The sequence below is a fragment of the Sciurus carolinensis genome, chromosome 1 (assembly GCF_902686445.1).
Source record: "Sciurus carolinensis chromosome 1, mSciCar1.2, whole genome shotgun sequence".
In the NCBI taxonomy this organism is placed as follows: Eukaryota; Metazoa; Chordata; class Mammalia; order Rodentia; family Sciuridae; genus Sciurus; species Sciurus carolinensis.
In genome coordinates, this window is record NC_062213.1 from 156,004,777 (window position 1) to 156,148,955 (window position 144,179).

The 144,179-nt window shown below is 39.0% G+C and overlaps 1 protein-coding gene across 1 annotated transcript; it reads right to left on the bottom strand.

Annotated features, from left to right (window-relative positions):
- Positions 1-1,489: 1,489 nt before the first annotated feature.
- Positions 1,490-98,409, bottom strand: Dnajc6 (DnaJ heat shock protein family (Hsp40) member C6). The gene is given in 19 exon segments (XM_047519719.1): positions 1,490-3,888; positions 5,034-5,210; positions 9,925-10,067; positions 13,118-13,381; positions 20,908-21,027; positions 23,067-23,135; positions 27,081-27,215; positions 29,518-29,952; positions 32,438-32,518; positions 32,611-32,804; positions 34,078-34,157; positions 35,518-35,635; positions 36,526-36,723; positions 37,703-37,836; positions 41,218-41,340; positions 49,718-49,866; positions 49,969-50,018; positions 51,119-51,269; positions 98,174-98,409. Coding segments are annotated over 19 exon segments (2,919 nt in total). The 5' UTR covers positions 98,370-98,409; the 3' UTR covers positions 1,490-3,786.
- Positions 98,410-144,179: the final 45,770 nt, after the last annotated feature.

Sequence of the window (144,179 nt, forward strand, 5' to 3'; positions counted from 1 at the left end):
GCAGGAAAAGATCAACAGAGGAAGTTTGCTTTTGCAGCTGCTTCTGAGGTCTTGACTTTGTGGTACCGGTTTCTCAGTTCCAACACAACAAATATTAGTAAGTGTAACCATAACTCTCCCAGTCCTACAGAAGACATCTATCTCAAACCCCAACTCAGAGAAACTTCTCTGTTTCCGTTTCCTAATAGGATGTACACACCCTGCCTCTTGGGGAAAAAAAATTTTTTTAAAGAATTAAGTGAGAAACACACACACACACACACACACACACACACACACACAAACAGCAGTACATACAAGATAAATACTAGGGTGTCACATTTGCACTGGGGTAGGCTCTCAAGTCAATGCATAACTTAAAAACAAATATGACAGAGCACTAATTGAGATCAGTAATTCTCTCCTTAATTCTCAGCTACCATTTCTTTTGACACAGCCATTCCCTTTATGGAACCTACAGTGCAAGACTCTGCAATTATGCACGCAGGGCTCTTTCAGTCGAAGGAGACCAGAATAAGTGTCAAGGTGTAAACTACCTTCATTTGTCTTTTTCTACTGATATTATGCTCCCTGCCACCTCAGGTTTCATTTTAATTCCAGCCCTAATGCTGGCTGCAGTGATGCACTGTTTTATTTATTATCAGTAACAGTAACTGCAGTTATTACAGTACCCGCTTGATAAGAATTTACACAAAGTCCCTAATTCCTTCACCACAGTGTCCTTAGGAGTTTACTTTACAAGTGATAAAATTAAGACTTAGAGAACTTAAGAAACTTGGCCAATATAACAGTCTGTAAGTGGAAAAGAGAATCCTTTGGTCCCAAAGCAATATAAACCGCTATGTCCAAACATTATGGTTTATCTTTAGAAAAATCAAAACCCATTTTTTGACCTAAATTCTCTGATTGGTATTTCCGCAGGGACTGGCCTGTTGCTGTGATAACTGTTTTGGGAGTTCACCTTTTGTGCCCATTCCTTACACCATGGTGTTTCTTCAGCGGCACTGGGATTCAACTCGAGCATTCTCCCAGATGTAGACAGTACAATGATGGGTTATATGCTTTGGATTTGCAGCCTAAGTCTGCAAGTGAACAGGTTACTTCTGTCCCTAAAGAATTAAAATATCTGAAACTTTCTATGATAAAGTCTCAGACTCCTAGGATTGATCACTGGTTGTCAGCACAGATATGCACTTTTGAAAACCCACTAATATTCTAGAAAGGAGACCAGGATTTCCACACTGATTCTTTTTGAAACACAATATTCATGTAGCATGGTGTGTGGGTGTGTGTGTGGTGTGTGTGTGTGTTTGGATGATGGAAGGGGAGATTAAAGTACAAATCAAGAAATCCTAACAAATTATACTTTGGTGCAAATGTATTATCTGCTTTTCCTAATCTTTTCTCAGAACTTCAGAAGTGAATCACATCAGAAAGTATATAATTTGAGTTTGTTATTGAGTGCAAAAATAACTTAGGTTTCTAAAAATATTTTTGAGCCATTTAATATACATTACAAATATTTTAGACCAATCACATTTTGTTGTGTATAACATATTTACAAAACAAAAAATATATTACAATAAATATGAATGAAACAGTGAATCTGATCAACAACAAGCTCTGTCACAACCAGATATTTAAAAGGAATGCAAAAAACCTGTAGAGTCTGCATCTGTTAAGAGTTTTGAGATAAATGCGGGTCCAGAATTATAATATATCTGGAAAACAGAGGGGGTAGCCCTCCCAATTTAAATAAGATTCTTTCTCATTGCTAATTACATAGTGTTTAATGATGTTTTAAACTGTGAACATTAATGAATTATCCAAACATGATACAAAGCTAATATATAGTTCTATCATTTCAAAATGTACGTGACATCCACATAATAGCCTTTTAATTATTATCATTATATACTGTAGTTCACACAATATCTACAAATGTGAATGAGAAAAGAAAAAACAGGTCACAGCAACATGTCTCACATTCCAATTTTAAATAAGACAAGCACATACTGAATCAAACATTATTTTATAATACGTTAATAAATAACACCTAGTTTGTTATGGTTACCTTGAACAGTTTACAGCTGTATATTTTAAAAAGAGAACATTTTCTGCAAGTTTCACATTGTCAGTGAAGTAAAATAAATAACGAACCTTTATAACCAAAAAGAAAAAAAAAAAAAAAAAAAGGAGATTTGAGTAGAACCTATTTTTGACATGCTGCTTTTCCAGTACAATTTGCCACAACAAAATTAAAACAGGAACAAAAACATGATTGTCTTTTAAAAACAACTTTTGAAAGCTTTCACAATAATTGAGCATGAACTTTTTAAGACCAGCATGAAAAGCTTCTTGCCTGTCTGCCTTGTGTATGTACTCATCAAGAGATCTCCTGAAATCACACAACAGGGTACTGATCACCCCTCCAAATGAGAACCCACCAAAGCACTGAGCTGAAATCCAGCCAGTCTGAGACTGGAAAAGTTTCATTCTTGCTTCGTTTTCACAAAGGTCCCTATGTGAATGTTGTTTCTGTGTACCTACAGCTACTTTTAAAACAATAAACCCCACTGCAATAATCCAAGGGATCCAGATTCACCAGGGTAGAAGAGGGGACCTGGTTCCTCAAAGCAAATCCCAAGTTCTGTGACTGTCCAGGTGCATGCAGCTCACTCCCCGAGACAGTTCTCTTCTACTAAACAGTATCAGTGCAGCTCTTACCACAACCACTCACAAACCCAAACAACACCAAGTCCGTACGTACTAGCTGACTTGTGAATTGTGAGTGGGCCAAACTGCTTTACAACCTGTTTTCAGCTAAAAATGTTTCTTGTCTAAGTAAAAGAAGAGCATACGTCTTATGGAAAAATTAGGAATGTCTTTCAAACCAGACTTGGAGTTGTTATAGTATTAAAACTTTCTCTTTAATTATACAGTTTTCTAAAGGGAAAGGAAGAGAGCAGCCAACATCCTGACCAGAAGTAAGGATTTCTACAGCTTCAGAGTTCCTATTTTCTTTAGCCAATATCTGCACTAATTTTTAGCTCATCCAAGAAGAGTTGGTGATAATCACTGGATTACAGCATAATCCCTTCCCACAATCTAACTTCATTTATATTTGTTAGTGCCCTTTAACCAGTAGACACATACACTATTATGCCAAAGACCATAATAAACTTCCATTTAAAAAAATACTTGGTGAGGCTGGGGAGATAGCTCAGTCGGTAGAGTGCTTGCCTTGTAAGCACAAGGCCCTGGGTTTGATCCCCAGCACCCAAAAAAAAAAAAAAAAAATACTTGGTGATTCTGTTCCTGGAAGTTATGTAAAGCCACCACTCAAATTATATATTTCCAAAAGAAATTAAGAACCATTCTTTAAAACCATCGAGAGATCCGAGCAATCCTATTATCACTTTTGTTCATCAATTTTACTCTCAGACAATGAGATGGAGTGATGCCTTTACCTTTGGTGGCCTCAATTTTCCATTCCCCAGGCAAAATGCTGAGTAGGCTCCCCAAAGGGCAGGCTGGAATGTTGTATCCCCGCAAGAACATCTCATTTTAAAGTTCCTTTCATACTTTGGATCTTTTATGGCAGGGACATTGAAAAACCAAACATTCACCTTCTTTATATCATGAGAAATTAATTCATGAATAATTTGACAGTTTAGTACTGGAAATATGTTACTGGAATTTTTGGTTCATCTGTGAAAACCTCAGAATTGTGATACACACTAAGCATTAGCACAGGTCTGCAGCCGAGATAGAAAAGCTCACAAATTAATACAAGGGCTTTTGGCCTTGGTTTTCAAATTCAGACCAGGCATCATTTAGCTCCATGAAAATCATCTTTGCATACTGTTCATAGGGTTGCCCAGTAGCCTATAAAAAAGAACAAAAACACATTTAGACACCACAGATCAAAATTATATTCAATTAACTGCTCATATGTGCTCTACCTAATTGAAATGCTTTTCTATTAAGTCACTTTTCTTTTTATATCTTAATTTACGTGATCATATTACTATGGTCTCCCCTGAAAATTCACATAAGGTAGTAGTAGTCCATCAATAAGATCACAGAGAGCTTAACCAGCTGCAAAAGATGCAGCTCCATTTTCCAGAGGTATCTACCAAATCACAAAGCTTAATGAGAGCCTATCCCCAACTGACTGCATTTCTAAACACTCGTTTTCCAATTTCTTAAAAAGTTAAATTCTATGAGACTCATAAGAAGGGCAAACAGGATGGGAAATGTTTTAGGGAACCCCTGTTGCTCTTTCAAATGATTGAAATTCAGTATTAATGTTGTTTCTCATTAAATCCTTCGATTCAAAGTAGTCAGAAAAAGTATGGTGAGGCAGAAATTAAATACAGGAAATTTAAGCACATGTTCCCAAGAGAGGTTTTCCATGATAACTTCACATCAGGTGACTGGTACAGTTCATATGACAGCCAGATGACTCCCATCTGTTTCTATAGATTACACTGACTTCAACTGGGCTGCGAAGTAGTTGAAGTTTCTAATAGTTTGCAGCTCTTGTGTGCATATGTACCCAAGAGCATAAATGGACAGTATCAAAATAACAATGAGGTTTAGTTCCATTTTAAAAATTTCATTGATTCTCCACCAATTCTGCCAACAACAGTCTAAAGAGTTTTCATTAGAATCCTGGCTAACCATACTGATAACATCTTCCAAGGAGAAAAATTTTTGTTTGTCTAGCTCTCAGCCCAGTGATACGACTATAGGTCAGCATTACGTCCAAGCCGTAAAACTAAGTTACTGGTGAATACACATCTCTCTAAATCCCTCTTGCATTATTTGTATTATATAGTTTGACTTATTTTTGCCCACTTCATGAAGTTTAACTATTTAAGTACCTCATTTTAACCCATGGATGTCTCAGTTTTAATAAGTAAATGGACTAATGAACCAGCAGAGTCAAAGTATTTTGTGTTGACATATGCTCATAAAATAATGAAACGAGGCCCAGAGAAGTGACACCAAAGGCAGGCTGCACTCACTTTATCTGGATGCACCACCAGCACAGCCTTCCTGTACACTTTCTTCACCTGCTCCGGTGTCACCAGGTCTGCCATGCCCACTGGCTTCCACTTGGTCTCCCCAGCCCATAGCACAGTGTGCATTGTAGAAAGAAGGGCTCTGATATTTCTCTCTTTGCCTTCTATCCATTCCAGAATCTGTAAATGCAGGATATAAGAAAAAACATTCAAGATCTTTAGCAATTAGAGAAATGCAAATAAAAACTACCCTAAGATTTCATCTCACCCCAGTCAGACTGGCAATTATCAAGAATACAAGCAATAAATTGGGTGAGGATGTGGGGGAAATATGTACACTCACACACCGTTGGTGGGAATGCGAATTGGTGCAACCATTATGGAAAGCAGTACGGAGATTCCTCAGAAAACTTGGAATGGACCCACCATTTGATCCAGCTATCCCAACTCTGTTTATACCCAAAGGACTTAAAATCATCATACTACAGTGTTGCAGCCACATCAATATTTATAGTAGTTCAATTCACAATAGCTAAACTATGGAACCAAGCTGGGTGTTCTTCAACAGATGAATGGATAAAAAATATGGTATATATATACAATGGAATATTACTCAGTCTTAAAGAAGAATGAAACTATGGCATTTGCCAGCAAATGGATAGAGCTGGAGAATATCAGGCTAAGAGAAATAAGCCAATCCCAAAAAACCAAAAGTCGAATGTTTTCTCAGATATGCTGATGCTAATTCACAATGGGGAGGGGTGCTAGGGCAGAACAGAATTACTTTAGTTTAAGTAGAGGGGACTGAAGGGAGGAGAGGGGTTATGAGGATAGGAAGGATAGTAGAGTGAAATGGACATTATTACCCTGTGTACATATATAACTATATGACTGGTGGGATTCTACATCAAGTATAACCAGAAGAATGAGAAATTATATTCCATTAGATATGATGTATCAAAGTGCATTCTACTGTCATATGTAACTAATTAAAACAAACAAAGAAATAAAGAAATTCAGATGTTTTCTAGTGCAGAAGGTTTCTACCAGTACTCTCATCATCTGTCCTGCTCCAATGACATCAAATACTTTGAGATATCTTGCTTGTTCCAAGCTATTTCTTCCACCTGGAATGCATTTCCATCTCCACTTCCTGCCTCGTCTCTCTGCACCCCACACTGCTCCCCACAGTACTGGGGATTGAATCCAGGGCCTCACGCATGCTAGGTAAGTTCTGTACCACTGAGCTACATCCTTAGCCCTTTTATTTTATTATTTTAAGACAGGGTCTTACTAAGTTGCCTAGGATGGCCTTGAATTTGTGATCCTCCAGCCTCAGCCTCCCAAGTGGCTGGAATGACAGGTGTGTGCTATCAATCGTCAACGTTCTTCAAAAGCCTGCCAGGAATTTCACACAGTTCACTTCTGAGACTTTAAAGTCTTTCTTCCTTACCCCTTCACTTAATTATACACTTCCTAAAGTATCCATGAGGTGACAACCTGCATCAGTTTTGTCTCCTAAACTCGATAAATATTCCTTTTATAAAAGTCAAATTTGTCTGGGTTACTGTACCTTAAACATGCACTTCTTATGATATGTGCTTCCCTTCGCTGTAACTGTGTTCATCTTTCCCTGCCATTAGGCAGAACTGTTGGAGAAAATGTACCATTTCTTTCTTACTGCTGTATTCAGGAACCAAAAATATACCTGGCACAGAGTAGAGCTCATAAAGGTTTATTAATGGATTGATCCATTTAGTCATTTATTCAGACTATGAACATTCATAGTTTGAGCCTTCGTGGTTGGAACAAATGAGGTGATTAAAGAATCACAAAAATGCAACTGCAGTTAGCAGCTAATAGGAGTTCAGCGAGTATCTGCTATTGATGAGTGGCTCAGTCATGGTTAATGATGACTACTTTCCTAAACAATTGAACAATGAAACGTGGGTTTTAAAAAAAATTATTTTATAAAAATCTGTCAGAGTTTACCTAATGAACAATAGATCTAATGATTATAGAGATGGAGCATAAAGTTTTGGAAGGAACAGCAAGCCTCTGTGATGTTATCTGATCTGAGAATCAAATGCAGATGAAGGATCCTACATTGTTCTCAAAAAATATTCAAAGATCGAAACAAATGGTGCTGGGAAAACTGGAAATCCATATGCAGTAAAAGAAATTAAAACCCTACCTCTCACCCTGCACAAAGCTCAACCAAAATGGATCAAGGATCTAGGAATTAGACCACAGAACCTGCACCAAATAGAAAGCTCGAATCTTCACCATGTTGGCTTAGGACCAGACTTCCTTAACAAGACTCCCAAAGCACAAGAAATAAAAGCAGGAATCAATAAATGGGATGGATTCAAACTAAAATGCTTTTACTCAGCAAAGGAAACAATAAATAATGTGAAAAGATAGCCAACAGAGTGGGAGAAAATCTTTACCATATGTACTTCAGACAGAGCACTAATCTCCAAAATTTATAAAGAACTTAAAAAACTTTACACCAAAAAGACAAAGAACCCAATCAATAAATGGGCTAAGGACCTGGGCAGACACTTCTCAGAAGATCTACAAGCAATCAACAAATTTATGAAAAAGTGTTCAACATCTCTAGTGATTAGAGAAATGCAAATCAAAACCACCCTAAGATTTTGTCTCACCCCAATTAGAATGGCGATTATCAAGAACACAAGCAATAATAGGTGTTGGCATGGATGTGGGGAAAAAGCACACTCATATATTGCTGGTGGAATTGCAAATCGATGCAGCCATTCTGGAAAGCAGTATGGAGATTCCTCAGAAAACTTGGAATGGATTCACCATCTGACCCAGCTATCCCACTCCTCGGTTTATACCCAAAGGACTTAAAATCAGCATACTTACAGTGACACAGACACATCAATGTTTGTAGCAGCTCAATTCAAATAGCTAGATTGTGAATAGCCAACCTAGATGCCCTTCAATAGATGAATGAATAAAGAAACTGTGGTATATATACACAATGGGTATTACTCAGTCATAAAGAATAAAATTATGGCATTTGCAGGTAAGTGGACGGAGTTGGAGAATATCATGCTAAGTGAAATAAAGCAATCCCCCAAAACCAAAGGCCTAATATATTCTCTGATAAGTGGATGGCGATACATAAAGGTGTTGGGGGAGTTAAAGAAGAATAAAGGAACTTTGGCTTGTGTAGAGGGAAATGAGGTTGGGGAGGGGCAGGGGAAGGAAAGATAGTGGAACGAGACAGACATCATTACCCTATGTACATGTATGATTACACAAGGGTGTGAATCTACATCGTGTACAAATGAAAAGTTGTATCCCATTTGTGTACAATGAATCAAAATGCAGTCAGTAAAAGTAAAAACAAATAAAATTTAAAAAATATTAAGAGATCTATACATACACATCCAGTATCCAAACCTGTCAGGAAACAATGGAGAACAACACTATACATTTTCAAAACATGTAAGATTAATTTGCTATGAAAGCCATGGTTTTGGAGAAAGATTAGACCCTGATCTTTCAATTTATTATACCGTCAGCATATACAGCATTTCATCACATAGCATCTGTGATGAACATTCCAATTCTCTTGATCTTTACGACCTCTTCCACCACCTCACACCATCCACCAGCATAACCAGCCCTCTGTCTCCAGGCTAATCCTCATCCATATGTCAACGTACACATAAGATTCTCATTTATGAGGATTATTTCCTCGCCTATGAAATAAAGCCATCGGCATCACTGATTTGCAAACTTGAAAAAAAAAAATTCAGAAACATTCTCTCCGACCCAAACTGAATCTCACCTAGACCTTCAGAATCAAAAATAGAATAAAAGTAGAATTTCTCCGACTTAAAAGTGGAGGAGGTTCCTGGGGAGGCCAGGATGCATGGTTCCCTCAGTCTCTCTCTCCTCCACCTTCAAAATCCCCAGATCTGATGTTAGGTATGGTAACTCCTAGTATATAAACATTTCTATCAACAGAGAACAGATCCTGAGGGCTTTGGTCAATACAGTTAAAAAAAAAAAAAAAGCTCTCAGTGCAAAAAGAGAAAATAAAATACAAATAATACGTTCTTCTTCCCACCAAAATTCTGTTGATTCATCTTTAGAATCTGAATGCCATCTGACCAACAAAACTATATCCTAAGGCAGTCACTGCTAGCTCTGATCATACCACTGGTCTTCAAGATGACGCCAGAACAGTTTCTGAGGGAGTGCACTAGTCAAAGAGGGTATGGCTCATTTGAACAGGTACATACAGCAAAGTTGGATTTACCAAATCATGAAGTAACTTTTATTTTATTAAAGAAACTAAGCAGCATGTGCAACCCTCCCCAAAGCCACTTAGCTATTAAAGGCATGGCTGGTGAAAGGAAGGATAGGATAACATAAAGAACCAATCAAATATAAATAAATAGAGGAGTGAAAGGAAGTCTCATAGAGGAAGGAGAATGGGAGAGGAAAGGGAGGATCAGAGCAAAAAGGGGGAGGGAAACAAGGAGGATCGTGAACTGAAATCGATTTCTCTGCATGTATGAGTTCATCAGGATGAACCCAACTACTATGTATAACTATAAACTCTAATAAGAAAAGGGCGGGGGAGGTGCAAGGCTGTACTCCACTCACAGCTTCAGGGACCAACTGAAATAGGGCGGTTGCCAGAACATGGTGTCTTCCAGTGGTGCTGTGGAAGAAGGTCTGTGCCCTGTCCCGAATTCATATCTTAAAATCCTAACCCTTAAGGTGATGGTATTAGGAGGTGGGGCCTCTGGGAGATAATCAGTCAGGCTGACGGCTCCACACCCATGACTTTGTCACAAGACCTTGTGGTGCAGGATAATCACACTGATGGGGGGGTGGGATCACTCACCTTTAATTTTTCAGGATCCATTTCCTTAGCCATCTCCTCCTTTCTCATCTCAGCTATTGTTCGAGGTCCCTTTTTGTCTTTGTGAGCATTGAAACCTTGACTAGACAGTAGGTCTTCAAAATCAGCTGCTTTTTGTTTCCCTTCTGCAATATAATTATTGAAAATCATTAAAAAGTTTCATTCTTAAAGAGAATATCAGCATGATCTCATAGGACTTGGAGCCTTCGAAGTGCTTTTGCATGCATGAATCCCCCTTAGCCCCCACACTTTTCCTTAATGTAGAGGGTAGGCTCTGAGTTACTCCATGATGAACAGAACTCAGTTTTCAGGCTGTGCCATGAGTCACTCCACTTTGAATACAAGTGCTGAGGCACAATGACTCTACACCTCGTTTGTAAAAGTAAATAACCACCATTTTCCTAGCACAATCATAAGGCACAAACTGATAATTAAATTGTGCTAATAAAAGTGATCACCTATGAATTTATTGAATTAAATCAGAAGCACATAAATGCATAGGTATATCAAACCCATATCAGAAAAAAAACAGGTCCATGAGTTTATTAAATACCCGAACACTGAATGAAGCAACCCCCTCACCTGAGACCCATAAAAGGAGGAGCACCCCAAAGCTGGACACAATAGTACACTGACCCCATCACCTGGTCACTTGCATGAGCCTTGCCCAGGAAAAGTGCCATAGCAACAAACCTCCAATTCACTGCTCCTGGGCTTCAGTGCAGTTTCTCCCACATGATGACGACTCATGGGTCCACTCCAAGTTGATACCTCAAGCTGACACTTCAAGCTGACACTCTTGAAACCCATTCATCCAAACCCTGGCCTACAGTAAGTTCCATGCTCTGACAGCTCTACACCCTGAACAAGTTCTTCAGCTGTTTGTACTCTTACCTGACCACCTGCAGTGACTTTTGCATTTGTATCTGCTTTTTGCCTTTGCTCTCAAGTTTGGTCTCCTGAACCCCCATGGCCACCTTGACCCTTTCTTAGTCTTTCTGTAACCTAAATATATATGTATATATCATTGTGTGAAGTATGATGTATGACATGAGTGTCACAAATACTAGAAATTAAGACTGGAATGGAATAAAATAACTTGTAATGGCACAGTCTGCAACTACCACGTGACCCACAAATGAAAATGGTGTGGATTGTGAATTTATTGCTATTGTGAATTTATTGCTATTGAATAAATTCTGACATTGTGGAAAGACACAAACATGTTTGGTCTATGTTAATGGTACTTGTGTACAACAGTAAGGTAAATCTCATGCCCATTTTATAAATGAAGAAAATGAAGTATAGAGAACTTAAGAGATCTGCTCAGAATCATATATATGTGGCAAGGCTAGGACTGCAGTGTGGATAATTAAATTAAATCCAATTCCACTTCCACTGGTCCTTCTTTTCAGATGAAGATATTCATGATTTTCCCCTGTTATAATCAGGGATGGGACAAGGTCTGGGTTTTGATACCTGAAATCTATGCACGCTACGACATCCCTGTCCATACCCAGCTGATAGATTTCATCAGTCATAATGCTTTTTCTCCACAACTGTGGTATGGCCTCGCCATAGTTGGTAACTTGCTTGGAAAAGTAGTCTAGCAGGATGGCAAAGAGCGAAGACTGGAGTCAAACCACTCAGGTTTGAATTCCAACTCTGCCACTTAGCAATTTGACCTCAGACAAGTTATTTACCATCACTAAGCCTAAATTTCCTCATCTGGGATATGGGGATGTGTTAAAAATATTACTCACCTCATAGGGTTGTGGTGAGAATGAATGCATTAATATCTGCAGAGCTTGGAATGGTACCTGACTATCTGTTTGTTAAATTAAAACAAAACAGAACTAAAACACAGCAATCCACTCAGTTAACATCAATAAACAAAAGTCAGTTTCTAAGCTGAAATCCATTTATCAACTCTAGACTTGAAAACATTTTGGACCCACACTTGCATGCTCACATGCTAAAATCTAAGTGCTCTAAGATGGGGGGGGTTTCATCCGTCTTGTTTACTGCCATGTCCTCAGTGTTTTCTACAATGAAGATGCTCCAAGACACTCACCCAACATATACGCAAAATAAAAATGAAGGGTAACCACATGACTCTGGGGAATTGCCCCAGGAATTACCCTGCTAACCAAAGAATGAACATGATGTCACATCTTCCTGACATAAGCCTTCCCATCATGTTACTTGTGAAAAGGCACCTGTTTCATAGTCATAGAGCATGGCAGGTAAGAGTAGGAGTTCTGGAGCCATATTGTTGGGATTCAAAACCTGGCTCTCTCACTTACAAATTGAATTAACTTGAGAAATCCCTTTACAGATCTGCATCATAGATCCCTCATCTACAACATGGAGTTGGTTTTGAAGATTATATGAAATAATACATTTTAAAAAATACCTAGAATAACACCTGGCATGTAGTAAGTACTTGATAAATGTTGGTTCTTGCTGCTGTGAAGACTAGAATTGCCTTTTCAAGTTCCATAGAGAGAAAGACCCTCAACCTCATCATAGGCTATGGTCAAATCAACTGAAAGGTCAGGTGTATCAAAATAAGTCTTTTGAGGACTCAAACCTAACCATTCCTGTTATGCAAAGTGTATTATTTTTTACTCATCATCAAGAATCCCATCCAGAGCATCCTCTGGCTTTAGTGTTGGCACCAGCACAGGTGCACCAGATCCCAGGAATCCACTAACCAGATGGTAAGAAAGACCAAATGTCCAAGACATGTGCAGCCCTCTCACTGGGATGCAAGGGAAAATCTGAACCCAGTTCTTATAAGGTTCCCAAATCTTCTACATCCTCTGCCAAAGGAAATAACAGCTTTAAGATTCATTCAATATTCATTTAGTGCCTACCCTACGCCATGCACTATGCTAGCTTCTAATGATAATGTGCCAAATAAGACGCAGTCCTGCCATCCATCCCATTCCAGTCCAGAGAGAGACAGACATATGCCAGTAATCACAAAGTGGTAGACATATTTGGGAGCATAGTAGATCCAGGATGCTCCAGGAACTGCCTTGGGAGTAAGGATCATTTGGTATCTCTAACAAGATTGTTTCTGAAATTACTGGAATTGTGTTTTGTTGCCTTCAGATGCACAAACCCAGACAGGTCACTCAAGAGCTAGGCCCCATGTCATCATCCTTACCCAAATTCGCTGATCCTTTCCCACGCTCACTCTGGCCCCCAGGTGCAGCTGAGAAGCTCACATTGTAGTTGGGTCGGTTCTGCGGGGAGGAGTGTGGCATGCTGGCCTGTGGCTTCGACTGTGGCTGCTGCCAGCTGTAGCCACTTCCCTGCTGCCATCCTCCCCCCATGGGCTGGGGAGATGCTTTCTGTGGTGAGCTGAGAGGTGGAAATCCTCCACCCAACCCAGTCGGTGTGGTGGGTTTGCTGGCAAATGAAGAACTACCTACAGAAAGAAGAGGAGAAAGGTCAGACTATTTTGAATTGCCTCTAACTCTTGCATCTCAAGATATGCAATAACCAAAGTGAAAATGCCTTGAATAATAGCATAATTAACCTTCCTAACAGGTAAAGAAATTATAAAAATGTCTATTATTTCCTTAATCTCCATAATGACATTTTAAAGTATATATTCATTCATTCTTTCTTCAGATGAACAAACTGCAGCTCAGAGTACTTAAGTGATTTTGTCAAAGTCATGCAGCCAGAACGTGGCAGAACTGGGACCTGAATCTAGACCTTTGATTCAAGACAGAAGAGCCCTGGCTCTTCCCACTGTGCCAGCACTCTGTCACCTCTCATGTTCTGAGCAGACTTTATTTCCTCTATAGTGAAAACTAACAAATGACAAGATCAGGGAACAGGGCAAAGTTCAAGCATTAAGATGAGACTTAACCATCAATGATCAGAATTAATTATTGTTTGCAGTGTGAGTACAAGCATGGTTAGTGCCCAAGAGTAAATAAAATTATTTTAAAATTTTGCAAGGAAATTTCATGTTCACATTGCTGGTACTTCATAACAGTATTTAAAGATGTAAAATGCAAAGCTGGAATATGGTGAGCTCCAAGGACCTTTCCATGCTAAATATACATATGATTAAATTTATATAGCTCTTTAGAGTTCATAAAATGTGGTTATATGCATTAGTACCTTTGATCTACACAAGTGCCCAGCACCTAGCATGGCGCCTAGCACACAGTAGATGTTCAACAATACTAGAAGAAGACTGAATGAATAAACAAAGCATGCAAGAATGAATGGCAAATGAGTGACAGAGCTGGACTCAAACACAGGTTGACCCTAAATCCAGTGGCAGTGATGTAACATTTTCAGTGGGGGAAAAAGGGGAGCCCCAGGATCAGAATAGAAGGAAAATATCTGTAGGAAAAAACTTACTTTCCATAATCCCCCCATACCATCGTTTAGCAGGTAAGTAGTATTACTGGCCCCACTTTAAAGAGGAGGAAATCAAGGCTCAGAAAGGTTTAGTGAACAATTCATGAGCACCTCGCTAGTTAATGGAGCTGGACTTGACCATATGCATCCCGCCTCATTTTCTGCACCGAGTCCCTGATTCCTCCCCAAAGTGCTGAGCCTTTTCTATAACTCCTCCCTTCCTATGTCTTCTTTCTACAGATATTTGCCCTCAGTTCTGACCCTGGGTCTCCTCTTTCCTTCCCCACTGTGAACTGTATTATGGTCACTGGACTTGGAGTCACCGTGTGGTTGAGTCCAGCTCTGTCACTCATTCACCATTCGTTTTTGCATGCATTCATTCATTCACTCATATTTGAACACCTACTATGTGCCAGGCATTATGCTGGGCACTGGGAATATACACAAAACAAAATACAGAAAATCCTTCTAAATCTTCTAAAGCTGGATGAAAAACTTCACCCCTCTGAACCTCAATTCCCTCATCTGTGAAATTAAAAATATCCTAGGTATAATATGAAGACACAAAAACTATATGAAAGTGCTTTATAACCCCCCTGCATTAAATGAACTAAGAGGCATTATGTATTATAAAATAAGGCAAGCTTTCATGCCAAGTACATGCCTGGTGTCCAATATGAGCTCAAAACTACATGGTCATAGAAGAGGTAATGGCAGGGTTTGTGCTGAAGTGTGGCATGTCCCTTGTCACTCTGTAACACAGCATGAGGCCTCCTCGTGTGCCCTGGTACTCCTGTCAATAGCACCTTAACATATGCCTAACCCTGGGTATTCGTTCTGCCCTGGAGTTTCAATTTGTATCTTATGGATGTTTCCTTTATTCTAAATATATCAGTTCATTATTTTAAATTTTGTAAATATGGAAAACCCTAAAGAACAACTACAAAAAAGCCACCTTTCATACTCCCACCACACTTATCTCTTACTGTTATTTTGTGAAACACTATGGAGCCAGGTTGCAGACGTAATGCCAACCACTGCAGGCACTGACCCTGTCTCTCATGGGGCCCAACACAAGGATTTTCTGATGTCAAACCTTCCAAGCTTCCAGAATATTTTCTACCTTCACTCAGCAATTCTAATTGTTAATGCTACTGAAGCAGCGAATTGACAGAAATACAAATCAGTGGTTAAGCCCAGAGGTTGCTGCTATGGTCATTAAAGCTAAAGTAGTGCTTCTCAACCTTGACTGTGCCTCAGAAGTGCCTGGGGGAAAAAGTTTTTTTTAATGCCCCATCCTGGGTAGCTCACCATGGTGGGTTTTTACATTCGATTAAGATTTTTCTCTTGCAATCCTCCAATGCAAAGCTCCAATGAGGAAGAATTTTATCTGCCTTGATCTTCTATTATAGCCTGAAAACTTAGCAGAGATGTTTCCCATGCCTACTCCTGCCCCATTCATATCAGTTTTCTACAGAATATCCAGAATCATCCTCCTAAAATGCAAAACTAACTACCTCCTCAATTTGTACTCAGATTGAAGTACAAAGCAATTCTGAAGTCTTTCCTGAGTTGGTCATACCTGTTCAACACCACCCTCCTTCCCTCCTCCCTTCTACCACAGATCCCAGCTTATCTTGCTCTCCAGCATCGGCTAGGGCCTTTAAACACCCGCTTCCCTCTGCCTGGGCTCCTTACCGGCTTGATGCTAACCATACCACCTCTTCTGGCCCTTCCCTATTGCCTCAGATTCTGGCTTAGGTTATCTCAGTATATCTGTGAACATTTAAATCCTCTAGCGCCTGTCAGTTAGACTGCAGTGGCTACGTGACAGAAGAGGTTGCCTTAGAACTTATAAAACTCCATACATAAGCCACATGCAGATCAATTATATCTGAATATCTGTGGGAGGAACCAAGGTATTGATGTTTGTATCAGAATTGTTTAGAGTGAAAATATCTTAAGGAGGACCCTGTCTTTTGTCTTTTTTGAATTGCAAGTATATAATTTAGAAGTTTAATTTTTACCATCAGAGAACCTCCCTAACAGTGAAAAATTCTGGTTTACCGCTCTCAGTTATACTTTAGGAAAGCCACTTAATTTTTCTAACTTGTGTGCCTTAAAAAGTGGGGAAGTTTAAGAAAATAGTTTCCTCAGAAGGAAGTTACTGCCTGTGCAAAATGCCAAAGAATTCTTAGATTGCCCAAATAGGTTTGTGTTTGTAGTGATATGGATGGAGCTACTGTGAAACTATTTGTCTCATTCAGGGAAATGGATTATACTCAAAAAAAGAAGAAGACACAAAAGTGTTTGGTTTGTAATTATTGTTATGGTTTAGATACGAGGTGTTCCCCAAAAACTCATGTGTGAGAGCATGCAAGAATTTTTAGAGATAAAACGATTAGATTATGAGAGGTGTAACCTATCAGAATTAATGCACTGATGGATTAACTGGGTGGTAACTGTAGGCAGATAGGGTGTAGTTAGAGGAAGTAAGTTGCTGGGGATGTGGGTGGGATTTATATTATATTATATTTTGTCCTTGGTGAGTGGAGCTCTGTCTCTGCTTCCTAGTTGCCACGTCCTGAGCTATTTTCCTCTGCCATGCCCTTTCATCATGATATTCTGCCTCACCTCAGGCCAGGAGTTGTGGAGTTGGCTGACCATGGGTTGAGCTTCTGAAACTGTGAGCCCAAATAAACTTTTCCTCCTCTAAAATTGCTCATGTCAGGTCTTTTGGTCACAGTGGTGAAAAGTTTAATAAAACATATAAACATATATGTATATATATATATACATATATGTATATATGTATATATATATATACATATATGTATATGTATATATATATATACATATATACATATATGTATATATATATTTATATATATACATATATAATATTTGTCTTCACTCATCTCCTGTAAAGGTAAAGCAGAAACACTCCAGTAGCAATGAATACCTATAGCACACAGATCTTGGTTTCTAAATGCTACTCCCCACAAAAAGGAACACAAGTCCTTTGAAGAATGACTGCTTCTGGAACTGGGCATAACGAGGTCAAGACACACCTGGAACATTGCGTTGTGCCATAAAGGTAGTTTTCAAAAATGATGTGATCAAGCAAAAAGGAAATTTTAAAAAAAGAGAGAACAAAGGGGCTTTTAGGAGCCAAATCAAGGAAAGAAGACCAATAAAGTAAATACTGGCAGTAATGGATGAATAAACCATTGTACCAAAAGAGAATGCATTAATCTCTTCTGAAGATAGAGATGGATGACAGGTATGAATGATAGCTAAGTAGGTAGGTAGATAGACATACAAATCTTCCTTATAGTAAAATACCAGCTAACTAATATATGTAGAAACAAGGAAAGAATTAGAAAATCATAATCTTCAATCATCATAGTAATAATTGCTTCAGGCAAGAAGCATTAATGAATGCTGCTACAGTTTGAATATGTGGTGTCCCCCAAAAGTTCATGTGTGAGACAATGCAAGAACATTCAGAGACAAAGTGAATAGATTATGAGAGGTGTAACCTAATCAATGGCTTAACCCACTGATGGTGATTAACCTGGTGATAACTGTAGACAAGTAGCAGTAGCAGGCAGGGTGAGGTCAGATGTCATGTCATTGGGGCAGGACTTTGGGGTTTATATTTGTCCCTAGTAACTGGAGTTCGTGAGCGCTCTCTCTCTCTCTCTCTCTCTCTCTCTCTCTTGCTCTCTCACTCTCTCCTTCCTGTTTACACTGTCCTGAGCTGCCTTCCTCATCTACACCCTTCCGCCAAGATGTTCTGCCTCACTTTGGGTTCAGAGTAAGGGAGTTGGCCATCTATGGACTGAGACCTCTGAAATTGTGAATGCCAAATAAACTTTTCTTTCCTTTAAAATTGTTCTTGTGGGGTCTTTTAGTCACAGAGGCAAAAAAGATGATTAAAACAAATGCTAAAACTATTGGGTAAAAGTCAAATAGAAAATGGTATATTCTCAAATAGAATTATCTCAAAATATTTCTCCCAGGCTACCTACCAGTTACAAAAGGAAACTGATAATTTCACAGTGAAGAAATGTGGCAGACATCATCTGATCCAAAAATTAAGATCAAACCCAAACTGAGACTTTCTCCATCAGTCTGAATGTGTCAAATATCAATATCATAAAAGATAGAGTAAAGCTAAGGAATGTTTTAAGACTAAAGGAATCTAAAAAGACATGACAACTAAATGCAAGTTGTAACACTGGATTTTTAAAAAAGAACTTCCTATAAAGATCACCTCTTCAGAGAGGCCTTTCTTAACTACCTACTATCTAAAATAACACTCCAGTCCATCCATCATTTACTGCCTCCTTCCTTTCCTTATGTGATCCTTTGTCATTTTCTTATTTCTTTTTCCATAGTACTTAGCATGGGAATATGAGTGTAAGTTCCAGAGATAGACATCTTGGTGTCAAAGCCTGTGACTTGGGCATGTTATGTGGACTTTTATGCCCCAGTTTCTATATCTATAAAATGAGGATTATAATATGTTATGGTTTGGATACGAAGCATCCCCCAAAAGCTCCAGTGTTAATTCAGGAATATTCAGAGGTGAGATGATTAGATTATGATAACCATAATATAATTAGTCCATCCTAATTTGAATGGACTGACCAGTAACTGTGTGGCTAGAGGAGGTAGGTCACTGGAGATGTGCCCTGGAAGGGTTTATCTTCCCTGTGGATTGCTCACAAAATATTTTTCCTATAAACACTATTAACTTATGGTGAAAACCACTGGAAATACGGCCCTTTTTTCTCTCTGTGCTTCCTGGTGGCCCTGAAGGGAGCAGCGCTCCTCCACCATACTCTTCCACCATGATGCTTTGCCTCACCTTGGGCCCACAGCGATGGAGTCCATCCACCATAGACTGAACCTCTGAAACCATGAGCCAAAATAAACTTTTCTTCCTCTAGGTTGTTCTTTTCAGGGATTTTGGTCACAGTGACGAAAAGTTGAGTAACACCTAATAGTTCCTACTTCAAATGAAATGATATATGTAAAACATTAAAATGGTACCTGTTTCATAGTAAAACCCTCAATAAATATTAACAGTCTTTTTTTCTTTTTTGGTACTAGGTATTGAACCTACAAGTGCTTTACCACTGAGTTATACACTAGTCCTTATTTTTTTTTTTCTATTTTGAGACAGGGTCTCATTAAGTTACCCAGGATGGCCTCAAACTTACAATCCTCCTACCTCAGACTCCTGAGTCACCAGGATTATAAGCATGTACCACCACACTCAGCTTATTATTATTATTTTTATGACTTGACATTGTATTGTATACTTATTCACTTATTGTTTGTTTTCCCTTTCAGAATATAAGCTTGAGGAAGGCAGGAGTTTTGTTCTGTTTTTGTTGTGTTGTTGTTGTTGTTGTTGTTGTTTGGCTGATTTTTATTAAAACAGTACTAGCTAGCATAGAGAAAGCACATAGTAAATATTTGATGATGAATAAAGCTATAAAAATTGAAGTCAGTGGTATTTTAAGTAGAAGTTCACCTAATGTTATTACATAAAAATTTGAAATTTACATTAAGATACAAAGAAGGGAGGATGACCATACAAAATAATTTCAAGATTTCTTAAAAAGAAACAAATAAGTCTAAAGAATACAAATGCAAAGTTGGGATTCTGACACAATTACTAGCAAAAATGGCAACCTTGCTCACACTGCCCATAGATGATTTGGCTCTGAATATCTCAGGAAGACTTTCTGAGAACATGGACTATTAACATAGCCAAAGCAAACCTTTGTGTCAGGGTCACTCAGTGCTGACTTAACCACCCTGGACTGCCCCAGAGGAGGAAGGAAAAAAGAAGAAGAATGGGTTTTAGATCATGTACTTCAATGAACCACTCCTTGAACACAGGATTCTTGGTAAAATAGAGTTTTGCTGTCATATCCCATGGAACAGTATCAACACGAACACTGACTCTCAAAAGTTTTGCAGTAATCAAAATCCATTGAACCCAGTGTTTCCCAAACTCACTTGCTCTAAGAACACCTGTCCTGTATCTTCTATTAAGTTATGGTGAAAAACATGAAATATGACCAAGAGAGTAAATTTTTTGTGTAGAATTTTACAAATTGACCAGAGAGTGTGTGGTTAAGGGGAGGAAGAAGACTAATAGTGTGAGGCCCTCACAGGTAACACCACAGTAAGGCTTCTGCAAGGCTGGCGTCATGTGATACAAATTCACCTGACCACCCTCATCTCTGACCATTTCCCTACACATTACCTTTGTTATAGCCAAACCCTAGTGTCATATGCTCCTGGAAGTTCTAACTACATTCATGCTACAAATCCAAGATCAGGCAGTAGAAAAATGAATTAATAGAAATTATTTCCAGCCCAATATTTAGTGCTTTTTTTTTTAAAAAGTCAATTACAACCTTCAGAATATAACTTAAGTATATACTGTTTTAGGTCCTAGGTAGCAATGACAGTTTGTGATGCCAAGATTTGTATTTGAGGCTTGTTAGCCTCAATTGTCATTTATGTTTTAATCTACTATGCTTGTACCTAATGTCCCAAGGTCAGCAAAAGGATCCAGAGTCTGGGGCTTGTTTTGATGGGTAGGCGTGCCATGCGAGGATCCTGTTGGGCTGGTGGCAGCTGATTTGCTTCCCATTCCAAAACCTCCTATAAAGGAAATAAGATCATTTGAAAATCAGTTAGTTCTCAAAGACTGAATTCTAAAATTCAGAATTTTAGAACAACTGGTTATTTGTCTCTAACCTAAATTAGGACAGGGTTTGGAAATGTGTCAGGAGTTTCTAGACCCTATTTCTCTGACTTGGGTAAATGGTGACTGGAGTAAGGACAAGGCACAAAATAGGTACATGCTCTTTCCTGACCACACACATTAACTATCATTTCCATTGTTTCCCTCTCATGTTGCCTGACTTCATTCTTTATTATGGGATTTGGAGTCAGGCCTGGATGTGAATTCTGGCTCTGCTTCTTCTTACCTAAGTTACCTTGGGCATCTTGCTTAGCATTTTTGATTTCAATATTTTACTGTTTTTTTTAAAAAAAGCAAATACTATAAAATCAAAATCACAGGCAATAAAAGCAAAAAGCAGACATATGGTCTTACATTGAACTTGAAAACTTCTGCACAGCAACAGAGTGAAAAGGCAAACCAAGGAATGGGAGAAAGTATTCACCAACTTATATATCTGATAAAAGAGGTTAATATCCAGAATATGTAAAGAGCTTCTATAACTTAACAACATATTAATAATTAACATGGTTGAAAAATAGTCAAAGAACTTGAACAGACATTTCTCCAAAGAAAATTTATAAATGGCTACAAGCATATAAAAAGATTTTCAACATCTCTAATTATTAGGGAAATGCAAATCAAAATGATGATGAGCTATGACCTCACACTTGTTAGGATGGCCATTACCAAAATAACAGAAAATAGCAAGTGCTGGGGAGGGTGTGAAAAAACTAGAACCCTTGTGCACTATCAGTAGGAATGTAAAATGGTGCAGCCTCTGTGGAAAATGGTATGAGGGTTCCTCAAAATTTGTGAAGTAGAACTACCACATGATCCAGTAATCCTGACTTTGGATATATGTCTAAGGAATTAAAAGCAGGACCTCCAAGAGACACATGCACACCCATGTTCATGGCAGCACTGTTCACAACAGCCAAGAGGTGGAAGCAACCGACGTGTCTATTGACAGTGAAAGACAGAAAATGTGGCATATGTGTCAAGTGGAATATTATTCAGTTTTAAAAAGAAATAAATGTTGTAATGTACAACATGGATGAATCTGAGATATTATGTGAAGTGAAATAACCCAGTCACAGAAAGAAAAATGCTATAAGATTCCACTTATGTAAGGTAGCTAAAGTAGTCAAACTCATAGGCACAGAAAGTAGGATTATAAGCGATTCTTACCTGGGGCGGAGGAGAGTAAGAGATAGGAAGTTGTTGTTTGGTGGGTGTGGAGTTTTAGTTATGCCTGATTAGCAGGGGTTTCTGGGTCTATTGTACAACAATATGCATGTGTTGACTGTATGCTTGGAAATTGTAGGACAGGTAGGTTTTTTATGTTTTTATGTGTTTTTTAAAACCACAATGAAAACAAAAGGAAATAGCAACTGCCTCATAAAGTTGTGGCAAGTACATTGTGTGTGTGTGTGTGTGTGTGTGTATGTGCACAGAGTGTTAGGAACTCAGTGACAGAGAACACGGACAGTTCTCAGCTCAGTTAGTGTCAGAGTAGCCATGAGAAAGAGATCTTATATATTACAAACAGATCCAACCCCAAAACAAGTACTTTGTGAGAAAGGAATATTCTTATTTATTCAGTAAAAACATTTATGTTATTTCACTTAAACTTACATAACTGTGTGAGATAAAAATTATTATCTGCATTTTGCAGATAAGAAAACTGAGTCCGGTTTATCAAAAAATTCAAGAGTTTGTAAGTGGTAAAGTTAGACATGCATCAGATCTGTCCGATTCTACTGTCAAGACAGATATTCAGCAGATGAGAGTCACGTCATCATGTCATCTTTAGGGATGATGAACACAAACTACATAGGTGGGCACAGGTGGGCTATAACCCCCGGTAGGTATTCACTTCATCTTGGGTGAAGAATTACGCATGCAATTAGCCATTGGTTCAATGTGTACAAAAAAAGAACCAGATGGCATTTACCTGGTTTAGCATGCCAGTCCCAACCTCCAGAGACATCTGGCTGAATGTTCACAGCAGGGGTGCTAGAAGCTGCAAATGGGGAGAAGAAAAAGAATGAGAACAAGATCCCTCTGAAGTCACTTTTCTGAGTTCACACAGGACGAAGCCATCTCTTTAGCAGAGACTGCCTAGCTCCTTAAGATCCCAACACTCACTTCTTCTCCTGAGCTGTCTCCACACTCTGCAGCACTTGGCCTTTTCTGCCTAAATCCATGGCTGCTCACATGAGCCATTTGTCTCTGCTCCTTCTTGGCACCACCTTTGTTTCACCTTTGTGTTGTCCCACTTGGGATTATACTTGTGTGTGTCTGTCTTCAGTCCCTCAAAAGCAGGAATTCTCTCTTTCATCTTTGTGTGTCCCACCTCTATACTTAACACAGTGGGCAATAAGAAAATTGGGGGGAAATTCTTACACTCAATTTACCTTAGCTTAGCATTAACAAGGGTACTGAAGCATGATCCACTTAGAACTGAAATTCCACTTTCTCCCTTGTTGTGATATGAACTGAGAATTATGAGTCATTCAGAGCGTGTATTAGACAATGACTGGATACCACCCACTATGCTGGTAATGGGGATGTGTCTCTTGTCACTCAACAGAAAACTATTACAGCTTCAAAATAGATAATTCTGACCCTTCTCAAAGATCCAAACATAGAATTGAAAAGAAAAAATGTTCTGCTGTAGGAAAAAATTTCTTTCTAAGGTACCATTAAGCTTTGCCCATAAAAATGAGTGAGTAAAATGCAAACACAAAGTATCTTCCCATCTGTACACTAAAAAGCACACAATAAGGGCTGGGATTGTGGCTCAGTGGTAAAGCCCTTGCCTAGCATGTGTGAGGCACTGGGTTTGATTCTCAGCACCACATATAAATAAATATATAAAAAATGTTCGTTGACAACTAAAAAAAAATATTAAAAAAAAAGCACACAATATTATCAGCAATAATGACTCTTTCCTTTCTGTTCCTTCCTTCTTTTCCCACAATGGTAACCCATGACATCTGAAATGGAAATTAGACAAATTTGCTGTCTCATTTCCCTTAAACTCTGATCTTAGTCTTACATCCTTATGATGAGGCAATAGAACATCAAACTTATTAATAATCAAACCCACAAATCCCTTATGATCACCTACCATATACAAGACCCAATACCAGGAACTGGAGACCTAAAAGACACCTTTCCTATCCCTGAGAAACTTAAAATCAGCCAGAGATAGGAATATGCAAGCAAAAAATAATAATAATTACCTAATAATTAAATCTCTATTTTGCCTTTCCTTATGGTTAGTTATTTACTTGTGCTTCCCACACCATGTCCCTAGTGATTATTCTCTAGGATAGCTGTTGGACTCAAAGATAGTATCTCTTGGTTTTTTCAGAAGAGACTGGTGATGGCTTACAGAAACTTGGGAGAAGCACCCCAAGGATTTGGAGGTGGGTGATCTGACCTCCCCACAGGACATCAGAGTCTTACCTATGTGCTATCCCACATGAAGATGATGTAACTGACTCACTAAGAGTGGAATGATAATTGCTTTCCCAAAAAGGACAATGAAAAATTCTCCTCCCCCAGTGGCATAACAGACCAAAATGAGAAACATGGCTGCAAAATAAAGGAATGTTAGCTGACCTAGGCTGGGTCTACCCAGCTCACAAAAAGCAGAACTAGATCCTATTTTCCATGCTGAAGTATGAGCACCCACATCCATGGGGCATGAAAAGAAGTACTCCCAGCAAAACAGTAACTTCAAACACACATCAGCACATGCATCTAGGAAACTTTGATAGGACAAACTTTGAGTTAGTTCATTTAATAATTACATATTAGAAAGATGGCACCTACTGTGTGCCAGTAATTCTTGCCAGGAAGTAGGGACACATTCAAGAACAAAAATAAAAATTCCTGCCATTGTGGAAATCACATTCTAGTAAGGAAAGAACAAAAAATACACATAACACTTAAGTAAATGATTCCATATATTGGAAGTTAATAAGTACAATGGAAAAGAAAATGTAGAGCAGGACAGACAATAGGCTGCAATTTGAAATAAGCAGAGTAGACCCCACCGAGCGGGTAACATTGAGCAAAGACTCAAAGAAGGTGACAAAGTCAGCCACGCAGATGTCTAGGGAGAAGACATCTCCCTAGAGATGAGGCAGAGGGGAGAACTGGTGCTACAGCAAAGAGGCTAATAGGGTTGGAAAGGAGAGCAAGGGGGAGAAAATTGGAAATGAGGAGTTAGGCCATACAGGGTCTACATAGGCCACTGCAACAACTTTGTCTCTCATGTTGAGTGAAATAGGGGATCATTGTGAGCACCACTATGATTCGACTTACGTTGAAAATGAGTAAACAAAAATAACAACTTTAACCTACATGTTTCCTTCCACAGGTATTCAACTATCAGGAGACTCTTTTTATTTGATTTTATTTCATTGGTTCTTTATAGTTATCCATGACAGCAGAATCCATTTTGATATAATTATACAAGCATGGAGAAGACTCTCTTAAGAGGGTTCAATTCATGGGTGAGAAGTAAATTTTTTGTGTATTGTCCCATGGACCCATTTCAAATAATTTGAGAGTAAAGACCAGTTGGAACGCAGGAGGCTGAGGCAGGAAGACTGTAAGTTCAAGGCCAGCATGGGTGACTTAATGAGACCTTGTCTCAAAATAAAAATTAAAAAGGGCTGGGGAACATAGTTCATAGGTACAATGTTCCGAGGTTTAATCCCCAGTGCAGGGGGGAAGAATAACTGTTGGAAATAACCTATATAAGTTGTTCCTACATGAATTTTTTTTTTGGTCAAGTTACAATTTGACCAATGCTGCATAACTCATCTTCCTTTTGCATTTGCATGGCTTCCACAAAATCAAACTCATAACTGGACTGCATTACCCAGGTAATATTTAAGGTACCTTCAATAATACACTGACCTTAGATTGAAGCCAATGATATTCAACATCAGGAGAAAGCACCATTTTGGCTTAAAGCCATATGCCCTTAACTGAAGAGTTCCAGTTTTGTTTGTTTGTTTTTGTAGTGCTGGGGATTGAACCCAGGGCCTTGTGCATGCAAGGCAAGCACTCTACCAACTGAGCTACATCCCCAGCCCAAGAGCTCCAGTTTTAATCTGTATAACCTCAGTAGTATATTTCTGCTGCACTTACACATGATTATGATTGCTATTTTTTCCATACAACCTAAATAGAAAAATATTGTGGATCAATTTGTACTTATAAATTTTCTGGTAGTTACATTTAAAAAAGTAAAAAGGTATCAGTCATATTAATTTTTAAAATATATTTTATTTAACAATATAACCCATATATTATTTTAATAAGTGATCAATATAAAAAATATTAACAAGATATTAATGTTATATGTGAAGTTTTGAAATCTAGTATATATCTTATATTTAAAGCATGTCTCAAATCAGACTAGTCATATTGCAAGAGCTCTGCAGCCACGTGTAGCTTGAATAAGTAAGGGAGGTATATCCCAAGCTTTATTTTGTACAATACTAATTACATGAAATGCTAACTCCATGTTTTATTAATTGAAATCTGCTCTTTTTCCACACTTCGAAGATTTCTCCAAGCAAGACACATCTTCCAATCAATTAATAATGGCAGTTTTTTTTTCCTCTTTTTCTATTGGTACATAAAATAATGATATACACTACAATCAATGGTGTCTTATGCTTTTGTGTACATACCTCTCACATGAAAAGGAATTTTTCAGTCAAGTAAGTTTTAGAAAAGTTAAGTAGAACAAAAGCAGGCTTCTCTTTTATAAGATAGCCCAGAGATTTTAATATGTTCATGTGAATTTTTAATTTCCAAAAGAGAGATACATTATGAAGCTCCCCCTCACACACAAAAAGGACAGTTTTATTTCTGAGCACTTGGTGATGTCTTGCAGAAAACTATGTTCCACTAAACACAATACAGGATACTTTCTTACCATGCACTGTAGGTGAAGGGCTTCTGGTGGGTTGAAGAAAGGGGTCACTGGAGGCATTGGATGTGCTCAGAAAAGAACCCAGCAAATCTGGACCTGATGGTTTGGAAGGTGCTCCAAATGGGTCAAAGGTGGCACCTAGAAAACAATGGGGGAAATATATTGCTTTGTCCTATAAGTTCAACTATTCTATAAATATTGAACAGTTGTTACTATTGCCTGGCCCTAGGCCAAATACTTGAGGAATCAGGATGATGGGTGCCTCCTGGCCTGCTCCCAGGCCCATTCTATCCTTGAAACTTCCTGCATGGCTAACAATGGACCCAAAGGATTTCTGACCACACAATAAGCCCACCTTTTGTAGATCAAGGAGGTGTCTGCACTTATCTGCTGGATAAACCATAAAAACTGTAACTGAAGCTCCCTTGACTTTTGAAAATCTTCATAAGGTGGATAAGTCAATCAAGGTTACAGAGAACCTGAGAAGACAAGACTGACAGATGAATCAATGGGCACCAAATCCATGCGCAGACCTCTGGGGGGTTCAATGAAGAAACTATGCTTGTGTTGAATGCCCATGTTAAGTGAATTATCAATAAGTACAGCCTTTGCTATTAAGATAAACAGTGGAAGGGCTGGGGTTGCCGCTCAGTGGTAGAGCGCTTGCCTGGCATGTGGGACGCCACACTGGGTTAGATTCTCAGCACCACACGTAAGTAAGTAAAATAAAGGTCCATGGACAACTAGAAAATATTTTTTTAAAAAAGATAAAAAGTAGGAAATCATGACAAATAGTTTCATTCAGTTTTCTTTTTAAATGGTCTTCGGCTCACTTAAAAGCTAAAATGAGAGTAGTGAAGAAAAATGAACTCTCGTCAAGTCTTGGGTCCTATGGAACACAAACATTTCCAAAAGATAGCTTTTCAACAAACCAGATGCAGATTCAGTGAAGCAAGGAAAAGTTTGTGAATGATGAAAAGACCAGAAAGAAAGTGGGAAGACAGAGTTAATGACAATAATGCTGCAAGAACCAAGACTCCATCCTTTCTGAGAGTTTACACTGTCTTTCATTGACCTCAGCTGATCCTCAATGTCACCCTGGCAGATAGAAGTGGCATCACATTCATTCTATAGACAATGAAACTGCAGCTCAGAAAACCCAGTTTCTTGCCCAAGGTCAAGAGAATAATACGACTGGAACTCATGTTCAATTCTTCTGACTCCAATTCTCAGGAATTTCCCAAAAGCATCTCACATTCTTCACTGTCATGAAATGAATGGGATGAAAATCGCTGAGATGCATGGAGTTAATTGGCCCTTAATTTGTCCTTACTGGACAATGCACAAAATCCCCTTCAGCTCCCCTGAGTGAGATGTCACTTCCTAATCTGTAAACACTGAGCTAATGGCTGCTTCCTAGAGAGGGATTAACCCATTCTAGGAACAGACAAGAATCAAACCACTTAACAAACCAACCCCACTTCCATAATGCAGGTAGGACACATAGCTTAATAAGATTACAGTTATGGTTTCTTTCACACAATGCTCTCCTGACATCTGCTGGACCTCAGATGAGCCTCAGGGGGCAGCAAAGTACTGACAGTTTCCAGGACTTTGTCACATGAAGTATATCCTTTACCTCTTTTTATCCACAAAACCTTATCCTTTCTATAAAATGAGAACACCAAAATTTTTAGTGTAACCATGAGAGTTCATTGGGCTAATCCCTCTATATCTGGGTTTGAAACCAACCATTGGAAGATGCTAAAATCTCACCATTACTCGGAACGTTTAATATCTATCACCTTAGGGTAGAGGCATTCTCTATAACGCAAAGTAAAATGCTGAACACCATAGATGAAAGCTCAAAATTTAGTCCCCTGAGCAAATTTTGAGATAACCAAACACTTCTCTGCATAGTCAAAGTATTTTCAGAAGACTACAATTCCAGGAAGGCATTGCAGGAAATCTGAAGGAAAGTTCTGGAGTGAAAGGCCAAGTTTTGAACCCTGACCTCATCAATTACCAGCTATATGAACTTACACTATTAATTCAACTATAAAATGGGGATAATGATATCATATCTCTATTGGGTTTTTATAAGAACTCAATCATGTTTAGTGCTATATTCTATATCTGGCAAATGGTAAGAATGCCACAAATATTAGCTGTTATTTTTATACCATTTATCCATCTACATCTCAAAAAGAAGTAACTAAAGCCTCTCAGGCCTGTAATCCTGACAAAAGAAAACCTACCAAACGAACAGTATTTCTATTTTCTCTCATATTCTCCATTTAATGAAGAACTAAATATAGACTTCTAAGGAACTTTCAGGGAATTGGAAAAGTCCAGCTTATTAAGACAGTTCGATTCTGCCTTCCTGGCCTGAAAGTTATAATTCAAATCTCAGCAGTGCAGAGCAATTAGAAAAACTTACCTTCCCCCACTCGTAGGGTTGGCGATGCAGAGGTGGAGGTGGCGGAACGGCGTGGTGTTGACTGGGTGGATGCAGGTCCGCTAGGGTGAAACACATCTTCCACCCCTGACTGTCCAGCCTGGGCGGGACCAGCTGCACCTCCACCCCCAAACAGGTCACTCAGTAGTTCAGAATTGGAGGGAGGCGCCGCCGGTGGAGAGAAGTTCTTACTCACGTCGGACCCTTCTAGGCCCAGAAGGTCCACCTCCTCAGGAGGTGGTGGGGCAGCTGGCTCCTGCTGCTTTTTGCTGGGCTTCTTGGCACCATGATGCTTGTCACCATTGGCATTGCCATGCGGACTGGAGAGCGTCAGAAGTTCATCATCGGATTGCTCACTCTCCTGATTCACTAGCGCAGCATGGTCCTCCTCACAAAACGATTTCTCTGATTTCTGATCTAAGGAAGACCAGTGAATCAAAAAGAAAAGAGAGTTAGTTACTGACCACGATGCTGTTGGGGTTTGTTCCATTATTTGTACATCATTCCAGGGAGAAGGATTCAGCTTTGAGCAAATAGTGCTTTGGGATCCATACCAATGGAAGACTCGAACATTTTATATTATATTCTCCTACCACAGCTGAGCATCAGAGAGGCAGGGCAGTATTAGGCTATAGAGCAGGAACTCAGGAGCCAGGCATCCTGGGATTGAACCCCAGCTCCACTACTCACTGGTTCCGTGAGTATGGCCTTCTCTTTGTTTCCTCCTCAACACAATAGGGCAATAAATAGTACCACACTCACAGGCTACTGTGAAAATTATGTGAGATGATATTATAAAGTGCTCAGATCAACAGCAAGTGGTATCTAAATGTTGATGATGATGATGATGATGATTTTTACTGTGAACCTAGGAACATTCTTCTATCACTGAGCAACACCACCACATGCACACTCTTTTATCTGAACCTCTCAGAAAAGCTCTATTTTATTTTGAGACAGGGTCTTATTCATTGCCTAGGCTGGTCTCAAACTTTCAATTCTCCTGCCTCCGCCTGCTGAGTAGCTGGGATTACAGGCATGCAGCACCACACCCAGGTCAAATTTTTATTATTGTCACTGTTATTAATTTCCAGGTACTATGCTTGGTGTTCTGCGGGGGAGGGGAGTAGAACAGTAATTCCTAGTCCTTTGTGGACACCATTCACTGACTTTTACTTCTCTCTGTGGCCTGCAGACAAAAGCAAGGACTATCTTCCACAGGTCAAAGCAGAAGGGACTCACACACCTACTGAGTAAACAGAATGACTCTGCTTCTGATGGTCCTTACACCAAGCTGAAAGGAGCTCAAAATGGCCTCAACAAAAAGCCTCTTCTGGGGAAGGAACAAAGAGATAATGAGTGACTTTCCAGGCCCTGCTTGAGATAAGCTTCCCACAGAAGGTTGTTATATAATGTTAGATAGGCTCACATTCTGAATCAGGTCCAAGTCCACACCCCTAATCCCCAATTCTGAAATGCAGAAAAAAACTATGAGAAGGGAAAGGCTTTCCTAAGTCTGGTACAAACTCAGTTGGCAGAAAAACCTGATTGGAATGGATATGAAATTATTTAGTCTTCCTTTGTCTCACTTAGGGTTATTTCTTACAGGTTTCACTGAAGAAATATTAACATGCTTAATTATAGTTGTGGTCTGAGATGCCACTGGGGATGTTAAGAAATATACAGTTTGTATACTGTATCACCTTTTCAAAATGCAAAAAATTTATGCATTCCTAAACACACCTGGCTCTGAGAAGTTCAGATAAGAGACTGTGCATTGGTGCTAAAACCTCTTTCAGAGCCTACAGAATTGATTTATAATTTAGTTGTAGTTTACTAAATTGGCAATGGAAAGGTAAGAGTGAAATTTTATTGAAGTTCTTACTGTGAGGAAGATACAAGGTAAGAAAACTAAGAAAGGGTTGCAAAATCCGTCTACGGTATGGATTTGACTGGGTTTATCCGAGTTTGAGAAAATTTTGGTTCCATTTCCTTTTTCAAAAGAAAATTCTGAAAGTAAGTCTTTCACTTCAAACGAATTCTATGGATAATTTCTTCAACAAACACTGAAAACATCTAAAGGGATACTGACTCACATTCACACATCAGAGCAAAGTCTACCAAGAGAGTTTTAACTAGGTCATCTGCAAAGCCATTTGTCACCCTTTCATACACAGAGTCCTGACTATTCAATTCTAAACCAAACCTTGCACTTGGTCTCAGCAAACGCTTAAGTGAGGATGGCCAATTTATGTTGATTGGGATGCCAATGTTACTGATGGCAGCAGTCTGAAGTGCTTTGTTGAGAAGGATCTGAAAACATCTCCAGGTTTGGGAAAAAAGAATACAGTGATGGAGCCCTGACTTCCGCTAATGAGTGTTTAAAAAAAAAAAAAAAAAAAAAAAAAAAAAGGTAACAGAGACATATAGGCAAGGTGTTTGCCTTCCCTGTGCCAGAGTAAGCTCAGTTCTGCCCAGCTAGTGCTTAGGGCACTCTGGAGGAAATGCTTGACTTTATATTTTTAGAATATTTAATTGAAGGCAGGAAACAGAGTCCTTTGCTAATTTCTTTATATTGTCAGTTAGCCTAAAGGGGGATCTTAGAAAATACCACAATTATCCAGTAATCCAAGAAAGACATGGCCAAGAACACAGCACAGAGGAGGTAGAAGTCAGCTGAAAAGGGCCTTTGGCATCAGTCTGAGAGTACCCATGAAGTTGAAAGTAGGGGAGTCGCCTGATTTGAGAAAGGCGTGAGGGGGAAGGGTATAAAATAAGGGGGAAGGAGCCTGAACACCTTCTAATTGCTATTTTAATTTAGACAGCTTGAAAGGCTAAGTGTCTCTACAGAAGAACCATAATCATCTAACCATGCGAAGTTAGAGAAATGCTTTAAAAGTACCTTGCCAACAGAGAGAGGCAAAGAAACCACTTTGCCCCAAATTCCTGGGGTTGTCTGGAGGGATATCTACTGGAGCCTGTCCTGCAAGACAAAAGGCCATGCAGCACCGATGAAACACAGGGAGTAGGGCAATGTGCTAAATAACACAAGGTTTTGGCATGAAAAATAAATACCTCCTAAGGCCAGAGTATCTTGATGCTCCTGGTGAGAAGAGAAGAGGATGCTGGGGTTGACGTCTTTTGTGCAGTAATGCTCCCATGGTGGGGTTAAGTCTATCACTTTGTCCTGGGGCTGTAGCTCTACGTCCAGCGTCACCTGAAATAGCTGAGGGTATTTTTCTGGTACATCACATGCATCTAACTCAGGCCTAAAAAGGGATTTAAAAGAATAAGGCTAGTGAAAAACAATGAAACCAGCATAAGGCTCAGCACAGCAACCACCATAGGTAGACTTTCAGGTTAACTAGAAACTCATTTCTGCAGAAGGCTCAATCATTAGCTAGATATAGTACTTTGCTTTTCTGTGCCTCAGTTTGCCCATCTCAAGAAAAGAGAATAATGTCTATTCAAAAACTATGGAGATTACAAACGTAAGAGCACTCTGGAACACAGAACTGATATATCCAGCCAGGATGCACTGGCATGGCCAAGTCAGGTACTAAAACAGGCCCGTGGTTGCCATTCTGACCCTGGAATATCTGTCCCTATCCTGGCCCCAGCAACTCCCACCTATCGCTTATTTGGTCAATCCCAAGGTCCCAAACCACCTTATGAAATCGCAACTAAGGGCCAATGTCTGGTACAGAGGGGTTCTCCAGAGCCCTGCTTTAGTGCTGGAGCCTGTTATCTATTCTGATAGATCATCAATCATACCATACACTGATTTAATTGCCAATCCCAAAGGAAACACAAGGAAATACACAGATACAAAGGATCAAACTAATAGTACTTTGTTCCTTCTTTGTTTACTCTTACTCCCTGTATGGTATGGGTTTGGAACTTCCCCCAAAAGCTTACATATTAAAAACTTGTTCCTCAGTGCAGTAATGTTCAGAGGTGGAGATTGAGAAATGATCAGATCACAAAAATTCTAACCTCATCAGTGGATTAATAATGTAAGTGGACTGTATGAGTTGAAAGGAGTGAGCCTTTGGTTGTTTACCTTAGGGACTATATCCTGTCCCTGACCCCTTTCTCCCCACCCCCCATCCCATTTCTTTCTCACTCTCTTCTGCTTCCTAGATGCCATCAACTGAGCAGTTTTCCTCTCTGACACCCTTACTCTTCTTTGGAGTCAACCAACCACAAACTAAAAACTTTGAAACTGTGAGCTAACATAACTCTTTCCTCCTTTAAATTGTTGCTCTCAGGTACTTGTCACATTGGTGGAAAACTGATTAGAACATTCCTTCACATGGAATTTTAAACCTTCCTATTTGAAGTCTTTGATCTATTTGTACTTCTCAGGATAAGTCATATTCAATGGAAAGTTTTCAAACGTACCCAGCCTCTCTATGTGGTGGGGCTACACTCAATGATCTAGCAGCACAGGACTCTGGGGGAATACACCATGGCACTGAAGAGGCTCAACACTGCACAGCTACCCTGTGCAAACAGGCTTTCTGTCCAAGCAGTACTCACTTGGTGAACTTTAATACCGTTGTGTCCAGAGGGATGAATCCAGAATGAAACTGAAGCTGGAATATCTGTGTGTTGGTCACCTGAAAATATCCAAGAGAAATAGATTACAATTGATCAGTGAAAGGGGAATGTGATCGAAACGTTATATTTTGGGGAACCATGTACCTTCAACTCTTTCTACATCTGCATCTTTGTTTGCTATGAATATTAAATGTCTCCCCATTCTCCCCTTCAAGAACTCTGCCTGGGCAAGCCATGTCCTCATCCACTGCTATCCTATGTTCTTGCATGTTGCCAGGCTTTTCACTCATCGTATTCCTTCTTCTCAAGATGCCCTGCTCCAACCTAATAAACTCATCCTTTGAGGCCCACCTTGAAAGGCATATCCCTTCTGGAAACTCTCTGGGCTACCACTGACTAAACAAACTGTTCCTATTACAGCACCTCATCTCCACTACCATATGGTATTATGGATATATGTACATGTGTGAATTTTCCTGTTGGGCTGTGCTTCTTAAAGGCAGGGACACGGTCTTATTCTTTTTGATCCTAGACACCTAGTCAATGGGTGGAACACAACATGAACTTAGCAAAATTTGTTTAATTCAAATATGATAACTTGCAACATCATTCTTAAAGCCAAAGTCAGACAGTAACCCAGATATCTACCAATTGATGGAAAGATTAATAAAATGTGGCACAGTCATACAATGGAATATTATTACTTGGCTATACAAAGGAGTGAAGTACTGATACATGCTGTTACATGGAGAAACCTCAAAAATATTATGCTAAGTGAAAAAAGCAGCTACAAGACATCATATATGGTATGATTCCATTTATACGAAATTTCCAAGGTAAGCAAACCGAAAGACACAGAAAATAGATTGATGGTAGTCAGGAGATAAGAAAGAGGAAATGGGAAGTGATGGCTAATGGGTACAGGGTTTCTTTTAGGGGTGATTAAAATACTTTGGAATTACATCATTCTGATGGTTGCACATCCTTTTGAACATACTAAAATCTACTGTATTACTGTATTATATACTTGTAAAGGGTGGCTTTTATGTAATGTGAACTTTATCTCAGTAAAAAATTTCAGAAAAAAACCACAATTATTTAATTACATATCCTTAGTTGAAATCTCCTTCATCATTAGTGGAAAGGCACAGTATCTAAAGAATATGGTTTACTAAAAGTTCTAGGACTACCACCTCCTGCCATGGTCATCATACCAAGGACTTGGGCAAGTCATATATCTCCAAGTCTCAATATCCTCCCTTGTAAAATGAGGAAGATGGACATAAGCAACCTTTAAAGGCTCTTTCAAATTCTAAAACCACAAGTCACTCAAACCCAAAGTGATTTGGGGAGAAGATTCAAAATACTTCTATTAAAAACTCAGATGGGCTAATGCCATGATTCTTCCAGAAAGTTTACCTTAGCCTGCAGCCGGCTCCCAATGGTTGACCTCAAGTGATACATGGAAACAACCACATCTCCTTGCACAGTGATGTTCAAGGGAATGAAGATTTTTCCATCTTGGACCCGGTATTCTCTTTAAACAGAATCAAAACAGACATTAAAAAAGTATCCAGTCTGGTACGATCACACAGACACAGGCATAGTGCTCTGTGGCCTGGCCAAGGGACCTGTCTGCCCAGACCTGGACCTAGAAACCGCTTCTTATCTTGAGCAAAAACAGAAATGCAGCCCATGACAACTAAGGGAAACCCGGTTCTGCAATGGAAGGGCACTGGTCTGATGTACTCTCAATCTCACCTGGACTTCCAGAAAGTACAACTGACCATCCCTACTTTGCTGACCTCTTATTTTCCTCAAATGCATCATCCCTTGTATATTTGCCTTTTCCTAACCTTAAACTAGTAATAAAAGCAGAGATTAAAGGAACAAAAATTCAACCATGATCAGTATAGAAACAGAAATGCCATAGTCTGGTCTGTGAGTCTTGACTACTAATCTCCCAATTCCATCTATTCCCTACTGATGTCATTTTATGTTACCACACATTCCCTTCTCTCCACCCCATCCTCAACAACCTCCCACTGGTATCTGCTTTTCATCATAGATTCTATAACTTCTCTAATTATGTCATCATTTATACAGTTGCTCAGCTAGAAACTTCATTCATCCCTGATTTGCCATCAAGGACATCTCCTTCTTAAATGTCCAGGTCCTCTGTCCTTCCACACCCCCCACACTGTCTTAATGTAGCTCATGCTAGTCCCTTAGTCTATAATGCTACCGGATGTGAAAAGGAGCCATGGGTTCCCTCCATTTAGATGTGCTTGTCTGTGATCACTATTGACACTGAATTTTTTTTTTTAAAACAGCAATTTCACAGTGATATAATCCTGCAGGAAGAACACAATACATTTTGCACAGGAATTGAGCAGTACACACAAAGTGAAGAAAAAAAAAAAAGACTCACTTCATTCGTTCAAATCTGTGCAGGTTGTATATATTTTGGTTTCTCCAATCAGTACATCACAGTAAGGACGACATCCATTTCTCTGTTTGTTGAAAAAGGGTATTGGACTGACAGTGATGGACTTGATCGTGAGAGGCTTAAAGTGAGGGCGATAGGGCTTGTCCGCTAGTAAGTCACACATATAGCCCAGGTATCTGAAACAGAAGATTGCCGTTAGGGGGCCCATCACACCAGAGAAGCACATGATTTCTGCTATGAAGTTTGTCCTTGCAAATTTTAAAATTGCAATAAAAATTTCCTGTTAATCTGTGCAACATTAAATAACAAAAGAGAATGCAGACAATATTTTATCCACTGACCTCACTGTACTTCCCCAAAGAACTGATAACAGGGTATTTATTAAATCCAAAAGCTTATGGGAGCTTTACACTAGCTTAATATTTATACATCTATTCTTATTTCATTTAGTAGATTAATTTTATCAGCTGAAGAGTAATTTTTGAATGTTAAAATTTTATCATCAGAAGTACTTTTATAATCCAAAAAAGTAAGAAGATACAATGTAAATAAGAAAAAGGTAAGAAATGATGATTAAACAAAAGAAAATAGTTATCTAAAAAGGGTTTCCCTTTCTGAGTCACTTTTCAGATTATCCTTTATAATCCACTTCCTTGTTCCTCTCATAATAAAAAGCGAAATTTAAGACTTCTCATTCTCTCTATATTTTTGCATTTCCTCTTATTAATTGTGAGGATCATTTGATAAGTATAACCAGTTACTGCTTATATTTCAATAAAGACCTAAATGATGAAACAGAAAGGGACTGGGAACAGAGAGAGCTTGGGATCAGAGATAATGTCCTGGCTGTGTCCATTAGATATTTTAGATCTGGGGCAAATTACAACCTATCAGAGTCAGTTCTCTCACCTATAAAATGAAGGAAGTAGATAAGTATTCTTTAAAGTTTCTAATTTTAAAATCACAAACTCATATGGGGCTTATGGAAGTGCATGAAAATCCAATATCCTAATTCAATTCAATAGTTTCCATAGTTCAGAATAATGCCAGATAAACTAGAAGGAAGTTAGGAAAGTGACTACAGGACAGATTCCAAACCGTGCACAGTAGCAATCTGACCACGCTTGCTAGGATCCTGCACCTCGCTTACTGTACCTCCTGTGGGATGGTGACAGTCCGATTCCCGGTCGCTTCGCATACAGCAATCGAATAGCAGGGCCAGGACTAGAGTAGAGATTACAGAAAATGAACATAGCACCAACCAGAATTGACGATGCCGCCCGTCCATCCTGTCAGAGAAGATGCATAAAGTCATCAGGAACATGATCAGATCCAAGAAAAGCTGCACTTGCAATTAAGAGACAAGGAGGGGAGAAATCCTCCTAACGGGGTGCCTTTCACTTCAAAACTGTTGGTTTGAAAAGGAAACTTCACTCCAGCTATCTCAATCACAAAGCAGTAGGAAAGACTTTTTCTTAGGATAAAACTCATTTTATACTAACACAAGAAGTCCAACAAAATAAATTTGACTCACTTATATTTAATGCAAAATAATGTAATCCCTTAAAGTAGCTTTGGACTTTAAAGTAGCATTCATTGTAGCATCAAAACTCACAAGTGAAGGCTCATGGTTTAGGACTGGAAGTAAAGAGCTCACAGGTTAGGCAAATGCTGCTTGATAGAATATGTTATATATGTATTTCATCCAAGTGTGCTACAATGTTAATATAAAATTTAAAATATCAACTGACACAACCTCATTCAACATAGGAACAAATCTGTTATGAACTGACTGTGTCTTCCCAAAACTCATGTTGAAATGCTAATTTCCAATGGGATGGTATAAAAAGCAGGGATTTGGGGATAGGTCATCAGGGGGGAAACCTCAAGAATGAGATTAGTGTCCTAAGAACAAAACACCCTCTCTCCATCACCCTTCCCTTCTCCCTCCTTCTGTCCTCCCTGCCTCCTTTTTATTTGCTCTTGGCATGTGAGGATACAAGGAAAAGACAGTCATCTGCCACCCAGGAAGCCAGCCCTGAGAAGACACTGGAACTGCAGATACGCTGATCTTTGACTTCCAGCCTCTAGGACCATGAAAAATGGATCTCTACTATTAAATCAATCAGTCTATGGTGGTTTTGCTTTAACAGCCTGAGCTGTTAACACTCTAGGCCCAGCATCTTCTAGAATACTCTTAAGTGACAGGGAGTCTACTGCTACCTGAAGGAGCTCACTCCAGCTTACAAAGTGCTTCCTTATACTGAATATGTTGAGTTAAAGTCTATTTCTCCTCAGCCTCTACTTGGTGATCTTCATTCTTCCTTCCATGATAAAAAAAAAACAAGCCTATTCCTTTCTCCCTGTGACTGTCCGTCATGTGTCTGCAGTGCTCTCCCTCTCCACGAACACTTCAATTTTCCACATTAAAACCAATCCCTTGGACTCTTCATCCTTTGGAATTTCATTCCAGAGACCCCTTCATTTAGTGCACTTTTCTGAACAGACTCAGGTTTTAAAACATCAGCCTAAAATGTGCTGCCCAGGGTAGAGTGCAAGAAATGAGTTCTGAACGAACTAGAGAGGAAACAGCACCTTCCTTAGTCTGGACACTGTGTTTTCATGCACATTAACTAGAATAAATGTAGGCTAAATCACAACATAAGCTCCGTTGATCTTCATATCCACCGAAACCCCTTGTTCTTTCTCAGATCATCTGGTAAGCTAATAGACAATATGTTTCATCTTTTAGAACCAGAATTCAGGGCTGTTCACTTATCCTATATTAATTTCATATTGTTAGTTTCTGATAAACAACTAAACTACAAGAACTTTTTAATCCAGGTCCATTATGTGACCCTCCCAACTCTGAGAAAATGGATAAGCTTGATTTCCACATCTTCATCATTTTGTTAATCTGGAAAGCAAACTATGCTAAGCATGGTGACATAAGCCTGTAATCTCAAAGACTCAGGAGGCTGAGGCAGGAGGAGTTCAAAGCCAGCCTCAGCAACTTAGGAACACCCTGTCTCAAAATTAAAATTTAAAAAATGGGCTAGGGATGTAACTCAGGTAAAGTGCCCCTGGGTTAAAGCCCAATACAACTAAATAAATAAATAACAACCTAATGAAATCTTCCCCATGAAAATGCTGATCTACTGTTCACCTACCTTGGAAGCAATATTCAGCACCCACCCAACTAAATATACATCAACTTAGCCTACATTTCTCCATCTTAAACTGTAAGAAACTAGGGAATCACATGCAGGAATTCAACAAACTAGTCTATTAGCCTGGTTGCAAAATGTCCAGTTGGTTTGATGTTTACATTCATAATGAACCCATGTGGACTCCTTTATTCTAAGAGTTTAAAAATCATCTGAGAAAAGATTCATTAGAATTTTTTCCTGAAGGGCCATCAAGGATCACCTGCCTATAATTTTCAGTATCAGCCTTCTCCATCTTTGAGGGAAATCCCTTCTCAAGGCTTTCCTGACACGTCTTCTTCCTGTTTCTTTATAGAACACACTGAGAATCCAGAACTGCTTCTCCAAGTACTTTCAGTAATCCATCATATAATTTAAACCCTGAGAATAGATTAATTTTAAGTACTGTGAGGTTTTCTTACTACTTCAATATCTATCAGCTTTGTCTTAATTATCATTGTCAGCCCTTTCTCAAGAAGGAGGGGGGACATCATCCAGTAATAGCACAGTGAAAAATATATACTCTGACTTTTTTAGAAGAAATGAATTACTTCCAGTACTATGCTCAAACTCCATTTGTGCGTTCATTTGTTCCTGTTCTCAATCACTTATTCAAATCTTGCATGTCTGGGGTACAAAGGTAACACAGACATAGTTCTTCCCTGTGAGATGCTAATAGTCTAGTGGGAAAACTGACAGGAGAACAGCTTAGTATGGTGCAGTGTAACAGATGCCATAGAAGATATTGACATACACAGTGGGAGGGTCCGTACTGTGAAAATGCTTAGGAGAGTCTGAAAGGTTTCATCCCAAGTTGAGTTTTACAGGACAGGTAAAAGGCCTGAGAGAAAGGGTCAGAGAAAGGCATTTTAAGAAGTCAATGCCCAGGGCTGGGGATATAGCTCAGTTGGTAGAGTGTTTGCCTCACAAGCATAAAGGCCCTGGGTTCAAATCCCCAGCACCGCTTAAAAAAAAAAAAAAGTCAATGCCCAGAAAATTATCAGTCCCAATGGAAACTGCTCTACAACACAGTCTATTTAACCATTTTGGTCTGAGCTGTGCAATAATCAGATAAGACAAAGGGGGCTTACCATTTTTATTCAAACAAAAATTGTGAGAAAAAATAAACATGACAATATGTTTATGTCAACTCTATTCATACAAAACTCAGTACATTACTACCTATGCCCACAGCTTTTTCTTTCTACCTCTTTTAGAATACTTAGCACATTTTAGAGTTCCCACATTATGTGGGTTGTGTATGTATCTGCCTCTTCCAGTAGTACGTAATCTTTAAGCCAAAAATAATACATTCTTTCTCACTTTTCCATCCCTCACAATGCCTAGCTTCTAAGTAGGGGCTCAATAAAGCTACTAAACTCAAATGTTACCTATCCATCATTCTGGACAGGACCATCCATATCTGACCAAACCAAACCACAACCACCAACCATGGGTACTCACCAAGCAGTGGACAACACAGACGTTTTTGGGATTCTGTAGCAGCCAGTTATACATATTCCGACACACAGCAAAGAGGTTGTGCAGACTGGGAGCCTGCCTAATGGGCCAACTGCATTCTGAGACCTAAAGAAACACAGCAAAAGGAAATGAAATCTCCCAGTGCCTCCTCTCCATAAGCAGGTGTCACATCAAACTTCTTCTGAAAGTAAAACCACATTTCCTTCTACTATAGCCAGGAAGGGTTGGAACAGGGTCTAAACGCAGAAAGAAAAGGTGTTTAATGCAGTAATTTTTAAATCAAAGAATGTTTCTGTAGAGACATAGAAACACAATGGGAAATGCATTTTAAATTAAATAAGACTATTTATGCTACATTTTGGATTTTTTCCCCTATTTCTCTAAGGTAACATAGAATTTTATTTCTATTAAGTATCAAGTTTTTACCTGCCTATCAGATGCTTCGCTGTAGGATTATGTTGTAACTCCCATACTGTCCCTAATTTTACCTCAGCTCTCATGAAAACATGGAAAACGCTATAAAGCAAGCTAGGGGAAGCCATGCACGGGTCTTATTTTTCTCTTTGAATGAGGAATCTCTTGTATCATTTTCTTAACACACATATTCATTTAACATGTTATGAAGCATCAGTTATGTTCCAGGAATGCTACTTGGTATGACCTGTACAATAATCAGATTAGACAGACACTCTGATCTCCATTTGGTAAGTAAGAAACTGGACTCTCAGAGGTTGTTTTATTCAAGGACACATGCTGATCCACACATGCACTATGGCTCAGGTCTTCTCAATGTTAATCCTTGTGCTGTGACAGGCTACCTGCAGAGATTACAATTTGCTTTAAAGTATTAAGGATAAGCCTCAATTGTTTAGATATCACTAACTTAACTAATAAACAATAATAAGAAGCTTTGACTTAGGCTAACTTCACAACCTCTTTAAATCTTTCTTTCTTCATGAAAGATGGTGCATGCTACTTACCTATGTCTAAGGGTTGTGGGTATTACACAGAATTGCATTTCCAGGACTTAGCTCATACAAAAAGTGATCAATAAATGCTAGTAATTATTATTATTATTTTAGCAAGCAACTGCCAATCAAAGCTCTGCGGTCAGGAAGAGTGGGCTACATTTAAAAGGATGAATGAAGCTCTGTATGGCAAGAGTGAAGACCAAAGGGCCAGACCATACAAGGCCTTGTTCAGAAGGTGGGAGAACACTTAAGAAGGAAAGTGACTCAGATCAGCATTTTCCAAAGACTTCTCCAGCATTAACACGGAAGACGAAGGTGGAAGACAAGAGACTAAAGTCAGGGATGCCAATCGGGAGGACGGTGAGGAGATGAAACAAGGGATGATGGTGGCTTAAGCCAGCCTAGCAGCAGTGGGGTGCAAACACAAAGGCTCAGGAAAAAGAAAGAAAGTGGAATACCTGTACCCAGACCTCAGGGACTGATTACATGGTAGTAAAATGGGCATGTAGAGGGTGTACTTAAAAGGACAGGTAGGAAAAGTGAAGGATAATGATTATGTTTCTGGCTTGAATGACCAGACAGAAGGAAAGAAGCAAGTGTCATTTCCTGAGATAGAATTCTGGAGAAAGAATAGGCTCTATATGAGTGGTTTCACTAGAAGGTACTCTGCAATACTGATACCACTGGCCTAAGAAAACCCAATGTCACCATTATCATGCTTGACAGTGGGAAAGGGGAAGGAGACTTTTGGTTTTTTGGGTTCTTTTTTTTTTTTTTTTTTTGGATAACCAGAGACTGACTGATCAAAATATAAATGGGAATTTTTTTTTTTTTTTTGGGTGCTGGGGATTGAACCCAGGGCCTTGTGCTTACAAGGCAAGCACTCTACCACCTGAGCTATCTCCCCAGTCCCCTTAAATGGGAAATTATTTTGACCTCCACAGTAATGCCTTGGAAAGCAACACATGGAGGTTCCCTTTCTGAAGCTGCCAAGAAAGCCCATTCTTTTTAGTTAATTTGTAAATTTTTTCTATAAAATAATTGTAGGTTGTATTGAGAAACATCCAGATTATCTATTTTATACTTTTTGGTGTTACAGGTATGGTTTATGAAACAAAGTACTGAAATGTTTGACATAGCTACAAGACAATCCAGGGCAATCCAGTATTGGGTTTATCCATTTAAAATCAGTCAATATGATTCAGGTCCATTCTTTAATCCCAAAAAATATTCCTCGTTTGAGGTATACTCCAGGGACGGAAATGACACTAAATTAAAAAATCAAGGTCATCTTTGTGCCTCCGTCCTTGTCTATTTTCATCTTTGACAGCTTTTATCCATAGAGTGTCACGGTTAAGACCACAGGTTAGGTTTTTGCCTGGATTCATCAGTTATTACCTGCATTAACTTCTTCAAGCTTCAATACTCCTGACTGTGAAGTGCAAGTGAACGTTAAAGGATTGTCGTGAGAATTCAGTAGCACAACCTGAACACAGAGAGTGCTAGCTTGTTGTCAAGTTGCATCGTATTGACTGTTCATTCCTATCTCACTCTCTAGCAACTGAGTTGCATAAGAAGAGAGACCGCAGCTTCTTCATCTTTGTAACCTCAGAGCTCAGCATCCATGTGCTGTTGCTCTCATGGCTGATGCTCAGCAATTACTGGCTGAGTGAATGAATGAGTAAAAGAATAAAGGGATGAACCCCATTCAACACTCATTCTTTTTTTGTAATAAGATCTACCTATTCAATACCTTGAGGAAGGAACGGGTAAATCAAATTTGTTGTATTTTTTACATCACAACAGAGTAAAAGTAGAGGAAATTTGTTGTCCTAGCAGATATTTTTAAAGGTTTTAAAAACTATATGTCTCACACCAAATTTCAATATCTGGAATGAGTCTCGGCTAAAAGTTGGCTAAATTGTTTTTAGCACAATGAGCTAATAGCTCCAGAATCATTAAATCAATCAAGTAAATAATATTAATTTAAAGAACTCCATAATTATACATTTACTTGATGCATGATTATTTACCATTAGGCAAACATATAATTAGAATTTTAAAAAAATCATGTGCTCTGTCTAAAGGAGGACAAACATGAAGACATAAGTGAAAATAAAAAGCAATTTTTTAAAGGAATTAAGTCACTGCAAGTTACTTTGGCAGCTCTCTTGGATTCATTATCCATGTGATAAGCAGAATAACCAGCTATGTGACCGCCTGGTGCTGTTTCCAGCCTCCCTGATCACCTCCTGGAGTTGCTGGGCATCAGGAACACCATGTTGATTACCAGGCTGCCACAATACCACCCGGTGGGAAGAGGCCAAACACCACTGGGGCTGAGTGCCATTCCATTTTCATCTCTCCATCGCCTCTCAGCATGAGACAGCCAGGCAGCAGGATTCTGCTCACTAAGCACATAAGCAAAAGGTGCAGCAGAGAATCAGACTAAAAAACCATGTGTAGCATTTTATGAACCTCAACCCTTTGTGAAAAATGGGTATTTTAGTCAATTGCTCATTAATGGCATTTTATTATTTATTAATAATATTAATCATAGTTACCACTTACTGAAGGCTAAGTCTAAGCCAGTTACTTCTAATCAAATTTATTTCTTACAATAAACCTACAGAAAAAAACTGAAGAGTACTCGTGAGATAGTTACTCACATTGTCATACTCATCCTACACAAGAGAAAATAGTCCAAGCACAGGTGAAGTGACTTGCCAGAATGAGGAACAGCTCAAATATGAACCTAGGGCAATTTTTAAAGTTTGAAAGTTGTGTCTATTATATGAGTTCATCTCAATAAAAAGTTATTAAAATTTGTGTTCTCTCCACTATCCTAGCCTATCTGATTATTAGTAAGAATTCCATCTTGCATTTGAAGGGCGGTGACAGCTTCAAGTGATGGCTGTGTTTTGTCAAGGCCAAGAGGCTCAATTCATATAAGACTGCCTAACTTGTGGGCTCCTTGGTCCTCCAGCTCCCAAGCTAGGTACTGTTTTCTACATCATTATTTTCTGTCCTGACACTAATGCATAGAGGCAGAGAGAGAGAGATGAGGTTTGGATTGTAAGATCACGATTCTATAACCACCCCCTCCCCAACCTCAAACTAAAGCGCAAACCATTAGGAGCTATAGGAACCTCTTCAGTGGGCTCTGAAAGGAAAAGGGGGAAGATACACAGACTTCCAATCATGAGTCCTTTATAAAACCTAAGTCAATAATACATTTTCCAAAAATCAAATGCAAGAGTTGGTGGTTTAGAAAAAAGTCAACAGGAAGGAAGAGTCTAAAAGATCCAGCTGGGCTACTGGATTCCAGCTACTAGCAGCACTCCTTCTCATACTGTCCTTCCTGGGTGGGCAAAGGGAGAAAGGGGGGTCCAGGTGGCAGTGGAATGTCATTATTCAGAACTTAAGAGCTTTAGGGCCCAGTTAGACTTCTCATTTATTACCAAGAATTTTTCATTAATTACCAATAGCAATGCCAAGAAATGTGTAGGTGGTAGTTCTTGATGTTCTGAGGTTTAATTATAAACTTGTGCAGAAACCAGAGCAAAATTGGGGGCGGGAGTGAGTACAATGTTTATGTTGGGGATGATTTTTAAAGTCTGATAAAGATAGTGATGATGATTATACAATAAAGTGAATGTAATTAATGCTACTGAATTGTATACTCAAAAGGGTTAAAATCATACCCTTTATGTTATATATCTTTTATAACAATAACGTTTGTAAAAGTGGAAGCAGAGGTTTAAGTTCTACAACCCAGTGATTCTAAATACACAGTGGATCTGTACATCCTTTTAACTCAGATTAAGAATGTTTAAATTAGATGATGTAGCTCATTGGTCTCCAGGACTTTACTGTCAGCAAAAGTATTTTTAACTCCTCAAGGTGGCTAGTGACCATGAAGAGTCAAAAAATGACATTCAATACCTCCTCTACAATCCTGAATAGATGTTCTAGAACCTCATGTTCAATGTGGGATCATCTGCCATGCATTGTTTTAAGTTGAATTCTCTGCTAAAGTGAGACTAAACACAGTTCTGTTTCAATTTGGCTGTATGCTGTTTCAAATACAAATATAAATAAACTGCTTTGTGATTATTTTATAAAATTCCCATCAATTCATGTGACTTCAAAGAATAAAATTAGTTAAAATACAGAAGGACAACCCTCAGCACTCAGCAAATTAAAATCTTCCTGGAAACAATCTTCTATGCCACCACCACCTGCATCCCCAAATATGCAAACAATCCCATAATCAGTGTAAATGGACTGAGGTATATAATGGCACGGAGATACATGATGCATACAGAGCTAGACTCCATGAGTCTGCAAATAAAACCAGCCCTACATTAGATCTTTTCCAGCACTGGTTATTTATGGAAACCTCTGCCATCTACATTTATTAAAATAAAGTTTAATTGCAGATCTAGCACTCCACTAAACTACGAAGAGGAAGAAATGGTTCTAATCCTTGCAGACTGGAGGAGAAGAACCAAGAAAACTTTTCTAAGTAATGCAAAAATGGGATGCAAATCAATTCACTATGTTAATGCTGGGGGGAGTAAGGGCTAGGGATTTGGAAAGATAAGGATCAAATCAAAAACAGAGCTAAGATAAAAATACTAAGGCTTTGGGACTCTTCCTGAGATGCAACTGAGCATTGAGGGAGAATGGTCAGAGGGTCCAGTTCTATTCTGTCAAGTTCTGGGACTATTGCGAAGGGCCCAAGATGTGTTTAGAAGAAAGAACTGGAAAAGCCTGTGATATGAAGAATACTCCCTTAGCAAAGTTAGGCTAACGAAGAAGAAAGTGGAGGTGTGACATGGATGGCATTTTAAGGAAAGACATAGCTCATGCACAGATAGTGTGTGTGGGCGCAGGGGTGTGTGAGTGGTGTGTGTGTGTGTGTGTGCGTGTGTGTGCGCGCGTGTGTACATTGGAGCATCCCTTGTTGGAGCATGGGGCTTGGGGGCAATGAAGAACATTAAAACCTGAAGTCACAGAGACAGGCAGAGGCCAGATCATGAAGAGCTTCCTAAGACACATTCTACCATTTGCTAGAAAAGAATTGGTCCTCTTCCTCTCACCTATATCAGCCTTAGTCATGCTTTCAGTCCAGCTGTCACTTCTGTCCCCCTGAACTTAACTCCCTCAGCAGGTTTTGCAAATATTTGCATCTGTCTTTAACAAGATCTGGGTTCTCTCTCCAAACAGGCCTTAAGACCCTTGAAGACAAGAGTCAATATTTCTTTTATATCTACAGTATTTAATGATTTTTGATATATTTGTTCCTTTAAGAAACATTTATTAGCCATGCCAGGCATTGTTCTAGATAGCAAATAAATAAACATACTCCCTGCTCTTCTAGGACAAGTGAGAGCAGCCCAGGGTAAATGCTCAATGCATTATTCCTGGTTCCTTTAGTAAACTGTTAAATGCAGTCACAAAATCTTGACTACACTAATAGATGCTTTTCTTTAAAGATATGTTTATGAAGACAGCTTTTTATAAATATTATTCAAACAGGTATCTTCATAATGTATGAGTCCTTCTATAGTGATACTATATCTTTATTTACATTTGGAGGGAAAAATTTCCAGACTATCACAAATCTTTTAAAAATCAAATAAAATTTCCATGAAATATTGTGCAAGACAATCCGCTTTCCTTCAATTATGAAAATGATGGCTCCAAATCAAAAAAAAAAATCAATTAAAAAGATTTACATCAAGTTAGAAACAGAATGTCTACCTACATTTTTGTTTGATATTAATTCCCTTGCTCTGGATTACATAAAAGATGGAATAAAGTTAGAAGATGAGTTTAGTACAGTGGATTTAAAAGAGCTGCACTTAAAAACTCCATTATAAAATGGTAACTTAGATCTAACCACTTCAGAATGATTTCATTGGTGTTTGTCAAAGAGTGGTCCCCATAGCAACAGGTAGAGCAGCAGCATCCAGGAAGTTGTCAGAAATGAGGATTTTCACCCCACCCTTGTCCTACCGAATCAGAAATTTGTGTTTTACAAGCCCTCCAAGTGATTCTGATGCACACTATATGTTGAGACTATTCTAAAGACACACTGAAAAAAATTATTTAACAAAACTCTCCTCTATCTTATTAAATATTAGTACAGAAAGAGGTCTTAGCATATAGGACAGTTTTCTTGTGTGCTCTACAGACGTGCAAACAGAGGCCCAAGGATTATCAACGGCAGTTGATATTTGGAACAAAGTGTGCTCCAGCATGTAGTCCGAAATCCTCAGTACGCAACACTGATGGCCACCTATCATTTTGCACATCTGAAATCAAGTTATGCTCCTTAAATGTCCATGTGTAGAAAACCCTTTCTAATTCATTAAAATACCTGGATGAAGTTGCAGTACCAATAATATCAAAAGGCTAACTAAAAGTGTTTGAATAAGTTCTTGAAAGAGAAGAAGTCTTATTTTAATGAGTAAATCTGGCATTCACTGGCCAGAAATATCAGGCTTGATGTCAGATTCAAACTTAAACCAGTCCTCAGAGTTCCTTAACCAGCCAGAAAGTAGGAATATTTCTCTAACTCCATTCAAAGAGCAACTTCAAAAGGACATCCCAGTTTTTTGCTGTCAACCCAGGGTAACTGTTAAGAATACAGGATTTACGTCACATATGGGATGTGTGAACTTGGGAAAGTTACCTTCTCTCTCTGTACCTCAGTGACTCAATTATCTCAAAGGACTGATGAATTATACATGACATTGCATGTAAAGTTCTTAATGCAGTGTAAATGCTCTGTAAGTATTGGCTACCACTCTCACTTTTATTAATATTAGTAGTCCAAACCTATAGTGTGGACTATTTATATGCTATCCTTTACTTATGAAAGTGGCATCTTTACTGAATGTCAGAAGTGTATTTTCATCATTACTGATCTAGCCACACTGCCTCATTGTGTGTGTGTGTGTGTGTGTGTGTGTGTGTGTGTGTGCATGCGCATACATGTGTGTGTGATGCTGGGATCCAACCCAGGGTTTTGAGCATGCTAGGCAAGCATTCTACCACTGCGCTACATCCCAGTCCTGACACTGCCTCATCTTGATGCCCAAGTAGGAAGGTCAAAGACCTAATTAGTGTTACAGTATCAGGGTAGCCAACTTGCCTGAGCAGCAGTTCAGTCCCTAAACTGAACCTTGTGACCGTTCTAAGAACCCATCAAACACCAAGTGATTGATACCCCAATTTAGATAGTATTTCATTGATAGAGACACTTTCCTAAAAATTTCCTTAAAGAAAATCTTCAGAACATCTTATAACAGCCTAATAAATATTTCATGGGCAGATCAGTATACACACACCAGTAATAATGAAAATACACATCTGACATTCAGTAGCCAGAGTTTATAGTTCTTCATATGGTTAATGTCAAAGGCTTTAAGGGCATCTCTTAAGAGAAAAAACAGCCTGGGATGTCTTCAGCAAGCAATCCTAGGGCTAAAATTCCTTACCCTGCTGTGAAACTTGGCAGTGCGGTAAGACTTGGGTGACAGATTGTAGACTGTGTAGTGATCAAGATGTCTGGAATCCAAAAAGCTCCGAATGTCATCAACCTGATTCCTGAATCCTATGTCAACATTGTCCAGAGGAAAGGACATCACTAGAAGTCACACAGAAAGAAAACAGGTTACACGGCCTGCTACTGGAATGAGTAGCATTTGGTGGCTGAACCAAAGAGCAGCTAAAAACATGAGAAACTTACCAATAATTCTGGAGGTAACATAAGTGAAGTCTAAATCTCCCTTTGTGTAGCTAAAAGTGAGACAGGAAAGGGTACATATTAAAATGATCTAAATATGCCAAGATTTCTCTCTATCACTTGAACATCATGAACTTGGACACTTCTGTCCAGCAGGCATATTTTGACTCCCCTCAAGCCCTTCACTAATAAGAAAGCATCATTGAGAGAAGACAGTCCATATCCTCAGGGGTACAAATAAACCACTCCAATTAGTGCATTCCAATGCCCCATGGATGTTGCTTCTTGAACAATTTCTGCTTATTTATACGGATTGTTCCAGCATCTCTGCCTACATGGAAATTTCTCCTCTAAATATGAGCAGCTAAGGGGTAGGGGAAGAAGTGATTGAGAAAGCACAAATGATACTTTTTTTTTTTTTTGACCTACCAAGGTCCTGGTTGGGAATTAGAAGGGTAAATTTACTATTGAATCAATATTAAAATGCTGATTAATATACTGGACTTGGCATTTGAATTTCTGATTCAAAACTCAATACTATAACTTAAAGTAAACCTACAATTTCCTAATACCTGAGAATAAAACATAATTCACATGATTTTTGTAAGAATTTTAATACAGTACAAGAGTAGAAAACTTCTGCCATTAAATAAATTCTAAAGAACTAGTGGGATATAAAAGTTCTATTTTGATTACAATCTGCACGTATTACTTATTTCAGAGTGTATATGCTTTTATTTTCTCCTTTAATCCTCAATCCACCCAACACCACAAATCCTATCAGAGTATAAAAGTAGAGCTTAGAGAATTAATTAACTTGTCTTAGGTCACATGGTTGACAAGCACAGATAGTGCATTAGAACCCAGGATTCTAAAACCAGGAATGGGTCTACAACCATACCACCCTGAAGGCTCCCGATCTCATCTAAAGTCAGGAATGGCAACCATTGTACCCTAATGCACCAGTGAGCTGAATCCTCCCAGTCTGTGCTTGTAGCTTCACGGCTTCAATGACAGTCCTCAGTTGATCAGCTCCCATGCAATTATATGACAAAACAGACATTCTTTGAACAAAATAAGCAGTTGGCAGGGCAGCTGGCAGGCAACCAGATGAGCATGGGGAGTGTAGCTTAACCAGGAGGAAGGCACGTACCTGGCAACAGATTGTATAACTCTAGAAGATGTGTCTTTGAGGGTGTCTTTCAAGTTGTCCTTTAGGTTACTAAAGAGCCTCCCCGCTCCTCCTTTCACCATGTCAAAAAGACCTCCCCCATAGCTGGGCTCCATGTCTGGAGACGAGGCACCTGCCAAGGAAAAAGAGAGAAGGAGGTGATGGCACAGACTACACTGAAAACCCATCCCTCTTCATTCCTCAACATTCACGCATCATCCTTGGGAGTCTGGTTCAGAGATTCCAAGAAGTTATATCCACTCTCAGAACTTATCAACTGAGTTCCGCCATGTTGCTGGTCCTCAGAGAGAACAAGGAAAGTCCCTCACTGGGTCCCAGGCACAGAAACCTGAAAAGCTGTACTGTCCAATACCGTAGCCACAAGTCACTGGGACCTGAAATACAACTGGCCCTAACTGGGAAGTGCTGTAAGTATAAAATAACATCAAATTTCATCAAATTTTACTTATGTTTTAAAATAAGTAAACAAAATATCTCATTACCATATTTACATTTGTTACATGTTATAGTATTTTAGCTATATTGAATTAAATTATATTATTTCAATGAATTTCACCTGTTTCTTTTTACTCTTTTAATGTGGATACTAAAAAATTTTAATTACCTATGTGGCCTGCCTTATATGACTTGGGCAGTGCTGCTCCAAAGAGACCACTGAGGAAGAGCAGAGGCAGCTTAAGAGAGCCCCAGCCTCTGCTGCCCTTTAGTGGGGTGACTGTTAGAAGGCCCAACGCGGTCCCTCACAGCAATAGCTCACACACATCATGAAAATATTTTCTGAAAGGTCTTGATAAGAACTTTAGGCCTGAGGACATAGTGGGCATGGTTGTTATCTGCTGAATATTTCAGCTTCTGTTTGCTTGCAGCTTCATAAAATTATACTTTCCGACCCCTGTGATTAGCTTTAGTTCAAGGCTTCTCAACCTCATTTCGTTGATAGTTGGGGCCAAATATGTCTTTGTCCGTTAGGGGAGGGGGTATTCCCTGCACACAGGGTGTTTAGCAGCATTCCTGGACATGATAGGATTCAGTACTATCTATGGTTTCAGGCAGCCACTGCAGGTCTTGGAACGTACCCAATAAGCAGATAAGGGAGAACTACTGTATTTTATGACTTCCCTGATTACTAATGAAGAAATTATTGTGTTTACTGGCCAGGCAGCTATTTTTAAAATCATACTTCAAGTATTTACTCAATTATCATATGCCATTTAGATGTTCATACATATACCTCTAAACCTATGTTGACTGTCATGTTCTTCAATCACAAGAGCCTTTAAAACCTAAGTTTTCATTAGGCCTCTTTTTGAAAATGAGCCTCTATCAGAAATTCTGAAGAATAATGAATGCTGATGAATAAACAAATGAATGGCTACAGGGACCAACATCAGCAGTATCCAACGCTTCCTGAGCTCTCCTATGCAACAGGAGCTCTGCATGGCCCTTTATGATGGTACAGTTCACAGAGTAAACTTTACAAAGAAACAGAGGCTCAAAGAAGGGATATGGCTCAGCTAAGACCTCAACTAACAAGTAAAAGCCAGCAATTCAAACCCAGGTCTGTGCAATTTTGAAACCCAGGTTAATCAACCGTTTCCCACTCTTCCACAGCTCCACATCAGCTCATGATCCTAACAGCTGCCATCAGAACGGTCCTTACCTGCCTTATACACAACTGCCCCTCTCCTATTCCTAGCTCTTTTCCTTTCATCTGGCTCCACTCGGCAGCAGATGTCCCCAAAACAAGCACCCTCATAAATCACTGCATCTGTCAGACTAACACAATCTCATTACCAAGAGGCCTGAGCCTCTGCCACCCCCTCTGCTTCACCATCCTGGATAAAATGCCAGGAACTGGTCTAAACCATAGCTCCACAGATTATTATGAGACCGCTCCCTATGAAATAGGGCACATTAGTTTTATTTAAACACACCCCCATGCAAAAATCTACCATTCTCATTTTAAATACAGTGAAGACTGGGCAGCAAAAAACATTTATAATTCCCCCATTTCCACCCCAAATTCCCACTTCAGTCGGAACATCCTCCTGACGCATCGTTGTTCTAAGAGATGACACGAAGTTGTCTACATATGTCTCTGACTCTTAGTTTTATGCTGGAACAGAATTCTAAGACCACAACCTATTAAGAGATATAAATGTCCTTGATTATCTAAAAATCAGACTCTCAGCATCACTAAGGCTATATGCTCTGCTCATTAGAACCTTGGGAAGACGAAGAAACCAGAATAACTTGCCAGAATCCATCTGTAATCCTCATGCCCAAATTCTGTCACACCAACCAAGACACAAAAAGAGAGAAGAGGGATGTCATTTTCTTTGCCCTACTGATTCCTTTAAGTGGGTATTCTGCTTTCCCCAAGGAGTTACTAAGTGCTGAAAGCACAGATTCTGCAAAGATAGTTTAGCTTCAGCTGGTCCGGAGAAGGAGCAGAGGGGTTTCAAAACCCGAGATGACCATGAGAGCAACGATGCAGTCAGAAAGCATCACGCAGAAGAACAACGACAGCAGATCGAGGTTAAAAACTACAGCCCAATAGCAAATCCAGTTCCTTGCCTGTTTCTGCATTATCTGTGAAATAACAATGTTTTTTACATTTTTAAATGATTGAAAAAGCCAAAGCAAGAACAATGTTTCATACTGTGATAATTTCATGAAGGTCCTCCATATGGTATAGTTGTCAAAGAAGGTTGATGTGCAAAGATTTGGGGGAAAAAGACCATATTCACTGAAGTATTGTTTGGAATGGCAAAAACATCTAAAGGGAAGACTTCATTAAAATGCAGCACATGTGGTCAGCGGTGGAGTGCTTACCTGGCCTGCATGAGGGCCTGGGTTCCACAAAACCAAATGAGCCATACAGCTCCACTTGGGTGTTTATATCTTGGTGATGGCAGCTTTAGTGCTGCCAGGGCAGAGCTGAGAAGTTGTGACACAAGCCTTGTGGTTCATAAAGTCTGAAGTATTTACTACATGGTCCTTTAAAAAAGTTTTGCAACCTCTGCTCAAATCATACAAAACCCTTGCATCCTTAGGAACGCTAAGCTTGACACCTTGGCTAAAATGGTTGCCAGCAAGAAGAACACTGGCTAGGGTTACTAAAGCTCCTGCAGGATCTACAGATCTAAGAGAGTTGGGGTGGGGAGGTCAGAGCTGAGCAAACATCAGAACGCCATCCAAAAAGAAAGGCCCAGGTCTCTGCTTCTCAGTTCCCAAGCAGACTCACGTTCCATGATGTCTTGTTATTTGAAAATCAAATCCCACCAAAAACTAACACAAGAGAAGTACACTCTGCCCCCCATGTTATTCCCAAGGATGTAATAAGCAAGTTTTCTTTGGGATTCCTAGTATTTAGGAGATGAGACACAGCACCCTCCCCCTTCCAAGTTATAGGACCTCACCACATGTATAGCCTTACCATTCTTACAAAACTGGGGTCTCCTGGGTGAGAATTTCTCCCTCCCAAAGAACCTTAGGTCACTTAATATCAAGCTTCGTTCCAAAATGGCTTGAAGTAGTTATTTGGAAAACTGATCTTTTGGAGGACCAGAACAAATGTTCGGGCTGCCCTTCCCTCCTTACTGTGACTAGAAAGACAAGAAAGTTGATGTGGCTGCCCCCCATACACACTTTATTGACTTGGTGGCCACCATAGGCAAGATATTGAGAAGTCCCTTGGCAGAGCCAGGGAAAGGCTGAGGAGACTACAAATGACTCGTGGTACGTCCTCTGCTCCTACAGTGTGCACCCGTGACACTGGGGCCGTGTGCAATCCCACCTGGTGACTTAGCAAGGGACACTCCTCCATATGGTATAGTTGTCAAAAGAAGGTTGATATGCAAAGATTTGGGGGAAAAAGACGATATTCACTGAAGTATTATTTGGAATGGCAAAAAATAGAAATCGAAAGAAAATACAAATCATGTATTTTTCAATAGTTAGGAAATTGGTCAAGCATTCCTAAATAATGCCATGTAATAACTTATTTATAATTAACTATTGAATATATGTATGTCATTAACTATTAAAGTCACTTTGTAGAAGAGGTCAGATACTTATGACAAAGGGTAAAGTGGAAAACGAGCAGAACACAAAACGTTACACACAGTAGGATCTCAGCTTAGTGAAAGAAAAACATTTGAGTTTAGATGATTCACAAGTCACAGTAAATATAAAACAATAATAATAACAACTCAAATTTACTAAATGCCTACTATAAACCAGGCACTGATCTAAACTCTTTATACACAATCGCCACTTAATCATCACAACCACTCTGGGAAGGTAATATCATGGCTATCCCCATTCACAGGAAGAAACAGAAACGAAGATACCCCAGGGACTCGCCTGAGGTTCCACAGTTGGTAAGCTGGGAATTGTAGCCAGGTTGCTCCAGAGTCTAGGCTTTTATCTGCTACCTTTTCAAATTAGTTACAGCAATTATATCTAATGATATCTGGGAAAATGAGTGATTTTTGTTTGCACGGTTGTACTTTTTAAGTTTCCTACAACTTACATCATTAGTTTTATAATTTAAAAATATGCTACATAAAACAAAGACAACAGTCGAATGCTCTGCTATTAAAGTTCATTCTGTCCTTCCTCGATAGCTGTGGAGACCTCTCTCCTTGTGTGTGACTCATCGTAGCTCACAGTTTCAGAACAGTTTCTCAGCCAGATGCTGTCCAGCAGCCCTCCAGCAGCCTTTGTGGCTCTGCAGTTCCAAGCAGGCTCTGGGCTAGCTGGAAATACCCTTCTGTACTTGACTCATCCTAAGATTTGGGAGCCGACTTCACCATGGTGGTAACTCACTCAATCCTGATAGAAATATTCAAGATAATCCAGTAGGTCAAGGACAGAGAAGCCATAATGAACTATTGGCAATTTTTACAGTGTGGGGAACATCAACCTTCCTCAGCGGGTCCCCTGGACCTCCACAAAGACACTTCCACAGAGCATCACCTTTCCTCTTTCCAAAAAGTCTTTGTCATCCAGTTATCTTGTTATTCTCAGGATCAGCCTGCTTGAGGAATGGCTGATAAACTGAATGTTGGCAGTAGGATCTAGTAGTGTTCATGTTCATTTTCACGTGAGCTTTCTCCTCTGTGGTTAAGGGTCACAAATGCTACAAGGATCCCCTCCTGGCATGAACAAGGTTGACAACTGTAGCATAGCTATCCCAAACACAAAAGTGACTGCAGAGGAGCACCATTAGCTCCTGCCCTAGGAAAATGCCATCACTTCTCCACAACACTGGGCCAAGGACAAGGAACCAGGGCCATCACCACAAAGGCCTCCTCATCCTTGTGTAACAGATTTCTCAGCTCCTGGCTTCCCAGCTAATAGAGAAATTGATCACATGGGTACTGAACCACGGAAAAACCCTCTGCTTTGACTTCCAGAATCAAAGACTACTTAACATCACTCTGCATTACCTATTCCAGGGAAGCTTCAAAGAAAGAGACCACAGACTTAATTGGCTTTTCTGCTTAAAAACTGTGCAACCTTGAGCCTATCATTATACTTCTGGGCTCTGGGCATCCTCCCACTCCACCCCCATAAACTGGAACTCATTAACAAAAACTTTCCTACATGCTTCATATCATCAACGGGATCTAATGAGACCATGCACAATATGATTTGTAAGTAATGAGATGTTTTTAAATGATTAGAACTTTAATTTTAATTTTTAGAAATTTCAGCTCTCATAGTGAATGGATCCATAGCTTGCCTACCTCAGGATGTCCAGGAACTCAATTAGAAATACAAATTTCACAAAAAAAATTAAGCCAAAATAATTTTGGGAACACTTCCTGTGCCAAACAAGAGGTTAAAATTAAACAAAGTCACCACTATTGACATATGGGTTTCATATCAGCCAGAACTCATTTGGATCCCACTACTGCTACTAGCTGGATGTACAATGTGGGGAAGTTAAGTAACTTGTCAAAATATAGATGTCCTGATCTGTAGGTTGAAAACACATTGATACAATATCACATAGGATTGTGGGGAGGATCTATAAGAGACAGTTCTGTAAAACACTCAGCATAGGGTCTGACATACTATGAGCAATTAACAAACAACAGCTACCAGGTGATGGGGATATGGAAAGGATAAAGCCAGGAAAATGCTGCCTACAGCAGAGCCAGATAGCCTCAGCACAAAGGTTAAGGCCTCTGATGGGTTAGGCCAGACCAGAGATAAATACAATGAGAGGAATCTCTTCCTGGCACTTCCAGCCACAGTACAATGAAATCCTGCATTTGGGGAGTTCAGAACCTTGAATGTTGAACAGAAGTGGACCTCTCTACAGCTCTAAGGTTTCCACTTTTCATCCCAAAGTGATCTGATGGATGGTGTGAGTACCTATCTTGAGCTATCAGCAGAACTTATCTTCAGATTCACACAGATTCAGGGGTGCTGGTTCTTGAAATACTGCAACACTTCTGGACTATCTGGCATATAATAGATTTATTAAAATGACAAGTCACACTGCATAGCAGCAGCCCTGGACAGGTCTGGAAACTGATCAACAGACCAAGGGGGCAGTAGCCAGGGCTTGTCCAGTATCTACCAGCAGCTGCAGAGAAGCCTGGCACTGGCAGGCATAGGCCTGGAGCAGCTGGGGCCAATGATTCAGCCTTTCTGGGCTCAGGCCATGTAGGAAGCGTAGGCATCCAAGTGTATCATATCTCTTACAAATCAACAGCAGGCCTAGCCCTCCATGGTCTAAAACTAGATGCCAAGATCTTTATGGTGACTGGGATGGTTCATCTGGACTGTCAAATTAATTGGAAACACCTAGGATTAAGAGATTTCTGACTGGGTCTATGTTTCCAGGGTATTTCCAGAGACGATTGGCATGTAGGACAGCAAAAGGAGCTTCTCCCTGAACACAGGGGGCACTGTCCAATAGGCTGGGGACTGGTTGGAGGTAAAGAGACAGGAGCAGAAGGAAGCCATGAGGGAAGCAAGCTCCATTCTTGGGCAGGTGCATCTATTGCTGCTGCCTCCGTCCATGGTCATGGAACTCCTTCAGCCTTCCAACACCGACCCTCACCAGTGACTCACCAGGGAGTTTCTAGGCCTTCAGTCTCAGATGGGAGCTGCATCACTGGTCCCTTTTGTTCTGAGGCTCCAGTTTCTTGAACTGAGCTGCTACTGGTTTCTCTGCTCTTCAGCCTGTAGATGGCCATTGTGGGGCTGCCCAGCTTCTAATCATGCAAGCCAATTTTATAAACCCCCTTTTAAAATCACACATATACATATCCTGTTTGTTCTGTTCCCCTAGAGAACCCTGAATAATATGATAATATTTTAATAGGGAAGTTGCTGCAAGGATCTGCTGCCATTTCCTACATCAAATAGTGGAGCTCATTTAACTAGTATTAAAAACATTCTTGAAACTCTTCAAAATCAACAAAAAACTTGAAAATTAGAGTGATATATAACTTGTGTTATAAGTCATTATCTGATAGGGGTTTTTTTGTTTTGTTTTGTTTTGTTTTGTTTTGTTTTGTTTTGGAGGTGCTGGGGATTGAACCCAGGGCCTTGTGCATGTGAGGCAAGCACATGCACAAGCCAACTGAGTTATATGCCCAGCACTCTGGTAATTTTAATATATGTATGTATATTTATTTTTGTGATAAAAATACAGGACTGTTTTATGTCATATATATTATCATAACAGTTACAAAATTTTTTACTATCACTATGAATTCCATAATAGTAGCATGTACACTATTTCTGCACTCATTTTTCAGGTCTTTGCTGGAACAGCACTGGATTATGGGTCTGCATCCCCAGCTGTTGCTCATGCTGTATGGCATTGGGAGAATGACATAATCAGGGATTCAAAGAATACAAAAATATGGGATTGGATTAGATGATTCCCTAAATTCCCTCAATTTCTAAATCTCTTTGACACTATCATCATTATATAAAAGTCTTCTATTAAACAAATATTCTAGACTAGGCACTCGGCTAAGCAGTTTCCATAAACAACTAAACTGAACCCTCGAGCTATGCACAGCAGCAGGTGAGAATCCCACTGAGGAAAGCTGAGCTTCGGCTGACTTTAGTAATGGTAATGGCAGAATGAGAATGAACCCAGGGTTTACTGGTTCCATGGCCTCTGCTCTTTTCCACCTCCCCATCCTGCCTTCTTTCACAAGGGACTTTGTCTCTCTTGCTCCCATTCTCCTACCTCACTTTGTACCTCCACCCCAAGACTCACAGCAGTCTGATCGGTATTAAAATTACTTGTGAATGTGTCAGTTCCCCCTCAATCCCACAGACCCTGGGTCTTCAATAACAGAGAACATGTTTCAAGCTGTGTCCTACCTACCAAAGACCACAACACTATTCCCAGAACACAGTAAGCACTCAATAAATGTATGTGAAATTGGACTGCTGTACAGTGAAGACTAGGAGAAAAGATGGCAGAGTTGGCATGGAGGACCGAGCATATGGACCTTGGCAGAGACCTGCCCTTTGCCTAACCATAGGCAGATGCTTTCATTGTTTCTCACACTCTGAATTTCTGATTTCAGCACTGATTCTTCCAGCACCTATTGACCATGCTTACCCAGGAGATAAAAAGACCCATACTTTTTTCATTTGATCAAACAAAATCAAGTACATAGGTCTTCACTGGACCATGAAAGGAAACCACTCAGACTCATCACAGCTTAGTATGTGGTGGGATATTAGCAATGTCCCCCTATGTCTCAAGAGACACATCAAGAAGAAGAAATGACTCCCCAGATCATTCCTATAACGAACTTAAAAAAATAATAATTTTATTGACATATTTAAAATTAAACATGCAATCAACTATATATCTAAAATGTAAACATTTAATAAATGTTGACATACTTGTATCACACATGCATATGCATTATTAATTCCTACGGTATATGTGATCAAGGCGTCTGCTGTGAGGACGCATTCCATCTGTATACAAGACAGTGAAAACACAGATTACAACACAGCATTGTAGCAATTAGACATGCATATATTAGGCTCAAAGGAATCTCACACCAAGAAATGAATCAGAAGAGAGTCCTCCATCTCTCACCTAGACCTCCTGGAGAGTAGGGATCCTCTCACCATCCCTCACAAAGCAAGGTCAACTTTGAACAGTGTATATCTACTCTAAACAGCTCATATCAGAATTTCATTTTATTTTATTTTTTAATATTTTTGTACTTTTTATACCTTTATTTTATTTAGTTAGTTTTACACGGTTCTGAGAATCAAACCCAGTGCCTCACACATGCTGGGCAAGTGCTCTACCACTGAGCCACAACCACAGGTCCCTATATCAGTATTTTAAATGTGACCCATCCTTTGGAATCCTTACTTAGATCATGAATTCCTGATTTCTACTTCTGCCTATGACAGAGTAAATGGAACTGGATTTAACCTCCTGTGATAAACTGGATAAGTTATATGAAATATCTGTTTTAGACCAAAAGGATTGGGGCTTTTGAAAGAAGGGAAACACAGAGGCGAGCTCACAGCCACCCAGCTTTCTGCCTGCTACATAAAGGGAGTTAAAGCCTAAGCAGAACCGTGGTCTTGCTGAGCTGCAGAGCCACGGATTAAAGATACAAAAGCTGCTGAGAAGTTGGGCCACGTGGGGCTATATAAAAGAAAGCAGGGAGTGGAATGGCATGGGAGACGGAGGTGGGGATGAAAGGGGGAAGGGAAGCAGAAGTCTGCAAGGAAAGGCACCTTGTCCTTGGCTGAGGTCTAGGCTGTATATAAAGCGAGACTTCACAAGGCCTGGGAAAGACTGCCTGCTGGAGAGCTGAGAACCAAACGGGCTCTGTACAGCAGACGTACACAGTCATTTTCCAGAGTTTCCACATCAGAAAGACCACATCCACACAGGAATAAGGATGTTAGCCTAAGGTAGAGGTCATACCCCAGCACTGAGTTTAAAACCACAACAGGCCCACTTTAACAAAGAATAAAGCAAGCCTGGCAGGACCAGAAGAATGTGCCTGTAATTTAACTGTCTTCCAGAATAAAATTCAATGTGTTTTAAAGGAAAATGACAATCCAGACTTCCCACAAAAGTATCATCACAATGTCTGTTATCCAATTAAAAAAACACACACACACACAAAAAAAAAAAACTAGAGAAGTAAAGACATGGGAAATTGACAAATACAAAAGATCAATAGATATAGACCAAAATGCTCCAGATATTGGAATTAGCAGACATGAACTTTACAGCTTATAAATATCTTCAAAGACTCAGAGAAAAAAAAAATAGTCTCAGTGAGTTAACAAGGAATGTAGTTTTAAAATCTAGAATTAAAAAGTATAATATCTGAAATGAAATTTTGCTACCTGAGTTTAAGAGATTAGAAATTACAAAAGAAAATGTTAGTGAACTTAGAAACAGGTGCATAGAAATTTTCTAATCAACAACAGAGAAAGAAGAAAATTGAAAAACAGAATTTCAATAACCTGTGAGACATCAAGTTGTATCAAGTGAGTACAAGCAGGAAAGGAGGAAGAAAATGAGACAGACAAAATATTTTGTTTCTAAAATTTCTCAGGGCTAGAGGTGTAGCCTAGTGGTACAGTGCTTATCTAGCATGTGTGATATGCTGGGCTCAATCCCTAGCATGGAAAATTAAATTAAACAAGATAAGGTTTTCTCAACCTCAGTACTTGGCACTATTGACATTGTGAGCTGATTAATTAGTTGTTGTAGGGGCTGTCATGGACATTGTTGAATTTTTAGCAGTATGCCTGGCCTCTACTAACTAGATTATAATAGGATCTTCCTCAACCCCAAGCACCACAGTAGACGGGCAAACATATCTCCGGATATTACCAAATATTTCTTAGAGAAGCAAAACTATCCCCAGTTAAGAACTGGTGTTAGAGATACAAGTAACTCAGCAAACCCAAGAAAGATAAATACACAAAGAACCACCTTAGGGAATCTTAGTAGCCGATAGAAAAAAAGACACATTACATGCCAAGGGACAACAATGTGAATCACGGCTAAACACTTATCAGAGGCAAATGGAGGTCAAAAAGCAAAACAAAGAGACATTTAGAGTGCTGGCGGGGTGCTGGGGGACCTATCCACCAAGAATTTTATGGACAACCAAAAATTCCTTAAATAAGCAAAAGTGAGAGAATTTGTTACTAGCTGGCCTGCACTACGAGAAATGCCTAAATTCTTCTGACTTGCAGAAAATGTTTCCAGATGGAGACTTCAATATATGGGAAAGAATGAACAGAATATAAATGGTAAATATATGAATAAATATAAAGAACATTTTTTTTTCTTTTCTCTTATTTCAAAGACAACTGTCTCAGGCAAAAATAAAAACACTGTATTGTAATGTTATGTTGATGTAAAATATATGTCAAAATAGCATCAAAGATGGAAAGAGCATAAATCAAATTTTACTGTTATAATTTTTTCATTTTAAGTTCACAGTGATTAATAAAGAATGCATATTGTAATCCATAACAAAATACATACCAAAAAAAAAAAAAAGACACAGCCAAAAAGTTAACACAAAAGTTAAAACTTCACATTAAAAATTTATGATTAATCCTAAAAAGGCTGAAAAGGAAGAAATGGGAAACAAAAATAGAAGAAACAATTAGAAACAAATAGCAAGACATTAGATATATCCCCAACCATATTAATAATTAAGTTAAATGTAAATGGACTAAACACTATTATTAAAAAGCAAAGATTGTCAGACTGGATAAAAAGCAAGACAAACTATATGTTGTCTAGAGGGATGCATTTTAATTATAAAGTTATAGATGGTGGACACTAAAAGGAAAAGATTTACCAGGCAAAACAGTAAGCAAAAGAAAGTAGATATGTCTATCTATACATTGGACACATTAATTTCAATACAAGGAATACTCCAGAGACATAGAGGAATGTTTCAGAATAATAATTTTTCCAAAGCTACAACAACCTAAATATGTATCCACCTAAAAACACAGCTTCAAAATACGTGAAGCAGAAATGCAAAGAACAATAGGAACAAAGAGAAGCCTCCATGTTCACACAGATGTAAACTTTTAAACCTCTCTCAATAATTGAGAGAACAAGTAGACAAAACATTAGGGAGTGCACATAGACTACCTGAACAATAATATTATCTTGGTCTGCTTGTGTCATCATAACAAAATGCCCAAGATTGGGTAATTTATAAATAATGGACACTTATTTCTCAGAGATCTGGAGGCTAGCAAGTCCAAGATGAAGGCACTGACAGGTTCAGTATCAGTGAGCCCACTCCCCATATATCGTGCACTCTAGGTGTCCTAACATGGCAGAAGGGACAGAAAGGCAGAGAGAGAAGGATGCTGTATCCTCCCATGGCAGAAGAGTACCAGTACCAAACTCACCCCTCAAGTCCTTTCATAAAACATTAATCCAATCACAGGGCAAAGCCCCCCAAAACCCCACATCTTAGCATTACCAACACAACTGGGATTAACTTTCAACAGGAATTTTGGAGGGGACACACATTCAAACCATAGTTAAGTATCAACTACATAGTCCTAATTCAAATTCATAAGATCCTGCAACCAATAATTTAAAAACATACATTCTTACCAAATGCTTACTTACATATGTCAAGGGTATAAAATAAATCTCAACAAATTCAAAAGGTTAAAAAATGCACATTTCTGGGTGTCAACCCAGACTCATTCAATGTCCAAAGGCACATGAGGAAACTGAGGCTCAAGTCGCCCACCCCACAAGCAAACGACTGGCAGAGCAAGGAAATGAATATGCTCTAACTCCAAAGGCTATGTCCCTTTTGCCATAACCTTGACTACAGTCTTGACAAGGAAGATAAAACAAGCATATGAATCACCAAAAAATATTGTTCTTGGTCTCCTAATACTGTCTACCTTGCCATGGCCCCAAGCAAACTTACTTGAGAAAAGTCAGGGTGAAAACTTCATGTATAACCATATGTCACTGAGCTGGAGGGAGGATCAACCAACATATACAATAAAGAATCCTGAGACTTTGGAGCTGGAAGTGCAACAGGTTGGTGAAATCTTCATTTGTGTGTAAGCACATGTGCACATGTGTGTATATTTGAGTATGTGAGTGAGAGAGAGAGAGAGAGACTGTGAGATTAAGGGGTGAGGAGGAGCAGGGAGAAAGGAGGTACAAGACAGAGATGTAAATTCTAGTTGTTTTACTTCAAAACCCACTGTTGGACATTGTGGCAACTGTATTTCCTGGCATTATCTGTCCTGTTTTTGTGTACAAATACACATACATTTTATGTTCTGTGCCCACGTATACAGAAATAAGATTGTACTGTACAGTTCAGGACATGCCATTTTTCCACTTAATATTGAAGATTAGTGTTAAAAGTCATTATATTTTTATGCTAACATCTTTCATAGGGCTTCATCTTAATTATTAGAGGATTTCAGTTCATTAGATTCAGCAAGTATTATAAAGCTATGTAATTGGATAGAAGTTCAGAGGGGCTTGTTTCCAACTTGGGTGTGGGGTGCAGGAAGGAGGAAGGAGGAGAGATTTACAGAAGAGAAGATATCTGAATAACAGTTTGAATGGAAATGGGCTGAAGAGGATTTTAGGCTAAGCCAGGACAGTAAGTAAAGGCCAATAAAACACCAATCAAGGACATACATAAAAATGAAAAGGATCACAACTGAGCACCACTTACAACTCTACTGTGCTAAGCCTGCCCATCACAGAAACGTGGTGTTCTGGTCTCTACTAAGCCTATGGGGATGGGGTAGGCTCTTGAGATGGCAAGTCATGTGTCAAGGCACAGGCTACAGTACACCCTGGAACCAGGACATCATGCTATTTCCTCAGAGTACTAGGAAGACGAAGAGGGTGTGTGGGGTTGGGGGATAAAATGAGGTGAGGGTCCTCAGATCCCAGAAGGCTTGAAGGAACATGAACTTTTTACCAAACTCTCTGTATAACCACCTGCAGGATTTGGTCCTCACACTGACATAACCAATGATGAAAGAAAAGAAAAGAAAGAGGAAGGGAAAGAGGGAGAGAGGGAAGGAGGAAGGAAGAGAGGGAGGAGGAAGGGAAGGAGGAAAATGGGTATCAGCAAATTTCCAAGAAGTCGTTTGCCTCAGACATGTAGATTTCCCCAGGGGATAGCACATCCTTTAGGGCATAATTCAAAAGCCAGAATTCTGTCCCAGGGTACCTGAAGGAAATTTCGAGGCAGTTCTTCAGCATCTAATTACCAGATAAATGTACAAGTAGGAACCTCTGACAAGCAGTCTCTAATAGTAAGTCAGGTCAAGCATGAGAATGCTCAAGGAGGCTAAGTGGATTCAGTGAGGACACATCTAAAAGCTAACTAAACAGGGAATGAAATATTCTGAAGATGAGTCCTGAGACTAGATCAAAAAAAAAAAAAAAAAAAAAAACCACCAGAGCAAGCATTTGCCGAAAAATCTGATTCCTGAATGCAAACAGAACCTATTACTCCTTTGTTTCACTGATCTCAAGGCAAAACAAAAACAAAAACAAAAAAACACAACTACTATTTGTGGGTCCAGCTTCTGTTGAGGGAGACATTCTTACAAATATCTGGCTACTTCCCCTCAGTGTGGAAAAACCAGCTAACAAGTAAATTCAAAGTCCATGAACAGGGCTGGTTCCAGACTGGGTAGACTCCCTGGGTCCACACACAGCATCCGTGGGCTAAAACTCAAGACCAAAGGCACATCCTATCTACCAGGTAGTAGGAACTCAGTTCTTACCCTACTTCAGACCCCTCCCACAGAAAAAAAAAACAAAAACGACCCTTCCCATGTGCTACTTTTTCCAGAGTCTCAACTCAACATTTACCACTTCTGGAGAACCAGAAAAGGAGAAAAAAGCATTTTCTATGAGGACCATGTGATTAAACAGACATGATTTGTGTATGAGCAGACAAGAATCATGACACTTCCCCTTCTTCCTTACTACCTGAGTAATAGTGGACAGGTCAATTCATCTCTTAAGGTGCAGGGTCCTCAATTGAAAAAGGGGATCAAATGATGTCTTCCATGTATATGATGAGGTTTAAATCAGATAATAATGATAGATAAGCACCTCTCAACTCTAAGGCAATCATAAGTAATGCTTGCCTATGCACACCCATCCTCTTATTCCCACATGGGAACATGGAGGAGATCCCACTGGACAAAAGCAAACAAAACACACACACACACAGTAAGAATGGGGAAAAAAAAAAAAAAAACAGAAAAGTGGTATGTATCTTAGACTATCATGTCCTTCCATTAATTCAGTAGAAAGGCCACTTAATTGTATAAACTTCTGCAAAGAGAAAGCTATGGACTGGGGATATAGCTCAGTTGGTAGAGTGCTTACCTCAAATGCACAAGACCCTGGGTTCAATCCCCAGCACCATCAAATAAGAGAGAGAGGGAGAGAGATATGCCTGCCACCTTCACAAATCCTTACAATGAAATTCATCAAAACACACTGTGCAACACTTACAACTTAGTAAATGGTAACTTGAGGAGGAGTGTGTATGTATGTGATGGTCCTGAATTAACTAGATATTACTCAAACAGGTCACCCTCTGGGACTCAGAAAACTTTCCCCTCATCTAGAGATTTCCATTGTATGTGGATTTGAACAGTACAGAGAACAGGTATCCAGGAAATGATCCTCGGAAGGGAACCCTCCCATGTGGCCTCACCCTGCCTGGGGTCAGCTTACCAAGCAAAGAATGGGTCCTTCCCTGATTCCCATTGTTAACTAGCTGCTCTGGCTGTCTTTCTCACTTAATTATGCTCCAATAGTCTTGACAAGATTGGCTGGGCTTCACTGTAAATCATGACAGTGGAAATCCTAAAATAAAAGCAAGATTAATGATATGACCTCAATCTTGGCATGAAGGTTCATTAATTGGGAATCATGGCCTTAATTGAATTCTAGGCATAGCACTGCCAGTTAAATTAAATTTTTCTGAGACTAGTTTCTTCACCCAGATGAAGAAAACTGAAATGTGCCAGTGACAACTAAGCCAAATACTGGGTGCTGCTGAGGAGACAGATAATTGATGGCTTCCCTGGCATAACCAGTTGCCCAAACATCAGAACAGTCTGAAGTCATGCTGCAGAGGGGCCATTGCCATCACAAGGAGACTGGAGGGAGAAGGAGGTGTGTGGCCTCCCTTCTATAGGCTGCTCCCACACGGCTACGGAAATGACACCACAATGGCCATATAGAAATTCAGTTACACCCATGGCAGCATCTGCCTTAACTTGACATGTGGTCAGTTCATATTCCAGTATGTCTCTTCTATTTCCTGCAGTCTTCCTGCATGCTTCCATCTGCTCTTGGGACAAAGATTGACATGCATGCATCAATCTCATCCAACACTGATAAAGGGTCATTATAGGGTCATTATAGTCCCCACTACAGAGAAGGAGAGAGGGGGGCTGGGAGGTGACTATGGTATACAGGGGAGCCAAGATATTACAGTGCTTCCTCACAGAACTGGGAATGGAGTGTTGGAGAAGGGGGAGAGGTGAGATTGGGAAGGTGAGTGATCCTTAGACCTCAAGAAACTTGAAGGCCAAACTAACCTTCAAAGGAATAAATGAAGGCATTAGAATTATTGGAAAAGGTGTGGGGATACTTTTGTTGAAAGTCACAAACAAAATTAATTGAGAATGAGCAAAAAAAGCTTAGTAAGAAGACAGTGCCTAATTTATATATGTATCAAGCACACAGCACAATAAATACCAGGGTAAACAATCAAAAAAAAGTCACTTAATTGAATTGAATTGAATCTATCAAGAAAACAAGAGGTCCAACTCACTTTTTAAAACTATAATTACTATTAGTGCATATTAATTGTACAAAATAATTTGTAACATTTTCACACATACATATGATGAATTGCACTGAAGTGCAACTAGGTGCTAACAGCAGTGGCTGTCATTAATTAACCACCTTCTGATTCCTGGGAACTGGACAACAAACCTACATCCACCATCTTAGCTGGTCCTCACAATCATGCTTCCAAGTAAGTTTTATTGTCCCCATTTCACTGATGAGCAAACCGGGGACCTGTCAATCTGTTTGGGCTCCTATAACAAAATACTATAAACCATGTGGCTTATAAACAACAGAATGGACTCCTCTCAGTTCTGGAGGCTGAGAAGTCCAAGACCAAGGTGGCAGCAGCTTGGAGTCTGGCAAGGCCCATTTCCTGGTTCTAGACAGTGCCTCTTCTCTGTAACCTCACATGGTGGAGAGGCAAGCAAGTTCTCTGGAGTCTTTTTCAAGGACACTAATCCCACTCATGATGGCTCTGCCCTCATGACCTAATCAGCTCCCAAAACCCCCAACTCCAAACACCATTACAATGGGGATTAAGTTCTAATATATATACATCTGGGGAGGGGAGAAGACCTAAACATTCAGTCCATAGCAGCACCCAACACAAAAATCGATGGCACAATCCAACCCTATATTCTCCTCGGGACATTTCGCTGCTTCCCAGTAGTTGTTAAGAGCTTATAACATAAAAGGAAATAGGCAAGCCTGAACACTCTGCTGGAAAGCAGAAAAGCAGACCCTGGCCTCGTGTCTGCTCTGTGCATGATCTAAGGATATTTTTAAGACCAGACCCCCAGCAGGGGAAAAATACTAAGCATCGGTTGCCAGGAGGGAACAAATTAATGAAAACTACCTGCTAAGACTTTAACAGACAGGAGAGAGAAACCACGATTCAGCTGTGATCGGGGTCCCTCATGGGCACTCACAAAGAAACGGCGGGGGACAGCTCAAGATGCTCTTTCCTAATTTAGCCTCTTCTTGCCACCCCATCCCACCCACTCCACAGGCACAGTCTTTAGGGTCAGAAGCTGCTAAGACTTTGATCTCAGGTTCATCAGCCACATACACAAACATTCCAGAGGGGCAGCAAAGCACAGGAGGGGGAAAGAACAAGAGCCCAAAGAATCAAACTGCAAATGTGCTCTCCATCTTCCCCAAAGAACTATCCTACAGATTTCGTAAAACTAGCCATTGTCAAGTCCCTTTGAGGTAGAAAAGCACATTAGCACTAACAAATCCAGGGTCACAGCTTGCTTTCTTTGAGAAGGCTGTGACCGAAAGAGCCGATAAATCATTAGCAGCATCTGGTCTCCTTTGGTGCGTTTCAGATCCCAGGTAACATGATCAGAGCTACAGGCTCTGAGATTTCAAAGACATACGGTCATTGACAACCACAAAAAGGATATCTCAGTTAAAGGGGGATGACAGGCATGCCTGAAAGCAGGTGGCTTTCCATTATGTACAATGTGTCTTCTGCAAAACCAAAGAATGGTTAAGAGTGGGTGGGCAGACGCATTTTAAAGGTTTGTTTTCCTTCCCTAAAAGAAGGAAGTGGGGTTTATACAGAACCTTTGCACACATCGGAAGAGGGCGATGTAGCCCTTCATTGTCTGATATCAGTTCCCACTTGATGTCTGCAACAAGCCCATTTGCGTATAGCGTGACTGTTCACAGTCAAAGATGGTAGCACTGGGAGAAACTAAGCTTTCATGGGCTCGACTTATGTACTATGTCCAGGGAGATGTTTCACACACACACGGTCTCATTCTATCCTTGCGAGGCCCCTGCAACAAAAGCCAAGTCAGTCCCACTTTACAAGTGCAGAAATAAAGCTCAGAGAGGTCATATAACTTGTCCAAGCGAACAGCCTGCAAACAGGGGTCTAAGGTCTAATGCCAGCAAGGCATCAGGTCTGACTGCAGACAGTCTAACTCTGATGCACCCAGTGTACTCCATCAAACAGACTGGGTGCTCACTGAATAATACAAATTTTTAGACTTTATTTTCTGAATCTGAATCTCCAAGGGTGTGGCCCAAAGTATGCTTCTGATGAAAAATGAAATAAAGTAACAAAGTCACAGCCCTATGCCATACTACCTTACCAAGGCCAGTCAGCCCTAAATGGAGCATGGTAGGGTGGGGGAGGGTTACAGAGGGGCTGCCATTTGCTGAGAACTTTTTACTTGCCAGTTGCTTGAATACAAGTTATCATGCTTAATTCTTACGACAACTGCTATGGTGGACATTCTCGCGCCCATTCCACAGAGGAGGAAATTGAGGCTCAGTAAAGTTAAACAGTTAGATAAAGGTCAGATATCTAACAAACAACAGGATCAGAAAATGATCCAGTCTGTCTGGCTCTAAATCCCCTGCCCTTTTACTGTTGCATTCATCATCTCTCCTGTTTGAAGGAGAGCAGAGTTCTCACTGCAGTCGTCAATAGCATACTGATGGCTGTAGATCTGCAAGGACCCAGGAAGCCCTGGCCCAGTACGAGTCAAATAGCAGAAATGGCTCATCCTGGGGGCGACCGGCTCTTCCTTCGGGAGCCACTTTCTGGTCTGATAAGAGTAGAAGCCTGAACTCACGGAATACCATGGAGTCAGCAGGAGACAGCAGCCACCAGCCTTCCCACCAGCACGCTTCCAAATTCCAAGTCTACTCCCTCCTAGCCATGAATCCAGGCATTTGAGAATACGCATGATCTGAAGCATGAGGGTAACCCAGGGAGTTGAAACTCCATATACTAGTGTGCTTGTCAGCAAAGGGCTTTCCATCTCTGGGAAAAGTCTCTTCCTCTGTAAAATAAGTGGTGAATTTTCCTGTTCTCTACAGTCCCACCAACACTGGTTGACCCCATGATTCACAGACTCTAGTATGAATGTTAAATTATGATCTATGCAATTTAGCACAGGTCAAGTACTTGTAGGAGCCCCACCAAACTGAACATGGAGTTATAGTTTTAGCTGCCACCGAGGGTGGCAACATCTGTATAACAAAAGCATTCGAATCTCCATCATGGTTTGCTTTGTTTCTGCCCTGGAAACCCTAGTCAGGGCTATTATGTAATACATTGGCCAGCTGCAAGTTCCTTCTGTCCTCCTTCTCTGCACTTGGTATTAATCTCAACTGACCACTTGACGACTGACCACTGCCCAGTTTCCCTTCTTTTAGCCTTTAAATATATGCATCTTTTCTATAAGCTCCTAGATGGCAGCATGGTTGTGACTTGGGAGGTTGAGGCAGGAGTGTTGCAAGTTCAAAGCCAGCCAGGGATTTAGAGAGACGCTGTCTCAAAATAAAAAAAATAAGAAGGGTGGGGCTATCGCTCCATGGTGGAGCACCCCAGAGTTCAATCCCCAGTACTACAAAAGAAAGAAAGAAAAGAAAAGGAAAGGAAAGGAAAGAAAAGAAAAGAAAAGAAAAGAAAAGAAAAGAAAAGAAAAGAAAAGAGTGGATAGCAAATTAAAGAGGCTCCCATAAGCCAAAGATTGGTCCATTTGAGCTACAGTAAAAATAATAACTGCAGTGGGTCAAAACTCAATTTATGTTTAAAATATGAGAAAGGGAAAGTTAATTAGTCACCCTGGTAAAGGATTGGAAACTTTTTTTAAAAAACAGGTAAAAGGAAAAAATTCAAGCCTTCTTCCTGCCTCTGCTTTATAAACTATATTTGAGGAGGGAATATCTCTGACCAGGGAATTTTTTTCCTCCTAGAAGTATTCTAGCTAACAAAGAAGGAAATAATAGAACTTATCATTTTCAACCTCTAATAAAATAATGGAACTAGGCAACCATCACAAAAACAGTAACAACCATATATTGTACATGTACACACAACCTATGAGAAAGTTTTACCAAAAAAAAAAAAAAAATCTAATCCAAAAAAAAATCTGATCAAGTCCCTAAATCTAACTACCAGGAACACAGAAGGCTGAGGAATAGGTTAAATGCTACCACAGGATGCAATCAGCAAAATCGAAACTTCGGGAAAATCTACAGTACAAATGTAGATTGCAAGACGACAAAGAAGGAAAGGAAGCTTTAAAAGATTAAAAGACATAGAGACATGTCAACAAACTTCAATGCATTATTTGGCTCCTGACTCGAACAAACTATAAAAAGGTAAAGATAAGATTCTTACTTATAAGAATTGGAAAATTTTAAGCAGACTGGATACTGGGTGTTATTAAGAATTATTAATATTTTAAATGAGATGAGGATATTGATGTTTTAAAAGTAAGTCCACATATTTTAGAGACATACTGAAATATTTAAGGATGAAATTATATTTGGCTGGGATCTACTTCACGATAATATAGAAGGACAGGCATAGGTACAGAACACGGGAGACCAATCATGAGGAGATATTTGTAAGAGCTGAGTAACGGGGACACGGGTTTCCGTTTCTATTTTATTTCTCCTTCCTACTTATGCGTATTTTAATTTAGGGGCTGAGGATATCACTCCTTGGTTAAGTACTTACTTAGCATGCCTGACATCAAATGCAATGTATATATTTACACACACCCTTATGTAGATGTCATCTACTTTTTCTCCCAACCTGATCTAAGCCACAATCCTTTCTCACCTGATTATCACAGCAGGCTCTTAACTGGGTGTCTCTGACCCCACCCCTGTCTCTCTTAGGTATGGCGAACAGGAAGGAACGTGTTCTTATAAGAAATGGGGTAAATCGTGTTACTCTGCTGCTTAAACCTTCAGATGGTTTCCCATCTCACTTAGAATAGAAGTTCTTAACTACAGTCCTCGAGGCATTGTGGGACCTGGCCTCCTCGTGACTCCCTGCCCTGTCTCCCCAACCTCGTTCCCCCTCTTTGCTGCAGCCAAGAAACCTTTGCACTTACACTACGCATCATCCACAGGTCCCCATGAGCTCGCTTCCTCGCTCCCTACAGGTCTCCATGTAAATGGTTCTTCCACAGGCTTTTCAAATCACCAAATGGAAAGCAGCACTCCCAATCTCCTTGTACTCATTTGTTTTCCTTGATGATACTATATTTATTCTGATCTCCCACCTTCTTCACATACTAGAAAAGAAGTTCCATAAAATACTTTCATTTGGCCAATAGCTCCCAGAGTTGACTGGCTCAATAAACATCTAGGTTTTGTTTCGGTTTGGCTTTTTGATTTTGTTTCTGTGGTACAGGGGATGAGGGTGCTCGACCACTGCAGCCACATCCCCATCCCTTTTCAGTTTTTATATTGAGACAGGGTCTCACTAAGTTGTACAGGTTGACCTCAAACTTGGAATCCTCCTGCCTCAGCCTCCCAAGTAGCTGGGATTACAGGTGTGCACCACTGTGCCCAGTCAAACAGTGTTAATTGTGGCCTTATCCTATGGACTATAAACTGGTCAGCAATACTGTGTGCAGAGCACTGAGCAAGCGGTGGTAGGGTAGGCAAGGACCATGTTATAGAATGTTTCTGTGTCCCTTTAAGACATTCGAATTTTATCTTGTAGGTGATGGAAAGTCTCAAGCTATAAAGAAGAGGCCTTCAAATTTTAGTTCTAGTCATTCTTACCACCATCATTATTGTAGTAAAAGAAGTACCTGCTTCTTTGATGCTTACATGCCACATATATATATATATATATATATATATGAGAAGGCTTATCACTGCTAGTTGAAGTACTGAATCACTACACCTCTGGTTGGCCCGAAGACAGCTCTTTCCTCCTGGGTTAAAATAAATCAGCTCTGCATGAAGAATGTGGACATACACAAAAAGGCAATCATTTCTTGACAGGTTCTGTGAACAGAGAAGCCCCACAGGCATTAGCAAGTCAGGCTGGGAGTAATTATTAGGAAAGAAACTGTTCAAGAACTGAAAATCTCTCTGGTTGATTGGCCACACACTCAGTGACTGGCATGGAGATTACTGGGTAATGGACGGATACAAGGAAAGCTGAATTAGCTTTTTTCCTCCCCCACCCCACCCGTTCCCACAGGTAAAAAAGAAAAATCAAATCCAGCTCACCTTTCTACATATCCACCACCAGCCAGACCCTAGTTCTGGTCATTTGCATCTGTAGCCTCCTAAATGTTCTACTGACCCCCAGCCCCAGCTCTGGACCCCTTTAATCATTTCCAGAGGGTTATTGTTGAAACGTGAATTAGATTCTACCACTCCTTAGAGAGTTTAGGGGCCCTTCCATCCACCAGCCCTTGCTCCTGCCCGAGGGAAGGACTTGTAATCTTCCCAGCAACACCTGCTCTCCCTTCTGGAAGGACTCACGCCTTTCCTAGGTATCTTGGCTGTGTCAAGAGTATTTTTGCTCTTCTTATCCTATTTGTATCCCTTTACTTTCTTTCATCTGTCTGATTGCTCTGGATAGAGTGTCCAGGACTATGATGAATAGAAGAGGGCATCCCTGCCTTGCTGCAGAGGGAATGCTTTCAGTCTTTCTCCATTTAGAATGGCACTGGCCTTGGGCTTAGCATAGATAGCTTTTACAATGTTGAGGTATGTTCCTACTATCCCTAGTTTTTCTAGTGTTTTGGGTGCTGAATTTCGTCAAATGCTTTTTCTGCATCTAGTGAGATAATCCTGTGGTTCTTGTCTTTATGTACTGATGTGATGAATTACATTTTATTGATTTCCATATGTTGAACCAGCCCTGCATCCCTGGAATGAGCCTCACTTGATCATAGTGCACTATCATTTTAATATGTTTTTGTATGTGATTTGCCAGGATTTTATTAAGAATTTTTGGATCTATGTTTATGAGGGATATTGGTCTGAAGTTTTCTTTCTTGGATGTGTCTTTGTTTGGTTTTGGTATCACGGTGATACTAGTTTCATAAAATGAGTGTGGCAGGGTTCCCTACTTTTCCATTTCATGGAATAATTTGAGGAGTATTGATAAATGTCCTTCTTTCAAGGTCTGATGGAACACAGATGAGAATCTCTCTGGTCCTGGGCTTTTCTTTGTTGGTAGGCTTTTGATGGCATCTTCAATTTCATTGCTTGAAATTCATCTATTTAAATTTTCTATGTCTTCCTGTTTTGATTTTAGTAGGACATATGTCTCTAGAAATTTGTCAATGTCTTCATGATATTCTGCTTTATTGGAGTATAGATCAAAGTCACTCCAGTCAGAATGGCAGTTATCAAGAATACAAGCAACAATAAATGTTGGCAAACATGTAGGGGAAAGGTTCACTCATACATTTCTGGTGGGACTGCAAATTGGTGCAACCTCTTTGGAAAGCAGTATGGAGATTCCTCAGAAAACCTGGAATGGAACCACCACTTGACCCAGTTATCCTACTCCTCAGTTTATACCCACAGGACTTAAAATCAGCATGTTACAGTGATGCAGCCAAATCAATGCTTATAGCAGCTCAATTCACAATAGTTGAGCTGTGGAACCAACCTAGGTGCTCTTCAACAGATGAATGGATAAAGAAAAGGTAGTATATATACCCAATGGAATATTACTCAGCCATAAAGAAGAATGAAATTACGGCATTTGCTGGTAAATGGATGGAACTGGAGACTATTAGGTTAAGTAAAATAAGCCAGTCCCAAAAAACCAAAGGCCAAATGTTCCTTCTGTTATGTGAATGCTAACCCATAACAAGGGAGGGTAGGGAGAGGAAGTATAGAAGTTCATTGGATTAGACCAAAGGGAATGAAGGGAAGGGAGAAGGGATGGGAATAGGGAAGAAAATAGTATGAATTGGACATAACTTTCGTATGTTCATATCTGAATACACAACCAGTATAACTCCACATCATGTTCAACCACAAGAATGGGATCAAAACTATAATGGATAGATAGCACTCCATGTATGTATAATATGTCAAAATACACTCTACTATCACATTTATTTTAAAACACCCCCAAAATGCTTATATTTACAAAAGATTATTTTTGCTGTCTCTTCTCCAGCAACAATTCTGCATGTTGTGTGCATGATCCCAGGAAACGCCTTTCTGAAAGACCTCACGTGATTCACCACCTTGCCAGACACTGCCCAGCTTATGGGTTTTGTAGTCCGTATTCTCCTAGTTCTTCTGTCAAATGTGATTACATCTTACATTTGCAGTTTTCATGTCTGCCTAGAAAATTTTACAAGTATAATCTCATCTGTGAAACTCCCTTTTCCTTTTTGTTATCGCCCTCTCCAAAACAGAGATGGGTACATTAACCTAACAATAAAAGTGCCATCTTTTTCTCAAGTATCTAGTCCAAGAGATTCAGAATTTATCTTTAGCACTTCTTATAATGGATAAACCAGATAAACACAGAGCTGAAACCTTGGTTACTTTGCATAATTTTATTTATATCTATTCATGTCTATGCTGCTTATTTTAAAAAAGGTCATGTAAACAATCCATAATAATGATTTTCCAGGCTCTGCCTTCAACATGATATAATAAAACAGAAGACAATATAAACACTAAAATTTGGGGGAACTAACCAAATAGTGCCAAGGACATTATGAAAAGCACTATTAAGGTTAGGATGGAGCATGATTTATAGTTATTTCCTCAAAAGTTTAAAACAATACCCATGGGAGAAAACAACCCTATGTTGTTTTTCTAAAGATGGCCTTGATACTTTCAGGAGTTCCAACTATTTGAACAATAACCAGGTGGGAATGCTGGTTCTGTCTCCTGCTAGCTATGTTGTAACCTTGGGAAAGTCACTTCATGCTTTTGAGCCTCAGTCTCCTCAGCCAGAAAATAAAGATAACTATACCCAGCTCATACAGCAGTTGTGAAAATGAAGCAGAACAATGTCTGTGGAATTACTTTATAAACTAAAAATAAGGTACTGATGGCTTTTATTCATGGCCAATGGCAAAGCACAATACGGTTAGAAGATAAGGCTCTTCACAGGGCTTCAGTTTTCTACCTAAGAGTCTGTTTATTTAACCAAGCTGTTATTTCTATTGTAATTGGGGGTACATCAAAAGGACCTCTGCTGAGCCTGGACAAGTAACAAGTCCAGAATGTACTTTCAGATACCCACAATTAATTGTTGAACTTGGATTCTTTTTGTTTGCTTTTTAAAAAGAACCCCTTGGTATGTTAAAATTCTTAATATGAACAGCTGAATTAACATTAGATTAGGAACGCAAGTGCCCACATTGGAACAATGTACAAATCTGCTTAGTTATTGATGGACTATGGCCAGCTGATGCACATCTGTGAGGCTGTAGCCACTATAAATAAAAGAATCTGCGTTGTTTTCAGAACAGCTCAACTCCTCAGTCAACAGAACACCCTTTGAGCACCCTCCAATTTTCTATAAATTCTAGGTTGTGATTCTGATGAAACAATCTAACTTCCAGCCCATTAAAAGTATGAAAGGGATTTTGCAAGAAAAGAATGATGTAAATAATTTTTTTAAAACATTGCTAATATCGAAAACTTCACTGCTTTCTTATATCTAAGGCTCCTGGGAGGCCCCAAGAGAACTCTGTTGATTTAACCACATCCAAAGGTGAATTTAATGAAGTGAAAGAGAACAGCACTTCATCAAGGATGCTGCTTATCACTCTTCCAAAGATGTACAAGCAAAGTAGAATCTGACAAGCATGAAGGCACTTACTCCCAGCTTCATTGAGGCTTGTCCAAAAACAGCCATTGATTCTTGGGGGTGTAGGTTACTGCTGACAATGAGCTTCTGTCTCCCCTCCTGGAACAAACAAACTCTAAAACACGTAAGACTCAAACACGATACCAGTTTAATTCCTTGTCTCTTTTTCATTTCCCCACTGAAGGCATTTGTTTTGCTGTTCCATCTTCTAAGAACCGCTTCCTGGCTCTTTGCATGACTGATTCCTTCTTATCTTCCAGCAGATTCCACTGTAAGTGCTACCCGTTCCGAAAGGGTTCAGCTTCCCCACTACCACCCACAGCTCCCCAGATAATACTAAAATATCTATGGGTCCAATGCCCCTCAAGTGGTCTACATATCCTGGTTTGAGTTGGAAAACAGAGTTTACCGCAGAGACATGTCTTCCTCATAGAACACCCCATTGTTATGACTTGTATGCATAATCTACCCTCCATATTAATAAGAAAAAAAACTGAAGCGAGGCTATCAGCAAATAAGAGCCTAGAAAAGTCTATGAACAATTAGAGCCTATAATCTCTAACCAGGTGCAGCAAGGTCAGCAAAATAGGCTAGGCACCAGGTCCCAGGACATTCTAGGAGAATCCAGAACAGGAGGAAATGGAAGTGCACCCCACCAGAGTAATGAACATGAGACAGCAAGCAAATTAAGATTTCCAGCTTGACATCAGACCGACATGGAGCGAAATCCCAACTCTATCACATGTAACTCTGAGGGTTCGGTGCCTTAGTTTCCTCATGTAAAAGAAAATAGAGGGTCACTGCTGACAGAGCACAGGGACAATAGCCTTTGTTAATTTGGTCACCAACTGTTTTGTCTGACCTGAGCTCATACTCAGCAAACAGGATGCAAGGCCCTGTCCCTTCAACTTGGGTTTATGACCTATTTAAAACAACACTTTCTGCTCAGATTATAATTGGAAGTTTCTAATTATTATGGAGGCACATGAGAGGGCTTTATGAAGTGTTAATGAGCAACTCTGATTTATCAAAGTGAGTGGGCAATGACCTCAGGTCCCAGTGTACTTAGATAAATAGGAGGCTGCTTCATCCTACATCTGCTGTGTGATCTTGAGAGATGACTTCATCTCTCTGGAAAATTTGGTCTGCAAGTTAGGAATTAATAATAATACCTGTCCCCCTGAATTAGAGAAGATAATGCATCTTAAACATTAACTAATCCCAGCAAACAAAACAGTAGCCCCCAATACATTTTACCATTGTGATCTCCTCATCAAAGATTTTGAATTTCAGACCTTCATGGAATTCTGAGAAGTTCTGGAAGGTCCTGCTTTCCCATCCTTCCTAGAAATGGTACTTCATATGCTGGGGAAGCCAGTGGCCATAGAGTACCAACCAGGGCCTGCTTTCCTGGAGCTGAAACAGGCAGGGTATGGAACAGATTTATATTTTCCAACCAAAATCCATCGTCCCCTTTTCTTAGGAATATTTTAGTTGATCACACAGCCTCTCACAATAAAAGACTATATTTTCCAGGTTCCCTTCAGGTAGGTGTGACCATGAGGTGAAATTCTGACCAATGGGTTGTGTGTGGAAGCAAGAGCGCAACTTCCAGGCTGTTTCTTGAGAGAAGAGGGGTGCCCATCAGCTTTGCCTTCACATTGGCTAGGAAAAAACTGCACTAGTTGGCTCCCTTAGATAATGATAAAGAAAGTAACACCCAAGGATCAAAAAGCAGCAAGAGAGAAGCCGCTTGGAAGCCTTGCTACTTTATAGGGTGGAAAGCATCCATCCCAGATGAGCAAAAAAGCTTTCACCTGTTCACACTACAGTCATGATGGCTTTTGTTACAGGTACAAAAACCCATAGCATCATAAACACAGTGTGGAGAGGGGACGGAAATAATCAAAAGGTGACTGGGTTACAACATATCCCTGGCATACCATAGGGTCTCATAATTATTTGCAGAATTAAACTGTAGGACTCCAGGTAATCAACCCAAATTTGGAATACTGAGGTCAGTTCCAAAAACAAGAGGGACACAGGCCAGCTGGAGACTGACCCTATAGAGAATGACTGGGGCAGTGAAAGGTCAAGAAAACCCATCTCATGAGGAAAGACTGGAAGAGCTAGAAGGAGAAAGGTAAGCCAGAATGACAAGATAACGTTTCAAGTAACTCAAGGATGGTAAGTTGAACAGGGCTCCTCTCTTTCCACTCAAATTTCCTCATCTGTAAAATAAATAGGTAAAACCAGAAAAATCCCTTTTAACTATATCATTCAGATTCGGGGAATTTATGCTGTACCAGAGGCCAAAAGTACAACTCATACAGATATTTCACTAAGTAAAGTGAAGATTTCCGCTGAACATCAAAAGACAGTTTTTCTTGTGTAGTCACAGAATGACTATCTTCCAAAGTTCATAGCTGCCTGACTGAAGGGTTCAAGGGGCTAGAACTAGAGACAGTGCTGAGACTTAGAAGAACCTTAAAACGGTTCCTTAGAGGCTCAGATTCTTCTCAAAGACTGGTCAGAAAAATGGGCTTCCATAATAGACAATCCTGGATTAGAAGATTAGAATCGTGCTCTGCACTTAGCTGGCTACATGATCCTGAACAAGTTCTTCATCATTTTTTATTTTATTCTATTTTTTTTTAAGCCTGAGTTTCCTCATTTTAAAAATGAGGATTAAAAAAAAAGAGAGAGAATAGTAGGGGCTGGGGTTGTGGTTCAGTGGTAACGTGCTTGCCTAGCACGTGTGAGGCACTGGATTCGATCCTCAGCACCACATAAAAATAAACATAAAATAAAGGTTAAACATATAAATAAAATAAAGGTTAAAAAAAAGAATGCTTAAAAAAATGAGGATAGTAAAACATAACCTGAAGATACTTTATTTAAAAGATAATACATGTCAAGCAAACAGCACAGGGCTGGGCTCACAGCTGTGTACAGAGTTCATCACTGCCTTAGTACCTTCATAAACAGAGGAAGAAAAGAGAAATATGTGATAAGCTCAGAAGATGTTAGTCACCCTGGTGGAAGCACCAGCAGGTAGAGGGCTGGAACGTGTGGACTAGGCAAGTAGTTGCACAGCCAAAAGAAGCGAAGGCTTGCCACGCAAATGCTGTGCTTAAAGTGCAGGCAGGACCAAAAGCCACACAAAGGCTGAAAGAGGAAGGACAGCTGGCAGCTGCAGGCTTCTCAGACACTGGGAAAGGGTTCTCCTCCAGATGCCCATCACCCCCATCCAGAATTTACTGATTATCTACAAGCCATTACGGAACAAGAAAAGTGTCACAATGAGGAAAATAGAGAATATAAGCAGAGCTAGAGAAGACCCAGATTGAGACAACAAGATAAGGGTTTCCAGAGGAAATACTTAAATCCAGACCTGCACTACTAAGGCAGAAGCATCTGGAGATGAAGGATGGAGAGAGCTGAAGTTGATGACAAGTCTCGGGGACAATGGGTCATCATAGAACCCTTCCTGCTTCCCCTTTTAACATTCTCACATTCTGGACGACCCCTAAGACCTCTCTGTCCTTGCAACTCTAAGGTTCTAAAATTTTGCCTTCGAATGAAAAACCAAAATAAAGTGAATTCCCTACATATTGGTGTTAAGATCCTATTCTTTCCTTTCAAGGATGGTGTTAAGTGTGTATGTGGTTATAAGGTCAATATGAAGATTCCTTGTGATTTTGGAATTGTTCAGTTTCTTGACTGTAGTAGTGCATTTCAGAATCCTCACAGGTGATAAAATAGATGATGCAGACACACACCTGAAGAAGTGAAAGTAGGGGAATCTGAGGTGGAATGAATCAATGTCAATATCCTGGATGTGATATTATACCACTGTTTTGCAAAATAGTACCACTAGAAGAAATGGGCAATTTCTCACAACTATAAGTGAATCTATAATTATTTCAATAAAAATCTCAGTTATAAAAGCAACTCTAGAAAAAATATAGTTAATTGTGAAATACAAATTCACTATTGAAAATTTAACAAAACACCTAAATATATATATATATTTTTTTTTTTTTTTTTTTTCAGGGCTAGGGATTGAAAAAATCCAGGGTCTTGCACATGGTAGGAAAGTACTCTACCACTGAGACACAATCCCAACCCTAAAAACATCTTTAATTACTGGTAGTGGACTATCCAAAGATTCTTTTATAATATTTTGATCTAATTCCTTCCTTTTGCACTGGTAAGTATCTTTACAATGATTTTCCTATGTGCATATATATGTATGTATGTATATGTTGTTTGATTTAATGTGCATAGCTTATTTCTTATTTATTCCATTAATTTTATATTTTGAAGACATTCCCATTATATTACAAATTCCTTAAATTACTTTTAATGACCATTTAAAAAATAATAGTCTATCAGCATATCATAATTTTCTGAACTAAACTATTTAGGGACATTTTAGACTGTTATAAAATTTTTCCTATGAGAAATAGTTCTGGAATAAATTAAATCTAACTGGTTGCCAGCATTTCTCAAATGAAAGAACAAGTTCAACACAAAATGCTAAGAATTAGAACAGATCTTAAGAATCATCTGGCCAAACATTTCCTCTAAAACAAACACCTACACATAAGTCATCTTAGAATTATAGATATTAAATGCCTATTCTCACTCTAGGAAGTAAGGACAATGAATAATTTCAAAAATTCTCTAATTAGGGCTAGGGATATAGCTCATTTGGAAAGAGTGCTTGCCTTGCACGTACAAGGCCCTGGGTTCAATCCCCAGCACCACAAAAAATAAAATAAAATAAAATAAAAATAAATTATCTATTTAGAAAGAAAAAAAAAAAAAAAGCATGAACTAGCAAACTTACTGTAGGTCATTTATGACCTTGTAGAGTCTACTACAGAGGACATAATAGAGGGAAAAAACTGAAGACTTTGAAACATGATAGTTATGGTTCATATTCCCATGTTATATGACCTTGGGGAGCAATTACCTATTCTAATTTTATTTCTTCATCCATAAACATATTGCCCTCCACATAAGCCCTCAATAAATACTTGTCATCTAAATGAATGAAGTGTTGCCATGCACAAGTTCTTAACTGCTTGCCGTGAAGTTCTTCCCAGCTTCCAGTTTGAAATGCCCCCTCGTCCCATCTGGCCTGCACTTCAAGGGCAGGGCTGGTGTCCCACTTCAGGGACATCTTCACCAGCCTACTTACTTCCTGCCCATTGTATTTGCCTCATACTTTACTACAGTTACATGCATGTGGGCAAAGGAGCCACATGAGGGTCAGTTTTGTTCCTTCTTCATCTTTGAGGAGGAATTTGCCAACTATGTTGGCACCACAGGACGGGCTCCTCACGTCCCCTGCTCTGGCTTCAGTTACAGGGTGAGAAAAAGATAAATAACACCTATTCAACAACTGGATTCCTTCCTCCTGGAATTCAGAATTTGGGATTCGGAAACAGATGATCAATGAGGACCTGTTGCTTGAAATAGTCACGTGTAAACTTGGGACCTCTGAGGAAGCCATGTACACCGAGAAGACAGGAAAGCTGGTTTACAGAGAGAAAAGAAGGAACGAAACAAATGTGAAGGAAAGGGAAAACAAGAACCTCCAAAGCACCGAAGAGAGACGGCAGGCCAGGAGGCTCCCAGTCGGGATTCCAGGTGCATATGAGGCTGGGTCTTGCCTTCTGCCCCTGAGACCCAGAATTTACTCGGAGACTTTATAACAACACCTTTGGTCTTAAGGAGGATGTTTGAAAACTGGATATTTCTTACAAGCAAAGGTATTTTATTACGACATGGGTAAAGATTCAATGCTCTTTCCTCCATCTCTTTTGTCATTATATTTCCTCCTCTACTCTTTCCAACTTTATCTGAATGCTGAAATCCTATTCGGCCTCCAAGACCAGCCTCAAGTAATCTAAGCCAGAAGGTCCATCTCCGCCTTCTCTGAACTCCCTCACATCTTGGCACATGCATGCTAGCTATTCCTCTGCTTGCTTTTTCCTCCCTTCAAATCACTTCCTGTCTCCAGCCCTCTGTCTCCTCGCTCTCAAAATGAATGGACCTGAGGAGATTGGTGGTTGGCAAACCAGATTCGTTGCAGCCCCAGCCTCTGCAGTTAACATCCCAGACAACATTGTTGTTGGGAAGGAGGTCTCCTAAAAGCAGTGTCCAGCCCTGCCTCCTTACTTTAACCAAAGTTACTCTGTTTACATATATTTTATGTATTTAGAGCCTGGGTAAGGTTTTATTGAGAAAAGCAATCTAGTACTAATCAAATTTGAAAACTCTGAACTAGAAAATACATACAGTCCCACGATTCCATGGCAGTAGATTAAAAATTTCATTTTTTAAATTTTTGCTATAAAAACTGAAATTTTCTGGAGCTAGACATTGCTCTAAATGCTCTATGCTTATCAACATTTTAACCATCACAGATCATATGAGGTAGATATTTTTAACCCCATCCTAAAATGAATCACATAAAATTAGAAGTGTCTGTCTGGGGGTGTAGTTGAGTGGTAACACTTGCCTAGCATGTATTAGGCCCTGTGTTCCATCCCCAGCACCAAAAAAAATAAAATCAAAATGGAAGCATCAAAACCAGGCTTCAAGCCCAGGCAACATAGATCCACATTTGAATTCTTAACCACAATACTATCTTCTAAGTGCCTTTAAGACAGATACTTTGGCTTTGTTTTTCCTTTTTATTTCCCAAAGCACTGAATTTGGGCTTCTGTTTTTAACAGTGTTTGCTGAATGAATAAAAGTTTGAATGGACAAAGGAAGTCATCCTGGATCCTATGGAAACTGAGATACACACTTGAACCAGTATCTCAGCTGTCTACAGGTGACAGCCAAAGCCAAACAAAGCCATTTTAAAATTTAGCTCTGTTCCACACCAGCTCCCCGAAAAGCAAAGGTCCTTCTTGCAGCCTGGAAAAAACTCCTTTTGGGTGAGGTTTAATCTGTGGTAACCAACCAGTACCTTTAGTTTGATGGGCCCATGAAAGCGTACTTCACCAGATTTGTAATCTTCAACTCATAATCAGTATATTCCCTGTATCAGGGATTCTCAACCTCAGTGCTACTGACATTTTGGACCAGATTATTCTTTGGTACGGGGAACTGTACTATGCATTATAGGATGTTTAGCAACATCTCCTCTACCCAGGAGATGCCAGTAACAACTCCTCCCACTAATGTAACAATCAAAAATGTTTTCAGTCATTGCCAAAAGTTCCCGGGAGAAGGAGCAAAAATAGTCCCTTCATTGACAACTACCACCTTACATGACCTAGCTTTTGTAGAAACAGTAGGAAATTTTTTTAAAAAGGAAAACAAGCAACTCCTAGTCCTGCTTAGAACATAAATGCCAGTTTCCTTGGAAAGTTTCTGACTTCATCCTTCACTCAAAATTATCTTTAAACTGGACTGTCCTGAACATGCCGTCATGTAACAAGCATTTTACTCAGCAACTATCTAAGTCAACCTTGACTGCTTGTTGGCTGCCTTAGCCAAGCATCCTGCAGAGTTAAGACAACTTACCATGTTTGTACACTGCCTCCATGCTTAGGAAGAACCCCAGGATGAATATAACCAGAAAAGGCTCAGAGCCTTGGAAAAGGAAGAGAGCAAAAAGATCCAGAAGAAACCTCAGGGTAAGAGAATGTTCTCAACACTGCCCTACTTCCCTTGTCAACCTCTTGATACAACCAACACTTGTCAAGCATCTGCCACAGGGCAGAGAATACACTGGACCTCACTCCAACAGATCTTCTAAACAATTTCATAACAGCAGCATTATTTTTTTTATGAGGGGCAAATAGGCTCAGTAGGGTAAAATGCCTTGCCCAGGGTCACAAAGCGAGGCAGCAATGTCCCAGACTTGAATCTAGAACTGCCACTGGGTCCAATTTCAGAACTCTCTCCACTGCTGTATTGAAATATTCCACAAAAAAGCTAGTAGCCATAATTAATGAAGAGACAAGATGATAACAGGAAATGTTTTCATTCATTGCTTCATGCTAGATAAGAGATATAAGGACATGCCAAAAGTCAACAATGGTTATCCATGGGAAAACAAGGTTGCCAGTTATCTCTATTGCTTCTCTGGGTTCTTCTACATTTTCTAAATTATTTTGCCTTGAATATGTATTATTTACCTACCAAAAGTAATTAAAATCTATTAACAGCAAAAATAATTCATAGAAATATCAACATTTAATAACACTTTCAAGTCAAGTGAGCAATTATCATTTCTCATTTATGAAACTTACATAGATTAAGAAGTTTGATAATACTCAGCTTTTTTGTCGCCCCCTGTCCTGGGTATTGAACTCAGGGGTGCATTACCACTGAGTTATATCCCCAGCCCTTTTTATTTTTTATTTTGAGACAGGGTCTCCCTAACTTGCTGAGGCTGGCCTTGAATTTATAATTCTTCTGCCTCAGCCTCCCCAGTCACTGGAATTACAGACGTGTGTCACCATGCCTGGAGATAATACTCAGCTTTAAAAAAGATGTGGGAAAACAGGTAGTCTCATACACTGTTAGAAATTTAAGTTGGTACCAGGTTCTTAGACAGTTGGTACCAGGTTCAACAGCAAGATATACCATAATGTGAACTGCATATGTTCTTCCTCTGAGACATTCCATATATAAGAATGTTTCCCACAGGTAGACCACATATACAATATACAAAATATATGTTTGTTTATATATGTTTCAAAATATGTGCAGGTGTATATATGTTCCAAAATAGCTAGAAAGAGGATTCTGAATATTCCCAATAGGAAGAAAGGATAAATGTTTGATATGCCAATTACACTGATCTGATCATACATTGTATATATGTATTGAAATGTCACATCATAACCTGTAAATAGGTGCAATTATTATGTGGCAATTAAAAATAAAATGTTTTGGGCTGGGGCTGTAGTTCAGGGGCAGAGCACTTGCCTAGCATGTTTGAGGCACTGGGTTTGATCCTCCACAGCACATTAAAAAAAAAAAAACAATAAAATAAAGGCATTCTGTTCAACTACAACTATAAAAAAAAATTTGTTAAGTAAAATAAAAAATAAAATGTTTTATAAACACACATGTCCAAAGATATTTACTAACATACATAGAAGAATTAGGGCAGTGGCATGGAAAGTGGTCATTAGAGAAAATAAGGTACTTCTCTATGTACTAATGTAGAAAGTTTTGCAAGATATAATGTTAAATAAAAAATGTTATATTACAGCAGGTGGAGAACAATTCCAGGACATACATGTGTACATTCTATATGAATGCATGTATAGGGATGTGTGAGTATGCAAGAATCTGTCATGTTCATGTGATTGTGTGTATTTGTATATGCATGGAAAGATTTCTAAACAAATGCAAAAATCATTAGAATACTAGTTCTATCTGGTGAGTAGAACTAGAAGCTGGGGAGAAAGAAAATGGGTTTTTATTTTCATTTTTATATCACTCTGAATTGTTTTAAGTTTTCTTTTCCTGAACGTATATCACTGCTACAAACTAAAATGGGCTTTTGGGAGGATTTGGTTTTTATGAGACAAAAGGCCTGGCTCTCATGCAATGGCTTGAAAACAAAGCAAGACATGAAATAGAGTGATCATCTGTTACAACTGCAAATGCTCACAAAACAAGACAGTGTGTGACAGTTCCCAGCCTCTGTGTGCCAGTGAGAAGCATAATGGAGACGGTTCTCTCCTGGCACATTTGGAGACAAAGCCAGGCTCCTATCCTGGTAGGGGATTTTAATGGCTGAATTTTATGACCAGTAAATACAGTAAAATCCTGCTACACTTTTCAAGGCAACCTAAACCAATTTTCCTAGCAGTAAAAAAAAAAAAAAAAAAAGAAAAGAAAAAATTTCCTGTTCTGTCTCTCTAGCTTGTTAGCTCCTCGAGCAGCCATGTGAAGCACAGGGCACCCAAGATCTCAACTCTCCACCTTTGGAAACCTCAGCCACACCCCAATATGTCAGAAGACCTGGGCTCTACTGCTGGCTTGGCTTCACGTAAACCCCTTGGGCCTCATAGAGTTTCTCTTCTCTAGAAATTTTTGTTCATGCCACCTACTTCACTGGATTGTTTTAAGGACTAAATATGATAGGGCATAAAAACACACTGCTGGTAGGGGATGCTGATAATGGGGAAGGCTACACATATGTGGGGGTAGGGTATGAGAAAAGGTAGCTCTGGATCGTCCTTTTAATTTCACTGTGAACCTAAAATTGTTCCAAAAATAAATAAAGTTGTACTGAGGGAAATTTTGACCAAATTATATTGTTATATTGTACGCATGTATGAATATGTAACAACAAATCCCACTATTATGTATAACTATAATGCACCAATAAAAAATTTTAAAAATAAACCAGTCAAACTAAAAAAAAAAGTCTTGAAAATTAATTAAAAAGTTGACCCTCAATGGTAAACAGTACAGTTGTTGACTCCACCTATGAAACCACCTCAAATTTTTTCTCAATCCTAGCAGTCACAATGGTCTCTTAAAACACAACTAGGACCTCGTTCATCGTCCTTCCCTCTTAGTTCGCTGAAGAGCAGGGACACTGGCTGCATCCTCCTTTCCGCCAAGCTTCACCTCTCCTCCAGGTCTTTGCCCTTGAGGAACCTAGTGCGCATGTGCTATATAATGTTTTAGTTAACGACAAACCACATCTAGGATGGTGGTCCCATGAGATTATATCACCTCACGACATTGTGACAGTCTTAGTTTGTGTAAGTACACCGTATGACATTCGCACAACGATGAAACTGCCTAAGCACGCATTTCTCAGACAGTATCCCCATTGTTAGGCAAAGCACAGCTGTAACTAAAATACACCACATCCAGCCCTTCTTCTTCTTCTTCTTCTTTTTCCAGCTTTCTCTTCATTTTCTTCTGTGTTAACTCAAAGCCTTGTTCCTCAGAAAGGGTTTTCCTGAAATCCATCAGTAAAATAGTGCCCCTTCCCACCTCTACCTAATTATTATCCCCTCATTCCATTACCTCTGTAGCATTCAGTATATCACAAAATCATTTACCTACTGTCATGGAAGCTACTAAATGCCAAGGTCTTCTCTGTCTCATCCTCTACTCTATCCCTGCGGCTAGAACAGTGCCAGCACATAGTAGGAAGCCAGGAGGCACTTATAAAATGAATGAACAAAGACATACGGAGTATAAAATGCCTCAGGTTCATTCACCTTGCCTGAGAGACAGGAGCAGTATGATTCTTCTCATTTGAATGACCTGTCCAAGGTCACAGCTTGTAAAGACAAAGGCGGAGGTTATATTTTCTAACTCATAATTCTCTGGTACCATCTCTGCTCAATGGCATCTGCAAATTTGAACTTGGGATGGTTGAAAATAGAGCAATTTATCTAGGCTTCAGCAATGGGGAAGGGAAAGAAAAAGATTTGCTTTCCTGCAGAGGTGAGGTGGGAGAGACAGAGAGGGAAAATGGTGAGCTATTATTTTGCACTCCCTGGATGCAAATTAGTAAGTAAAATTTCTCCTTCATCTGAATGAAATGCAGCTGCCTCTGGGATAGAGGCTTATGAAACCTCTCACCACCAAGTCACAGTGTGGAACACTTTGCTAATTGAAGCAGCAAGTGAAATTTTAGGTAGGTCAGATGCAATTACGCAAACTGGAAAATAACACCTGTGTTCGCACCCATTGGGCCACATGCATCAGGCTGGAAGCTAAGTCACATGCATGCACACATCCCAAGACTACAGTCATCCACACACCTTCCTGAGGCGTGGGGCTCCAAGTCTCCCAAACACGCTGACTCACTGACTGAGAAGCAGGGAGGAGACCCAGACAGGAAAGGGGAAAAGGAGAACAAAGAGGGGAGCAGAAGATTATCACAGGCAAGGGAGGAGAGAGAGGAATGAGGCAGCTGAAGATCAAGAGAAAAAAAGCAGAAGAAGAGAAAGGAGAGAAAGACGACAGAAGAGGAACAAACTAAGAGAGGAGTAAGGGTGAATAACTGTCACCCTAAGATTTTTGCTGTAGTGCTCAAGTGGCCAAATGCTGGTTGGTACAAGGCAGTCCTTGGGAATTTCTGGGGTCAGGGTTTTTCCCAGGTGTTTATCTGTTTCCATAGAGATCAAAAATTCCTGCTTTCAGGAACCATCTTCCAAGTTCTCTGGTGTTTGATCTTTCTTCCTGTAACTCCACCACCAAGCACAGAACCAGAACCTTTCGGTCCCCCAATAGGAATGGTCAAAAGGACAGACCAGCCACCCTACACCATCCTGGCCTCAGCCCAGGGTCACAAAGCTGAGTTCTTTTGTTTCCACCGATTACCTTACTCATCCTCCAGGCTGATACAGGGCCTGCTCCTGCCTCTCACCTCCTCCATAGTACTCCCCTGGGCTTCTGCACAGCCTGATGGGCAGCCTACCAAAAAGCTGAAAGCCTGGTGAAACCCTGTGCCAAGCTGACAGCATACTCAGTCCTTGCACAAGCATATTCTCAGGGGGCCTGCAGCACAGAAAACCAGTTGGTCACATTTTCCACTTTGGGCCAAGACCAAAAACTACTTCCTCTCCTGCTGCCATGCAGGCTAAACATCTCTGAATTTCCTTGAACCTCGCATCCCACATCCAGCCAGTTATCAGTCCATTCACCTGAGCAATGCATCCCAGGGGTGAATCTATTTCCCCAGGCCCGCTGGCACTGCCCTGGCTTGGGCCTTCTCTCATGATATCAAATAAACTACCACTTGCCAGTTCTCCTTCCAGTGTGCCCCTTCATTCCCTACTAAATCAGAAATCCTTGAACCCAGGAATCTGCGCTTGCACTGACTCAAGTAAATCTGATAGAGTCAAAACACAGGGTATCCATCCCTCAAAGAGCTGAAGCTTCAGGATTCACGTTCTGTTCTCTAATGCTATGGTATGACTTTTGTGGGCCATAAGCAATTTTACCTTTGGGGACTCATTCCTCCATTTAAAAAAATTAAATAAATAAGAAAAGATATATTTTATGGCTGCATTGGTATAAAAAGGAATTCATCATTGTTACACTCGCTTATTTTATTATGGTTTCTAAAAGAAATTAAAATTAAAACAAGTTTGTGAGCCCTAGATGCTGTACCTAATGAACAAGTCAACCCTCACTTCTGCCCCAAATCATCATGGTTTCCCTGGGCCTGTAGAATAAGTGCAACCTCCTCTGCAGGCTGCCCCTGCCCCAAGCTCAGTCTGCCTTCCCAGCGCCATCTGCTACAGTGCTTTCTACCCATCTGGGCTTCAGCTTCAAGGCCTAAATGCCAATTCTCCTGACACTTTATACATGATGATGTCGCTGCGCCTGAGCCCTCGACCCAAATCAGTTTTCCTTCCCTTTTCCACCTACAGATTTCTACCTCAAACATCACCTTCTACAGTGGCCTTCCATGGTCCTCCTGGTTAAATTATGGCTCTTTCTTCTGCGCTTCCCAGCGCTTTTTATGTCTATTATTATGCCATTTATTCACCATGCCTTCTGCCAAGCAGCCCAATTCTAATAGGCACGTCTTTCACAGCATGGCATTCTGAAATCAGGAAGTGGCTTACGATGTATGCCAAACACACTTTCCAGCTACCAGGGAGAGTCCAAGCCTGCAAGACACCAATTCTAATTTTCTGTGCAGTCAAACCTGACACCGCATGGAAGTCATTGATTGGGTTAGCTGGTGTCTCCTCAGTGGTGTTATTTATATTGTTAGTTAATATCACACACAGTTGAGTTTTGACTTAAATTTTACCCCCAATACCTTTCAGAATTATGCTCATGTGAAATATTGAAATAAAACAGTATTTTGGATCTAGATTATAACCTGTGATATGTCAGGTAAAAGCAATTAAAGGCAGTAGAAGTTGCCAGATCTCTTGGCACATGTTATGAAATTTCCTAATTCTCTGGACCATGAAGAACTTATTCCTTTGACACTGAGCTCCTCTGCCAAAAGTTTCCAGATAAATTTCAGGAGTAGTTGTTTCATGTACAGTAACTATAATTTATCTATGTTTCCTAAATTTCAAATTTTGCAACAAGGAAACACACAATCTAAACTCCAGGATTCTTTGATCTACTTCAAAATTGCAGCTTTTCCCAAAAGAAGTTCAAGATGCTAAACACAGATTATAAAAAGTAGTAAGTCACTAGAAAGCTTTTGTACAACTCTAGATAACCAAAGGTGATACAAAGGACTTTTAATATAAACATGAAAATGGCCACCATTCAAACTTTGTGACAGTAATTAAGAAATATACAGAGTTATAGGTAAAAGTCATCTACTGTCAGTTTTTAAAAATACACATATTTTGAGTTCTTATTTTTCCACTAAAAACTGTTAGCTTTATGATGAATCATACAACAAATCACATTTAAGTTGGGGGGCAGTTCAAGAAAATACTGTCTTTTGTCAAGCTATTTATTTACATTTCTGCATTTGGAAACTCTTATGGGTCTGGGCTATGTGTTATCATCTTTCTCTCCCCTCTGGTATTCTTGCACATGAAAAAATGCTTACTACTGAATTAGTCTAATTTGCTGCCAACCATTTCATTTCTTTAAGCCTGGCCTCATTTCTGTTAAAATCTAGCTGTATACTTATTTTTAGTTTTGGATAGGCATATTTCATTATAAATGCCCTTTTCAAAAATTCAAAATCTGTTCATGCTTTCATTCATTCAACAAGTATTTATCAGGCTCCTAATAAATGCCAAGCAGTGACAAGAATACAAAGGCAAATAAGACAAAGCCTTGCTCTGAACTTTATTTACAGTCTAGAGGGAGAGACAGGCCAGGCAGCACATCACAACTGCATGTGGTAAGAGCTGTGAGGAGGCAGCCAGGCTGCTGAGGGGCATGAAGAGCGACCGCCAGAGGCAGTCAGCAAGGGCAAAGGAAGAGCCAAGTCATGCTCTCAAGAAAAGGAGGAGAGAACCTGCAAAAGTGGACATCCAGGTGGCTAAAACTGGGGAACAGTGTATGGAAAAGCACAGAAATGGAGGGGGTAGTATCTTTCCGTGAAGGAAAAACAAGTTGTATTGGGCTGGCTTTCAGAGGTTCCACAATGGGCTTCTGATGTCCACTTAAGAATGCCCTGGCCTTTATCCTGAGAGCAATGGGGATCCATTTTCCTTGGCAAGATATTGTCCCATAAATTTATAAAGCTGTACCAACTGTATTGTTCTCTCAGTGTCATATCAAGGTTTAATCAGCCTCAGTCAATGCTGCTCTTGTTCTTCCTCCTTCATTTCCAGCATTTTAAAATTCTTTATGTGATATTTAAATCAAGAAGACATATTTGTCATGTTGCAGGAGATTTAAAATGGAAAACAACTACACTCATTTCAGTTCCCTCAATCATTCCTATTTCTCCTTGCCACAAAAAAAATTCACCACTGAAATTTTCATTTACAATCTCGAAGGTATTTCTCTATGGTATTTTACTCAATATAGACCAGGTAGAATCTATGTAATCTCAGGGAATTAGATTAACCTCTCTGTGCTTTGGTGTATTCAACTATAAGAAGGTAACTATTTCTATCTTATAACTTTTTGCTGTTGTTATTATTCTGAGGATTGAACCCAGGGGTACTTTATCACTGAGCAGTACCCCCAATTCCTTTCATTTTTTTAAGACAGGGTCTTGCTAAATTGCTGAGGCTGACCTGAAACTTGTGATCTTTTTGCCTTAGCCTCCCCAGTTGCTGGGATTATAGGCATGCAACACTGTGGCCAGCTTCCCTTACTTAAAGAATTCTTATGAAAGTTAAATAAGACCATATGTACAGTGCTTAGCATGATGCTTGGATTATGTTAATTAAATTTTAGTTATTTTTGTTATTAAGCATTAATGAACAAAGTACACATACATTCATAAATAAACTCTGAATTTGCATTTTATTACAATTTTAATGGTAATAAATATACCTAAATGTATATTTGTATAATATGTATGTTTGTATAATATATATGTTTAAACACATGTACATTATGTGTTGGAAGTCCTTTGAAACTTTCAATAAGTTATCTTTGAGGCAAAGGTATAAACAATAAGAGAGCAGAGAGGGTACTTTACTTTTTTCTATTTACTGCTTTCTGTAATATTTAATTCTTTTTTAACCAAGAGCATGAAAACCATTTATAATAAAAATTAATGAAAGATCCTGTTTATGCAAAACTGAAAATATAAGTTATTCTCAAAACTTAGCATGATTATATGGAAATGGCATGTAGAAAAAAAAAGTTTAGAACCAATAGGTTTGATTAACCTTGAAAAGAGGAGACCTGGACAAAGAGGAGAAATAATATCTGTTCTCAAAGAATCAAAAGGTTGCCATAAGAAAAGAGTGGATTTATTTTGTATCTAGAAAGTAGAAAAATTGATTTTGAAAGCCTGGTACAGTGGCACATGCCTGTGATCACAGCTACTTGGGAGACTGAGACAGGAAGACCAAAAGTTTGAGACCAACCTCAACAACTTAGCAAGACCCTATGTCAAAATTAAAACGGATGGGTATATACCTCAGTGGTAGGGTATCCCTGGATTCAATTCCCAATCAGGGAGAAAAGAAAAAGAGATTGATTTTACCCAAAGAAAGGACTCTGTGCTGATAATATTGCCTTAGAAGCTACTAAGGCCCATCTAGAAGATGCTCATCATTGACCACATGACCATTTTTCATATATATGGTTCAAAGAATTTTCCTTCCAAGCCCAAAGAACCTGGAGGTCGCCAAGCATTTGAAACTTTGACATAGATGAACAAATCTTATTCTTATCTAGTAACTAGCACATCCTTCAGTGCTTATCCAGAAATATTCAAATTATAGTCATACATTAAGTGAATTAAAACAAGTCAACCTTGCCTTTAACACACAAGACCTTTAAATAGGCAGAATTATTACTACATCATGCTTAATTATATTTCTAAGAAGTATAAAGTTAACCAAATAAATATTTCAAATGTTAAAATCCAGTTCAAAATGTGGATGCTATGTTTAAACACTAAAATAGAATTGTAAAACATAATCTTCATTTCCAGATTCACACTAAATAGGAAAGTATTTTAGCATTCTTCATTATCCTTATTCTTCTAAACTTCATTAATATGTTTCAAATTTTAATTGGACTATCATTATGAACTTGTTTAAGATAAGCCTAATGTTAGGATACTTTGGTGACTTTAGTGGGAGTTCTACTTTTCTGGGTTCTGCCTTCCCTGAAAAGTGCAGTACACACATGAAAAATAAAGGGCTTCTCAGCAAGGACACTGGATAGCTTCAGCGCCTTTGGGATAAGACAGGATGACCTGTGAATGATAACTGGGGGACTAGGAATTGAATCCAGGAGTGCTTTAACACCAAGCTACAGCTCGTCCTTTTTATTTATGAGATAAGGTCTTACAAAATTGCTGAGGGTTTTGCTAGGCTGCTGAGGATAGCCTGGAACTTGCCATCCTGCTGCTTCAGCCTCTTGAGTTGCTGGAATTACAGGCATGCACAACCTTTTCCAAGGAGCAGAGGAGAAAGTAGGAGACTACTCTGGAATTTACCACTTGCCAGTCTGTTGACTTAGAAAGTTTACATTTCTCTAAACATTTGTCCCACTTTCTTCTAAAAACAGAAGGGGAAATAGAAGTAGATAATATTGTTTCTATTTCAATGATCAGTTGATACTATGTCTTCACAGAAAGTCAGTATAGTTCAATGGGGGAAAACTCAGCTCTTAAGAGAGAAACCCTGGTCTGGCTGTCATTAATTAGCTATTTTACCTAGGACAAATCTACTACCATCTCCTACCATATCATCCTCATGTAATAAATTGGAAAGGCACAAAGAGAAAAGTGAAGAAGGTTTGCAAATGTATTCTCATGTTGTTTTAAGATTCAGCTTAAGTTCTGTGGCAAGATTAATTATTGGAGTTTTCCTTTTCCAAATGAGGAAAAGACTTTAAAAGTTACTGGGTTTTTAGCAAGGAACAATATTGCAAAGGTTTGATCCCAAGACTCCAGGCCAGACACAGGCTGCTTACCTATAAAACAGAATTCTGGAAAATAAAATGTGTGTCCAAGTGTTCTATCTATTACAAATAGCCATACAAATGTACATGATTGTTAAGACTAAGCAAGTTCTCTAGCAGAACACTGACATATTTTTTTCCATTCATAAACATTTCTGCCAGAGCAAAAGCCCCATAAACCTGCTATCTTATCCACCATGTCACAGGAAAATCAGTTGAATAAATGGGCAGATTACTGTTGCATTAGAAGTGATCTACGAGTTTAATTAACTATCCTAAACAAATGGATACATTTACACTGCACAGGCCACACTTTGAAGCTCTTAGAAGAAAGAACTATAATTAGACAAGACATATAGTTGTACTAGTAAATGAAACCCATCTCAGAGTCCAATCTCTCATCTAAGCCAAACAGCATCATTCCAAACTGCATTCTCAATTTAAGTATGCATCAAAATACTCATAAGATACATTATACTGCTGCAACAAAGCCACAACATTCCCTTAACCAGATGTAGGAGAGAATGGGGGGAGGGGGAGCCAATCCTGCAGCCTCTTCATACAATGTCAGTTTGATCAAGTCCAAGAACCAACTCCTGGCAATAGTGCCTTTGAGATAACAGTATTCTTAATGGAAGTGTTTTCCCATCACAACAGTTTATCAAGGCAATTCATTCTTCTCTCAGACTACTGAAAAAGTCTGATTTAATGAAAAAGACAATTCTTGAAAATTCAAAATTTACCAGAGGCCACTCTGCATTAGTAACTGCCCTTACTAAATGACTATTCCCTAGAGGCCAGAAGGATTTCATTCACTGCTGTATTTTGCCACTATATATGCACAGAGTCTGGTACACAGACAGGTGAGGAAATATATGTTGAATTTATTTTATAATGTAGCATACTTTAAAAACAAATTTCAACTCATAAAATGATAATTCCTATGACACATGAAAACATATGGATTCCTTTTCTTATCCCTAAAGCCATGCTTCTCTACACTCACTTAGAATGTGTTTGTTTCAAATATTTGCTTACTTGCCCACTATGTTTCAAAAATGATTGTGTGTGGTGGCATCAATCAGAGTACAGGAGTCTGTTTAAGATTTAAAGGAGATCACACCCAGTCTAAAGATGGATTGCACTTTGATATACCACAGATTTGGAAAAACACAAATCAAATAACCACGTAGAGCATCAATATCAAAACCCTGAAACCATAAGTCCCTTAGGGATATTATCTTAATTTAAAATGGTTTGAGAGAACATCCACCAATACTTACTCAACTTCAGTAAGAGCTAGACTGGCAAACTTGTTTTTATCCCAGGACATTTGACCATCTGTGGACAATATTTCATCCCACTTCAGGGATGAGAAAATGATGGCCCAGGGAGAGCCATTAAACAATTAAATATGCATTTGTTTGTAAGATGTAGGAATTAAATTGTTTGGTTTCATTATTGCCCAAATAACACAACATGAATCCTTCCTCTGGAACCCTCAGTTGTCCAGTTTTAAAGTTACCAGTGCAGAACAAACCACTGAGCACTTCAATTATCAATTATCTCTATGTAAACAATCCTCGAGTGCTAGTTCCCTGGAAAGATGAAAATATAGCTATAATAATACTTTTCGTCCAACATGGATATATTAAATGACTGTTTTGCTACACAAATCGCCAAACACTAACAGCATCTTAAAGAGAGAACTCTAACTTGCTAAATGTTTCATAAAAGACGATTGCAAGCCCATACAGAAAGTTTAGAGGCCTTTCCATTTCCATACATGTAAAGGTTTATGAAATATTAGTATACTCAATGCAAAAAAGTAAAGATAAACAAAAGCAAGGCCAGAAATAGATGAAATAAATTTCATTGTGCAAAACATAAAAAGCTGTGTAAAAGGGCTCTAGATCCCAGGTAAAACCTCATGAGAAAGAAGACAACATTAACCCTAGCAGACAGCTGAGTTAAGTAAGACGTGGCAGAGCTTTACAAAATTGTAAAGAACATCAGCATTACGAGAATAACAATTGGAATAAATACCGTCCACAGGCTGCAAAAGCAATCAACGCACTTGCTCCTTCACCTCTCCCCCTCATCCAGCTGGGTAGTGAAAGCAGCTGCCTCTCCCCGCCCTCCTTCCAAGTCGCTCTTCGCGCCACCCCCTCCCCTCTCTTCCACACCTCTACCCTCCTCTTTCCCTCCCCCTCCCCGCCCCAAGCTGGTGTATTCAGCCGCCTAAAGAGATTAAGAGGTGCTCGCTACGGTCACTGGGCCTCTGGACTGATCTAACGTTTCCTAGCTCCCTGGACGAAAGAAATTAGAGACGCGACACTCCGTTGGTATTAGAAGCGGTCGCCTCCAACCCAGCTTCTCCCAAGCCGGAGCTAGAGTGCAAGCCCTGAGCTGGGGAACTGGGCCGCTCCGGAGGCCCGAAGGAGCTGAGCGCTGCGCGCCCAGTCAGCAGCGCTACCTGAGCTGTCCATGGTGCTGGCGCGGTCCGGGGGCTGCCGGGCGGGACTCCGCGCCGCCGCCGCCGCCGTGTGCACTCTCTGCTTGCCGCCACCCCCGCCGCTCCCCGCACTTAAGTCCCCGTTACTGTCCACCAGCTGCAAAGATTCATAACCATCGTTGCTGGTCTTTTTCCGGTAGCTCCCGAGGAGGCTCATGGACAAGCCCAGAGAAGAGGAGGGGTAGGGGGGAATCAACCTGGGAAAGGAAAGGGGAGGAGGTGGAAGGTGGAACAGGCTAAAGGAAAAATTAACCAAAAAAAAAAAAAAAAAAAAAATCAAGTGCCCGACATGACGCAAAGAGGAGGGAAAAAAGGGAGCGGCCACCGGAGAGGAGCTCTGCCGGGCGAGGCGAAGCCACCGCCCTGGGCAGAGCGCTGCTCAGGGCCGAGAGCGAGGGAGGAAGGGAGGGCGGGCGCGGGCGGGCGGGTGCGCGCGTCCTCGGTGCCGCCCGGAGGAGCCGCCGGCCGGGCTGAGCTCCGGGCCGGGGCCAGCCACCCCTGGCTGAAGAGTGCCCGGAAGCAATCCGATAGGTGTCGCCGCGTCGCCTCTCCGCGCAGAAGGGCAGCTCCAAGAGTGGCTGGCCCGTAGGGAGGGAATAAATAGAAAGGAGTAGAAGAGGGGAGATTCGAGGGGAGGGAGGTTGAAGGCGTAAAACGGGGCGGGGTAGGAGGGGGAGGGGACTACTACAACAAGGGTGGGAGGGGGAGTATTAGAGGTGGAGTGCTAAAGAAAGCGCATAGGTGTCTCGGCTTGGTAAGCTTTGAAGACCAGGAGGTCTCTTGGTAAGACCCAGACACGCCCATTTTGTATAACTTAGCCTATATTTGCTGGAACATTCGGCAAATCTAAGCCACCCAGATGAATGGTAACTTGTAACTCCTTTGGGGGAAAAATAGGAGTAGGAAAAGGAGAAGGCATGTTAATGCCAGGCTGATGTATGCGATAATGAAAAGCTATCGATTATTTTATACACTCCCCAGAACAGGGATAATCCCTAAGTAAAATATCAAAGAGTTGGCTCTTCTAATGCTATATGGTAGTTGAGTCCATTCCACCTAATAAATCGATCTGATTATTTAGTAACTATTGGTTGAAAGAATAAAGTGGAGCAATCGGAGCCAGGAGTGGATGCTAAGTCGGGGGCAATTTCAGATATGTCAGCATTTACCTTGGGACCTGGAGGAAGAACTACACCAGTCAGCAGGCTTGAAGGGACAGCTGGAAAGCAAGATGGACAAGGATTTTCTTTCTGTCCTCTGGTTTCGCCCCTTATTTCTTTCTCATAATTCTGAGCAAAGAAAGCAATCAGTCATTATCAGAGGATACTTCATCATGAAGTTACTTAAGCTGAAGAATCAGGGCTCCTTTCTTGAAAAAGGCCTTTCCAAAGTTGTGTGCCTAATTTTACATTTGTGAATTTGTATTATTAGAAGACCCCAACACTGTATAACTTTTAGACCTTACAAAACCTGAATGAACTCTGTTAAGTCTCAAACAATTATCAAATCTTCATTTTCACCAGAAATTATAAAATGTCAAAAGAACCCCTAATTCTCCTCAGCTCACTTAAAAGTATAGATGTAAACTTTGATTAAACATTATCATTTTCCCTACTAGGACTTTGAGTGGCTAAGTGAGAAGCCTTTCAAAAGTCATTTGACAGAGTCTCCTCTTCAAAACAAGAAAAAAGTACACAGATGTAAAATCTGCTGGAGCCAATATACAAAGCCAACTTGCTTTTTTTTTTTTTTCCTCACCATAGCTCATTATTCTGATCACCTCAGGACACAAAATCAAACTATAGCATCTAAGAGATTTCAGTCCATATCATTTGGAACTCAAAGAGTTTCCTGGAAGCTCCAGTTCTGCATAGGTCTAAATAAAACAAATTAATTAGATTGAGACACATGTTCTTGTTCAAGAATTATTCAAAGACTTGCAGAAAAAGGATGAATCAGAAGAGGTCAAGAGTGCTGTATCGTAGATCTCCAGTCCTTCTGGGGAGCCCTAAACTCCCTGACCAGTGATTTTCACATCTGATGAAGGTGTGGTGTGACCTGCATCAGAATCAGAGTTAATGCTCACTACTCAAGCAACTTGAGTAGTGGCAGGAAATTTTAATAGAATTTAAATATAAATGTTTTACTTTCAATTATCCAAATCTGTGAGATTGAGTTATTTTACTTACTTCGCTGAACTAATAACTCTTAAAATCTAGTAACAAAATCTTTTCCAATAACATTTTTAAATAATATTTTTCTGCATTTTTGGGGGAGGTGCTGGGGATCAAATCCAGGGCCTTGTGCTTACAAGGCAAGCACTCTACCGACTGAGCTATCTCCCCAGCTGCTGCATTCTTTTTAATTCATAACTGATCCATAGGAAGCATAAATACCTAATGTCCATTTGTTACATTTCTTGACAAATGCTGGATCTATAATTACTGGATTAAGAGAATTTAGAGAAGAACATTTCTGAAAAGCAAAAGTTATTATTTTCAAAAAGAACACTCTTGGGGGGCTGGGGATATAGCTCAGTTGGTAAAGTGCTTACCTCATGTGCACACCTGGGTTCAATTCCCAGCACCACAAAAAAAAAAAAAAAAAAAAAAAAAAGAACACTCCTGGTTATTTTTGCTCAACTTAAGAGTTGCAGGCATGTTGTTGGAAGAAATTATAGATGAGACATATGCCTTTGTATTTTTGGATATCTATCTCCCAAGTTTGCAAATTTAAAGAAAAACATGAATGGGCTATGAATACCATTTTATTTTTTTAATTTACATTTAATTTAATACAAACAAAATGAATCAGAATGACTATAATTCTACAAAACCAGGTTATAAAAAACATTCTAAAAATACAGACAGGAAAATATAATAACCAGATTAATTTACAACAGTCTAAAAATTAGAGTTTGGGACCTAAATTGGAATATGCACCAATTTTAACATTAAAATAACTTTACTATCCTAAAGATCAAATTCATAAAGAGTTCACTTCTCCATGAAGATCTCACTGTCCTACTCTATAAAATAAGCATAATAAAATACTATCATTATACGGTTAAAGTAATAATTAAATTGCTACCTAAAGGTACGTAACAAATATTCTCTCTCATCATTATTATTATTGGCCTGTCTTGGGTGCATCTCTAAACTCAGTGTCTGGCAGTCCTAGTTCCTCCCATGAGAGAAGTTTAAAAAGACTAAGTATTATTATTTTTTCTACGAGAATGCTAATAGAAAGTTGTCTATGTGATTATGCATGAGAACTTGGGTTTGAAAGGGAGATGGCACTGGTAAAACCCAAGGTGAACATTTAGAGCCTAACTCTTCTGTTTTTCCAAGATCAAGTCTGCTACATAATTTATCTCAAGAATGCCATTATCACATATGGCCCAGAGGCAAAGGATTGGATGCCCTCTTTAGGGGAGAGTATTCTTTCCCTTTATCTTTTCTATTGTTGACTTCACTTGCTTTTATTAATTCAGTGTCCGCACTGTGGAATGTTCAGGAGCCAGGCTCTATGCCTCCACATCCACTTCATGCTCCTTCTCCCCACCCCAAATGCTCTCCTGTCACAGAAAATCCCACCAAAAGATGAACATATGCCATGACCCATCTAGGACTTTGATCTATGCTTTTTCTACTTCAAGGACATACAGTGCACTGAAAAAAACTCGGGTTCTGGAACCATATTGCTTATGATTGAGTCCTAGGTCCACTGACTCTCAGCTTGATATTTTGGGCAAGTTACTAAACCTCTCTGCCTCATTTTCTCCCCTATAAAATGAGCATACTAATAATGCCATAATAACAAGATTGAAATGAGAATTAAATTAACTGAACATATAAGAAGTGCTTCAAAAATAGTACTTATAATTACTACTGTATTATTCTATTTTTACACATGAATAAATCACTTTTTCAAAAATGTGATTTTTCTATCTTTAAAATTAAGCTAAAATCTGCCTTACCTAACAAATGTTATTGTTACTGTATACAATAAAATAAAAGTAATTTGTATAATGTAAAGTGATTTTTGTGCTTGACTATTTAAACATTTGCATGCATGTCTTTCTTATTGAATTTGGATTCCTAAAAGAAAAATCCAAGTTTTTCTCATTTTTGTCTCCATGAAACCCAAAAGAAAACTTTACTCTCATCAAATAATGAGTAAATATCTATTGACTTAATAAATTAATGAATAAACAAAAATGTCATACTATCACGTAATCCAGTGACTTCCTTAAAAGACAAAATAAATAACCCCACCTGCTGGGGCCTACTAGTAAACAGTAAAATAAACTTAACAGTTCATGATCATAAATTCACAAAAAACAAAATAGTTTAGAAAACAGTTTTTGAAACACGGTAAGATATCATTTCTTTAAATACTGTTTGGGGTGTGTAGGTGTGGCTGTGTGTGTGTGTGTGTGTGTGTATGTGTGTGTTTCTGTTCTGTATTTCTCACTGGGGATTCTAATTATAAATGTATGAATTTCTGTGTTAGAGCAAAACCTCTGTTCCTGAGAGCCCCTAGTTTTCCTATATGTAAATGACCTACATGCTGTGATACTTGAATTCATTTGCACAACTAGACAACAAAGAGTTTTGACTAATCACAGTAAATGAGGGCAGAGCGTCTACAGTGTTCCCTCTGTTGCAAAATTTATTATGATCAGGTTTCTAAAACATATTCCTTCAATTTTCTGCTTTAACTAATATAAATCAACTAATTGTATTGAAAGTTAATTTGACAACATGCCTTAGGGTCATAATTCAGGTTATCTTTTTATTATATAAGGCCTGTGGGCACAGATAGTGCAAGCCACTAAAACTGGAGAACAACAGGGTACATCTGCCTCCCAAAAATGTTTTGTATGTCCTGTACTTAAAAAAAAAAAATAGCTTAGATGTGTTCACAGAAAACAAACAGGCTCCAGTTTGAGTGCCATAATTCACCTTCACTTCCCAACCTATGAGCCCAGACTACCTCGCTCACTCCCACTGTCACTCAGCCTTTGCAGGCATCTGAGTTGTGATCTCTCCTAAAGCTGAAGCTATAAAAGCTGAAGGAGCAACATCACCACGAGAGATGCCAAAAGCCACACCTTCAGGTTACAGTCCAGAAGAAAGGGGAATGAACTTAAAATCTTCCCTTGACTCTGCTCATAATCAGCAGGGTGATCTCAATTAATTCTTATTCTCTTGGCAGTAAAATTGAAAGTACTAAGTTACATGATTCTCCCTAGCTCTCCTATTTCCTATCTTTCTTAAAACTTTAGTTATCATTTCCCCCTTTCTCCTCCAAATGATGTCCAGAGGGAAAAACCACAATCGTTCAAGTGTTCCGGTTTGCTGTGTCCCAGTTAGTCGAGGTTTTACTGTAGAAACGCACGCATAAATAATAGCAGCTGTCAAGAGTTACACATAAAGCAACACACAAGAGAGAAGAGGAGGTATGCTGGAAAAAAATTGAGTGAGCTGACAATATTTAACAGGAGAATATCTGAACTATTCCTATATTGTTACTTAGGAGTGGGAATGTCTTAGGAATGGTGCCTGATGGAGTGGCTGGGTCTCCTAGAAGGTAGACAAATTTTCCAGATAGAGCATATTTTTAAAGATAACTCAGTATCCTGAAACCTGTACTTCCTTGAAGCTCCAGTAGTAATGAAAATAACTGTCACTGGTGGAATACTTACCATTTACTAGGTACCTTACATACCTTAATTCTCACTTTCTCAATAACCCTGCAGAAGTGTTCTTATGTTAAGGAAAACTTGGAGAAGTACCTAAGGTTACATAGCTGTCAGCTAGGATTTAAACTCCTGTCTTTCTGATCATGCTTTGGCCACTTCACATGGTTAAAGAGGCAGTTCCACTGATCAAAGTGAAAGCTAGAAAACATTTGGATCATTCCGTTGCTCTGATCTGCCTTACCAATAAGTGTGGTCAGTGAAAAATGGTCTGGGAACCTTAAGGGAATTGCCCTCCCTCTACTACTCACATGGCAGGTGCTGTTCAGTGAAGCCTGAAGTTGTCAATCAATATAGCTACCCAATAGGTAGTCTTGTTTTGTAAACAACATGCTCAAAGAACATTTTATGTTGTACTCCTAAATACTGATAATTGGCTACCCTTTGGACTAGTTTGAAGTTACTAGGAAGAAAAAATAATCTTTATTTTCATTAGAAACAAGCTCCCAGCTGGACATGGTAGAACAAGCCTGTATAAGTTTTCTGTAAATCTAGTCATCCCTCATAACCACATTCCCTTTATACACAGCAGAGGAGACTACCTGTCCTCCCTCCCAGGAAGAATCTAATAAAATAAGATACATGAAAGCACATAATAAACACTATAGCCTCACTCAAATATTGCATTTTATCAAACCTAAAAAACCATTCATTTTAAATTGCAACACTAAGAAAGAAAAATATGCTGATAAAAGTATGACACACTATCAAGTTTAATATGTCTCAAGATTTCATAAATGTTACATGTAAAATGCTGTTTTTCAGGATTGATATAGCAAATTTCATTATAGTTTGACTATATGTTAGTGTAATAATATATTTGTCAATTTATCATTCAGGTATTTTGGGTAGCTCTGGTAGGTACAGACAATACTCATCATGTTTGGCCAGGACTAGCACAGTGCCTAATAAGCAGAAAGCATCTGCTAATTGAATGAAAATACAATAAATTATTTGGGGCTATCTAGTCTACAGAAAAATTCACTCTGTGGTGTCTTTAATGAACTTAAAACAGCATAGTTCCATTTGCTAACACTTACCCTTGACTTTTCTCATGGTGTAACAATGTCACACCTACATCACCACTTCAAGAGCAGCTCAGGGGAACACTTGTCCTTTTCATGTCATCTTATAAGAAGGGAAACCTCACTTATCCAGTGGATAAACAATGATAGACTATCATACACTGGCCCTATACCCAATTGCTCTCAGTCTTGGAGAAAAGAGACTAAAATTTTTTTGTGGTAAGTAGTTTTCTTAAGTCAGGTGCAAACCAACACTGAAGTGAAAGTTTCCCCTTGGTCCTGGATGTTCCCTTTTGGCCCTGAACTTTTACGAAATCCTTAAAATTCTGAATGCTTGCTCTTTATAATTGATTGTACCCAATAAGGTGCTCTGCCTTCTTAAGTATGTGGAACATGTGGAAGATTCTCTGTGATGGTGATACAGAAGGCTCAAGTGACCACCCCAAGCACAGGAAGAACCAATTCTTGGTGTGCTGAGTCTCCAAGCAGAGTCTCCAGAGCACCAAACCACTGCTGTCCACTTAACCACATCTAAACTAAACTCCTGGACTTTTCATATATTTACCCATGCAAAGGTGAAAGGTCTTAGGACAAGAATTACCATGCCCATTTCATACACAAAAGCTCTGGAATGCAGCTGAATTTGGTCTAAGCAGTGATTGGCAGTGACCCACAATATTCCTCTCCATATTCAATTTTATTAGTGCTCCTTTTGCTGGGCACATGGTTGTACAGTATAAAAAATATACTTTTCGTTCTCCTTTCATGCCTTAGATCTGCTACACCTACAAATTTTCTACAATCTGCTAGACACATATATGGGACTAAATCGTGGCTATTGCAATATGAGCAGAAATGATATGAGTAATTTCTGGTGTGTATCCTTGTAAAGGAGGGTGGATGGTATGCCCTTCTTCCAATTCTTTCCCCTTTCTTCTGGTTGGAATATGGAGCTCCATTAGGTACCACAGACCATGAGGTGACCTTGAGGATTAAAATCTTTCACAATGAAGCAAAAAAAAAAAAAAAATATATATATATATATATATATATATACACACACATAGAAGAACAATAAACTAGAGTGAGCCATGGCAACCCTGGACTCCATCCACATTACTTAACAGGGAAGAGAGAAACAAACCACTTTGTTGTTAACCACTGTTATTTGGCTTTTTTCTGTTATGTGCAGCCAAACTAATCCTAAGATATCCTGTATAATCTAATCACTGGATTTCAACATTTATTTATTACAATGTGGGAATTACATGTCCATGTGGTCATAGAAAAGTTATATAACTTCTCTAAGTTGGTTATCTCATCAATAAAATAGTCGCATCTAATAGGGCAGCTATTAAAATTGCAAGGCATAAAGAATATAAAGAGTTTAGCATGATGCCTGGCATATAGTGAGGGTTCAGTGAGTGTTATCTAGTTTGTTATTGCTTGTCATTGCCCTTCAGTCAATACACAGCTGACCTCAAAGTTGATGATCTCCCCAATTCAACCCATGGTCCACTCAGGACAGACCCAGCCCAGAGATCTGGAGCCACGTTATGTCATCAGTGATGTAGAGATGCCCCTTCTTTTGGGTGTACTTCTCTTTCTTGGATCTGCCTACAAAATTCAGTGCAGTCTAGTACACTTTAAGCCATCAAAGTTGATACAAAGTTAAAGCACACTGTCAGTGTTTCTGACAGAGTGGTTCTAGGAGACTATTTTCTTCAATATGATCAGGTGAGAGAATCTGACCTATTTTCCATTTAGGGCTAAAAGTAAATAAAGAATTTAGGTGATGAGTAGAGGCATCTTTCTTCTATTATTTTGCCTTACTTTCTATTATGGAAACTTTCAAACATACAAAAGTAGAGAAAACTATATGATGGACCCCTTTCATACCCATAGCTCAGCATCAATGATTACCAAGTTATGGCCAATCTGGTTATATATATAGCACCCAATGGTGCTAGGATCAAACCCAGGGTCCTGAACATGCTAGCCAAGCACTCTATCACTGAGGTGCACCCTCAGCCCTCCCTAATTACTCTGAAGCAAATTGCAGACTTCATAGCATCCCATCATTAAACATCTCAATATGTAGCACTTCAGTTTTGGAGAAATAACTATCACATTTAAGTGACACTAGAAGCAGAGAGGATGCATTCCGCTTGCTTGCTGAGAAACTACAGCTACCTCCAGTTCCTTTTCATCAGTCCATCAGAGGAACCTGCATACCTTTCCATTTGTTCATTTCCAGTGGAAAAGATGCAACATCCATTCAGCTTCCTAGTCCCCACAAAACTCTCCTTTTCAAGCACTCAGTGTAATCTTAGGCCTTACTGCCTAAGAAATCTGAAAATCAGCATGGGATTTAGGTTTGCCAGAATAGGAGAAATTTATAGAATTTTGAAGTAAGGAGTTATAGAGGATAGAGTATCCCTTTCAATCTGTGGATAAGAAAATTGAGACATAAAAGTGAACAAATTGATTCACATTTGAGCTTTCTAAAATGAAAATCCAATTATGGGAGTCGGCTGCTTCAAACCACTTAAGGGTCTCCTATTGCCTTCAGTCTAAGGTATTTAACATAGCAGATCCCTAACACTCTAGGGCCAGCAACTTTCCCCTGGAGACTCAGCTCTCACCACTTCTTTCCCCAACCTCAGTCTCTAAGTCCAGACATGGGACTCCTCTGATCCCCTGCCTGGCCGAGCCCAGGCTGCCCTTCAGATATCTGCATCAACAGCACTTGCCCCAGGAACTGCCAAAGTTCTTAACCAGGTTTGATATAATTCCATGAGGTCCTATAGAACATGTATATCTTCTAACTTAGCACTTATAATACTCTGCACCAAAATTGCCTATTCATATGCACAACTTCCCACACCAAGCAGCAAGCTCCATGATGGCAAGACCACATTTGGTCCCCCATGCCTGACACAGTGCAGACACCTGAGGAAGACTGAGTGAACGAATGAACAACTACCACCACTGGGAAGAACCAGGGAAGGACCTATGGGAAAGGGCTCTGTGTACAGCTTAGCCCCAAGTGAAGGTCAGCCATTGTGTTTATTACTGATCAAGGCCACAGAGCTATGTGTAGGGGACTGTTTTTCAGACAAGTTCAGGTCAAATGTCTCAGCATTCCATCACAATACAAATATGAATTCTCCCAATAAAGTTTTCATGTACTGTAATTTCCTATTTCTGCTGGATTGCAGAAGACAGATTTGTAGCCTTTTGAAATAATTTTAGTTTGAAATGTTTGACCTAAGTAGGAGATTTACACCCTTCAGACCATTTTTCTGAAAGACATATGGATTCTCACTTTAAAAGAATATTTTCTTTAGGCCTCATACTGTTTATGACTGATAGGAGAGGGCTTTCATCTTTGCCTCTAAAATTGCTATACCTGTGTGGTACAGACTTAGGGAAACCAAGTATTGGGGGAAAATAAGAGGTTTTACAAAAGAAGTAAAAGCTTGAAAATTATAGAAATGAAATATCCAAGTCATAGTGAATATGTTTTAAACTGATTAGGATAGAGATAATGATGGCACTGCTTTCCTATTACTTTTAAAGCTTTGGTTGAAGACTGGACAGCATGGTGGTTTTGGTTCCCAATTCCAGAAGGATTTACTAAGTGTTACCAAAGAGACAGTTCTCTTACCCTTATTCCCATAGCGAGTTTCAGTGGGAAGCAATCTAGTAAGGGGAAAAAAAAAATAGCAAACTACTAATTCAGTAAAACTTAAATAGACACAACCAAATCTATTAGACCTTTCTCATTGCATAGTTAAAAACATGATTTTGGAGACAGATTTTGAGTTTCTAGCCTGAATGTCTGAACTTGGGCAAAATACAGAACTTCTTCAAGCCTTTATTTTCTCATTTCTAAATTGAGGTCTTACTCCACTTAAAAGTTGTACATATTAAAGTAGCTAGGGCAGGTGTCCTAGTCTGTTTTGTGTTTCTATAACAAAATAACTGCAGCTAGATACTTTACAAAGTAAAGAAGTTTATTTGGCTCATGATTCTGGGGGCTGGAAAGACCAAACAGCATAGTCCTGGACACCTGGTAAGGGCCCCCTAGCTGCATCACAACATAGCAGAGAAGTAGAAAGGGAGCCAGACATGCATAGAAAGGGCATGAATGTGAAAAAGAAACAAGGTCTAGGAAGGGGTCACACTTGCTCTTTATAACAACTCACTCTCTCAGGTACTAATCCACTCTTATGACCCACTCCCATGAAACAGCACTAATCCACGCATGAATGTCAAGACCCTGCAACCTGATTTCCTTCCACTAGGCTTCGCCACCTCAACACTGTCACACCAGAGACCAGTTTTCCAGCACATGAACCTTTGGGGGACCAACCACATCCCAACATAGCAGTAGGTGAGGATACATTTATTCTTTTATCAACCAAGAGCAGTACTTCCTGTTTTTGGGAAATTCTCCTCCTCTGTGGCTGGAGTCGGAGCTATCATTGCCCAGGGGTGGCACCTGAGACCACACTAGCTCAACCATGGCCTTTTCAGGGGACTGTTCCACTTAAACTAGAGACAGTGAGTCTGAGTATTTCCCCAGAGCAAGTATGACACACAGGAGCGCTGGAGTCATACTTCCTGACACAGGGAGATAAGCGATCTGAGAAAATGACGTTGCCAAAGAGAGAGAAGTAAGGAGAGGAAGGGAGGTGGAGAGGACAACGTGTAAGTCTAGGAACTCAGGAAGCCCACTGCCCCCCACCTTTTTCACAGTTACAAGATCTCACTTCTACAACTCAGTTAGTTTACATTGCTTCTCATCAGGGGGAGCCAAAGGAAGCCACCTAAAACAGCACTCAGCGCAAGGCCTGCCTCCTCCTTCCATGCACTGAAGTTACTATTTGCTCACATAATTAAATTGTCACTCCCACCCCTACTTCCCTATTATATGTTAGGATGCCTAAATTAAAAATTCAGTAAAAATAGGGTTGGGTTGTGACTCAGTGGAAAAGCACTTGTCTCCCATGTGTGAGGCACTGGGTTCAATTCTCAGCACCGCATAAAATAACAAAATAAAGGTTCAACGACAGCTAAAAAAATATTTTTTAAAAAAAATTAATAAAAATACTAAGGTTTTTGCTGTCACTTAGAATCCCTATCCATTCAACTTTTTTTTTTTTTTTTGCAGTGCTGGGGATCGAACTCAGGGACTTGTGCTTGCAATGCAAGCACTCTACCGACTGAGCTATTTCCCCAGCCCTCAACTATACTTTCTTTATGTTTCAAGTTATCACTAACATTTACATCATATTCTGGTCCACAGAGAATTTCCACAAAGCATAGCACTAAATAAGGGAAATATAATGCAAGCCACAAATGTAAGTCATGAATGTCATTTTAAAATTTCTAGTGGTCACATTAAAAAAGAAAGTGAAACAAATGAATTAGTTTTTACAACACATTTATTTAACTGAATTGGCATAATGTATTGCTGTTTCAATAAAATTTTTTCATATTATGTAATTTTAAATTTGTTGCATGTTTTACACTTACAGTACATCTCAAGTCAACTAGCCACATTTCAAATGCTCAGCAGTCACTTAAAGCTACTACTATATTACCCAGAACAGATATCAAATGTTTTAATCTGTACATATCTAAGAAAACTGAAGCTGGGCTGGGGAGATAGCTCAGTTGGTAGAGTGCTTGCCTTGCAAGCACAAAGCCCTGGGTTCGATCCCCAGCACCGCAAAAAAAAAAAAAAGAAAGAAAGAAAGAAAGAAAGAAAACTGAAGCTTTTGTAATTATATATGAGAAAACTGAAACTCAAAGAAATAAGTAATTTTTTTCATAGTCAACACCTAATTAAGACAAAGTCCAGACCTAAATTTTAGCTTCTGACCTCCACATTTTATGTTCCTTACTTCACTGTGCTGTCTGTACAATAGGAAGGATGTTCAACATGATCCTGAAATTCAGCTAGATAGATCAAATAAACAATGACATGGCCTCACCCATAAAATAAGAAGGTTGGACAGGATAGGTGGGCTACAGGTCCAAGGATTGTATTTTATGATTGAACACTCAGGTCACAAAGTCTGCTAATGGGACAGAGTTTAACAAATAATATCTAAACTCACACATCTCTAGGATTCATGAATGGCATTAATGGAATCAGCAACAGATAGATGTGTTCCCACCACACACACATTCTTCTCTAACAAGTTATCGTTTTGTTCACAAAATAATGTATATGTGCATGTGCACGTGCGCACACACGTACATGGTTCCTGGCTCCCTTAGCTCTTTTTATTTCACAAATGACTAGAACAACAGGCATATCATTATGAAAGTACTTGGCCCTAAGGAGATCCAAGATGGCAGACTAGAGGGAGGTTGTATTCCTTGTCAGTCCATAACTCGGATTTCATGCAGAGGAGATCTGTTTCTTGGTGAGGCAGTTTTTGCTGCTTATCGATCACCTGGTGTTTACCCCATTTGTCTACTGTGGTCACCTACAGTGTGCCAGCATATCAACTACTTTTTGAATGCAGATTGCTCACTGACTGGCACCTATCATCCATCATTTTCCTGCACTTGCCTGTCCATCGCCTGCCTTTTACCTACCCATCACCCAAGGCCCAAGTTCACCTGCCAATCATCTGCCGGTAGCCACCAAACCGACTGCAGACCACCAGTGGATCACCTGCTACCTGCTGTTGCCTGGAAGTCCACTGTCACAGTACCTGCAGGTTTGGCTACACAGGGCTGCCGCCATTTTCAGACAAGAGCCAGAACCTGTAGGACCCCCAGCCGGACTAAACAAGCCCGATCTCCAGGACTACTCGGCCCAACCAACCACTCCCTACCTCCAGGACCCCCAGATCAACAGTTCATGCCCCACCTCCAGGACCCTTCAACCAGACCGACCACATCCCACCGCCTCCAGGAGCCCCCTCCTACCACACCCACACCCCAAGCTGCAGCTCCCCATTTGGCAACACATTTGGAAGCCAGAGCACCCATCTTGGATTATCCTGGAAGCTATATCCCCCATCTTTAGGTGGGGCAAACTCCATCCTGAGATGCCTGCTGCAGACTGGAAGTTCATTGTCAGGTACCTCTCATACATCAGGCTACTAAAGACTGGGACGTTTGAATACTATATGACTCTTATAGTGTAGATTTTTTATTTTCTTTTTCTTTTTTTCCCTCCTTTTTGAAAATTTTTAAGTTTGTATTTCTTCACTTTTTTACTCTATTTTCCTTTTGTTTACCTGTTCCCTCAGAGTCTCTTTCTCCCTTTTCTCATGCTAACAACCAACTTCTTTGATTACACTTTCACTCTTCCTACAATCTAGAACTTCTATATACTCTTTTATTATCCCATTAAAAGCTATATCTTACACCCCTCCCCATCTCTTTGTCCTACATTAGAAACTACAGACCTTATTGCAAATCTATTTGTTATATTGTAGTTAATAATTGAACTTATTCTGTTTATTATGACAACATTGTTAACATCTTCATAGGGACTATTTTGTCCAGGGCTACATACTGTCTATACTGGGCAATAGTAATATTGATCTCCTCATTAAAGAAAAAAATTTTGGAAACCTATAGGGTCACTATAAGCCTATGGGGGAAAACTGCAATACCCCAGATCTGTACTGCTAGAGGGGAAGATACATGAACAACATGAAAAAACAAGGGAAGAAAATGATCCAAACAAACCTAGTTTCTATATTAATAGAATCCAGTGACAGCATGGTAGAAAAATGTCAGAAAAGGACTTCAGATTATACATGATTAAAATGCTTCATGAAGCAAAGGATGAGAAAAGAGAGCAAATGCAGGCAATGAATGATCACTCCAATAAGCAGTCGAAAGAGCAACTACAGGAAGCAAAAGATCATTTCAACAAAGAAATAGAGAGTCTCAAAAAAAAAAAAAAATGAAGGAAACAATAAACCAAATAAAAAACTCAATGGAAACCATCACCAACAGACTAGATCATTTGGAAGACAAAACCTCAGACAATGAAGACAAAATATTTACTCTTGAAAATAAAGTTGACCAAACAGAGAAGATGGTTAAGAAATCATGAACGGAATCTCCAAGAACTATGAAACATCATGAAAAGACCAAATTTAAGAATTATCGGGACTGAGGAAGGCACAGAGATACAAGCCAAAGGAATGAATAACCTATTCAATGAAATAATAGCAGAAAATTTCCCAAACCTGAAGAATGAAATGGAAAATCAAATACAAGAGGCTTACAGAACACCAAATGCACAAAATCACAACAGATCCACACCAAGGCACATTATAAGGAAAATGACCAACATACAAAATAAAGATAGGATTTGGAAGGTTGCAAGAGAAATGAATCAGATTACATATAGGGGGAAACCAATACCGATATCAGCAGATTTCTCAGTCCAGACCCTAAAAGCTAGAAGGGCCTGGAACAACATATTTCAACCTCTGAAAGAACATGGTTGCCAACCAAGAATCCTATACCCAGCAAAACTAACCTTCAGATTTGAAGACAAAATAAAATCCTTCCATGATAAACAAAAGTTAAAAGAATTTACAAATAGAAAGCCTGCACTACAGAATATTCTCAGCAAAATATTCCATGAGGAGGAAATGAAAAACAACAATGTAGGTCAGCAAAGGGAGGAACTACCTTAAAGGAAAAACCAATCAAAGGAGAAACCAAGTCAAGTTAAATACCAAAAATAAGCCCAAATGATGGGAATACAAATCATATCTCAATAATAACCCTGAATGTTAATGGCCTAAACTCATCAATCAAAAAACATAGACTGAAGATTGGATTAAAAAGAAAGACCCAACAATATACTGCCTGCAAGAGACTCATCTCATAGAAAAAGACATCCACAGACTAAAGGTGAAAGGATGGGGAAAAAACTACTATGCACACAGACTCAGTTAAAAAGTGGGGGTTTCCATCCTTATATCAGATAAAGTGGACTTCAAGCCACAGTCAGAAGGGATAAAGAAGGACATTTCACACTGCTTAAGGGAACCATAAATCAGGAAGACATAATGATCATAAATATTTATGCCCCAAACAATGGTGCATCGAGGTACATCAAACAAATCCTTCTCAATTACAGGAATCAAATAGACCACAACACAATAATTCTGGGTGACTTTAACACACTGCTGTCACCACTGGATAGATCTTCGAAACAAAAACTAAACAAAGAAACCACAGAACTCAATAACACAATCAATAACCTAGACTTAATAGACATATATAGAATATTCCATCCATCAACGAGTGGATTCACTTTCTTCTCAGCAGCACATGGAACCTTCTCGAAAACAGACCATATGTTATGCCACAAAGCAGCCCTTAGGAAATGCAAAAAAATAGAGATACTACCTTGTGTTCTATCAGATCATAATGGAATGAAATTAGAAATCAATGACAAAATAAAAAACAGGAATTACTCCAACAGCTGGAGACTAAATAATATGCTATTGAATGAAGCATGGATAACAGAAAACATCAGGGAGGAGATTAAAAAATTCTTAGAGGTAAATGAGAACGACAATACAACATATCAAAATCTCTGGGACACTATGAAAGTGGTACTAAGAGGAAAATTCATTGCATGGAGCACATTTGAGGAAAGAATTAAAAAATCAACAACTAAATGACCTAAGCTCAAAGCCCTAGAAAAAGAACAGAACAACACCAAAAGTAGTAGAAAACAGAAAATAATTAAAATCAGAGCTGAAATCAATTAAATTAAACAAAAGAAACAATGCAAAAAATTGACAAAAACAAATACTTGTTTCTTTGAAAAAGTAAACAAAATCGACAAACCCTTAGCCACACTAACAAAGAGAAGGAGAAAGAAAACTCAAATTACTAAAATTCGTGATGAAGAAGGAAATATCAAGACAGACACCACTGAAATACATAACATAATGAGAAGCTACTTTGAAAATCTATACTCCAACAAAATGGAAAATAACGAAGACATGGACAAATTTCTAGAGACATATGCTCCTCCCAAACTGAACCAGGAGGGCATACACAATTTAAACAGATGAATATCAAGCAATGAAATAGAAGAAGCCATCAAAAGCCTACAAACCAAGAAAAGCCCAGGACCCGATGGATTCTCAGTCAAGTTCTACAAGACCTTCAAAGAAGAACTCATTCCAATACTTCTCAAAGTATTCCAGGAAATAGAAAAGGAGGGAACCCTTCCAAACTCATTCTATGAAGCTAATAAAACCCTCATACCTAAACTAGGCAAAGACACATCAAGGAAAGATTTTAGACCAATATCTCTGATGAATATAGACACAAAAATTCTTAACAAAATCCTGGCAAATCCATACAAAAACATTAAGAAGATACTGCACCATGATCAAGTGGGGTTCATCCCAGGGATGCAAGGTTGGCTCAACATCCGGAAATCAATAAATGTAATTCATCACATTAATAGACTTAAGGTTAAGAGTCATATGATTATTTCAATTGATGCAGAGAAAGCATTCAACAAAATACAACACCCCTTCATGCTTACAACACTAGAAAAAATAGGGATAGTAGGAACATATCACTGTAAAGGCTATTTATGCTAAGCTCACAGCCAACATCATTCTTAATGGAGAAAAACTGAAAGCATTCCCTTTAAAAACAGGAACAAGACAGGGATGCCCTCTTTCACCACTTCTATTCAACATCATCCTGGAAATACTAGCCAGAGCAATTAGACAGACTAAAGACATTTAAGGGATACAAATAGGAAAAGAGGAACTCAAGCTGTCACTATTTGCTGATGACATGATTCTCTATTTAGGGATCAAAAAAACTCCACCAGAAAGCTTCTAGACCTCATAAAAGAATTCAGCAAAATAGCAGGCTATACAATCAACATGCATAAAACTAAGGCATTTTTATTCATAAGCATTGAAACATCTGAAAGGGAAATGAGGAAAACAACTCCATTCGCAATAGCCTCACAAAAAATAAAATACTTGGGAATCAATCTAACCAAAGAGGTGAAAGATCTCTACAATGAAAACTACAAAACATTGAAGAAAGAAATTCAGGAAGACCTTAGAAGATGGAAAGATCTCCCATGTTCTTGGATAGGCAGAATTAATATTATCAAAATGGCCATACTTCCAAAGGCGCTATACAGATTTAACACAATTCCAACTAAAATCCCTGTGACATTTCTCATAAAAACAGAAAAAGCAATCATGAAATTCATCTGGAAAGACAAAAGACCCAGAATAGCCAAAGCAATCTTGGGCAGAAAGAGAGATGCAGGAGGTATCACTATACCAGATCTTAAACTTTACTATAGAGCAATAGTAACAAAAACGGCGTGGTACTGGCACCAAAATAGACAGGTAGATCAATGGTACAGAAGACACAGAGACATACCCACATAAGTACAGTAACCTCATACTACACAAGGGTGCCAAAAACTTACAATGGAGGAAAGATAGCCTCTTCAACAAATGGTGCTGTCAAAACTGGAAATCCATATGCAGTAAAATGAAATTATACCCCTATCTCCCACCCTGTACAAAACTCAACTCAAAATGGATCAAGGATCTGGGCATTAGACCTTAGACCCTTCACCAAATAGACGAAACAGTAGGCCAGAGTCTCCTTCGTGTTGACTTAGGACCAGACTTCCTTAAGACCCCCATAGCACAAGAAATAAAAGCAAGAATCAATAAATGGGATAGATTCAAACTAACAAGCTTTTTCTCAGCACAGGAAACAATCAATAATGTGAAAAGAGAGCCTACAAAGTGGGAGAAAGTCTTTTCCACACATACTTCAGAAAAAGCACTCATCTCCAAAGTTTATAAAGAACTTAAAAAACTTTACACCTAAAATACAAAGAACCCAATCAATAAATGGGCTAAGGAAAAGGGCAGACACTTCACAAAAGAAGATATACAGGTAGGTGATCAACAAATATATGTAAAAGTGCTCATCATCCCTAGTAATTAGAGAAATGCAAATTAAAACCACCCTAAGATTTCATCTAACTCCAATTAGAATGGCTATTATCAAGACCACAAGCAATAATAAGTGGATGTGGGGAAAACACATACATTGTTGGTGGAATTGTGAATTGGTGCAGCCACTCCGGAAAGCAGTATGGAGATTCCTCAGAAAGCTGGGATGGATCCACCATTTGACCCAGCTATCCCACTCCTGGGTTTATACCCAAAGGACTTAAAATCAGCATACTACAGTGATGCAGCCACATCAATGTTTATAGCAGCTCAATTCACAATAACTACATTGTGGAACTAACCTAGATGTCCTTCAATTGATGAATGGATAAAGAAGCTGTGGTATATATACACAATGGAATATTACTTGGCCATAAAGAAGAATAAAATTATGTCATTTGGTGGTAAATGGATGAAGTTGGAAAATATGCTAAGTGAAATAGGCCAAGCCCAAAAAACCAAAGGCTGAATGTTTTCTCTGATAAGTGGATGATGATAAATAACAAGAGGAGGTGGTGGGGGGAAGAGAAGAATGAAGGAACTTTGGATGGTGTAGAGGAAAATGGGGTTGGAGAGGGTGGGGGAAAGATAGCAGAATGAAACAGACAGTATTACCCTATGTATATTTATGATTACATGAATGGTGTGAATCTACATTATGTACAACCATAGAAATGAAAAGTTGTACCCCATTTGTGGACAATGAATCAAAATGCAGTCTGTAAAAATAAAACTTTTAATAAATAAAAAAAAAGAATGTAGCTCAGTGATAAAGCACACCTGGGTTCAATCCCCAGTAGCACACCCACACATAAAAAGAATTAATACAATTGTGAGCTTACCGTTGGTACTTAATAAATGCTTCTTAGTAGATGAATAAATAGGAAGAAACATGTTTTTCCCTAAGTCAGTATTTCTCAGTGTAGTACTACATCTTCTATAATAAATAAAAACACTTGAAATTCACATTAAAAATATTGATTGGAGGGCTAGGGTTGTAGTTCAGTGATAGAGTGCTTGTCTAGCACATGTGAGGCACCGGCCTCAATCCTCAGCACCACATAAATATAAATAAATAAAATAAAGGTATAAAATACATATAAAAATATAAATAAAGTACTTGACCTTTTGTACATGATTTCTGAAGCCATAAAGGTGAAGGAATAGCTCTGTTATGATGATGAGGTACTTTAAGCCTCAAAGCAAACTCTCTCTCTCTCTGACCTCCTGCCCTCCTTTCACTGGCTCCTTTTGCTTCCCAAGGCAGGCCATATAAACCAGAATTTCCCTTCCCCAAGGTAGGTCACAGAAAATTTAAAAAAAAAAAAAAAAAAAAAAAAAAAGAACCACCTTCTAATCTTCCCCCGCCTTTTTGTCTTGCGGTTGGCCATGAAGAAATTCTCTGACCTCCCTTGATAGTAGGTCTGATAGAAGGTCATAAGATCCCCATTTCAGATGAGGTCCTGCCCCCTACCCAAAAGGAAGGAATGGTGCACAGACAGACCGTGCGGGTTTCCCCACTCTGGCTATCAGCTGGTCTATCGTACCGTCTTATCTAATCACATTTCTACACTATGGAGTCTCCATAAAAATCCAAAAGAGCAGGGTTTGTGGGATTCTGGGCAGCTGAACATATGGAAGCTTACAGGTAAACAAGAACTAATCTATGTCCCAGGAAGCCAGCAAATCCCGATTCCACTGGAATGGAAGACTGCACCCAGGACCCTCTCAGAAGTCCCCCTGCATACCTCTTCATCTGGTGTTTTATACATTTCCTTTAATATATTCTTTATAATAAACCGTAAGTGGGTTTCCCTGAGTTCTGTGAGGTGCTCTAGCAAACTGACCAAGCCTAAAGAGGTAGTTATGAGAACCCCAATTTACAGTTGGATGGCGAGAAGTCTGGAGGCTGAATGTATGGGTGGTGCTGACCTGAAGGACCATAACCTGATGCTACCTCCAAGTAAATAGTGTCAGAATTGAATTGCGAGCTGCTGTCTGTTGCAAAACTGGTTGCTTGCTTACTGGTGGGAGAATCACACACACACACACACACACACACACACACACACACACATTTTGGGATCATGGAAGTAATCTGTGCATAGAACAGAACAGGAGATAATAAGGGAAACTACATTTGTTTTTCCATAGTATCTTCATATCTCCCAAAATTCCTATTTGAAGACCTAACCTCCAGTGTGATGGTATTTGGAGATAGGACCTTTGGGACATAATCAGGTTTAAATGTCATTACATAGGGTCCCCAAGATAGAATCAGTGTTCTTAGAAGAGGTAGAGAGCTGGGCATGGTGGCACATGCCTGTAATCTCAGTGGCTCAGGAGACTAAGGCAGGATGATCACAAGTTCAAAGCCAGTCTCAGCAACTTAGTGAGACTCTAACTCACTTAGTGAGACCCTGTCTCTTTATATATATAAAGAGTTGGGAATATAGCTCAGTGGTTAAGCACCCTTATATTCAATCCCTGGTATAAAAATAAAGAAAAAGAAAAGAAAAGGAGAAGGAGAAGAAGAGACTGAATCTGTCAGCATCTTGCTCTTGATCTTCCTATTCTCAAAAATGATGGGAAATAAGTGTCCATTGTTTAAGCCCCTCAGTCCTTGGTATTTTGTTCCAGCAGTTTGCTGACTAAGACAAGGAAGAAGAACTACTGTACTAGTTGCAAACCTAGGCCTAAGAGCTCTGGGGATGTCTGTGCTTTCTTGGCTCTTTTCCTTCTCCAAGAGAATAAGGCCAAACTAGTCTGTGGTGTGGAAGACCACATGGGGGAGTTGGTCCTAACATCTCAGCTAATGCCCCAGACACATGAGGGAGCCCCACCGGCAACAGTTGAGCTTGGCCCAAGTCAGAACTGCCTAGAAGAGTCCACCTAATTACTTAAATTACTGCCAGCAGAAATGTGGGCTGAATAAATGTATGTTGTCTCAAGCCACTAAGTTTTGAAGTGGCTTATTATATAGCAGAACCTAATCGGCATATATGTATGTTGCAAAGTTTCTACCATGAAAAGCAAGACAGTCATTTAAAAAACAAGCAAACAAAAAAGTTTTTTTGTAAAGAAAGAAAGAAGAAATGGAGAAGGGAGGCTAGGGAGGGAAGGAGGGAAGAAAGGGGTGGCAGAGGGAGGAAAGGAAGGAAATTAGAAAAGAAAGAAGAGAAACAGAAATGTAAACTAGATTCAGATCCTGGCTCCACCACCCAGTAGCTGTGTTAGTCAAGTTATCCAAAACTTATCACACTTCTCTAACACCACCTACCTCACCAACTGCTTTTTGAATGAAAGGTGATAATGTCTACACCACCCAGTTGAGTATTTGACATCTCGGATCCTTCCTCTCCTTCTCCTTCCTAATATTCCCAGCAGTGCCTGCATTTTTATGACTTAGCTTCATACTACTCAGGTACACAATGCTATTGTTTACGTCTTATTCTTAATTTACTCTCATTTCCTTTCCCAGGCAGAACAAGCCAAGTGACTCAAAATCCATTTACTTATGCTGTTAAGTACCTTGGGATGGCTGTAGCATGGCTCAGTCCAAGTACTACAGCTTCAGAACCAGGAAGCCAGTGGTGCAACTCTCAGTGCCAGACTGAGTGCAGGCCTGAGAACCTGCGGTCGGGAGTGAGCTGCTGGTGTAAGTCCTGGAGCCCAAAGGCTGCAGTGCTGATGTCCAAGGGCAGGGAAAAGAGGAGTGTGTCCCAGTTCCAAGAGAGAGACCCGAAATCCTCTATCAATTTTTTTCCAAGTTGGGACTTCAGCCGATTGGATGGTGCCTGCCTACATTAAGGCAGGTCTTTCTTACTCAGTCCACTGACTGAAATGACAATCTCCTCTGGAAACACCCTCATAGACACCCAAAATTAATGCTTTACCAGTTCTCCAGGTATTCCTCAATCCAGTCAAGTTGACACCATCACAGAGATGAAAGATCTTTACACTGAAAAGAAATTGAAGAAGATACAAATAAATGGAAATATATCCTGCATTCAGGGACTGGAAGAATTAATATTGTTAAAATATCCACACTAATCAAAGCATTTTACAGATTCAATGCAATCCTATCAAAACACTAATGACAGTCTTCAAAAAGGAAAAAAATCATAAAATTCATATGAACCACAGAAGACACCAAATAACCAAAGCAATCTTGGACAAAAGGAACAAAGCTGAGGCATCACTCTACTTGACTTCAAAAGATACTACAAGGCTACAGTGACTTAAACAACATGGTACACAGACACAGAGACCACAAGGACAGACTAAAGAGCCCAGAAGTACATACATGTATTTGGAGCTAACTGATTTTCAACCTGGGTGCCAAGAACACACAATGGAGAAAGGTCTCTTCCACATACAAAAATCAACTTGAAGTGGATTCAAGAGTTAAATTTAAAACTCCAAACTATGAAACTACTAGAAGAAAACATAGGGCAAAGTTCCTTGAGATTGGTCTGGGCAATGATTTTTTTTTTTTTTTAATTTAACATCAAAATGGCTGGAAACAAAAAGAGACAAATCAGACTATATCAAACTAAAAAGGTTCTACACAGGAAAGGAAACAATTAACAGGGTGAAGGGACAACCTACAGTATAAGAGAAAATATTTGTAAACTAATACATCTGACAAAGGGTTAATATACAAAATATATAAGGAACACCAACAACTTGATAGTAAAACAATAGCCTAATTAAAAAATGGGGAAAAGACCAAGAGAGGCATTATGCAAAAGAAAACATACAAATGATCAATAGGCATATGAAAAGGTGCTCAACATCACTAATAATCAGGGAAATGCAAATTGAAATCACAATGATATATCATCTCACCTCTGTTAGAATGGCTACTATCAAAAAGACAAGCAGTTTTCGGAGAGAATGTAGAGAAAAAGAAACCCTTACATACTGCTGATGTGAGACTGTAAATTAATATAACTATTATGGAAAGTAGATGGAGGTTCCTCAAGAAATTAAAAATGGGGTCTGGGGTTGTGGCTCAGTGGTAAAGCACTTGCCTAGCATGTGGGAGGCACTGGGTTCAATTCTCAACACCATATATAAATAAATGAATAAAATAAAGGTCTATCAACATCTAAAAAAATTTAGAAAAAAGAAATAAAAAATGTAGCTACCATATCATTCAGCAATCTCACTACTGAGCACATGTCTGATTCCTATGTTTTTTGAAGCATTATTCACAATACCAATGATATGGAATCAACCTATGTGTCCAACACCAGATAAATGAATGCAGAGAACTTGGTATATATATGCACCATGGAATACTATTTAGTTATTTAAAAAAAAAAAGACAGAAATCCTGTCATTGAGGACAACATGGATGAAGCTGGGGGACTTTTTCTTAGTGAAATAAGCGAGGCACAGGAAAAACAAATACCACATGATCTCACAGGTGTGGGATTCAAAAAGTTGATCCCATAGAAGTAGAGAGTAGAATGGTGGTTACCAAGGCTGGGATGGGGCTGTTGGGAAATATTAGTCACAGGACACATAATCAGATAGGAAGAATAAGTTCTATTGGACAGCCTGGCAACTATAGTTAATGAGGATATATTGTATTCTTGAAAAACTGCAGAGACTGGATGTCAAGTGTTCTCACCACAAAACAGTAATTATGTGGTAATAATTACACACTTCTTAATCAGCTAGATTTAACTATCCCACAACATCTATGTACTTCACATTGTCACATTATACACAATAAATACATACCATTTTGTCTATCAATTTTTAAAAACAGTCTAAGAGACTGGGGGTGTAATTCAGTGGTAGAGCACTTACTTTAGCATGCACAAGGCCCAGGCTCCTCCTCCACCCCCCAAAAAAAAACATTTAAATGCATTTGTGGCAGTCATTATTTAAGTTTATTTAAATGTTTAACTATGTTTAATAGATCAGGCTGGTATGCGAACAAATAAATTTAAAATTTTTAAATCAACATTCTGAAACAATATAGCTTTTAGAAGTATAAAATAATATCTTCATGACATTAAGGCATACAAAACTTTGTTAAACGAAACCCCAAAAGCAATAATCATAATGCAAAAATTAATAAGAGAATATATTATAAAATTTTGTGGGTTGGGGGTATAGCTCAGTGGTAAAGCACATGTTTAGCATGCACAAGGACCCAGATTCAATCCTCATTTTCCCAGCCCCCCAAACTTTTTTTCAACAAGATACATAAATAAGAGAGTAAAAATACAAGCCACAATGTGAGAGATTTTTTTTCAATGCATATATTCAAAGAATTCATATCCAAAAAAACATAAATCGCTCAAAAAACCTACAAATCAATAAGAAAAACACAGACAATTTAAAAGAAAAATTTGGCAAAAATCATAATCAGATCTTTCACAAAAGGCTATACACAAATGGTAAATAAGCTTATGACAAAGAGCTTAACTTCATCATCATGGAAATTCACATTCAAACCACAGTGATATACCACTACATACCAACCAAAATGGGTAAAATTTAAAAGCTTAACAGCATCAAATGTTGATGAAAATGTGAAACAACTAGACATCTCATATACTGCTAACAGGAATAAAACTTGGTGCAACCACTTTGTAAAACTATTTGGCGGTAGCCACTAAAGTTTAATACACATAAACCCTGTGACCTAGTAATTTCCCCTTTTGGTATTTAACCAATAGAAATCCATTCATTTCACAAGCACAAAGCCCTGGGTTCAATCCCCAGCACCGCAAAAAAAAAAAAAAAGAATGAAAAAGAAATCCATTCATATGTGCATCAAGAGATGATGATGCACATCTCATATATGAGAATGTTCACAGCAGTTCTCTTCAGAACAGACGAAAACTGGAAATTACCCACATGTCTGTCAAAATGAAAAAACATTATATCACTCAATGGAATACTCTGGAGGAATGAGAATGAGTGGACTACAACTACTACACATCATAGGTGGATCTCACAAACAAAAAGTTGAGGGCTGGGGAGATAGCTCAGTTGGTAGAGTGCTTGCCTCGCAAGCACTAAGGCCCTGAGTTCGATTCCCCAGCACCGCAAAAAAAAAAAAAAAAAAAGTTGAGCAAAAGAAACTAGGGCAAAAGATCAGCTCCTGAAGGATTTCATTCCTATAAAATTCAAAAACAACACAACTAGTCTTCAGTGTAAGACAGCAGATTAGTAGTTAGTACAGGTGAGAGGGTCAGGAGAGCAGAAATGGCTTCTGGGTTGCTTCATGTCCTGCCACTTGATCTGAATACTAGTTATACAAGTGCATTTGCTTTATAAAAATTCATCAACTGTACACTTAGAAGTTGTGCTGACTTTTCTATAGATTTGATTTTAAAGTTTGCTAAAAATTCAATATTCTTTGGGCATAAACATATCACAAATCATTATGAAAAATTCTGATGCCAAAGCAGTTCATCTTCTAAGAAGACTAAATGTGCCCATTTCTAAAATATTCTTTTATATGCTGCCAATTTTGCTTTTTCCTAATGCTGTCATTAGTTAGAAATTTCTCACATTAGAATTAAGCTTCTTGATTTTGCTTTCCCTTCAAGCTTTTTAACCCTTTCTTATTCATTCACAGCAAACCAACAACAAATTTTGGAAGATAAAAACAATCAAAGCCCTAACCTGGAAGCTGAGCTATACAATACAGGATCCCCTAAGGATCCCCTAAGGTGTGTTGATTTGACATCACACCTACCTCCGAGCAATATAGTGAGTGATAAAAACAAGAGTACAAAGAGTAAGTAGGATCAGCTGAAAGTCAATTTAAGAAACATTAGATCCCAATCCCCTCCTTCAGCCTACTCAGTTGGGAAGCTGCCCCACCCAACCCTAGGAGAAGGCTAGAGGTTTATTCTCTAAAGAGGGAGGGCATGGAGAAAATCACTGAACAGGGGGACCAGGCAGAGTCTGAGGCAGAGGTACTGCACTGACAACAGAGAGTTAAAATCAGTGTTTACTGAATGCTAAGATCCCCAGTGTTCTTCCCAGCACTTGATGGAATGCACAGGGATCCTCTTAAAAGAAATTAAATGGCACAGCAAATGGAGGCAGGTACACAGGGATATGATTATTCTTCAATCCATCTCTTGGAGCTTAATAAAACGGGCCTATTCCTTAAAGACTAAAAGAAATAAAGGAAACACATTGTAATTAGGCATAAATAACCACATTGAAGAGCCAACAAGGAAGGACTTTTAATGAAGGTAGAGAAGTTAGGCCAAAATAAGCCACGACAGCATCTCACTACCCCACGAATTCATGGACCTGTAAGTATCAACTTTTAGGTATCTTGTCTATGAGCACATCAGCCCCTCTGTGCTTTTACATCTCACTACCTCATTTGTTTGCATTTTTAGACTGGAATTTTTAATTTCTTTTAAGATGAATTTGCAGCAAATCTGCCAACAGATCTGATTTTAAGTGCACTACTTTATCCCGCAGAGTTATACATATATATGGTCCTTCCAACCCACTGTACTCATTCACTCTTGCAATAGACTACTCAAAAGGAAACATACAAGTAGCCAACAGGTATTATGAAAAGGTCCTCAGTATCACTAATCATTGGGAAAGTACAAATCAAAACAATTAGAAATCACCTCACTCCTGTTAAAATGGTTATTATTACCATCAAAAAGATGAAATATATTTTGGGGGAAGGATGTAGAGAAATACAAAGAATGTATGACAGCTTTCACTCTATTCATTCAATCATTCATTTGTTGATTTAGGCATTTTCATATGGGCCAGGAGTAACTTAAAGATAACAACTTTCAAAATGTAATTGTCAAGTGGGCATTAATTCTTAAAATGTTACAGTTTTACAAAGAGGCAAAATAACATAAAGAACAGATCAAAGAAATCTGTTGGAATCCTGTATCCACCATTGTGTTAGATTTCTTTTTTTTTTTAGTTTTTTTTTCTATTTATTATACAGTAAGTATTTTATACATCTGTGTGAACTTTTAATCCAGCTACATTTATACTTTGTAATCATTTTTAAAATGCTAGATTAGAACATTTATCAGTGCAAAACAATTTTATCACTTTTAAAGTTTAAAACAAAAGGCCACAGAATGTTTTTTTCTGAAGATTATTATTGATGTTCTTTTAATGCATTTGCATGTGAACCAACATCTTTCTATTGCTATGATAAAATACCCGAGATAATCAACTTTAAAGGTAGAAAGATTTGTCTTGGCTATGGTTTCAGAGGTTTCAGTCCACAGCGAGCTTGCTCCATTGCTTTGGGACCTGTAGCAAGGTAGAACATCATGGTGGGGATCACTGGTGGAGTAAAGCTGTTCACCTCACGGTGGCCAGGAAGCAGAGAGAGAGGAAAGCGCCAGGGCACCAATATGGCAGCAAGGACACACGCCCAGAGACTTAACCTCCTTCTATGAGGCCCCACCTCCTAAAGTTTCCACCACCTCTAATATCGCCATCAGCGGGGTGCCAAGTCTTCAACTCAAGTCTTTCTGAGACAATTCAAGATTGAAACCATAAAAACAGCTACTAGCTGAGTTAAGCAGGTTATATTCTAAATCTGATCCTCATGCTTTCATCAATAAAATGGATATATTAATCGTTACCTCTCAGTATTAGGGCCAGGTTTAAATGAGAAAACACACTCAGCACTTAGCAGGATGCAGCATATAGTACATGGTAAGGAAGCAGCAACTTTATTGTCTTCTCAGTATCTTAATCTACTTCATAAGGTTTTAAATCAAATGCATGACCTCCCTAGACTTATACCAAAACCAGCACATTCTTCCCATCATTTCTGTTGTGGTTTTCTGCATGTATCAGACAAGATATAAGAAATAGCCTATGGGGGTGTTGGCGAGGATGTGGGGAAAAAGGTACACTCATACATTGCTGGTGGGACTGCAAATTAGTGCAGCCACTCTGGAAAGCAGTATGGAGATTCCTCAGAAAGCTTGAAATGAAACCATCATTTGATCCAGCTATCCCACTCCTTGGCCTATACCCAAAGGACTTAAAATCAGCATACTACAGAGACACAGCCACATCAATGTTCATAGCTGCTCAATTCACAATAGCCAGACTGTGGAACCAACCTAGATGTCCTTCAATTGATGAATGGATAAAGAAACTGTGGTATATATATACAATGGAATATTACTCAGCTATAGAGAATAATAAAATTATGGCATTTGCAGGCAAATGGATGAAATTGGAGAATATCATGCTAAGTGAGATAAGCCAATCTCAAAAAAACCAATGGAACGAATGATCTCGCTGATAATGTGGGGTGGGAAGGGGGCAAGAATGGAGGAAGGATGGACTGTCTAGAGGGAAAAGAAGGGTGGGAAGGGTGGGGGGAAGGAAAAAATAAAAGAATGAATCAAACACCATTACTGTATGTAAATGTATGATTACACAAACGGTATGCCTTTACTCCATGTACAAACAGAAACAACATGTATCCCATTTGTTTAGAATAAAAATAAATTTAAAAAAAAAAAGAAAAAGAAATAGCCTATGGGCTTCTCAAGCCTAAGAAGTGACATATAAGCAATAATAAAAAAAAGAAAAAAATGACCACTGTTCTACATAACTTAGAATCCTGCTATTCAAATAGCTAAGGCTGAGTACTAATGAACAAAAGCTAGTCTAGTTTTATGAGAGGAGACTACAGAGTAAATGAGGTTAATTCAGCACATGTTCTTGATCTTCCAAGTTGCTGGATAGGGAAGGGGTGATACATTAAATTATTCCATAAGTGAACCCTGTGCATCAACTTGGTAACAGTGCAACACAGTGCTGGACCATAAGCTCTATGAATTCTCCGCCACCCCCTCACTCACACACACTCACACACTAAAAGTTCAGAAGAAAATAAGGTAAGTACCAAATGTGGGAGGAGGAATTGTGAGGAATAAAGGAAAAATGGTAGGGAACACAGGGTTGGTGGCAGTGGGTGATGATTATTTCCTAGTCACCTCAAGTCATCATGACTCAACAGCACTTAACATCATGTGCAACACCTATTGTTAGGACTGTTCCAGTGAAAACTTTTAAAAAGTTGCAGTTAATACTCTATTGAAGAGTTTCTTAAATAAAAAGTACATTTCAACTGATCATAGATTGAATTTGGGGAGAGTCGATTCTAAGGCAAGAACAATAACATGAGGCCATATCACTGAACCAAAAAAAATTAATTAAAAAAGCACATGGTGGGTTCAGGCTATTGCACATCAAGAATTTTGGTGGTCACATAAATTATGTATAAGTGGGTAGTGGGAACCTAGGCTGGGAAAGCAGAAGGTGGCCGACTGAGAATATGCCTACCTCCATGCCAGAAAAGGAGAGTAGCTGATGCAACAGGAATGTGAGAGCATCAGCTAAAACCACTGAGGCTGAAAAGCAAGAACCAACTGAACTATATACCAAGGCAACCTGATAATTACAATTATTATCAATTTAAAGGGAGCTCAGCAGAAAGATAGGATTGAAAGCAACAATTGAAATCAGCGACTCCAGAAAAAAAATCATTTGGTTCTCAAAGTTAGGGGAAGCCACTGTTGAGGGGGAGTGAGAGGAAGAGGATCCCAAAGCTTCCATGAAGCTGAGTCTCTGAATCTGACTGCCCACTGGAAGTCCTCGAGGAGCTTGCTGAACACACAGACCCTGGAAGTTCGCCCTGCAAACGTCAAGAGACTCTGAACCAGAGGAGAGATGAGGGTATCCTCTTAGGGAGAAGGGGAAGACAAATGCATGAAAGGAGATGGAAACTATACCCTCTATCCCGGCTGGGGGTGGTGCTCTCTGGAAGCGCACAAGAAAGAGATGGAGATGGAGACAGGAGATGCAGAGATGCAAAGGGACTCTGATGTGAAGAAAGATGCTGACGAACTTCAGACTAGAGAGTCTCAGTCTTTTTAAGAAGCAGTGAGGTCATCTCTGGGAGAAAAGGCCTCAATGATAGTGGGACAGGTTTGGAGCAATACTTAGCAGAAATGAGTGTGAGTCACCAAGATAAAGGAAAGGACTGCACAGAATTTGTGATACTAGAGGCCTAGCAGGAGTGCGCGGCACAATTTTGTGACTTTTCTCAGGAATTGGAAAGATGGCATACTTGAGACGGACCCTGGACCCAGGCTGGGGAGGGAGGAAGTCAGGTTAAGGTCATGGAGTTAGAAGAGAGTCAGAAACAGGCCTGTGGAAATCACAGGACAGGCCCACTGAGAGTTGGGGCTGGGAAGCTAAGTATAGAACTCACATGTTTATTTGGTAGAAGTAAAGTGTCACCAATGGATCACTATACATCTATCATAATGGCTAAGATGAAAAAGTAATACCAAATGCTATCCAGGATATGGAGAAACTGGATCACTCATGCAATACTGTTAGGAATGTAAAATGGTTTACCACTCCAAAAAATCGCTTGGCAATTCCTTTTAAGAATAAAAGTAAAAGCCAAGGGTAGTAGTACACACCTGTAATTCTAGTTACCTGGGAGACTGAGACAGGAGGATGGCTGACTTCAAAGCCAGCCTCAGCAACTTAGTGAGACCCTAAGCAACTTAGGAGACACTGTCTCTAAATAAAATACAAAAAAGAGCTGGGGATGTGGCTCAGTGGTTAAATAAATAAATAATAAAAGAATAAAAGTGGATTAGCAATTGGACAGTTTAGCAATTGGACTCTTGGGTATTTATCCTACACTGGAAGTAGGATAAATACTTACTTTTTTCCTACACTTTCACACTGGAAGTTATATGCAAATGTTCACAGTCAGGGACTGGAAACCACCCAAATGAGGTGAACAATTAAACAGACTCTGGCACATTCATGCCACATAATGCCACTCAGTAATAAAAAAAAGAATGAAATGGTAAACACAACTTGGATGAACCTCATAGAAATTATGCTGAGTGAGAAAGCCAATCTCAAAATGATACATACTTCATGATTTCATTTATGGAATAATCATGAGGTAGCATAATTTTAGAGATGGAAAACTGATTAAATTGCAAGGAGTTACATACTGGTGGCAAGGAGTAGCTTCACAGGGGTAACACCAGGGAGTCTGTGATAATGGTTCAACTGAGTATCTTGATTACGGTGGTTGTTATTCAAGATTACATAAGAGAAAACTGCACAGAACTATTTACATACACAAATGAGTTCATATATAACTGACGAAACCTGAATAAGGTTATGCAAATGTCAGTCTCTTGGCCTTGGTGTTGTACTACAATGGTATAAGATTCAGGGAGGCTAAAGGAGGCATGTATAGGACTTTGCTATACATTTCTTTATAATATCTGACAAATCTATAATTATTTCAAAATAAAAAGATTTTTTAAGTCAACAGGACAACAAACTGAGTAATAGTCACTGAACAAATATTCACTGAGTGGCTTGTTATGCCAAGTTCCATACCAAACACTGAATGTAACTGTGACAAGACAGTCTCTGACCTCAAGAGGGTCATGATTTGGGTAGGGAGTCTGACATTGTGCTTCTGGATCTCTTAGGCATTGGAGAAGAGAGTCTCCATGTAAGTAAATAGCTCATCCCCTAGCAACTGTAGCGGTCTTCCTTATACTGCCTTGGAAATACTAAGGACACACAGGAAGGGATTTTGCCACTATAGACCAGGAGATACAGCCTATTCCCACACACCCTCCCATCCATCTCTCCTTTTCAGGTGACCTTTTAACACTTCAGTTTTCCCAAGAGCTTAACCTAACTCTCCCTCACCCAGGAATCCGAAGACTGAACACAGTCACCTCCACAGATCCACAGGGGGAAAACTAGACTGTACAATCCGTGTACGTCTCCTGGCTTTGAGGGAGGAAGGACTTAAAAAGTTTTCACTTGCAGTAAATAGAAGCTTTTGTTTGAAAGTGTGAGATACTGAAATTGTTTTGCATCTCAATGTGCACTGCAGATAAGCACTCTGCTGCTATGTGACCTCCTCCAACAGTCTGACCTACTTTTTTTTCCAAACTTGGAAAAGAAATATTTCCTAAAATGCTTAAATAGAAAAGAAAAAAAGTATATATACATGCTTCCATATGAAAAAACCTTGAAAACATTAAGCTAAGTGAAAGCAGCCAGACATGAAAGACCACATACCATATGATTCCATTCATGTAAAATGTTCAGAACGGGTAAATCCATGGAGATTAAGGGATGTCAGGTTGTGGGAGGGGAAGAAGGGGAGTCACGACTGATGGATATCCGGTTTCCTTTTGCATGATGAAAATGTGCACAACCTTATGCATATACTAAAAACCACAGTGTTGTGTGTTGTGATTGATTATTTGACACATAAATCACAAGTCAACGAAAAAAAGAAGTAGGGATTTCATTTAAAAGTTTTCAAATTTAACTTCTCTTTTAGTCACATAATTTTTTCATAAGAAGCAATTTTACCCAATATGAAAAAAAAAAAAAAAAACAAGAATTGGAATACTCCGAAAGCCCAGTTTGAAAATACCTATAATAAAACCAACTCCTCTCATTTTTACAGATGGGAAAAATTAGACCAGAATGTGAAAAGCCTGACTCAAGGTGAGTCAGTGGCTAGACTGTTAGAAAAGTTCAGGCCTCCTCACTTCCAGGCCAGGGAACTCCTCTTCTACCTGGCAGCCTTGTTTCTTTGAAGATCAAAAATAACCTCTAAACCACTGAAACACACAAAATAGGTTGTCAAACAAAGAGGAGAAAGGGGAAGAAGAAAAGGAGGGAGGGAAGACAAGGAAGGAGAGGAAGGAAGGAGGGAGGGAGGGAAGGAGGAAGGGGAAGAGAAGAAAGTTGTTCCATTTCTATCTTATGCACAGTGTCACCTACTGACCCAAGCATTTGAATTATCTTCCTAATTCATGTTGCCCTATTAAAAATGGAGTTCAAATGGATAAGGTGTCACTTCTACACTTCTTTTAATAACTGAAGACCTATTTATTATGGTGAAATATGAATATAGCAACATTTTACAGACACTAAAATTGTGCAAAGTTTTTGAGCAGTCATGTCAAATGAGAAAAAGAAAATAGGGCAGTAACTCAGTAAAGTACATATATGAGCACATAAAGATGCCCAGAGGGAGATACACTCCAATTCCAACAGCAACTATTTCGAAGAGATGGAATCATGAATGGTTTTGAGTTTTCTCTGTGCTTTTCTGAATTTTCATAATTTTTCGAGGGGCGTCTATATGCATTTTACCCACTCTGTGTCAGGCACTGCGCTAGGTTCCTCCTATGTACTACTTCTGATCTCACCACTACTCCATCAGTGAGGCATTACTATTTCGATTGCCACAGTAAGGAAGCAGAGGCTTACAGACGTTAAGGAATTTGTCCACATTGTTCAGGGGAAATTTCCAAACCTGGTTTTTTCCCTTTTCCCAGTTTTCCTCCCTTCTCCCTATTTTCCTCCCTTCTACTTTCCTTTTTTCTTTCTTCCCTCCATTTATGGCATAAAGGAAGGGCCAATGATGTGCCCACATCCCACCCAGTAATTAAAAGCATAGGAAAGACATGAAGGGGGAAACAGGATGCTCTGGGAGTGGGCGATGGGGCAGGTCGTGGGGAGGAGGGGACCTGGAGTCAGAATGTCTTCCAGAGGAAGCTACCACGGGCAAGAGGAGAAGGAGCCAGGCAAGGAGGGTAAACATTCCAGACAGAGGGAACAGCATGGGAGAACTCACAATCTCACAGGCTTTGAGGAAGTAAAAATGAATACAGTGACTTACTACCAATTCCAAGCTGTACCTGTACGTGTGTGTGCTCATGTACGTATGTGTACATGTGTATACATAGTTAGATGGGTATTTTAATATTTTGATTTTAACATAAAATGTTAACAAGATTACAACATTTTGATGTTTATGAATATTTTTATTAAAATAATTATAGGTATACTTTAATAATTAAATTTGGGATTCCCAAACCAGAAATACTCTCACTATACCCTCAACAGGCCAAGTCCCAGGGGGCGGGAATGGGAAGGAGAGATGGTTCCCAGTGCTTCTACCCCACCTCCATCCCATTTGAAGCAAGTCCCTCCCTTGCAGTGGCCTCTATTAAGTGTCCCTCTCCTTTGAACACTGGTTCCCAGATTTTCCTGTTTATCTTAGAGCAGCAGGAGTCACAGCTGGGTCCAATTTCTGCAACACTACCAACACCACAGCTCAACTTGGAAAAAATATTCTAAATTTAAACCACTCAGCACCAAACTAAAAATGGCTTATAAAGAGGAACAAACATACCTTGTGTTGGGTTTCTGTTAGATTTCACAAGCACAAATTTCACCCTTTTTTTTTTAAAAGCATATGTGATCAAATGATTCTTAAGTAATTAAAAAGAAAAAGAAAAACTCCAAGTTCTTATGAGATGAAAGTGTTTTTAAACAGCCAGGAAAGAGAAGGGAGAAGGGTAAGGAGTGTGCTGACTCAGGCAAGATGCATATGGTTTTGTTTGCTTGCTTGTTTGTTTTTGTGGCACAGAGGACTGACCCCAGGGGTGCTCTACCACTGAGCTAGACCCCCAGCGTTTTTTATTTTTTTATTTTGAGACAGGGTTGCATTATGTTGCCAAGTTTGGCCTCCCGCTTGCAATCCTCTTGCCTCAGCCTCCTGAGTCCCTGGGATTACAGGCATGTGCCACCACGCTGCGCTGCATTTGGCATTCTGAGAATGTTGTCTGGCCCAGATATTAGTGTATGCTGGACTTCTCCTCCCACTTTCTCATCAACAATTTTAAAGAGTGAGACAACCAGGAATCAGAAATCCTGTGCACAAGGCCTGGTTATGAGACAGACTCCCACCCAACCCCAGGTGATTTCCCTTTCACAGGCTTCAGTTTCCTCATCTGTAAAATGAAAAGTCTGAACTTGACTAGTGCTTCTCAAGCTTTTTATTTTGTCCTTGGCACTTTTTTTTAATATGTAATATTAAAAACAGTTTATTTTTTATTTTTATTGAAGTGTAACTGACATACTGAAAAGTGAACAACTTGTGCATTCAGTTTAATGAGTTTTCACAAATTGACTTCACTGGAAAAGTTAGCAGTCAGATCAAGTAACAGAGCATTACCAGCTTCCCCAAACCCCTTCACTTAGCACACTTTCTTTTTTTTATTTTTTATTTTTTGTAGTTGTAGATGGACATAACGCTTTTATTTTATTTGGTTTTCTGTTTGTTTGTTGTGTGTGTGTGTGTGTGTGTGTGTGTTTAATGTGGTGCTAAGGATCGAACCATGCTAGGTACATGCTAGGCAGGCACTCTGCCACTGAGCCACAACCCCAGTCCCCACTTAGCACACTTTCTAATACTAGAATTGGAGTAGGGAAACACATCTAAAAAGACTGAAAAATAAGTACCAGGTTACTTCTTGGTTTGATTTTAATAGAAAAGCTAGGGAAACATGAACATTTTCACAAAGGTTCAAATCACTTTGTCACCGTCAGCTCTGTCTCACACGAGTAGAGCTTTTTACTGCCCTGACCGATTCCTAAAACCACCATAATATGTACTGGTGAAAAAAGGAGAGTCAAGCCCATAAGTGCTAAAAAAGAGATGAGTAAATGACCAGAACTTTCACTGAGGACATGGGCAGTGACATGAAGCTCATGGATAAGACTAGCCAACACACAACCCTGCAACCTGGGAAGGATAATGAAGGAATGCCTACTCAACTATGGTAAAAGGTTTGGATCAAGCTTTCTAGAGCACTTTGTATTTCAAACATTCAAATTATTTTATAAATTTTAGAATTATATTGAACATGTGGGGGGAGAGCTGACTATTCCAAATCATAAAATAATGAAAGCATTAAGTATTTAGATGGAGAAACTGACTTAGGAAAATGGAAGTTCTGTTAGTATATATACTCTGGAACAGAGCAACACACATTTATAAGCACTAAAGAGAACATAAAGAAAAAGATACAAACATTTAATAAGCAACATTTAATAACTTGTTTGTTACTTACAGGTTTAAAATGTCCTTGATATCACAAGTTTTTTGGTTTGCTGCTTTCATTTTTTTTAATGAAGTCCACATTTTAAAGTAACTTAGGCAGTTTCAGCTTCTAGTTAGAATAAATTGTAGCAGCACAGCTGTTGAGTTCTGCCACAATCAGAAAAGCCAGACAGATAAAATCCAAAACCATCTGGGTGAAGTACTAGGAAAGGCATAGTTGGGTGCAATGGCACATGCCTGTGACCCCAACATCTCAGAAGACTGAGGCAGGATTGCAAGTTCAAGGCCAGCCTGGGCAACTCAGTAAGACCCTGTCTCATTAAAATAAAAAATAAAAAAATTTTTTTAATTAAAAAAAAGGGTTGGGGAGTGTAGTCCAATGGTAGAGTGCCCCTGAATTCAATCCCCAGTACCTATTTAAAAAAAAGGGGTGGGGGGAGAAAGAAAGAAAGAAAAAAAATGCAAGGATTTGAGGAGTCTGACCTTGGAAAGAGGGGAGTCTCACTGACAAACCCAACTTTCTGCAAGTCCATTTTCCCACTTCCGGTATTTGCCAGTTCTTGGCATGCGGCAAGAAGCTAAGAAGCCAGGCAGAAGAAAGCTGCTAAGAGACAGAGAAGCCTGCAGAACTTCTACATACTCTTGCAGATGTAGAGACAAAAAGTAGAGTCGGGTGGGGTTGTGCATGCTTGTAATTCCAGCAGCTCACAAGGGAGGCAAGAGGATTGCAAGTTCAAAGCCAGCTTCAGCATAGCCCTAACCAACTTAGTGAGACCCTGTCTTAAAATTAAAAATGGGTTGGGGATATAGCTCAGTGGTAAAGAAGCATCCCTGGGTTAAATCCGCAAGTTAAAAAAAAAAAAAAAAAAGTGTGGGGGTGGAATTCAGGGCTGAAAAGTCCATTCTGGATCCTAGAGTGGCTCAGAGCAGAGGGCCTGTCTTGAGTTTTCTCCTGAAGGCATTACTGACTCACCTGCACCAGGCAAAGAGAAGGAAGCTGAAAAGCAGAATGAACATTTTGCAGAGTAGTTTTTGGCAGACTCAACAGTACTAAAGTACACAAATATTGGAGTTTAGAACTTATCAGCAGGGAGAGGTTGTGGCTCTCAGTCACTTTCCTGGAGGCATAGGATTGGGAGAAAACACAAGTAGAACAAACTTTAAAAGTCTGCAAAAAAGTCTCAATTAGATTAAGTGCCTGGTTGAACTGAAGTGATTGTAGCAGACCAAAGTTCTGCTGAAGCCATTAGAAAAGTCAGATTTAAAAAAAAAAAAAATCTGCTTGAAGTAAGAGGAGAGTAATTAATCTACTAGGCAGAGAATAGGATAAAATAGGATAAATACTTTCAACTGCTGAAAAAGAACAGGATAAATACCCTCAACAGGGAGATACCATAATCCAGAACATCTTCACACACATTGTTGGGCATTTAATAAAGTTCCAAGGCATATGAAGAAAGAAGGGTCAACAAGAAAGAAGAGATATGAAGACTCACAAGTAACCAATACATTAGAGTTTTCAAATGTGGTTTTAAAAATGACTGTGATTTATATATTCAAGAAAACAGATGACAACATGGAAAACTTATTTTAAAAGAATCTAATAAAAAATATAGAACTAAAAAATACAAAGTGAAATTAAGAAATTAACATGTTGTCTGACAACAGATTAGCAAAGGAAGTTAGTTAGCTCTAAGGCTGGGGAGAAATGACAAAGTTGATAACGAGTACAGAAAATAAAATAAGGAATACATTGAAAGGATAAAAAAAAAAAAAAAAGTAATTGGAGCCCCAGAGAAAGAGAACAGGATAGAGCAAACCAATATATGAAGAGGTACTGGTAAAGAATTATGAGAAATGCAAAAACATCAAGCCACACAGATTCAAAAAGGGCTGGATAAATCCAAGGAAAATCTAGGAAGCTTTTGAAAACCAAATACATAGAGAAAAAGTCTTAAAAGCAGCCAAAGGGAAAAAATGTAAAATCAAATAGTGACAATAAGACTGACAGCCAACTTTTTCAAGAAAGTATGAAAGTCAGAAGACAACGGAATAAAAATTTTAAAGTGCTTTAAATCTGCTTCCCAGAATTTTTTTTTTTTTAAATAGGGTCTTGCTATGTTGCTCAGGCTGGTGGTCTGCCTCAGCCTACCTAGTAGCTTGGAAAATAGGGGTGTACCACCACTTCTAGCTTCTTCCCAGCATTCTACATACTTAATGAAAATACTTACAAAAAGAAAAAGCAAAATTAGTTAATGCCAGGTCACTAACATTGAGAGCATTCTTTTCTATCTGGTATGTACTTATAAGTACGAGAACTACTAAAGGGAGTTTTGTTTTGTTGGTTTGGATTTTCTACTTCTTTTTAATTTCTTTCTTTTGTTTTTCATTCTTTCTTTCTCTCTCTCTCTCTCTCTTTCTCTTTCTTTTTCTTTCTTTCTTTCTTCCTGTCTTTCTTTCTTTTTGTTTGTTTTTAATGCAGAAAAAAAAGATCCCCAAAAGAACATATAGGAATTAAGGAAGAAATGAAAAACAATGACTAGAGTAAATATGTAGGTGAATCTAAGTGAATACAGATTCAAATGAATACAGAATACAAAACAATAATTTTAGTCTCTCATGGGAGCTTAACTATAATTAAAATGAATCACAAAAATAACACAAAAGGCAGAAGGTAGGATGCAGATGGGGAAGAAAACAGAATAAATGGAGTTAAAGTGTTCTCAGATGCTAACAGTGCCTGGAATATGATTAAGTAAAAATAACACTAGCGTTCTCTCTCTCTCACACACACACACACAAACACACACACAAAGTAAAATGAAAACAAATGTGTAACTACTATGCTAGTAGAAAAGAAAAAGGGAAAATTAAAAATAATGCCTGATTAATCCAAATGAAAGCAAAACAATTTTTTAAAAAGTGGGACATAGGGCTGGGGTTGTGGCTCAGTAGTAGAGCACTTGCCTAGCATGTGCGAGGTACTAGGTTCGATTCACAGCACTGCATATGAATAAATAAAATAAAGGACTATTGACAACTAAAAAAGTTTTTTAAAAAGTGGTACATAAAACAGATGGGATACAAATTGGAATTATGTAATAACTAACATTGTTGCTACAGACCTTCATATATCAATTTTCAAACTAAAGACCAAATTGCCAGACTGTATTTTCTAAAACTCACTTACATGCTGCTTATAAAAGATATGGATTAGGGACTGGGGCTATAGCTCAGTGGTAGGAATGCTTGCCTCACATGTGTAAGGCACTGGGTTTGAGCCTCAGCACCACATAAAAATAAATAAAGATATGTCCACCTACTACTAAAACATATTTTTAAAAAAGATACAGATTAAATGGAAGGGAACAAAAAATTAAAGTATAAAAAAGGGAAAAGGGACACCATATATCAATTAACCCAAAGAAAGCTGGTATATCTACAAAATCAAAAGAAGAATTAGTAAAGAGACATTTTATAATTAAATATGACAATTGTAAATTTACATGGTATGAGCCAGGTGCAGTGTACACACCTCTAATACCAGCAGTTTGGGAGGCTGACGAGAGGAGGATCACAAGTTCAAGGTCAACCTGGGCAACTTAGGGAGAAATGGTCTCAAATAAAAATTGAAATGGGTTGGGGATGTGGCTCAGTAGTAGACTGTCCCTGGGTTCAACCTCAGTGACACACACACACACACACACACACACACAAAAGAACAAAAAGTTATATAGTATGCACTTAATAACATAGCCTCAAGTTAAATAAAAGAAAAATTAGCAAACATAAAAGGAGAAAAAGGGAAATCGAAAATCACAATGCAGGCATTTTCCCCTCTTAGGAACCAATAGAATGAGAAAAAAAAAATCAGTGAGGATATAGGAGATCTGTACTGTAAAATTAACAATTAAAATAATTGGCATATGTAAAATGTGGAACCAAACAATGTTAGTATACACATTATTTAAAAGTACACACAGAATATGCATATATAAAAATTGATCATATGCAAGGCTTCAAAGCATGTCTCAAAAATTTTCAAAGAACTAAAGTCATCCAAAGTATGTTCTCTCACTACAGTGAAAGTAAGCCAGAAATCAATAGAAAAAAAAAAAAAAAAAAAAAAACTAGAAACACCCCCAACTACTTAGAAATTAAGGACTAAATTGCCATAAAAAAATCAATCACAATGGAAATTGTGAAATATTTTAAACTAAGTAACATAAAAATATGACATAATACTTGCAGGATGCAGCAAATGCTATGATTAAAGGAAAAAGCATAACCTCGAATGAAAATATTTTTAAAAACCAAAGATGTAAACTTCCATCTGAAGAAACTAAAAAATATTTCTGGAATTACAACCAAACTGCATAGAAGAAAACAATAAAGATAAAAGCAGAAATACATGAGATATAAAATAAACATAAAATACAGAAAACAACCAAATAAAGATTGAAAGGATTACTAGTATTCACAAAACTTTTAACAATATGCATCAACATAAGTGAGAATTACCAGTTTAAAAAAATCAATGTCAGGAATGAAAAATAGATACAAGACCACAAACCTATGAACATTCAAATAATTATAAGAGGATATTTTTTAAAAACCTTGTATCAGGATGAAACGGACAAATTCTTAGAAAAAAATACAACTTATTAAAACACAAAATAAATAAGATATTTGAATAACTGTATACTTATTAAAGCAATTGAATTCATATTTTAAAGTCTCCCAACAAAAAAATTTCCAAACCCAAATGCCTTTTTTTCTAGACAGTGTGAATTTTTTAGACATTTGAGCAATAATTTAAATCTGACAAAACTCTTCTCAGAAACAGAAAAAGAACAATAAACTCATTTCATAAAGTCAGCATATCCTGACATGCCAATCCCAACAAGGGTACCACAGCAAAGGAAGGACAGGTTAATCTCTTTCATGAACAAAGATGTTCCTCAATAAAATACTAGCAAGTCAAATCCAGCAACACACAAAGAGGAAAACATGACAACTTAGGTGAGTTTGTTCCAGAAGTACAAAGTTAGTTTAACACTCAAAAATCAATATGATTTAACATACTATCAACAAAATGAAACAGCACATATAATCAGAATGACAGAAAATATTTGCTAAAACTCAGCATCAATTCTTGATAAAAACTGAGATTAAAAATACAACTTTCTTAATCTAATAAATAACATGAAATATTATAGCTAATGGTGGGAAAAATTGATAGCTCTTCCCCTGAGATGAAGAACAGGATAAGGATACTTACAATCACTACTTCCATTCAACATTTTAAGAGAGATCCTAGCTCATGCAATAAGACAAGGAAAAGAAAAGTATAAAGATCAAAAAGGAGAAAATGAAACCGTCATTATTTACAGAAAACCAACTGGTGGCTGAAATAAAGTTGACATATAAAAATTAGTTATATTTATATATTCAGGAACAATTCAAAAATGAAATTTTGAAGTGTCCATTAAAGTACCATAAAAAGGGGGGAAAAAAAAAAACAGTAAGCAGTGACATTACTTCTTACCAGATTCATGACACTTAAACCCTAGTCTCCACCCTCTAAAGAAGGTAGTTTATGATCTGCTCAATCCCATTGTTATGAACTGTTATACAATTTTTTAAAATGACCAGAAATACAGTATTGAATATATAATCCCCAGAAGTTTTAATGTGTCCCAGACTTCTTTAAAACAGGAAGGGGGACAAAATCCCAAGTCATTTTGCTCTTCACTGAGCAACACAGATATGTACAAATATAGGAACATTTTGTATTTGCCTTGAATATCTTTAGATGACATCCGAAGATTCAACAAACTACCCAACACAGAATTAAATGAACAAACAGAAAAAAATCATACTGTATAGATAAAATGTTTCAGCTGCAATGTAAAGGGGAAGTGACACAGATCATTTATAATAAAACAACATGTATTTCAATATGCAAAAGCTCAGGTAGAACTATATGAAAAGACATAATAAAGTGATCAAATACTTGTAGCTGTGTGTAGATGGAATGAAACAGGTGGGGTCTCAGAAGGGGTGTTGCTTTGGGGAAGTAATTTTCTGAACTAAAGTAAATACGATCATCCTTAGATTTACACAGCACGTATGTAAAGCCAACTTATGTTCTAGGCTCAGAAAAGTGTGAGGGTTTTCACCTACTTCTTCAGCAAAACATTTAAAAATTGCAGAGGACATCGGCTAATCTGCCATTGACTGGAACAGTCCAGATACTGCAGGACATCTGATATTTCTGGTTTCTGCCCATGGATATTACCAGAGCCCCTCAATCAGGTGACCATTAAAAAAAAAAAAAAAAAAAAAAAAAAACACTAGCAAATCTCCTGTGTGTCCAATTCCCATTGAGAAGCACTGGCAAAGATGAATCCCTAATCCCAGCTCTACTACATGCTAGCCCTGAAACCCTGAGAAATTCCTTAGGCAGATGCAGATCACCTTGAAACATCATTTTGCCACCCATCCAGTCAAAAAAAAGCAGCACAAAAATCCTTGAAAGATCGTGAGTTTTCTCTAAAGGTATCAAAAGTCATGTTGGTTAAGGGAAAAAAAAAAAAATCACAATGCTTTTGAATTTTCTTATGCTTATTTTATTTTTAATTACAGATTCGGGGGTGTATACCATATTATTTTTTTAATACATAGGGCCTATAGTCTGGTTCTAAGTCTGTTCAGTTTCCAATCAGATTTTATAATAACTTCCATTGAAAAAATTCTCTCATGAGTCCCTCGCATAGATAAGGCTCAAATCCGAGTTTTGCCACATTAAAATGTTTTATGTATATATATATATATATATATATTACATATATATATCTTAATATATATATGTTAATTTGCTTACAGAATATCATGTTGTTCTTTAGAAACAAAATCTAGACAAATAACAGAAGCATTAAGAGAACTATCTTTCCTGACCTCATGTAGACAAAAATAAAATAAAATCCATCCAACTTTTCACATTTTCCTCTCCTTTCAATCTCTGTTTCTAAGACCTTGTTTCATAAAATACACCAAGAACTCATTGAAAAGGAAATCTGGAGCTCAATTTCTGGAGTTAAAATGTCTGTTTTCCAAACAAACACAACCTGGGATATTAGTTAAAAGCTATCATTTTCTATAGTTCACATTTCCCCTTTTATAATAAGTAAATTAATCCCAATAATGAATAATATTGACAATTTTATTAAAACCATAATTTCACCATGCTGCTTATTTCCAAGCCCTTGCTTGGAAATAATGAATGGTTTTTGAGGTAAAAAAAAGACCTGGGTTTGAATTCTGGCTCTACCACTTATAGCTACATGTCCCTGAACAAAAGCTTAATCCATTTCTCTACATGTAAAATACTACCCACCTTCTTCCAGTATTGTGACAATATGTAAATTACCTCACAGAGAGCTTTTCACATACTAGTTGTTCATTAAATAAGAGTATGGTTATTATTATAATTAGCTATCATGTTTGCCAATATCTACTTATTAACTAATTTCATTATTTTCTTCTTAGATGTGTCATATGTAATTTTTTTTTTCTGGCTTGCCAAGCATTTTCAGATAGGCTGGTATATGTTATAAAATGTCTTTTGCAGTTAAAAAAAAAAAAACCTCACTGGGCCAGGTGCAGTTGCACACACCTGTAATCCCAGCAGCAGCAGCTTGGGAGGCTGAGGCAGGAGAATCACAAGTCCAAAGCCAGCCTCAGGAACTTAGCCCTAAGCAATTTAGTAAGACTGTGTCTCAAAGTGAAAAGTAAAAAAGGCTGGGGATGATGTTGCTCAGTGGTTAAGCACCCTGGATTCAATCCCTAGTACCAAAAACAAACAAAAAACTCACTGGACTATCCTAAGATACACTAAAAAGAGGGAAAAGAAAGGAAAGTAGTTTTTAATTTTCAAATTTTGAAACATTTTACTGAATACCAGTCATGTGACAGTAAATTATAAAAATGCAAGTTCTGCCTACCAACATCCTGGTCATTCATTCGCCCCTGTCAATCTCTTAAATTTCACCAAGTTGTCTCTTTCAGTTTTTACAGGGAAAGTTGACTTCTACACAATTGGTACATTTTAGTAGTTTTTCTGCTGTCCTTTTTAGCTTAAAGACTCTAACTTTTAGTGTATTTGTTTCATATTCAGGTCACTGACTGGTGTGTTGGTACCCACAAATAGCTCTCATGGTCTGGTTGCCATGGTCACACCTTCTCTTCGAAACCAACCTGCACACACACACACCACTTCACATCACACACTCAGCTGGGTTCAATAGCACATATCCATCTCCCGGCTCTGAGGGATTCTTTCCAGAAACTGGCTTGGAAGAATCTAGATAGATAGATAAGATAGATAGATAGATAGATAGATAGATAGATAGATACATACATACATACATACATACTATAGTATCTATTGATAGACAAAACTTTGAAAACCAAATTAATAAGTGATCATTTATGTCAGTATTCTTCCAACTGTTTTGAATGAGACTCAGTAAAAATAGATCTGATGTCAGAATACAGTCAACATACATAAACATAAATATCTAAAACAGAAGTAAATTATAGAAAACAAGTTGCTCTTGCCACGTGCAACAATTTCTGACATTTTCTATTGTTTCATCTAAAATGTTGCTTAAGACTTTCTGAACTGTTTTCTAATACCCCACAATCGAAAAAAAAAAAAATGTAGCCTAGCATTTCTGCAGGTTAGAGTTAAAGAAACTGAGACTCAAAGAAATGAAGGGTCTTGTACTAGGTCACCAAGTGCGATAACTGAACAAGCCAGAACCTGACCATTCTGACTCCCTGCTCAAGGCTGTTTTCAACCCAAAGTGAAACAAACATTCTAAATACCAACTCCCCTCAGATAGGACTGGAGATCTGAAGCCTAAAACATGCTGCTACTCTGAGAAACCAGGAACATTTTGATTCTAAACGATGGTGAACACTGACCTCAACCTGAACCTCCAATTTAGGCAGGTTTAATTTTTTCTAAGTCAAGCCCATGGCCTAGCATGACTTGGCAAATAAGCATTTTTCTTCTTTTCATTAACCCTTTCTCCAGCCAATGCAAACAACACAGGAAAAGCCAGTGTTTTTCTCATAGTTAGTTTTA